The 143,473-nt window shown below is 40.2% G+C and overlaps 6 protein-coding genes across 15 annotated transcripts; 3 read left to right on the forward strand and 3 right to left on the reverse strand.

Moving 5' to 3' along the window:
* The first annotated feature begins 1,452 nt into the window (after positions 1 to 1,452).
* On the forward strand, positions 1,453 to 5,146 carry SLC25A6 (solute carrier family 25 member 6). The gene is made up of 4 exons (XM_065677546.1): positions 1,453 to 1,631; positions 2,741 to 3,227; positions 3,874 to 4,014; positions 4,503 to 5,146. The coding sequence occupies exons 1-4, from the start codon at positions 1,521 to 1,523 to the stop codon at positions 4,658 to 4,660; spliced, it is 897 nt and encodes a 298-aa protein (XP_065533618.1). The 5' UTR covers positions 1,453 to 1,520; the 3' UTR covers positions 4,661 to 5,146.
* Positions 5,147 to 7,083: 1,937 nt separating this feature from the next.
* Positions 7,084 to 40,592, reverse strand: LOC136013540 (granulocyte-macrophage colony-stimulating factor receptor subunit alpha-like). Its single transcript, XM_065677547.1, has 14 exons — positions 40,469 to 40,592; positions 39,904 to 40,000; positions 39,082 to 39,160; positions 19,666 to 19,762; positions 19,369 to 19,513; positions 18,261 to 18,373; positions 16,346 to 16,475; positions 16,078 to 16,253; positions 14,794 to 14,933; positions 13,983 to 14,021; positions 12,937 to 13,066; positions 12,224 to 12,317; positions 10,123 to 10,204; positions 7,084 to 7,830 (listed from the first exon to the last, which is right to left on the reverse strand). Exons 1-14 carry the CDS (start codon positions 40,536 to 40,538, stop codon positions 7,762 to 7,764), a joined length of 1,461 nt encoding a protein of 486 aa, XP_065533619.1. The 5' UTR covers positions 40,539 to 40,592; the 3' UTR covers positions 7,084 to 7,761.
* A 946-nt stretch (positions 40,593 to 41,538) lies between these two features.
* Positions 41,539 to 49,743, reverse strand: LOC136013384 (granulocyte-macrophage colony-stimulating factor receptor subunit alpha-like). Its single transcript, XM_065677142.1, has 6 exons — positions 49,615 to 49,743; positions 48,761 to 48,854; positions 48,130 to 48,259; positions 45,712 to 45,887; positions 44,737 to 44,876; positions 41,539 to 41,616 (listed from the first exon to the last, which is right to left on the reverse strand). Exons 2-6 carry the CDS (start codon positions 48,843 to 48,845, stop codon positions 41,539 to 41,541), a joined length of 609 nt encoding a protein of 202 aa, XP_065533214.1. The 5' UTR covers positions 48,846 to 48,854; positions 49,615 to 49,743.
* A 2,432-nt stretch (positions 49,744 to 52,175) lies between these two features.
* LOC136013541 (granulocyte-macrophage colony-stimulating factor receptor subunit alpha-like) lies at positions 52,176 to 63,395 on the reverse strand. Of its 5 annotated transcripts, none has more exons than XM_065677549.1 (10): positions 62,124 to 62,240; positions 61,253 to 61,305; positions 60,197 to 60,326; positions 59,930 to 60,105; positions 59,056 to 59,195; positions 58,776 to 58,814; positions 57,701 to 57,839; positions 57,061 to 57,148; positions 56,461 to 56,542; positions 52,176 to 55,494 (listed from the first exon to the last, which is right to left on the reverse strand). In XM_065677549.1, exons 3-10 carry the CDS (start codon positions 60,322 to 60,324, stop codon positions 55,426 to 55,428), a joined length of 861 nt encoding a protein of 286 aa, XP_065533621.1. In that variant the 5' UTR covers positions 60,325 to 60,326; positions 61,253 to 61,305; positions 62,124 to 62,240; the 3' UTR covers positions 52,176 to 55,425. The 5 variants fall into 5 exon arrangements, with proteins under 5 accessions (XP_065533621.1, XP_065533623.1, XP_065533620.1 ...); XM_065677551.1 differs by lacking the exon at positions 62,124 to 62,240 and adding an exon at positions 62,019 to 62,036; XM_065677548.1 differs by lacking the exons at positions 61,253 to 61,305; positions 62,124 to 62,240 and adding an exon at positions 63,172 to 63,395.
* A 15,518-nt stretch (positions 63,396 to 78,913) lies between these two features.
* On the forward strand, positions 78,914 to 103,291 carry LOC136013543 (interleukin-5 receptor subunit alpha-like). Of its 6 annotated transcripts, none has more exons than XR_010612277.1 (13): positions 78,914 to 78,997; positions 79,469 to 79,511; positions 82,386 to 82,586; positions 82,938 to 83,092; positions 83,227 to 83,374; positions 83,920 to 84,028; positions 84,114 to 84,298; positions 85,884 to 86,020; positions 89,648 to 89,792; positions 92,859 to 92,946; positions 94,481 to 94,567; positions 95,080 to 96,662; positions 101,439 to 103,291. XR_010612277.1 is itself a non-coding variant. In XM_065677557.1 (13 exons), the coding sequence occupies exons 3-12, from the start codon at positions 82,484 to 82,486 to the stop codon at positions 95,174 to 95,176; spliced, it is 1,254 nt and encodes a 417-aa protein (XP_065533629.1). In that variant the 5' UTR covers positions 78,914 to 78,997; positions 79,469 to 79,511; positions 82,386 to 82,483; the 3' UTR covers positions 95,177 to 95,198; positions 95,783 to 99,270. The 6 variants fall into 6 exon arrangements, 4 of the variants coding, with proteins under 4 accessions (XP_065533629.1, XP_065533625.1, XP_065533628.1 ...); XR_010612278.1 differs by having other exon boundaries at positions 95,080 to 95,811; XM_065677557.1 differs by lacking the exon at positions 101,439 to 103,291 and having other exon boundaries at positions 95,080 to 95,198; positions 95,783 to 99,270.
* Positions 103,292 to 124,093: 20,802 nt separating this feature from the next.
* CRLF2 (cytokine receptor like factor 2) lies at positions 124,094 to 138,442 on the forward strand. Its single transcript, XM_065675745.1, has 8 exons — positions 124,094 to 124,169; positions 130,742 to 130,853; positions 131,594 to 131,766; positions 133,328 to 133,467; positions 134,170 to 134,332; positions 136,029 to 136,143; positions 137,182 to 137,266; positions 138,149 to 138,442. The coding sequence occupies exons 1-8, from the start codon at positions 124,094 to 124,096 to the stop codon at positions 138,419 to 138,421; spliced, it is 1,137 nt and encodes a 378-aa protein (XP_065531817.1). The 3' UTR covers positions 138,422 to 138,442.
* Positions 138,443 to 143,473: the final 5,031 nt, after the last annotated feature.

Here is a 143,473-nt window from a genome sequence, read left to right on the forward strand (position 1 = left end):
GACTTACTTTCTGAAATAATAGGTATGATTTCAGACAGAAGTTGGGCCATTAGGTGTAAAATTTCACTTTAGGAATACAATAAAATTAGCAGGAATTGGCATACATTATTGATGGAGATTAGGCTTGCTTCAGCAGGGACAGAGGTCCTGCTGTGTGTGCCTCCTTGGACAGCCTGCAGAGGATCTCTTGACAGCATCTAATGTGAGTGATGGAACCAGAAGACAGGACAATGAGCACCTCCCTGAAGAGGATGAGATGGTGGGGTTGTTCAGCCTGTAGAAGAGAAGGCTCCAGGGAGACCTTAGAGCAGCTTCCAGTACCTAAAGGCAGCCTATAAGAAATCTGCAGAGAGACTTTTTACAAGGTGTGTACGGACAGGACAAGGAGGAATGGCTTTAAACTGAAAAAGGGGAGATTCAGATATTAGGAAGAAATTTTTCACTATGAGGCTGGTGAGACACTGGCACAGGGTGCCCAGAGAAGCTGTGGCTGCCCCATCCCTGGCAGTGCTCAAGGCCTGGCTGGATGCGGCTTTGGGCAACCCAGTCTAGTGGAAGCTGTCCCTGCCTGTGGCAGAGGGGTTGGAAATGGATGCTCTTTAACGTCCTTTCCAACCCAAATCGTTCTGTCATTCTATGACCACACTTCCTCATCATCCCTCCTGGGAACTGGAGTTAAGTTTGTTGGCATTTCATTGTCTCAGATCAGCCCAGTGATGGACAGAAAAGCCCATCCATGTGACTCTTGGCACCACCATGTTGAGGAAGAGCAGATGGGAACAGAACCTGGAAACAAGAAGATGCCTCTGAGAATTATCAAGGGTGGTGAGCATGGAGCAAAATGTGCTGGCACCCAGACAATGCCCCAGATTCGCTCTCCTCCACCTAACAGTTAGTGCTGCCACTCAGGGCCCCAGAGAGAAAGCAGGGCTTCCGTCCTACACTGGCTTCCACAGTGACCACTGGACAGGCCTCACAGCTGTTCCGGCTGTTCCGCTCACCGCCTGCTGCCCAGGCTCACCGACCATGCTCCAGATGTGGTGCTCCACCGCCTCGTCCTCTGCCTGAGCGGGATACACCGTTTCTGCGAGATACGGGCTGCGGAACTGCCATCTGCCACGAAGGGCACAAAGCGGGCACAGAAAACGCTTCGGAGAGGCATCCTTATGGGAAAAGATGGTGCGAAAACGGCGATCCTGCCCGTGCGCGGCCGGGCCGGCCGGCGGCGGGTGAACGGCCCCTCGCCCTTCAGAGGCGGCGCCCGAGGGGAGAGCGGCCGGCACCCCCGCTCCGACGCGGCGCTGCGCCACTGGCGCCGCAGGGGCGGGGACCGCCTAGAAGAGACCCAGCCCCTCCCGCCCCGGCGCTGAGTCCCCGCCCCCGGGGCGGTGCGACCAATGGGGGGCCGGGAGGCGGGGCCGACGGGACCCGGCATTTAGCCCATGCGCGGGGGCGGGCCCGCCCTTTCGTCTTGAGCGGCAGCGGTGCCTCACTGCCGGCGGCTGCGGCGCGGCGCGAACATGGCGGACCAGGCCATCTCCTTTCTCAAGGACTTCCTGGCGGGCGGCGTTGCCGCCGCCATCAGCAAGACCGCGGTGGCGCCCATCGAGCGGGTCAAGCTCCTGCTCCAGGTCAGCGCCCGGCGGGGGCGGCAGCCGCGGGCAGCCCTTCGCTTCTCCCTGCAGCCCCCCTCCGAGGGCCCGGCGCGCCGGGCCGCGGCAGAGGGGACGGCGTGGGGCGGGAAAGGCGGGCCGTGCGGAACAAAGGGCTCGCGCGGGGCCGGGGCCCGGTGGCCGGAGGTCACGTGCTGTGCGGTGCCCGCGGCGGCGGCGGCGGGGAAGCCGGTTCCGCTATGCGGCGGGGTGGGGAGGGGACAGGCGGAGGGGGGCGGCTCCCGGTGTCACTTCCGGCCGGGCCGCGCCCGGCGCCAAGGGCGGCAGTGCGACGCCATCTTGGTGACCTTGACGTGACGGCGCGGGCGGCAGCTCATTGGTCTGGCGGCGAGGCGGGGCCTCCCGTGCCCCCTTGGGCGGGGCGCGGCCTAGCGCCCCAAGGTGACTCCCGCGACCTTCGGCGCGGTCGCCGGCAGGAGCGGCCCTGGGGAGGGACGGGGCACGGACACACGGTGTGGCCGCCGGGGCTGCCCGTCCCCTTCCCGTGCCCGCTGGAAGTCATCCCGGCGCCATGCGGGTCGCTGAGGCGTCCCCGCGGCCCAGCCACGGCAGTGAGGGTTGCGAGCTCTAGGTAGTGCCAGCCTTCACCGACCCCCCCTGTGCTTGCGCTTGCTCCTTATGGGCTGTTCTTGGAAAGTTTTAACTTATGGAGAAGCTGGGAAGCAATTTTAAGGCTTTTTCTGTTAGAGTTATGGATCTTCTGTATCCGTGGTTCCTCATGGAACCATGTCTTCATATACGTTTTTTGTGTCACATACGTTTGTGTGTGTGTGTAAGCCTAGGCTTTTAATTCCTGGGAATTAAGCTAACTGCTGAGTTCCTTGCTCCTCACAAAATATCAATAAATGACGGTTCATCTTGGTCTTAAGGTTCGGACTGACCGACAAGCTTTTGCTTGGAGGTTTGCTGTCACAGCTGGTTTACTGTGGATAACAGAGGCTTAATCTGTGCGTAACTGCAGTCAGGCATTCAAGCTTAACATCAGTTCATTTACAGTAGAAGCAGACTTGTAGCTGTAGTGCCTGCCTGTCAGGGCATACAGTCAAAATATCTATTTTCATTTGCAGGTACAACATGCAAGTAAACAGATTGCTGCTGATAAGCAGTACAAGGGTATCATCGATTGTGTAGTGCGTATTCCAAAGGAGCAAGGAGTGCTGTCTTTCTGGCGGGGAAACCTGGCCAATGTCATCAGATACTTCCCAACTCAAGCTCTCAACTTTGCCTTTAAGGATAAGTATAAGCAGGTGTTCTTGGGAGGTGTAGACAAGCACACTCAATTCTGGAGATATTTTGCTGGTAACCTGGCTTCTGGTGGCGCAGCTGGAGCCACTTCCCTCTGCTTTGTCTACCCCTTGGATTTTGCAAGAACCCGTTTGGCTGCTGATGTTGGAAAAGCTGGTGCAGACAGAGAATTCTCTGGTCTAGGGGACTGTCTAGTCAAGATTACCAAGTCTGACGGTCTGCGTGGCTTGTACCAAGGGTTCAATGTGTCTGTCCAAGGCATCATCATCTATAGAGCTGCCTACTTTGGGATCTATGATACAGCAAAAGGTAAAGTTTTGGAAGGGATCAGATAAACCTCTTTTCAGACTTGTAGTGTCTATTTGTGTCTGTTGCTAGATGTTACCTGGTGTCTGTAGTAGCTATGTGGAGGTGGAGGGGGGATATTGGTGCCAACTGCAGTGTTGAAGGCAAAATTTCAGCATGTGTCAATAGCAGCAGCCTACTGAGTTATTTTTTGTTCAGTGCATTATTGTACTCATATTGGACCAGTTCATATATGTTTAGCTGAATGGGTTTGAGAGGTACTTTTACAAAGCATTTGTTCGTTAAGCTTTGACATTGGGGCATAAAGGTCACTGATAGGCTTTTAGTTTAATACAATGCAGAGAGACAGCGACTTAGTGCCATTTCTTTCTAAAAAGAGTAGGGAATAGTTAATTATTTCTCACGTCAGTCTGAAAAGAATTCTGGTGCTGAATTGTTATCTACTTTGATTACTGGGAAGAAAATCCTCTGAATTTTCTTAAATGTGTTTTATATTGCTTCAGTGTGTGTAAAGTTTAGCAAGTGTTTTGTGATGTCAGAGTATGGCTTTATGGTGTTTTATAACAATTTGTGTAGTAGCTGTCATGCAGTGAGTGAACTGGCGGAGAATGTACAAGACAAAAAGTTAATTCCTTGGATTTTATTGCAGGCATGCTCCCAGATCCCAGAAATACACATATTGTTATCAGTTGGATGATTGCCCAGACGGTGACTGCTGTGGCTGGTGTGGTCTCCTATCCTTTCGATACGGTGCGGCGTAGGATGATGATGCAGTCAGGGCGCAAAGGAGGTAGGCTGTTAATTTATGGAGTTCTTTAAACAGCATTGACAAGATGAAGTTCTTTTTTCCTAATAGTCACCCCTCAGCACTTACAGTTCCTTGTTCCATAAACCTGATTTAAGCTATATTACATTTAAATGATCTGAGGAAATGCAGTAGAGCTCAACTTGTGGCACTTGTCAGGAATTAGGCTGAGGACTTTTCATTATAGAAGATGAAATGAGCCATTGTTTGCAATGACAGATTAAATTAAGGCAGTCAGGGCATAGTATAATTGCTGAAAAGAAGGCTTAGAATTTTTGTTTTGTGACTTAGCTTTTAATAACTAGGCAAGCAGATAGGAAGCTTTTCTATTGTCTGAACTAAATATTGTGTTACAGTCTTAAAATGTGCTTTGGGACATAGCAAAGTTGCTAGAGAAGTGAAACAGGGTAGTTGTATCTAATGTGTTTTTAACAATTTTGGGAGTTAAAAATGACTCTGCTCTTTTTCTGCAGCTGATATCATGTACTCTGGAACAATTGACTGCTGGAGGAAGATTGCGAGGGATGAGGGAGGAAAGGCGTTCTTCAAGGGTGCATGGTCCAATGTTCTCAGAGGCATGGGGGGTGCTTTTGTGCTTGTGCTGTATGATGAATTCAAGAAAGTCATTTAAACAGCCTAACTAGAATTGGAAATCAAGTTGAGCAGATAATGTAGAATAACTACCATTATGGACCATTGACCTTCAAGAAATTCCTGTGAGTCTTATTTATCGGAGCCAGATGATATTTGTAGATGGGGCTAGAAACTGACATAGAGGATTGATCCATTTTTCGGTAAGATTCATGAAGACACTGAATCTGTCAATTCAGTGTGGTGATCTTTTTTTTTTTTTCAGGAATGAGTGTTGTTGGTTCTGGGTCCAGTTTAGGCAGAAGAAATTGCCTGTGGACCAGTCCCCAGTTTCAAGTCCCATCTTCTAGGACCATAAAATTGTATTTGAAAGTTCTTGCTAACAAATCTTGTTCTTTTCCACTTGTACTGAAGCACTATGTACCATTTTGCACAGCTGAACATCTAGCAATTTTGTTCTTAAATTGGGGCATTCTGCTGTAAAACAATAAACATACTCTGTCTGTGTTGAAATTACTACATAAAAGCTTTGGGAAAGACTCTTTTCTTTGAAAACTTGTTTCAGATACTGGTTCCTCTGATACACTGCACTCTGTAACAACATTTTAAAAAAATTGAATGTGAGAACTTTGGGGGAGGGGAAGCATGGGTTATACTAACAGAAACCAATCCCATTCTTTGTGCCTGATAGCGTGATGGGCTGCTGCAAGTGGCTTTTTGCATGATTCTTAAAAAATGGATTTGCAACTCTTCATATGATTTAAAATGGGGTTTCCATTGTAGTGCTGGGAGAACCCAAATTCTCAAAGACAGTAAGTAGTACTCTTGCCCTTGGTAAAACAGCTTAAACTGATTTGATTTTTTTTTTTTTTAATCAATATAGAAAGCAGCATGCTATTCATGCAAAAATCCAGGAACCTAGTAAATGCCTTCGACTCCTGAGTAACTTGTGTATTGTATTGTTGCTGCTATTTGGAAATGCTGATTGTGCCATTTCAGATACTGTTTGACCTTATCTGTAGCAGTGGTCAGCACCTCTGTGGAAGGTGAATGTAATCTGAACTGAGGCTCATTCCAAGAGGTGATGGAGTATATGCAGGGGAATAGGTGTGCTTCTGTGTAGCTGTAATAATAGATCAAGGTAGGTCAGCCTTCAGTACTGATTGGTGTCTAATTCTGGAGATTGTCAGAAGACCAGAATTGGACTGAATGGTTATACTCCTATTCGAGAGACTAATACATATGTGCCATTCTTCATACGTATATAATCTTACTTTTGTACTTTGTAATCTGCAAAGACATGGTAGGAGGACAAGTAAAAGAAAACGAGTTAATCTTCCAGTCATATTTTTAAGAACTCCCTATATCTTAAGAAAGAAACTATGTTATTGTATGAGTCATTGAAGGCTGGCTGAGCTGTCTTTGAGTTCTCTGTGTGCCTTCCAAGGTTGCTTTTCAAGATGAATTATTTAAATTAACTACCTGGCTTTGGCTGATTATTACCTTCCTCACAAACATAATTTAGCTTTCTCCTTTCGTTGTTTCACAAGCACTGCTTCAACATCTGTGTATGTAAGCACTTCATACAGCTACATTGTGCACAGGCTAATAGCAAACCTTATGTACCTACTGCAAGTGAATTTATCCTGTTTGGTAATGGTAGTTCCCTTTTTGTGTAGGCAGGTTACTTGATGTTGACCTTGCCAATCAACTTGCTTGGTTCAGTTGTAATTATATTGATGGGGGGGGAGGGGCAGGGGGAGAGTCTTTGTCTCTGTAAACGCATTGCTTAGGTTTATTTTCTAATGGTGGCTTGAAAGGTAGAGATAATGATAGGATACATCACACATCCTCACTTTGAGCACATGGTGGCCCAAGATTTGTGAGGAAGAACCAAACCTGACAATTGCTTGAGCAGCCTCTGAAAGGGGGAGACAATTTTCAGCCTACCTCCTCCTTCCACTCCAGACCTAGTTTTTAAGAAGAAATGGGAAAACAAATCAATGCAAGTAGAGACGGGTGCTTTTTTGAAGCAGAACTGCAATTTACCAATGCTGTGTGTTCAGCATGTAGTACTTGGTGTTCCTTTTTTTCTTTTTTTTTGGGGGGGAGGTTATATGACTTCCATTAGTCATGCAGCAGCAATTTTCAACGTGTGATTATGCAGCGTTGGAATATGAGGCAAACAATAAATGAGACTTCTAAAAAATTGCATTTGTTTTCTGCCTTATTGAAACACTGAAATATATTTATTTTGAATGGTATCTTTAACAGGAAACTATCCAAAAGAAAATAATGGCTTCTAAAGCCTCTTCTTTTGTTTTAAGGTATTGGAAATGGGGCTTACACCCTTTGAAAGGAGTCAAATGCACTGGTGTGAGAAAATCTTTACATTTAAAATAGTTATTAGAACATCACGGATTTTATTCCAGTTCTCACGACTGTTGCACTGGGAATTTTTTTTTTTTTTTTTTTTTTTTGAAGACTTGCATATTGGATTTCAGTCCTTGTTAATACTACAAAGGAAATACTGAGCACATGAAATGGCTGACTGGCAGCCCAATAGGAATAGCTTTGGCAAGTGTAATTTAATTCCTGTTTTTGTTTTGCATAAATCTGATTGCTGTAACAGTTTGATGTTGCTGGTTGGAAGGTTGCAGAACAATTTGAAACACATTTTGCATAGTTCCTGCTTCAGAAAATGCTCTGGGTAAGTAAAAATTACGAGCTGGTAAAAGTAATTACTGAGGCATTCCTAAGTAGTCCTATCATTTTGTAGGGAATTGTTCTCTTCAGAGGAAAGAAGAAACAATGGCAGTGAAGGCAGATACGAGTTTCTTCTGTGTTTTGGACGAGGGGCATTGTCTCACATGGTGAGGACAATCTTGACTAAGTTAAAGCAAGTCTTCACAGTAGGTGTTAGCAGAAAAGCTGCCAGGCATTGTATTTTTGACCAAAGTGAAAATGACAAAGTTAATTGATGTTCTCCAGCTTTTACTCCCATTTTAGGTGGATTTTCATGGGACAGGTGATTATACTCATTTTTAGTCTGGTTTGAAGTCTTTTTGTTAGGAGCATTCATGATTTTCTTGCATGTTGGGGGATCCAGTTGGGGAAACCAGGTGTGTTCTTTTTTGAAAGTTAGGTCATGTCTTCAACCATAGTTACTTCCTCAGTACAACCTTTTTTTGGTAAATTTACATATTCTGTCTGAAAAGGAAGAAAAATCTGTAACATGCAGCAAGCTACAGAGTTGCTTGGCAATTGGGAGAATGCTTCTAATGTTAAATAACACCAGTACCAAAGACACTTTTTCTTGCTGTTGCAAGGCAGGAGAAAGCAGGTTTAAGGACAGACTGAGAGAGCTGTCCTTGTTCAGCCTAGAGAAGGGTCAGGGGAGACCTTATAGCAGCTTTCCAGTACCTAAAGGGGGCTCATAAAACTGGAGAGGGGCTTTTTATAAGGGCATGTAGTGACAGGACAAGGAGAATGGCTTTAAGCTGAAAGAGGGCAGATTTAGATTAGATATTAGGAAGAAGTTCTTCCCTGTGAGGTTGGCGAGGCACTGGAACAGGCTGCCCAGAGAAGCTGTGGCTGCCCCATCCCTGGCAGTGTTCAAGGCCAGGTTGAATGGGGCTTTGAATAACCTGACCTGGTTGAAGGTGTCCCTGCCCATAGTAGGGGGCTTGTAACTGGATGAGCTTTAAGGTCTCTCCAACACTTAACTATTCTATAAGTTTTTTTTGATGTTTAACATGTATGATCAATACTAGCTATATGTCAGTGGAAGGAAGAATAGAAGGTGATTTAAATGGTAGACAGCCTTAACTGGGACAGTAGAGAAAATGGCTGACTAGCTAGTGTTGGCTGGGTTTTCTATACGTAGACACTAGACTTCTAGAAAAAACAGTTTGGTTGCTATCATACAGTTTTACATTGGTCAACCTGGAATTCTAAGAGCAGAAGTTTCTAGACAATATCATACTATTGATACAGTGCTTGGGGCTTAAAATACTGATGGGAGATACAATCAATTGGTAAATAAGTAGGAGGGATAGTACTGGTGGGGGTGGGGAGCAAGCTTGCTATCGTTGTGAGGGTATGTTACAGAACATCAAACCAGGGCACTTTGGTGGGGAATTTTGCCTAGGAAATCTGTGGGATTGGTAAGCACTGCAGGGCTTTGTGGTCGGGGTTTTTTGTGCTACTCTGCCATTCTTTGGGGAAAGAAATGCATGTGCATGGATAGTGTGTATTACAAGTTCTTGGAATGCATTTAATTCCAGAAAACAGGAAAAGTAAGTATTGAAATATAGCTCTGAGTGAGGGTGAGGAAGTAAGAAATCTGAAGAGGCTGCAATTTTTGAAGGGCAGCTTCCTACTTTACTAGCTATTGTTTGTTTATATGATGGACTATGGACTGCTGCCACTCTGTAGCCTTAGCTCTGGTAGCCTGGTATGACATGAGAAATCAGATATTTATGACTTAAGATGTATGAGGAAACTCATCCAAGTTGCATTACTACCTGCCTTCTATTAAAGCCAAAGATGGTAGGAGTAAGCAAATAAGTTAGGACAATGTGCTAGTATATAGGTACCAAAACTAGAGCATTTTAGTAGGAAAGCTTTGAGGATTCTTTGTAAAGGACTGAAGGAAAATTTGTGTTACTTTTGAAAGCCTCATTGAAAAGGGTTGTTTTGCCCACTGAAATGCAATAAACAACTAGCCTTATTTATTGACCTAAAGTGCATCTTTGCTTTAGCCAGCTGATGCAAAGCGTTCCCTCCCTGTGCAAGCGCTATACAAACTGCTGTTCAAATGGGCAAATAGGAAGACAAGCATTAATGGTTTGAAGCTTGGTTGTCATTACGTGAATAAAGACTGGAGGAGTTAGTTGCTGTTGGCACTACCAAGTGTGTAAGATACTGTAAACAGGAAAGTGATAAGGATAAAAAGCAATGGACTTAAAGTGTGGTAAAACAGGTCATTAAAAAAGTTTTTTACTGCACAGGGAGGCTACAGAATATTGGTCAGACATAATTTGCACAAAACATCAGAACTGTCATAGCCAATCCTCTGCTGAAGCAAAAAGGAAAGCTAGTTAAGCTGTTGAGACTGCCAACCTTGTTGATTTTCATGATTCAGTGCCACAGGTTTTTTTACATGGGGATAAGACAAAATACATGTTGACATCGCATTATGATCAGTGATATTTGAAAATGCTACTAGAAAATGCTTCCTCACTTGGGTTATTTTCAGAGCATGAACAGCAACCTAGCAAAACTGCTACACACAGATATTGCTGGTGAAAGTGATAACCCTGGTCTTAAAATATGGCTATCAATACATACAGCACTGGATAGAGCATATTTTGTATGAGAGCAAATTAGTTCTTAATGGACTTTTATTAAATTAAACACTCATCTTTATGTGCCAATTCTTCTAGTCTTTGGCCTATTGTGGTTTATAGTTAACAACTTTGAATTGAAAAGAAAGCATACCTGGATATCTTCATCAGTTGATGCATTAAGTTTGTCTCTTGGTTGTGGTATGGGAGAAAATATGCTCTTGAAATTGCAGTACCTTTGGGTAGAAAATGAGATTGTGGAGAAATTAAAAATACTGGTAATATAACTTACACAAACGCTTTGTGTTGTATCTCAAGGACAGTTTTTACTTTCAAAATAGAAAAGCTTTTTCTCTACAAATCACCAAGTGAGAAATAAAATATTTTGAGTGTATACTGATTGGGTAACTATTACACTAATCACTTGGGTAACTAAAATCTATGTTGCAGCGAGAGTCACAGTAAATACTATTAAACAATGACTTTGAATAAATTATGTGGCGTAACTTTCTTCCACCACTAAGTGGAAGTTTTATCAAAATAATGACACATTCATTTGTCCTGATTCTCCCTTGTCTGGTAATGTATGATGCCAATGGCTTCAAAGTGATGTGGATGTTGAATGCATACAAGTAAGAACAGAAATGTTTTTGCATGATCTGGTGGAATCAATCACTTGCTTTAATATCCTTTCACCCTTTTTCACTCACAATGAATTTGTATGCCAAAGTGCCATTCACAACAGTACTAGTAGTAATACTTCATGAGACTGATAGAAACATAGAATCATAGAACAGTTAAGGTTAGAAAGGACCTTAACAGCATCAAGTTACAACCCCCCTGCCGTGGGCAGAGACACCTCACACTAAACCATGGCACCCAAGGCTCTGTCCAACCTGGCCTTGAACACTGCCAGGGATGGAGTATTCACAACTTCCCTGGACAACCCATTCCAGTGCCTCACCACCCTTACAGTAAAGAACTTCCTCTTTATATCTAACCTAAATCTCCACTGTTTAAGTTTTAACCCATTACCCCTTGTCCTGTCACTACAGTCCCTGATGAAGAGTCCCTCCCTAGCATCCCTATAGCCCCCCTTCAGATACTGGAAGGCTGCTATGAGGTCTCCACGCAGCCTTTTCTTTTCCAGGCTGAACAGCCCAAACTTTCTCAGCCTGTCTTCATACGGGAGGTGCTCCAGCCCCCTGATCATCCTCGTGGCCCTCCTCTGAACTTGTTCCAGCAGTTCCATGTCCTTTTTATGTTGAGGACACCAGAACTGCACACAATACTCCAAGTGAGGTCTCACGAGAGCAGAGTAGAGGGGCAGGATCACCTCCTTCAACCTGCTGGTCACTCTCCTTTTGATGCAGCCCAGGATACGGTTGGCTTTCTGGGGTGCAAGCACACACTGAAGCTGGCTCATATTCAGTTTCTCATCAACCAGCACCCCCAAGTCTTCTGCAGGGCTGCTCTGAATCTCTTCTCTGCCCAACCTGTAGCTGTGCCTAGAATTGTTCAGACCCAGGTGTAGGACCTTGCACTTGTCATGGTTGAACTTCATAAGGTTGGCACCAGCCCACCTCACAGGCGTGTTGAGGTCCCTCTGGATGGCATCCCTTCCCTCCAGCGTATCAACTGAACCACACAGCTTGGTGTCATCAGCAAATTTACTGAAGGTGCACTCAATCCCACTGTCCATGTCAGCGACAAAGATGTTGAACAAGACCAATCCCAACACCCATCCCTAACGGACACCACTCGTTACTGGTCTGCAGCTGGACACTGAACCATTGACCACAACTCTTTGTGTGCGGCCATCCAGCCAGTTCTTTATCCACTGAGTGGTCCACCTCTCAAATTGATGTTTCTCCAATTTCAAGACAAAGATGTCGTGTGGGACAGTGTCAAACGCTTTGCGCAAGTCCAGGTAGATGACGTCAACTGCTCTACCCCCGTCCATGAGTTCTGTAGCCCCATCATAGAAGGCCACCAGATTGGTCAGGCAGGATTTCCCCTTAGTGAAGCCATGCTGGCTGTCACCAAGCACCTTGTTGTTTTTCATGTGCCTTAACATGCCTTCCATGAGAATGTGCTCCAAGAGTTTGGAAGGCACTGAGGTGAGACTGACTGGTCTGTAATTCCCTGGGTCAAATCAGATCATTTAAATTTATAGGTAGGAAGGTAGGAGGTAAAAGGAATGTGTTTCATTAGAACAATACCCTATCAATAGTAAACCAATAAAGTTGATTTACCTTTTGAAAAGACAATATTGGAGCAGTGTCACTGAGAGTGTTCCAAGTGCTATCAGAAATAAAATCATAAAAGGAAAGTGATCTTTCCCTTGACCTGAAACATCCAAGACAGAGAAATATCTTATTATGCTGAAAAGCTACCTTTGTCACTGTCAGTAATGGATGAAAATTTCACCTAATTCTTTTTTTTTAACAACCTGAAGGATTTCAGCTTGACTTCTTACAGGTATGCTTGATGCATTTCAAACCATTTCAAATATTTAAAATGTAGAGGATAAAAAAAACAACAACAGAATGGGAGAAGAAACAGTCACAGAATGAATTACGGAACAAAAGTGGTATAAAAAGACTGTTGAGGAAAGGGTGAAAAGGAAGATGCAGTAGAAAGGGGATGATATTAATGATAAAAACTTAGACCTGAAAGTCAGCCTCAGAACTTTGGACCAAATACAAGACTGAGTCTGTCTCAACCTGTTCCTGTAGCCCTGGCACCTGAGTAACTGCTGCCTTCACAATCCCAGCTAATCAAAGACTGCTATCAGCCTCCCTTGCCATTGTAATGGAGCTTCTCCTACACGTTAATAATTTCCACCCAGTTTCTTCCACATGATTGGGTAAGATTTAAAATTTTATTCATATTTTTAAGCAGGAGAAAAGGAGGTGAACATGGTAATACTGAAAAAAGAAATTAAAATAATATTTCACAGTCTTACCAAACTCAATGGGTTCACTCCATTCCCCCCAGTTTGAGCTTACGAGACAATTTTTTCCACGTGCTCTGATTTTCAGAATGTACTTTTTTTCTTCATTGTAATTTTGGAATTCATATCTGTTGTTCCTTACCTAAAATCAAAACAGTCAGACTGTTCATTTCACCCCGTAAACAAATATTTGTAACATTTGGGTTTAAATTCCTGATGCAGTTTCTACAAAAAAAACCCTGATTTGTATGACTGTAGGTATGTACTAGTTAAACATTCTTCTTCCCAAATGTAAAACTGTGATAAATTAGTTCAACTGCCATCGAATCTTCCTGTTTCTTTGAAGTTTCAAGTTGGATTTTGAAGTTTATTCAGTCTTTATTTTATTATGCTTTAAGGACACCTTTTTTCCCCCTGTTCCTTTTTATGTATCCTAAAAATCCCGTAACAGAAAGTCGAAACTGGAGAAGTACCCTGTAAATATGCCTTGCATCCTTTACAGGGATTAATCATGCAAATATTCCTTGCATGGTGCATGTCTTTGCTAAACAGACTTAATGTTTTTGAGACAATCTACGAGCAGATATGTACCATCTGGCCTCATGATAATTTCTACAAGGTATGGAATCTGCCAAGCTTAAGATGCTTCCGGGCCTGAGAGGACCACTCGTGTTGTGAAAGACTGTGAACATCTCTGTGTTCCCTCTGTCTAGCGGTTTGGAACTCTAGTGGTATTTTTTCACCAACAAAGAAAGAATGCTTCTAGTTTTTGTTAAGCAAAATATCACATCTGTCATAAGCAAAAGCTATTTGTGAGATAAATAAAAAGTACGAAATTTTGTGAAATTCATTGAAAATTCTGCCTGCTGTAAGCTAACCAGTCCAAAAGGGATGTATTAAATTTACACATGAAGATACCACAAGAATATATTTTCCTGGATTCTCATTGCTATATTGATATAAAAACTATAGTTCTAGAATTAAGTATATTTTATATAATGGTATTTAAATGCTTAAGTGGGCAGAAGCACAAATTTGTATATAAAAAGAATACTTACTCTTACAGGAGGATCCTTTTTCTGTTCTTTGGGTTCATCCTGCAAACCAAAGACAAATCTTCATTTTTATTATTTTCTTTTGTTCTCATTTTCTTGCGTATAAAGATAACAAGTAATTTTAAACTGACAAAAAATAATTGGATATTCTGCTCCAGTAATGTTGTAGAATGTTGTACTTTATTACAGAGTTTTGGCTTCCTCCATTCCATTTTAGAATAGGAAGGAAACATGAAGTATTTACTTATATGCCCATGGGCTTATGGGCGTATTAACACTGTGCATTCTCACCCAGCAGAAGTATATCTGATTTACACAAGCAATCAAATCATCCTCCAAATACAGCAGATCCGGAAGCTGTGATTTCACAACAGTTTGATAACATGGTGAAGACAATTGGTGTGAACAATAAATTTACCCTCCTTCCAGTCAAAGTTTCTATTAGACATCTGAGTGATCTATACACGGGGGCTTCCCCTAAAATATTGTGAAAAGCCTCTTGCACATCCCATACAGTCAAAATTTAATTAACAAGAAGCAAGCATTGACCTGTATCAAAGAACCTGAAAATTCTGGGGGAAAAAAAAAAAAAATTCAGAAATGAGTGACGAAAACAGACAATAGCTTTTCTGCTTTGTACCTCTGGTTAGCTTGAAAGGTCATGACTGCTGTGATGTGAAACCAGCAGGGCTGGAGCAGGAGGACACAGCTTATGAGAAAGAAGTTAATAAATAAAGGAAACAGAAGTTTGCACATTATAGATACGCATGCATGTAGGTATGGTCTCAAATACAAACCAATGAATTGTTTTTACCTTATTTTGTATGCTAATTTCATACTGAAAACACTTTATGTTTTCCACATGACTTGTAAGGGGTGCTTGCCATGTAATTATGCAACCTGCTGAATCTCCAGTACAATTGACAGTGACATTTAATGGAGGAGTGAGTATTTCTGGAAAGAAATTAAATTATTAATGTAGACATAGACAGTAATCAGCTACAACTTATCCATTCATAGCAAATTACCTCTGAAGTTGAGGCAACTGATGTACAGCTGTGTGCTACTGATGTTAACAAATGTTATCTAGTAAATGGGAGTAAAATACAATAGCAAAACTTCAGTTGTTGGACACCTGAAGTAATTGATGTTCATGTAAAAAAAAGTACGAAGGATTTTGTGTAACTGAGTAGTAAAATCAGCAGAGTTCCATTTTCTTCTGCATCTGAATTTCACATTAACAGTGCAAGTCTTCATAGGAAAAAAGATAGACGTTTTGGTGCATGTGGTATTTTTCACATTAACAGTGCAAGTCTTCATAGGAAAAAAGATAGAAGTTTTGGTGCATGTGGTATTTTTCACGTAGAAGACCAAGTCATCTGAATTTGAGTACCTACAATACAGGGGAGATCTCACCACTATTGCCTGTGATATCTGCAAAACACCGCAGAGCAGGTCTGCTGGGCTTTACAGCCTGCACCAGCTGCAAGCAGGAGTCAGTCTTGTGCTGTGCACACAGCACACAGGACACCCAGGAGGACCCTGATTTCTTACCACCTCTGGACCACATCTGTAAACCTTGAGAATGCTTCAAGTGTCTGAGAATGTCTCAAATGACACTAAAGACATGTTTTCAGTCAGCTGAATCCTGTTCCAGATCTCCATTAGAGCTTTATCACCTATCTCACACATAGGTACCCACATATTTAACTAATGCAGAATTAATTTGCAAGTCAACCCTCCCCCCAGTCCCGGGTTATAGGAAATGTAGCTCTTGCAGCTCTCAGAGACACATAGAAGTAAGGGATGGAAAAATGAGGCCATCAGACGGGTGGCCTCAAAAGCCTAACCATTGTGTTTCATCACTTGGATTTCATGGAAATGTTCACACCACTTGAGCAGTTATTTCAGGCTGCTTCTGCCTTCTGCTTGTTTGGGATATTTGGAACTATATTCTGTCAGCTATCAGGATGAAGTTTGTCCTGCAGTGCTGGATCCTACGATGACTACAGACTTCGGTTTATTATTTTCTCTTCAGAGAAAAATTTCCCATTTCCTTATTTTATAAAACAGTAATAAAATGAAAATGTTCACTTACCAATTTTATACAGTACGATGTATTCATCATAAAACTGGATCAGGGAGTCTTTGCTAGAGCCGTTCACCAGGAAGTAAGCTTTTTCAGTCTCTATCCTCACATTTTGGAATCTACATCCTGTATTTCTGCCATTTTCATCCTTAATGTAAAGCTCACATTCCATCTCTTCATCATATCTATATACAGCAAGGCATTTTAGATAAACATGGGCAATGTGATGTGTTGAATGAGAATTCAGACTTCCCTAGGCTCAAGCAGACCTACTTACCTTGAATTCTGCCAATAGAGAAAATACTGGGTATCTCCTGGCGCATCCTTTCCTGCCTGCCAAGTGCAGTTCATGAGGGAAATGTGATAAATCACACAGGAGAAGTTTTCAATGGCTGATCCATTCATGCCTGCAGAAACAGGAATATCCATGATGAAGAAAAATCATGTGACTGCTCTAAGCTGGAGCTAAAAAATTGCTGAGCCAGTTGTAGGAAACTTCTTTTCACAGAAAAGGTTGCAAAAATCTGTTCATCCTACAAGGAACAAATTAAGGAATAAAGGATTTCAGTGTTTCTTTTACACCACCACCACCACCCACTCCCCCCCCACCCCGGACATTAAAAGCAGGCAAATCCTTTCCCAAAGCCTAGCATATTATCTTGCAGAATATATCTGCATATGCTGGAGTATGAGCCATCCATGTTCACTGCTGTGACAGAAAAAGCTTGCCCCATTGTTTAGAGGAGGTGCTTGGGTTAAGCATGAAAACAGAGAAAGCTGGACTCTCATGCTATTATAACTGATTCTGAACCCTGCAACCTGTGAGTGAGTAGAGCATTCACACAGGTAAAGGAAGGCGCATTGGTGTTTCACGCCATCCTTGGTGCTACAGAGAAAAGTCTCGTTTTGCAGTTAATGCTCAGGAATCCACTCCTGAAGTGTCTACACACAGCTTTTAAAAAGCTGAGCCTTTAAAGGTAAAGTTGGGCTTTTTTTTTTTTTTTTTTTTTTTTTTTGCTCTGATGTGGGTAATAGTGACTTGTAGCACCTGAAGTGCGTTTCTTTGGAATCTGAGCTTCCTTCTCACTCCTCCTTCAGCCAGTTTTGTGCTGCCTGCCGTAACTTCAGTGAAAAGGTGGAGGCTTCCTCTACTTCTGCCTCTAGCCCCCTCCAGCACCCAGTATTGAGGGCACCCTTGTGGAAGTAGAGGGAAATCGCCTGTGGAATCTGCATGCTTTGAGGCTAGGGCCAGCTGGGGAGGAACAACAGCAAAAGCAAGAGGGTTTAAGAAGCAATGTGTCGTGGCTTGTATTTTGAGGGTCACTGTGAGAGCTTTTCCTGTGTTAAGTACCCAGAAGAGATGAGTAAGGAGTACTTTCCTGCTCAGATATGAGCAAGATGATCTCATCACCCCTGCCAAGTCTGAAATCCCCCAGTTACGCACAGCTGCAGCAGCACTGGTGACTGGACAATTTTACTGGAGAGCTCCGAGTGGAGAAGGAATGGGAAAACAGGCTGTAGAAACTTTATGTTTGAAATCATGAGCCTAGGATCTGCTTAAACCCCACTTAGATTAGCTCCCACATGGGGCAGGCTCAGAATGCCTTTGTGAACAGTTTCCTCAGCTCAGTGGATGCACAGCAGCTGAAGGAACCTGCATGCATGCGTTGTATGTGTGTGTATGTGTGTGAGCATGTGCATATCAGTGCCAGATTAGGAGACTGCTGCATTCAGTTTGCCCCTATTTGCTTATCTCAGGCATTTCTTTTCCTCTCCTACTCCCATTTTACGGGTTATACTGTTCTCCAGACTGTGCCTTTAGCTAGCTTTGCAGTGTAGCTCCTTACAAACTCACCAACAGCCCAGCAGAAAAGCATTTAACGAAGAAAGGAGCGCTAACATCTTAATTTGTAACAGCTAGAATAGCTATTTGAATCCACCCTTAAACCACTGCAATTTAGTGGTATTTTTGAGCCCAAGTATGAAAGAAAAGAATGCAATTATCAAAACATTTGTGGTAGTGCATCTCTTGCAGAATTTTGGAAACATTCATAACAGAGCAAGGAGTTTTAGCAGATCTGCAAAAAATATTTTTTTTTTATAGAAAATCAAGCAGTTACTTACTGTGTAAGGAACTGTTTTCTTTAAAAGATTGCAAATGGAGAAAGCCTTACCCAGACCATAAACATTACCTCCAGGGATAAAGGTGAAGGTTTTTGAGATGTTTGTGTTTGGCACTTCAATAGTAAGGAATACCCCTTTGTGCAGAGGCAGGTATAGTTCCACTGGAAACCTGCATAGAGGACTATCCACCTGAAAAATAACATTTTGATGTTTTATTTCTCTGTTTTTCCTCTGCTGGTGTTAGATGATGTTTGCTCTGGAAGTACAGAAACTCAGTTTGAAGGCCTAGAATCTCATGTATATGTGTGTGTGGTTTAGGCTCAAGAGATAACTCTCCCCTTTGCTACTTGAAGGTGCTGTATAATGGTGCTGAGTGATCAAAAGCACAACTACACAAAACACTTTGCCGCTCAGGAGTTGGATGCTACACTAATGTGTAACTATTAGAGAAGCCTAATAGTACCCCAGTAGTGTAACAGAAGATGGTTAATAAATAGGGGAACCACAATGGAACTTCATCAAAGGATTAAGCAAAATAGAAGTCCTTGTCAACCTCCCCAGGGGTTGGAAAGTTGTCTATAGCATTGTGCTTATAACCTTCAATAAAGTTGTAGTGTGGTTTTGTAATATGTATTTCTAAATAAGGCATGTGCTTTACTATGCTAAATAAGCCATCTCTATTTCTCTTTCTGTCAAGCTTCCTACTTTTCTCATTGGATGATGTGGGATTACAGTACAACAAGTGCTACAGGCATGATCCAATTTACCTGGAAACAAGTCAAGAACTGGAGATAATGAACATCCATGGCAGTATTTGGGCAATTAATTTTTTATTTGAAGGGTCTCTTTCTGTCTCTCTGAGTCTCACTTAGTCTTATAGCCACTTTTTTTCAGCAGCTACCTCCCTATTCATAACGCAATGTAGGTACAGTTCAGGCCATTGCTTCCTTTCTATCTTGTTGACAGAACTTCAGTTCTGTATAATGCACAGGATGTCCTCCTGCAGCAAATGCACCATGGCACAGGTGGCAGCTTTCCACAGCCCCTGACAGATCAAGCTGTGGACTGCAAACAATCACTGATCGGATTTTACCTGCAACCGATCAATTTTTCCAAAGTAAGTGAAATCAATAAAAGGTATAGAAAAAAGTGCAATTATTTATCTCAATGAATAACAAGTTTATCTCTGTCTGTATACTTTTAATGTCCCTGTCCATGATGGTACATTTGTACTTAGAGAAATTTTTGCTGCTATCCCAGGTCAGTTCCATTTTTCTCCAATTCATTTTCACATTTGCAATAGGTGATTCTTGTGTCTCTGCTGAAAGTGTTACAGAATAAGTTCAGTAAGGATAGGCTGTCACTTTTGTTGTATGCAGAGGATAGTATCTATCAGGCTTAAGATGACAATTGCCAGATTAATTGCAAATATCTCTGATAAATGAAGAATTCAACGCCGTTCCTCATACTTACACTCTGCGTACTGGATGTCAGCATGCAAGGGATGAAATAGCATCATATACCACCACATCATGCAAATGAGTCCAGGAATATCAAACATTTTTCTTCTCTGGAAAGGGACAATGAAGCCTTCAGGAAAAACAAAAAACCCAAACCAAAACAAACAAAAAGGAAAGCCATACCAAAACAAAGCAAATAAAAAAACCCAACAAAAATCAGACAAAAACCCCAATCTTTCCCCCCTCCTCCCTCCTCCCAGCCTGGCCCCCCCCCCCCCAAAAGAAAAAATATGCCAAAGTGTACTTTGGTTTCTGCAATGCCTTTTTTTTTTTTTTTTTCATGAGAAGGGTCAAAATACTCTTTAGAAAGGTCAAGCAGAGAGTGCTTCAGGACGTCTGACAGGCACCTCTTCTTTGAAAAAAGTGAATATGCTCACTATTGTCAATTACAACACAGCAGCTTGAGGCAGAGGCCACAGGCTCTCATTGTGATACATACACTCACTGTATTTGGGGAAGAGACCATGATTAGACACATGTGATTGACATGCATGTGAGGTGGGCTGATGCCAACCTTATGAAGTTCAACCATGCCAAGTGCAAGGTCCTACACCTGGGTCGGAGCAATCCCAGGCACAGCTGCAGGTTGGGCAAAGAAGAGATTCAGAGCAGCCCTGCGGAGAAGTACTTGGGGGTGCTGGTGGATGACAAAATGAACATGAGCCCGCAGTGTGCTTGCAGCCTAGAAAGCCAACTGTATCCTGGGCTGCATCAAAAGGAGCATGACCAGCAGGTCGAAGGAGGTGATTCTGCCCCTCTGCTCTCGTGAGACCTCACTTGGAGTATTGTGTACAGTTCTGTATTGTACACAATACTCCAAGTGTTTGTATTGTGGAGTATTGTACAGTTCTGTACAATACTCACTTGGAGTATTGTGTCCAGAGTGTTGTGAACAGTTCAACATAAAAAGGGCATGGAACTGCTAGAATAAGTCCAGAGAAGGGCCACGAGGATGATCAGGGGACTGGAGCACCTCCCGTATGAAGATAGGCTGAGGAAGTTGGGGCTGTGCAGCCTGGAGAAGAGAAGGCTGCATGGAAACCTTATAGCAGCCTTCCAGTATCTGAAGGGGGCTATAAGGATGCTGGGGAGGGACTCTTTGTCAGGGACTGTAGTGATAGGACAAGGGGTAATGGGTTAAAACTTAAACAGGGGAAGTTTAGATTGGATATAAGGAGGAAGTTCTTTACTGTAAGGGTGGTGAGGCACTGGAATGGGTTTCCCAAGGAAGTTGTGAATGCCCCACCCCTGGCAGAGTTCAAGGCCAGGTTGGACGAAGCCTTGGATGACATGGTTTAGTGTGAGGTGTCCCTGCCTATGGCAGGGGTGTTGGAACTTGATGATCTTAAGGTCCTTTCCAACCCTAACTATTCTATGATTCTATAATTCTATGATTCTGTTTAGGATTACTGTTTTCTGACATATATATCCTAACCATACTATCAGAAAGGCAGGTGTTCTTGCTTTCTGACCCTGAGAACATCACTGCAGATTTTCATAGTCAGTGTTCCAGTTTCTGCTCCAAAGTGACCATTTAGAGTGGCTGTCAACCATTTGTTGAAGGCACCTTTTGTGAAGTGGATGGTTTGTCTCTTGCTTGTGTCAGGGTGTGGATGGCTTACTTCTCTGTGAGTAGTCCTTTAAAGCCAGCATCACCATCAGGCATGTTCAGAGCCTGTACCTGCTCCTGCCAGCATCTATTAGGAGTGCATTGAAAACATCCATGAGTTCTGAACTATCTAAGAAAGCAGGAAGAGAAAGGTCTCAATCTTTGCCAGGTTTTGGCAGGACTTAAATGCTCACCTGCTTAGCTTTTTTGAATATGGCCAATCTACAGTCTCAATTCAAAGTCTTTTGAGGCTGATTTCAAGATTTTGTTATAACACCTTAATAACCCTTAAAATAATGTTTATGGCAATGCCCTGAATCACTTTCCCTTTTTTTTCCTTTTTTGCCTGGAGATAAAGATCAAAGCTGACTGTGGACATACTGTTGGTTTTGTTTATGTTATTTATCAATTTCAGCACTATTTTCTATCACCTTTTCTTCTTTTCTTTCCTGACCACAGATCAGCTAAGAACAGCTTTCCATTCAGAAAAGTACCTTAGGAGCTAGAATATTCATCAGCATTTCCAAAGGCCATTTAGCACTGGATAACCCTGGATTCAGCTGCTTTTCCATGTTTCTGAATATCACTAATAGCAGCACTTATCATAGTGAAGGAATTTTTCATTTTTATACGTGATCCCTCACTTTTCACCTCTTTTCATGGAAAACTGAATATACTAAAGAATGTCAATCGTTATGTGTAGTTTACTGTATCTCACTGTCAAATAAAATATCTTTTTTCCACACTTTCTTTGTTATTATTAGTTTTGAGTCCAGAAATTGTTGAGTCTTACAGTGAACATTATTAAACTTGTTGCCCAGGTTCGAATACATCAACTATGGAGACAGCATCTTCCTGGCTTTGAAATTTTGAGGAAAATCTCTCCCCCTCCTCATTCCCATGGATTAGTTAATGGAGATAGTCCCCTCCAGCCCTGGTCAGCAGGAAAGGGAGCCCCAGGTGCATTCCGTATGGCATTTTCTGGTTCTTTGTGTGTGCCCTGTGGGAGGACATGAGGAAGTGGAATGTTGAGCCCACTTTTAAACTGGAAGCCAGTGCGTGTGTACTGAAGGGGAAGGAAGATGCCAAGAAGGGTTCTCCCAAGAAGCCTCCCAACAGCTTAGTTGCTGTTGAGATGGAAGAAGGTGATCAGTGGTCACTCTGATACAGAAGGACTGGAATCACTTCCCCTGATTATGGTGAAAGGACTTCTCATCTGGCACTGCGAGGGTCAGACAGTGAATACTCCAACCAGGAATAGAGGGTTTCTGCCTTTGGCCAGGAGGAGGAAAGGGGTGGCTGGGTTTACTGGGCTGTGTGGGTTTGAAGGCCTCATATATCAGACTATGGAAGTATGAGGCTTTGGTAGAAACCGGAGCACAGTGTACCCTGGTTCTATTGCTTGCCTATCCTTCTATATTAATTTTCATGGTCATTTCAGAGTGTTGATTTCAGACTGACTCCACCTACAGTGAAATTAAAAACCCAGCCAGACCTTCCAAGCAAGCTGGAGTCTTGAATATTTCTAGAAGCCATCTCACATTTCATGGAAATTGGCTTGATGTGACCTGTCTGTCATGGTCTCCAGGAATCAAGCCAAGACAGGACACCACGCTGGGATTGCAACAGACACAGACTCTTCACTGTCACCTTATTCTTATCTGCTTATCTCTTGCAGCATCTATCATCATGCTACTGTAAGGATGTGGCCACAGCTGCTGGGAAGTGATACAGAAGAATCTTAAGTGCAAACAGTATGGAGGACTGGTCATGAAATGCTGTGTGAGATACTGGTCTCAACAGTTATTTCCACTTTCCCATGCTGTCAGTGATCTCCCCACTAATGCACATAATAACCTTAAGACTTGTTATTCTAATCTGCCCCTTTTCATATAAGCATACTTTTCTCCATTTTGTGCCATCTGTTAGTTACTCTTAAACTTTTTGCCTTCGTTTCCTTATCCTATGTTCCTTTTTAGGCAATTGTTTTCCTATTCTCTGGTAACTGTCCACCTTTCCTTTACAGGATTTGCTTCATTTTTCTTGTCATCTCCCTCTGTCTACTCTCCCTGATGACTCCTTTGCTTTCAAAATACACCTCACATTTCCTACACATGACAGGAGCCCCATACTGCAAGCACTCTTTACACTTTCTCATAGAAATGCTTGTTTGGAGCACTGACAAAGGAGTCATCTGCCTGCTTAGAGGAGTATTTGCTGGCACCGTTGCCTCCAGGCTCTGGACATGTCACTGGGCTTGCAGTGGGAATAGAAAGGCCTGCAAGTATTTACTTTCCTCATAAGAAATGATCATGTCTTTTGACCACAGCGCTAGGGCAATTTGCTTCCCACAGGGTTTGTGTTTCACAGTTGACTAACTTTTAAAACAAATTACACAAGAAAGGATCAGTGTTGGGTTGTGCGTATGTTCTCTCCATTACCCCATCTGAATATGCCAACACATAGCCAGGTTCCCTGGTTTTTCTATTTCCTGCAGGCAGGATAAAAGATATAGGAGCTGTGGTGAACCCTAAGCCATTTACCTGACTGATCCACACCTTGTGACCAGTGACCAAACAAACGGCTCCAGCACCACATTGGTAGAAGCTTTTCTTCCTCCACCATCTGCCAAACCGGTCTTTTGTAGACAATTGTGGTATAACTCCCTCTGCTCTGAACAGCCCTCAGTACTGAAAGTTTCAAAAGGAACACATATCTAACTGGTTGGGAGTGTTGTTTGGAAGATCAGACCAGAAGAAACATATATTCTTTGTAAGCAGTATTTCCTTGCATTTTATTAATATAGGAGGTAATACAGAACTTATTAGAATGAAACCCTCTATCCTTAACTCTGCTTGTGTTTGCTTTGCAGACACAAGGAAAGAATTCCTTTTTCTCCCCTGGCCAGCCTCACAAGTGCCTTGACCTCCCCTGCTACACTGGGGACGACCCCAGAGGGGACTCCAGCACCTGGTTTGCACACTCTTTAATTCTTAAGTCGCTCCCTAGTTCTCTCCAAGGCAGGTTTACTATAAACCTGATCTATCCACCTAAGCTGTGTGAACGTGAGCCAGCCAGTGATACCTGGCTTTGGAGCATTCTCTTATTTAGAGGTGTGTGTATCTGCATGGACTGTATGTTTATTTTTTTCACTAGCAAGATCTTACCAAAGAAAACATTGCTAAATTTATTATCTAATGTTACCAGAGGTATGATGTGTCCTACTCAGCAGCAGTGATCATATCAGTCAAAAACTTGATGACAGCAAATATAAGTCTGTCACTGAAATCCAGGAAATAAACTCTCTAACCAGAATGACAGGTTAGAAAGATGATATTACTTTATTATGGTATTGGGTGCACAGGGGATTGCTCCACCTAACACACACACTGAGAAGAGACTGTTTACAGCTTATACATCTTCATTATATACATATTCATTATAATTCTAGAAGAAAGTGCAGCAGGAAGGCCAGGACACCTCCTTGGATGGATAAGGAGCTGCTGAGGAAACTTAGAGGGAAGTAAGAGGCTTATAAAAAGTGGAAGCAAGGACAGGTGGCCTGGGAAAAATACAGAGATGTTGTCCAGGAAGCTAGAGACCAGGTTAGGATAGCCAACCAGCAGTTAGAATTAAACTTGGCTAGGGTTGTCAAAGATAACAGGAAGGGATTCTCTAGGTACCTTGCAAATAAAAGACAGACTAGGGACAACGTGGGCCCTCTCTGGAAGCTATCAGGAGAACTGGCTACCCTGGGATTTGGAGAGGGCTGAGGTTCTTAATGACTTCTTTGCCTCAGTCTTCCCTGGCAAAGGCTCTGACCACATCACCCAAGTCTTGGAAGGCAGACGCAGGGACTGTGAGAATGAAGACCTTAGGACCACTGTAGGAGAGGATGTGGTTGGAGACAATCTTAAGAACCTGAACGTACACACGTCCATTGGACCTGATGAAATCCATCCGCGGGTCCTGAAGGAGCTGGCGAATGAAGTTGCTAAGCCACTGGCCATCATATTTGAAAAATCATGGCAGTCAGGTAAAGTTCATGATGACTGGAAAAAAGGAAATATAACCCCCATTTTCAAGAAGGGGAAAATGGATGACCCAGGGAATTACAGACCAGTCAGTCTCACCTCAGTGCCTGGTAAAATCTTGGGGCAGATTCTCCAGGAAGGCATGCTAAGGCACATGGTGCTTGGTGACAGCCAGCATGGCTTCACTAAGGGGAAATCCTGCCTGTCCAATCTGGTGGCCTTCTATGATGGGGCTACAGAACTGATGGACGGGGGTAGAGCAGTTGACGTCATCTACCTGGACTTGTGCAACGCGTTTGACTCTGTCCCACACAACATCCTTGTCTCTAAATTGGAGAGACATCAATTTGATAGGCGGACCACTCAGTGGATAAAGAACTGGCTGGATGGCCGCACACAAAGAGTTGTGGTCAATGGCTCAATGTCCGCCTGGAGACCAGTAACGAGTGGTGTCCGTTAGGGATGGGTGTTGGGATTGGTCTTGTTCAACATCTTTGTCGCTGACATGGACAGTGGGATTGAGTGCACCTTCAGTAAGTTTGCTGATGACACCAAGCTGTGTGGTTCAGTTGATACGCTGGAGGGAAGAGATGCCATCCAGAGGGACCTCAACACGCCTGTGAGGTGGGCTGGTGCCAACCTTATGAAGTTTAACCATGCCAAGTGCAAGGTCCTACACCTGGGTCGGAGCAATCCCAGGCACAGCTACAGACTGGGCAGAGAAGAGATTCAGAGCAGCCCTGCGGAGAAGGACTTGGGGGTGCTGGTTGATGAGAAACTGAAGATGAGCCAGCTTCAGTATGTGCTCGCAGCCCAGAAAGCCAACTGTGTTGAGAGTGACCAGCAGGTCGAAGCTCTCATGAGACCTCACTTGGAGTGTTGTGTACAATTCTGGTGTCCTCAACATAAAAAGGACATGGAACTGTTGGAACAAGTCCTAGAGGAGGGCCACAAGGATGATCAGGGGACTGGAGCACCTCCTGTGTGAAGATAGGCTGAGAAAATTGGGGTGTTCAGCCTGGAGAAGAGAAGGCTGTGTGGAGACCTCATAGCAGCCTTCCAGTATCTGAAGGGGGCTATAAGGATGCTGGGGAGGGACTCTTCATTAGGGACTGTAGTGACAGAACAAAGGGTAATGGGTTAAAACTTAAACAGGGGAAGCTTAGATTGGATATAAGGAGGAAGTTCTTTATTGTGAGGGTGGTGAGGCACTGGAATGGGTTGCCCAACAAAGTTGCAAATGCTCCGTCCCTGGCGGTGTTCAAGGCCAGGTTGGACAGAGCTTTGGGTGAGATGGTTTAGTGTGAGATGTCGCTGCCCATGACAGGGCGGTTGGAACTTGATGGTCTTAAGGTACTTTCCAACCCTAACTGTTCTATGATTCTAATTTCATTAATAATGCCCACCCAGTTTTCATTGCTCATTCATACGGCAATTTGGGTAGGTAATGTTGTGGCATGTACATTGTAGATTATGAGGCGTGGTCTCTGGGGGTGGTGGTGGTCTTTCTTTTGGGGAGAAATACCCCTACTCATTTTATCCTTTTATGGAAATCTGTTAGTTAGGGACATTGGAATGTGTTTATTCTTTCCAATTAACTACATGTTCTTGTTTAGTCTAATTTATGACCCTGACAGGCTCCTTGAGTTTTTTCTTTTGCAGCCATTTACCTATTTCTCAGGCTTTACCAGCAGGAGGAAGGCCTATATTGGTTTGAGAGAAGACATCTGGTCCTCTTGTTCCATGTTTTCGTTATCTCTATATCTTCTATACACAGTCTCTATCTCTATAGCTTCTATACACAGTAAAATTCTAGTTTCAGAATCCTTTTAGCCCTAAGTCTTTATATTCACTGAAATACTAATTTAATTTGGTATCCAGTCTGTTTGATCTTTTGTAGCAAGACAAGGTCATACTTAAGTTTTCTCTAGAATGATCTCTGTATCAATGTGTCAGAAGAAAAATTTGGTTACATTTAAAAGCTGTGTATGTCTATAGTAGTATTCATAGAAAGCATCCATTAGATACTGACTTAAGCACTTTCAGTTCTTACCCTCTTAGTTTGTACATTCTGTTGTCTTCACTTTTAGGCTGGGAATGGAGTTTGCTACCATAAAATGTCACCTGAGACCAAGGTTCCTTGGTTCTAATTCCCAGCTTTGTCAGTGACTTTACTTTCTTGAAAGGCTCTGGTAAAGTTACTCCTGCCCATGACACACTTCTAGAAATGAAAAATGGAATTTTACTTGTAGGGTAATGTGGGGATAAACTGATGCTTGTACGTTGTGGACATATGGAGAATATCATACAGTTGCTTACTGTACCAGGAGGCATAGAAATAGGAATAGAAACCTTACAGTGTATACCAGGAAATTAAATCCTACTTGTAAATTGCTTCCTAAATAACTTCCCCAGAATTGGTTCAGTCTTTAGATCAGTATTTTGATTTTTGTAGATGATACAGAACTGGGGGAAGTGGTTGATATACCACTGTTCCACTTCAGAAGGACCTGGACTGGCTGCAGGAATGGGCTGACAATAATCTGAAATTCAGCAAAAGGAAATGCCTAATCCTGCATCTGGGGAGGAACTACGCTGGCACCAGCACAGGTTGAGGACAACCTGCTGGAAAGCGGCTTGGCAGAAGTAGCCCTGGGAGTCCTGGTGGACACCAAGCTGACCGTGAGCCACCAATATGCCCTGGAAAAAAAAGGCAGCCAGCGGCATCCTGGGCTGCATTAGGCTGAGCGTTGCCAGCACATCAAGGGAGGTGATCCTAGACTGCTGGGTCCAGTTCTGGGACTCCTAGTACAAGAGAGACACAGAGCTGTGGGAGAGAGTCTAGTGAAGAACCACCAAGATTATTAAGGGATCTGATATGAGAAGAGTCTGAGAAAGCTGCAACTGCAGCCTGGAGAGATGAAAGCTCAGGGACATCTTATTAATGTGTATAAATACCCAGCTGTGGGGAGTAAGGAAGATGGAACCAGACTCTGCTCAGTGGTGCCCAGTGACCAGATAAGAAGCAACAGGCAAAAACCAAAATAGCGGAAATTCAGTGTAAACACAAGAAAACACTTTTTACTGTGGGGGTAGTCAACCACTGGACCAAGTTTCTCAGGGAGGTTGTGGAGCCTCCAGCATTGGAGATAATGACTGGACAAAGCCCTGAGCAACCTACAGTAGCTGACCCTGTACTGAGCAAGGGGTGGAACAGGACAAGGTACCCAAGTGCCTTCCAGTCTCAACCATCCCAAGATTTTGTGATTTACTCTTTTCAAGAAGTGGAAACCCACATTAGTGATATTAACTTACAGATAACGGACAGAAAATAGCATTTCTTTCAGTTATTACAAAATAAATGTCAGATAACAAATGCTAAATAGCACAACAGACATGAGAGACATTTCATAGTCTTCCCTGAATCTTGCAGAAATCTTTAGAAATTTTATATATACACAGATTTACAGTTTTAATCAAATAGGCTAAATATTGCCCAAATTTTGCTTAGGCTTTTTTAAGCAGGAAGCTAATCCATATTTTGTACATGTGCTATTATAACTGCACCTAACTTAATTCTTGTCAAACATTTGTATTCTGCCCAAAATCTTCTGTGGCAAAAGAAAATCAATAGACAACATAGAGAGACATACCTCTTCTTCCTCTGTCTTGTTTGATTTGGGATCACAGCAGCAAGGACAATTGAACTTGTAGTTGTGCTCATGCAAGCATCAGTAAGTGTTTTGCTCTGCCAGTTAACTTTTTTTTGCTGCATGCCAGTGTTAAATAACAAATGCTGCAAGTTAGAAAGTGACTCAGTTTATCATTTCCCTTACTGCTTTTGAACTTCCTTACATTTCCCAATTTGCAGATGTTAGCGATTTCAAGTGAACTGATCATGCAACTATCTCTTCCTTCCTGTTATGTTGGATGAACTGAGCATTAATAGTCACAATATGCAAACCCATTATAAAAAAATACATACTCTGTAGTCATAGTTCATGAATATGCTCATAGGAACACCTCTCCTAAAAATAAACACATTTTCATTAATAATATGTTCTGGAAATAACAGCAGTATTATATGACAAAGCCATGTTTAAATTGCTTACAACATGGCTATTTATTTCTGTCAGAACCCGACTAGCTGTATACATTGTTTATGACTGCTACACCACTCCAGAAGATTCTTCTTTGAGAAAGATCAATCCTTAGCATGTACTTGCAAACAGCTGAGAAAATTATGTCTTGCATATCTATAGGCAAAGAAATGGCAAGGAAAATACCAGATCCAAATTTCTGAACTTTCTCACTGCCTGACTACTGGTTAATTTTGTTTGGTTCATCTTAGGCTACAATATTGTGGGTTAGGTGCAAAAGTGTCCGTATATTCAAATTAAAAGAAAATATCCAAAGCATCTACGGAATTCAGTAATGTCAAGTTCACAAAAAAATTTGAAGTCATAAAAATAGAGAGTACAAGCCTCAATGTTTGCTTTAACTTCCAGCAGCTTTAGATGTGGCTCTGGGCTGTGCTGAGCATTATCCACTCCCCAGATTGTTTCACATGATCCCTGGTGTGCAGATATGTAATCTTCATGTAATAGGTTCTCTTTACTTTTTGCTGTTCTCAAACACTTGTAGCAAGGGTGATTTTAATTGCCACCTATATTTCACTTCCAACATGGGCACAATAACAGGAAGGTGGAGAATTCTCCAGGCTTCCCTTGCTAATTAGTCTGTTAGAGAAAGAACTGTTCTTAACCCTGCTTTCTTTGAACCAAATTTGTTTGTTGGGAATTTTTCTTAGTTTGGTTTGGTGTTTTTTTGTTTGGATGGTTTTGGGGATTTTTTCTGTTTGTTTTGTTTTTGCTATTGCATGTGTCATTTGCTCAATAGCAAATGACATTGCAGACATTTCAAATTTTAAATGTCTTTGCTTTCCAGTTCACATTGCTCAAGGTCTTGCCTACCTTTACCCAGTGGCTCCCACCAGCCACCACATCAGTGACCACAATCTCGTTGCGCAGCTTTTCTATAGAAATATTCTCTTGTGCCATGCTAATTTCTGTCGCAGAATGTATGACTACAAACACCACAAAGTGTGTGTCAGTATGCCTGATTAATAAATCAGCATATTAAATTAAGTAAAAGGATTTGCCCCAAGGCTCTGTCCCACCTGGCTTTGAACACTGCCAGGGATGGAGCATTCACAACTTCCCTGTTCAACCCATTCCAGTGCCTCACCAACCTTACAGTAAAGAACTTCCTCCTTATATCCAATCTAAACTTCCCCTGTTTAAGTTTTAACCCATTACCCCTTGTCCTATCACTACAGTCCCTAATGAAGAGTCCCTCCCCAGCATCCTTATAGCCCCCCTCAGATACTGGAAGGCTGCTATGAGGTCTCCACGCAGCCTTCTCTTCTCCAGGCTGAACACCCCAATTTTCTCAGCCTATCTTCACACAGGAGGTGCTCCAGTCCCCTGATCATCCTCGTGGTCCTCCTCTGGACTTGTTTCAACAGCTCTGTGTCCTCTTCATGTTGAGGACACCAGAACTGTACACAACACTCCAAGTGAGGTCTCACGAGAGCAGAGTAGAGGGGCAGGATCACCTCCTTCAACCTGCTGGTCACTCTCCTTTTGATGCAGCCCAGGATACGGTTGGCTTTCTGGGCTGCGAGCACACACTGAAGCTGGCTCATGTTCATTCTCTCACCCCCAAGTCCTTCTCCGCAGGGCTGCTCTGAATCTCTTCTCTGCCCAACCTGTAGCTCTGTCTGCCTCTTTTTTCCCTCTAAGTTTCCTCAGCAGCTCCTTATCCATCCAAGGAGGTCTCCTGGCCCTCCTGCTGCACTTCCTTCTAGTTGGGATACAACACTCCTGAGCTTGTAGCAGATGATCCTTGAATATCAACCAACAGTCTTGGGCCCCCCTGCCCTCTAGAGCTATTTCTCATGGAACCTTACTAAGCAGGTTCCTGAAGAGGCCAAATTCTGCCCTCTTGAAGTCCAGGGCAGTGACCTTTCTGCACTCTCTTCTTACTCTCCTGAGGATCTCAAACTCGACCATCTCATGATCTCTACAACCAAGGCTTCTCTGGAGTGTCACATTTCCAACCAGCTCTTCCCTGTTAGTGAACACGAGGTCAAGCATGGCACCGCTCCTTGTTGGCTCCTCTGTTACTTGCAGAAGGAAGTTGTCTTCCACACAGTCGAGGAACCTCCTGGATTTCTTGTGAAGGGCCGTACCGTCGCTTCAACAGATATCAGGGTGTTTGAAGTCTCCCATGAGAACAAGGGGCTGCGAGCGTGAGGCTGTTCCTATCTGTCTGTTGAGTGATTCATCCACAGAGTCCTCTTGATCAGGCGGTGTGTAACAGATCTCCACAGTAATGTCTCCCATTGCTGTTCTCCCTTTAACCGTGACTCATAAACTTTCTGTTGACTGCTCACCTGTCCCCAGACAGAGTTCCATACTTTCCAGCCTATCCTTAACATAAATAGCAATTCCTCCTCCCTGCCTGCCGGGACTGTCTTTTCTAAAGAGCCTGTAACCTTCCATTCCAACACTCCAGTCATAGGAGCCATCCCACCATGTTTCTGTGACACCTATTATATCATATCCCCATAGATGTGCACACATCTCTAATTCCTCTTGTTTGTTCCCCATGCTATGGGCATTTGTACAGAGGCATCTGAGCTGAGTTCCAAATGAAGCCGGTTCATTGGCTGGAGCAGCTGGAATATATCTACATTGCTCCAAGCATTTATTATAGGTGCTGGCAACTGACTGGGTGTGTTGGGATGGAATGATGCCCCCCTCCACCAACACATCTAGTTTAAAGCATCCTTGACCAGTCTGGCAAGCCTCCTACCAAAACCGCTCTTCCCCTTGTCAGACCAGCTCCACCAGCCTGCAGCAGACCTGGCCTCCTAAACTGGGTCCTGTGTTCTAGGTACCCAAACCCCTGACTATGGCAGCACCGTTCTAACCATTTATTAACCTGGCCAATACTCCTATCCTTTTTAAGGTCCTCTTCTGTGTCCTGGAGAATTGACAAAAAGACAATCTGAGCTCCAGAGCCCCTAACCACCTTTTCCAGGGCTCTGTAGTCCTTCATGTTCTCTGGCCTACTGCTATCTGTATCACTAGCACCCACATGGATGACTAGAAGTGGGTAATAGTCAGTGGGACTCACTAGAGCAGGCAGCCTCTCTGCAGCATACCTGATCAGAGCCCCTGATAGGCAACACACCTCCCTTGAGACTGGGTCAGGCCGACAGATGGATGCCTCTGTTCCTTTCAAAGTAGAGTCCCCTACCACTACGACCCGCCGCTATTTCCTGGCAGCACCCGTAGTGATCTTCAGCAGTGCATCAGCCGGCTGTTCCTGGTGCGAGTGTGTTTCCTCATGAGCCCCCGGCAAGACAGCAAAGCGGTTCTGGGCGGGGACAACAGATTTAGGAGGAGGAAGCCCCTTGCTTTTAACTGTTCTCTTTCTCCTTTTTTTTGTTGTTGTGTTTTTTTTTTTGTTTGTTTGTTTGGTTGTTTTTTTGTTTGTTTTGTTGTTTTTTTTTTTTTTTTGTCTTTTTTGTCACTTATTCCCAGCTTCCTGGGTTAACAGCCTCCTGCTTTCCTCCATGAGCTACAACGGATGCTTGAGGCCCCTGCACAGTCTGGGCCTGGAGCAAGCATTCCTGCTCCCTCTCAGCTCCCTGACACCTTTCAGCTACAACGTCCCGCAGCTCAGCCCCTGCCGCAGGAGGGCCTCCACCACGGCGCACCGAGCGCAGCCCTGCCCCTTGCGCACCCTCCCCTCACGACCCCAGCGCAGGCACTCTCTGCACCCCGAGCTCCGCGCTGCAGCCTCCCCTCCATCGGCTCTGCCTGGTGCCGCCGCTGCCACAGCCGGGGCAGCCAGAGCAGAGCTCCCAGGCCGGGCTCTGGCCATAAGGCGAGTGCTCGCCATCCCGCCCCCCTGCCCGCGCAAGCCGCCTCAACCGGCCGTTTGCCCTCCCCTGTCGCTCGCGCTCCCTGGGGCAGGTTTTTAACCACTCAGGGCTGGGGCCGCTGCTCCTGGCTCCGCCCCCTGTGAGTCAGCTGCGCGCGTCAGCGGAGCTGCCGGCTCCCCGCACGTCCTGTGGAGGACTTGAGGCTCCCTCGGTAGCTCTGGCCGCTCTGAGTTGAGGCTCCTGGACGCTGATCTCCCCCCGGCTCAGGTGTTGAAGGCGTCCTCTCTCGAGCTGCTCACCTCAGCAATTCAATCTTCCCTCTGTTCGCAGTGTCTGGCTGCCTGTACACCCTCAGTGGGTGGTGTGGATGGGCTCTGCTGCCCCCATGGACAATCCCCGGACTGTGAATCTACTGGGGACCAGCTTCCTTCAATACATATGAAATCTTTTAGCGTGTGCCCTGAGATGGCAGGGAACAGTCATCTCAACAGCCTGTGAACTGTCACAGCCTACAGCTATCTATTACTATCTAGTGTTCATGATAAGCCAGCAGGTTTTATTTTATATATGGTTCTGTGTTTTATTCTAGTACTGGAAATGTGAGCAGCTGAGACTCCCCCTAGAGCAGTCAGGGGTGGACAGAGATGTCTCCAGTTCTTCCAAGAAAGCTCCTTCCAGCACCAGAGGTCTTGGGCCACAAGTGCAGAGTGGTCTGGTTGGTTTAGAATTTGCAGTGTTAGGAGGAGGTCTAAGAAAAACACCAGGCTAACAAAAGCTTCAGAAATGTTATCAACCAAAAAAGCAGTAGATGGAACAATTGTGTCATATCCTTCAAGAAGTTGCCAAATGTTGTATGAAGCTGTTTCATAACAGACTAAGAAGTGCTGCTGTTACGCACAGACTTCTGGGAAATGCACAGCACGATTTTTCAAACACTGTTTTTGAAAAGCCTATTTTTAAATAATGATATATTTTTTACCTTTTCCTTTTCTAGACAATGTAAATTCAAATGAGCACTGGATTATTTCGAGGTTCCTTTTGGGCTATTCCTCCAACCTGTCTGGGTCCCTCTGGATGGGAGTCCTTGTCTTGAGCAAATCAGCTGGCACCCCAGTTTGGTGTCATCTGCAAACATGGTGACAATGCACTCCATCACCTTTTCCCGGTCATTTATGAAGATGTTAAACCAGACAGGTCCCAGGATAGACCCCTGTGGTACCCCACTTTTCACAGGCATTTATCCTTGGTAAAATCATACTGATCATTCCCAGTGACCTTCTTCTCTTTAATATGCCTGGAAATGTATTCCAAGAGGATTTACACTATGAGTTTTCCAGGTTGATAGGCCTATGAGTTCTTTGGGTTGAACTTTTGCTGTTTTTTTAAATATGGGTGTAACGCCTTTCCTGAATAAGTTGGAAGGATGTTAACTTTCTCCAGGATAAAGCAGGAAACTGTTTAGCTTCTGTTTAACAAGACCATAATGCCAGCTTCTGAGTATCTTGATATTTTCTTTGTTATACTTTCCTATTTCTTCCTGACAGAGAGCCACTGAACAGCTCACAACTCATGGCTAGGTTTTGATGGATTAGGGCCAAACTATGCTTCACTGGTAATTTTGCTCATGAGGAACAATATTGTGAAAGGTTGTGTAAACTAGTGTGGTCTAATACAACCCCAATACTCTTTCAGCAAGTGATTGTGAGAATTTAAATTCTGGCCACTGCTGCATACTGAGAGAAACAGAAAGATGGTTTACACGTGTGTCCAGCATGAGCTCAGACTCATTAAGAAATTGTCCTTGTTCTGATCTGCTGTGGAAAGTTTCCCAGGTGATTCTTTGACCAGAAGGCAATCATTAACTTTGCTCAGGCAGTAGTTGTGCCAATAGCTGCTTGCATCCAGCTACAGTAGAAACTGGACAGTTTGGTATGTAGAAACTGGACAGTGAGGTATGGCCTTGGGCTACTCTAGTAACTGAAAGACTCCCCAGCACTGGAACATGTCCGGGAACAACTGTTCCCAGCATTGGTTTGGCCAGGGTTAGCAGGCAATGTCCTGAACATCTCCTGGACATAGTCCAGAAGTTAGCTCAGGTCAGGGCTAATTTCTAAAGGCAGTTTACATGTGCCCATCTTGTTTAAGGGTTTAATAAAATGTATCTGGGCTCTTACATGGCAATTGGCCTCAATGCAAGAAAGTAGTCTTGGGAGTATTTGGTGTAATAATCAAATGTCTAGTATAATTCTAAAATTGGCCAAATAATCAGATAGCTATGTTCAGATGTCTAGTATAGAAATCTGAGCCTTTGAGTCTCAAAGTGAAAAGCAATTCAACAGCAAAGCCTGATGTGTCAGTGATTCCTCACCAAATTATGAAAAACATCATGAAACCCCCAAAATCTGAATCTCGAAGACCAAAAGAAGCAGCAAGATATATGAATTGTCAAAATTAGTGAGGCTACGCAGAAAATAAATTTCTTTTTTTTGTGAATGAAAGTGCTCAAAGGCTAATTCTTTTAAGAGGAGAAACTGCTGAACATTTTCTCTTTAAGTCTTAAGACCACATTAGAAGTCAAGGTGAGCTTTCAGCATTGCATCCTCAGGTAGGACAAGTAGGTGGTTCACTAACTAGCTACCTGAACTGGGGAATCAGGTGATAAGACTCTTTTGGTAAAACTCCAGATCAAGGCTGAGCCTTGTACGGGATTAGACTTTCAACTGAAGATGGAAGTTTTGTCTGTGCTCTGCTATTACCTGCTCAAAGTCTGACTTTCTTGCTGGAATATGCTTCCTTCCCAAAGGAAGGAATCCAGAAATCAAAATATACCAGTAAAATAGTTTATTGCTGTGCTCCTGATCTCTCTGAAGTGTATCAAGAGATACCTCAGGAGGTAAGGGTATTTGCCTCTTGTCTTGTATGCTGCCCTCACAGTCTCTACTGACTACTTAGCTCTTACAAAGACTTATGTTGAAGAAGATGCTTCTGAGTGAAACAGAAGAGGCATGTTTTATGCAGTAGCTCTCTAGGCAACTACCATTACATAGTAAGACTCCAGCTCTCCCAGTTGCCTTAGATGTACAAATAGATACCATTTTTCACAACAGAGACTTAGAAAGACTGACCAGCTTTGACAAGAACCATTTAGAGAAATATTTAAAGAAATACTTAGGTTGGAATGTACCTCTGAAGGTTGTTGAGTTCAATCTCTCACTTAAAGCAGAGCCAGTGTCAGATCCAGTTGCTTGTCCAGTTGCATTTTGAATATATCCAAGGGTGGATCCTTGGATACCCATTACAGAGACCATTCAACCACTTTCACTTGTAAATCACTTTTTCTTCATATCAAATTGGACTTTCTCTTGCTGCAGCTTGTGACTGTTCCTTCTCCTTCTCACACTGTGCAACTCTCAGACAAGTCTGTTCCGTCTTCTCCATATGCAGTGGAAGACTTTAGTAGATCCCCTCAGCTTCTGTTCTCCTGGATGAAAAAATCCAATTCCTTAAGACCCCATAATCGTATTGGTGTCCTGATGCTGAACTTTCCCAGCAGCATTGATGTCTTGCTTGTACTAGGAGGCTCAAATCTGGAACTGCACGTGCAGACTCATGAGTGCTGAATAGATGGAATAATCCTTGACTGCTGCATCTGCTTCTCCCAGTATGTGGACAGTCTTCATTACCATAAGTAAGCACTTCTGATTTGTGTTCAGTTGATTGCCCACCAAAGGCTCGGAGCCTTTTCCGCAGACCTATCACTCACCCATTCTCTAGGATACATGCAGCTGGTTTTTTCCCAGCTATTTGGCTTTGCATTTGCTTAAGAAGTTCCTATCAACCCATTTCTTCAGCCTGTCAAGAACCCTTTGAATGGCAGGCCTGCCCTCCACTATATCAGGCAGTGCTCTCAGTTTGCTGTCATCCAGTCTTGCCAAAGCTGCATTTCTTCCCATTGTCCAAGTAGCTGTTAGTACTAAAAACTGTGAGTCTTAGCACTGATCCTTGAGGAGAATTGCTCATGACCAGTCAGTGCATTCAACAACAGCCTGGGCTGTTTTCCCAATACGTTGTCCTAACTCTATGGCTCTGAAATCTTACTGTTCAGCTCAATAGTAAAGCCCTCTATTTGAACAAAAGAACACAGATTAACTGAGTCATGCATTCAATATTTTACAATACTAAATTAAAGTAGTAAAAAGGCAAGTGAGCAGTAAGAACATAAAGAGCTGAATACCTATAGAAGTAAATTCCTAGCTGACGTCAAGTAAATGGTGGATGATCTCTGTAACACATGCAAGCTCTAGCATCTGTTAGGTTTTTAGACATATTCCTGTCCTTTGAGATTCCTGTTGATTACAGGAATGACTTTCTGTCAGATTACAGGCCAACTTTCTGTCAGCCTGTTTTCACTCCCATTCTCAATTTTCTAGAATCTTTAGTAAGAGATACAAGAAAACTTCAAGTATGAATAGGCCCATTCTTGACAGTAGAACAATGGCATTCAGGCACCAGAAATTAAAAAAAAAAAAAAAAATTATCTCAATAAATTAATTCTTAATCTTTTCAATATAAATCAAACTCATTCAAATTAAAATGTAACTGAAATTTCTTGACTGAAATATTTCAGTAATATTCTCAAAAAGCACAAGTCACCCAAACAGTCAAAGTTAGCTAAAACTAAAAGTAAATACAATAGCATTTTAAAAAATTACACGTGAGGTACCATTCTCTTTTGGCTTCACTACTTGTTTTGCCAAGAAAAGGAAGAAACTGAAGAAAGCCTGTACATTATTCCAGACTTTCCACAGGAATATACAGTTGCCTGAGCTAAGAAATACATTTTCAAATTCCTCAGGGTTTTTTTGTTATTTCAATATGTCAGCAACTAATGTTATCTCTTCCTTATCAGATGTTATTGCCTGAATTTTGCTCTCCGTCAGCTGAAAGAAAAATAAGAACTTCCATTAGTTTTATATACAAGGTGTCTTGTTTTCAGCTGGGATAGAGCTGCTTGTCAGCATGCTGGTCAAATGCCATGTGTGACCGCTGCAGTCTGTCCTGTTACCTTACAAAATCCTACTTTGAACTGTTTTCTGTGTCACCTTGCTTTCTATCTTGTGTGTGTAACTGCAAACAACAAAATTCATGGAAGCTGGAACTAGTGGGTGGGTAGGAGAGAGCTGCAGGGACCAAAGGTGAGATGTGGTGACCTGATAGGGTGACCCAGGATCCGGATACAGAGATCACATGTGAGGAACTTGCAAATTTATGGTTGTTGTACCTGAAGAGAGTGAGGGTTTATGCACTTCTCACTGGCAAACTTCAGTCCTGCTCAGCTGGAGAGGAACAGGAGGACCGGGATGTCTGTGACCCTGTTTATGTGACTGCTGGTGGTGTTGACATGCTGCTGGTAAAGGCCCTTGTGCTGGTCTTTGTGGCTGCCTGCATTAGTGTCCTCTATGTGTGTGTCATTGTACATATGTGTGCCTCATGCTGGGAAAACACACAGCCCTTGATGCTGCCTGGACCTACCAGTGGGAGCATCAGCCCCAGCACATATAGGACTACAACAGGAGAAACTTTCTGGTTCTGCAAGAGCATTGTATTTGACTTAACATATTTGCCTGCTGATTTCCTCTTGTAATTCCTCAAAAATACGGAAAAGGAAGGGTTATTCTCTGTATTAAGATCCTTATAATTGTAAAAATACCTGCAGTAGAGTCTTGTACATACTTTACACATTTAATATTAAATAGAAAGAGAACATACCTCTGTATTATCAGGCAGTCCACAGAATGCATTTTTTGGCTCTGGGACTTGTGGAAATGCTGCTTTCCAGCAGCCAGTCCTGAATATCAAAAGCGATGGAATAGAAAGTAAAAAATAAGTAACGGTTGTGCCAAAAGCATTGTACCCTTGAACCAGCTCTTATCTTTCTTTTCCAGCACAGAAGAGAAATAAAAAACCCCACATTATCTCAGCACAGAATGAACACGTATCAGGAAAACACTAATAATTTGAGTAGTAATAGTTTCATTTGTGGTTAAAGATTCACTATAGTTATTTTCTTTGAAAGGAAATGAATTTGTCCTGCTTTTTAAGTCACTACAACCGGTGAAAGTGGCTGCTAAAATTTTGACAAGTTGGAAGAACAGTATCTTCTCTGAATTATTATGTATTTCTATACAAAGTGTGTGACGCAGAAAAATATCCTTTTTTTTTTCTGTTCCGCTTGGTCTATTTTAAGAAACAAGCTGCTTAGCTTGTGTGCTTTCAGATACATTCAGTTTGCTAGGACAATGCTAGTGAACGTTTCAAAATCTTTACTGGTAACCAAACATATAATTGCATATAATTGGTCTCCTTGCCATGTTGATACAAGAGGTCGAGGAAAAACTTGTATGGATCAGACAGGGAGGGACTTTGGGCATCACTGTTATCATACCTGTCTTAGAATCACTCATTTGGATTGATTTCTAGTAGTGTGAGTGAAAATGTTTTATCTATAGTACCGAGACACCTCTACCTTATTTGTTTAAGAACTGCAGGTGTTTCACACACCAACACAAAATAAATGCATAAATTATTTACCTTTTGCAGAATAAAAATGTGACAATTGCCACTAAAAGTGTCCCAACTGCTACCACAAGTAAGATCCATACTGAAGAAGAAATAATTTCTTCATTTCCTGAAAGACAAATAGTCATAAAGTATTATCATTGGTAAAGAGAAGTAGATGCACAGCTGTGCCAAACATCTACTCTGATGACTGACGGGTAAATGTTGATATGAAGATCAAGTCTTTAATTTAGCACCTTTGCAGTAACGACTGCTGGGAAGGATTAACGTTGAGCCTGTTTGTCCATCCCATCAATTAGCAGGTCTGGGCAGCAGCAAGAGCTGCATGGTATTTGGTAGTGGTACCTAAACCATGACAGCACTTCAGCTGCAAATATGTAACTTTCTATATTTATTTCCAATGTTAGAGTGCCAAGAGATTTATTAAGTCTCTTCCTCCTCTTCTCTGCAGTGTGGAGTGAAACAAAATGTGTGTTAATCCTTTATAGATCTGTGTGTCTGTAGATGCGCAACAGTGTGTGAGGCAGACAAGACATCACTGAGGGATGAGTAGCCCAAGGCATGGATTTGTTCTTACCAAACTCTACAGGTGTGCTCCACTCCCCCCAGGCTGGGCTCACAAAGCAGACACTGCCAGCTGCCCTCATTTGCAAGAGACACTTCTTTCTTGTGTTGTATCTTTGAAACGTGTGATTATTTCCCCCTTCCTAAAAACAAAGCAAAGCTGTGTTTTATTTTGTTGCATGTCTAGGTGTTGATAAGTGCCATTTACCCATGAAACTTCCATGAAGCTGTGAGGGCATTGCTTTGTAAAGTAGACTGCTACTCCTGAGCAAAAAATTACACATGTTAATATTTGTTATGTACATAATAAGTACACATCTGTGTATCCTAAAAATAACCTGTCACTCAGAAAAAATTTCAAGTTTAGAAGCTTTTTGTATTTTACACTATGTCTTGTAATTTCTAATGATACATATGACATACTGGTGATTCCCCTCAGCACATTGACAGAGGCAGAAAAATATGTTGAACTGGCTCATTTCAACACTGTTAGAATTGAGGAGACAGAATTGAGGAATAAACTGTCCATGTGCACCTCACCTTCCTCACTCTTTGCACTATGACTTTTCAGGAAAAGCATAACTTTCCAGCCAAACCTGTAAAATAAGTACAAGGCTGCAACAGTTGGTGTTACTAGAATTTACTGAAACACACCTGCTACTGAAGACTTTCAGGATAGAAGTGGGATATCAGTTGCACTTATTGGAAGGAGGTGCAGTGTACCTGGAGGGCGGCCTCCATCCCAAAGGGCTTTTGTGGTCTATGTTTCTTTTTTATAAACAAAATTAAATTAAATGAAAATTCACTGTGTATCTTTTCTCTGCTGTCACTGATGTGTAATTTCAAATTCTGTTCCAAATATTTGGGGCGGAGAGTGGCCAATGTAATGTGAAATGGAAAGTTTTTCAAAGCACTTGCAGAATAGTAATAAAGTTCTGCCCTTGAGTATATAATAAATGACATATATCATGATGATGTAAAGTTTGACACATTCATGAAATCTGTAAAGATCCCATAAAGCACAGTACATTGAACACATGATTTAAAGGCATTTGAGTGCCATTTATTTTTTGCACTATGAAGTTAACGCATATTGCTGATTAATAGAACAAGCAAACCTACTTGTATGGAAGTATAGATGGTTTTTCCCACAGGATTATCCTGTAAATTGAGAAAAAAGATTAGTTTTGTGTTTAGATAATGAGTCATCTTTATCTACAGTCCCCTTTTTTCTGCATTACTCTTTCTCATCTAGTTGACAGGTTGTTAGTAGGAACTAGTAAGTTATCTAACATTTGTTATCTAATTTATAATTTGCCTGCAAATCCAAGTTTATATTGTAACAAATTATTCTGTGAGAAAGTATTAGTATTTGTTTTCTTGACCACTAGAGGTGAGAAATAAATTTTATTTCAGATTGGTGAGTAAACTGAAACACCAAGCAAACCAGATCTGAATGAAACTCTATTCTTGAAAAGAAAAAGGTAGAAATCTGTAAATAAACTTTTTAGTTTATATCTAATGTTTATATTTTAAAACAAATGTCACTATATTTAGTTGCAAATGCTAGGTAAAATTACTTTCCCTCAGATGAAAATACTCAGGGCTGACATGGATTTAGGGATATTTTAGGCTGCCTTCCAATTACATTTTTGATAGAATAAAAATTCACTCATCCCTTCTGAATAGCCATAATGACTACTACAAAATGTGGTGACTACACAAAACTAATAGCTGTAGACTATATCATCACATTAGTCTGCTAGAGCTACATATTTTATTTAATATTTTGCATTTTGTATTACTCCATTTTAAACCAAAATGAAATTAATCTAAACTCTTTTATCAAATAATTGCATGCATACTTATGTGGCACCTGAACATTTTTTGCAAGGTATGCTGCTGTACAGGACAGCTTCCAGAATCTGTAAAAAAACCTAGCTTAAGCACAGGGATCGATCTAGGGGAAAGTGCAACGCTATGGTCTCCCTTTTCTTGTGTTTATAGTAAAATAATCTATGAGAAATGAAAACAGTGAGGTCATGGAAGGCTTCAGAAGTGCAACTTCAGAAAGACAGCTGTTTCTTGGAGAATTTTGGAAGAAGAGATGTATTAAAGGGTACTGCATTTTAGAAAATGAAGGAGAAAATATGTATGATAGGTGAAAGAGACTCCTTCCTGCAGGGGGTGATGGCACCAACTTCCTGACCTGATGAAGGCCTGTTGCTTGTTGGGTGCCAGGATCCTGGATGATGCAGAAGGACTTCCCAACTTGTCTGGCAATTAAACTATTGCCCCTTCCTGCTTTTCTGTGTGGGCATCAGTGATGTGGCCAGGGGTAACCACTGGAGGGGATGATGAAGAGCAGGAAGCCCAGATGGTGTCTCCTCAGTCCCCCCCATGAGAGGAAAAGGCTTGAGGAGAATTGCAATCATTCAACAGTTCAACACCTGTCTGAGTGCCTGGTGTCACAGGCAGGGCTTTGGCTTCTGAAATCTTGGGACCCTTTTTGAGAAACGGGCTGCTCAGCATGTGTGGGATGCATCCTACTGAGTGGGATGTGAGTATCTTTGCAAACAGCCTTGCTAACCTGGTTCTTATGCTTCGTGTAAAGGAGTTCCTTTAATATGCAGGGTTCTGTCTTGAGACATATGATGAACCAGGAAGACAGCTTATGACCAGGTGTCAAAGGGCAGACAAGAACAGATGCGTTGTTTGTTCCAGATCTCCCAATCAAGAAAAAGAACAGATGAAACCCTCTTTAGGCAGCCTGGGAAAGCCTCCCAGCCGCAGGTTTTCCTATAATCAAGGGAACTGCCCTGGCCTCGAGTGCAAAGTTACTGGTTGATCTACAAGGACAGCCTCCCCAGAGCACAAAAGCAGGCCATTCCAGTGTGCAGAAAATGGAGCAGGAGTGCCAGGTGAGCATGGCAGGGCATGAAGCTTGAGTCTGAGCTCAGAGACAGAAAGGAAATATGCAGAAGGTAGAAGGGATTTGGGAGGAACACAAAGACATCATCTGCACATGCAGGAATGGAATTGGGTAAACCAAATCTCAGCTGGAGTTGAGACTAGTGAGGGAAGTGAACCTGAGAAAGGTTTTTATGAGTGCACTGGAAGCATAAGGAAGGTTAAGGGGAATACAGCTCACTGAGTTGGGGGAACCTAATGACAAGGGAGGTGGAGAAGACTGAGGTGTTTGATGCCTTTTTAATTCCATTTTCACTGGAAAGGTTAGCCTTCAGGTTTCCCAGATATCCTGATCTATAAAGCCTTAACTTAAAACATGGCTGAAGAAGAAACCAAGAGTCTCAGCAAATTCAGTTTATCAGTGTCACACATGTAAAATGTGATTGAATTTCTGTTATTCATGGTGTTATGTATATTGCTATGAAATAGCAAGCCCGATCCAGACTAAATTCCCAATAGCAGAAATCTAGGGAATGCCTTCATCCAGACGCTAAGTGGCCAAACCTGGTTATAGTACAGACAGGTTTTCCTTTGTAGTCACCGTCTGCCACCCTGTGGTCATTTGCCGCAATTCTGCCACAGTTGCGGTAGTTCAGGTTTACTGCTTTTGCAGCGCTGCACAGCACTCCTTCCCTGTCTCTGTGAAAAGACCTGGAAAGCCAAGGTCTGAAATTGACTTTCAGTAGCTTAAATCACTCCCTCAGTAACCTATGTTTATTCGCACCACCTTTCTGCTTTCTCTCACATTTATTTTCCTTTTGATTAACATTATACAGCTTCAGCTTTTGGACCAAAGGGTGTGTTGCTTACACATGATATCTGGATAAGCTATTTACATTTCATATATAGAAAAGATTCATTCACCTCCATCAAATTCTACTTGTTAAGTGGATGCACATTCCTCTGTGCAGTAATTTCATCCCAGCTCTACCTTTTCACAGAGATACAGTCACCACCGAAAGGCCTCCAAGACACCTACAGCAGGTCTTGGTGAAATAAATGCATTTTCTGAGTTTTGAAAGAGCCAAAGCCATGGTATGTTTAAGTCTTGATTAACCATGCTTCTATTCTTAGTCCCACACAGTCACAGTCATCCAGTGTATCTCCAGCAATACCTTACTCAGGGGAGCAGGGATACAAAACTGGGGTGGTACAGCATAAAAAGGTGCCTGAAAGGTACAACCTCAAAGGAATGTGGTGCTACATATCAGGAAGGCTACACTGCACAAGAGAGACTGATTTTCTTTTCACCTATGTGCATTGGTAAATGTATGGATTAATGTTAAATGTAGGTGAAGAAATTTCTCTTACCTTATACTTTATGTCAATTTCATATTTAAAACACTTGTCTTTGTTAGAATGACTTATTTGGGGTCGTTGCCATTGAATAATGCAATTATTTTTAAGTTCATCACAGTTGACAGTGATATTTGCTGGAGGCATGAGCTTTTCTGAAATCATATAACCAGGAATTCAAATAATTAAAATAACTTGTTCTCTTTTTGCTTTGATAAAGGAGAATGCAATTGCAAGTAACACCTATATTAAGATATTGATTTGTATCCTTTTTTTTTTTTTTTTTAGGAAATCTCTTAGAAATAACTGCAAAACCATAGATCTTCAAATCCTGTCCTCAGCATCAGTAGAAATGGGGACTAAGCCAGGGAACATAACTCAGGAGCTTACAAAGACATAACTCAATTGCTTCTCCTTATAGAATGTAGCCTTGTTTGCCCTTTTTTTTTGAGAAAATACCAAAAACAATGTGACTTTGCTGGAAAGGATTTGCCACAGTAAAAATAATTACACAGGATGCTTCCAAGTAGATCACTACATGTGAAAGAGCATATGAAAATCTGGGATATTTTGTACACATATTAATTTCTTTAACTGGGGGTATGGTGCTGGTGCGCGCCATCCCCGCTGGCAATGAGAAAGAGAAATCACTGTTCAGATAAACTTCTCTTGACCAGTCTGCTCTGTTGGAAGGTTTTTGGCCATCATTGAAAGTACGGCAGGGGAAGTACAATCTCTTAAGTCCTGTGGACCTTGCTAAAACTAAAACCAGTAAGAGCTGATAGCTAAAGAATCTGAGGCAGGCTGCAGCTGTAGAGCTTTCTTGCTTATTTCCCTCATTGTTCTGTTGATTGGGGAATAGGTTTTCTTGAAGAGGCCACAATCTCTCACTTTCAGGTCTGGGTGAGACAGGGTACCTGTTTTTTTCTCAGGGAAAAATGCACTACCATCCTCATGCACTAATAAAGCATAAATAAACTATTTACTTACCTATTTTATACAGTTGAATGTACACATCATAGAACTGGATCAGAGAGTCTTTGCTAGAGCCATTCACCAGGAAATAAGCTTTTTCAGTCTCTATCCTCACATTTTGGAATCTGCATCCTGTATTTCTGCCATTTTCATCCTTAATGTAAAGCTCACATTCCATCGCATCGTCATATCTGTATACAGCAAGGCATTTTAGATAAACACAGAATCACAGAATCACAGAATCCCAAGGGTTGGAAGGGACCTAAAAAGATCATCTAGTCCAACCCCCCTGCAAGAGCAGGGTAACCTACAGTACATCACACAGGAACTTGTCCAGGCGGGCCTTGAATATCTCCAGTGTAGGAGACTCCACAACCCCCCTGGGCAACCTGTTCCAGTGCTCTGTCACTCTTACAGTAAAGAAGTTCTTCCTGATGTTAACGTGGAACTTCCTATGTTCCAGTTTACACCCATTGCCCCTTGTCCTATCACTGGATATCACTGAAAAAAGCCTAGCTCCATCATCCTGACACCTACCCTTCACATATTTGTAAACATTGATGAGGTCACCCCTCAGTCTCCTCTTTTGCAAGCTAAAGAGACCCAGCTCCCTCAGCCTCTCCTCATAAGGGAGATGTTCCACTCCCTTAATCATCTTTGTGGCTCTGCGCTGGACTCCTTCAAGCAATTCCCTGTCCTTCTTGAACAGAGGGGCCCAGAACTGGACGCAATATTCCAGATGCGGCCTCACCAAGGCTGAGTAGAGGGGGAGGAGAACCTCTCTTGACCTACTAACCACTCCCTTTCTAATGCACCCTAAGATGCCATTTGCCTTCTTGGCCACAAGAGCACATTGCTGGCTCATGGTCATCCTCCTATCCACCAGGACCCCCAGGTCCCTTTCCCCTTCGCTACTTTCCAGCAGGTCAACCCCCAACCTGTACTGGTACATGGGGTTGTTCTTCCCCAGATGCAAGACTCTACACTTGCCCTTGTTAAATTTCATCCAGTTTCTCCCCGCCCAACTCTCCAGCCTGTCCAGGTCTCGCTGAATGGCAGCACAGTCCTCTGGTGTGTCAGCCACTCCTCCCAGTTTTGTGTCATCAGCAAACTTGCTGAGGGTGCACTCAGTTCCCTCATCCAGGTCATTGATGAAAATATTAAACAGCACCGGTCCCAGCACCGACCCCTGAGGAACTCCACTAGTCACAGACCTCCAGCTAGATTCTGCGCCATTGACCACAACTCTCTGCCTTCTTCCTTTCAACCAGTTCTCGATCCACCTCACTACTTGATCGTCAAGCCCACACTTCCTTAGCTTATCTATGAGGATGCTGTGGGAGACAGTATCAAATGCCTTACTGAAATCAAGAAAAACTACATCTACCGCTCTACCATCATCCCTCCACCTAGTCACTTCCTCATAGAAGGCTATAAGGTTGGTCATACATGACTTCCCCCTCATAAAACCATGTTGGCTGTTCTTAATGACCCCCTCATCCTTGATATGCCTAGTGATGGAGTCAAGAATAAGTTGTTCCATCATCTTTCCAGGGATGGAGGTAAGGCTGACCGGTCTATAATTACCCGGGTCCTCCTTCTTGCCCTTCTTATAGATTGGTGTGACCTTTGCCATCCGCCAATCCTCAGGCACCTCGCCCGTTTCCCACGACTTACCAAAGATGATGGAAAGTGGCCTAGCAATGACCTCCGCCAGCTCCCTCAGCACCCGTGGGTGCATTCCATCCGGACCCATCGATTTACAGATGTCCAGTTTGCATAGCTGATCCCTAACCCAATCCTCATCTACCAAAGCAAACTCCTTCTTTGTCCTGACTCCTTCTGGGGCTATAGAAATCCGGGGCCCTCGGGGAGAGTCTGCAGGAGTAAAGACAGAGGCAAAGAAGGCATTCAGCACCTCTGCCTTCTTTATATCCTCTGTCTCCAGGGTACCCACTTCGTTCAGCAGTGGGCCTATATTGCCTCTTGTTTTAGTTTTATTTGCTATGTATTTGAAGAAGCCCTTTCTATTGTCTTTAACCCGACTAGCAAGATTGAGTTCCAAGGAGGCCTTAGCTGTCCTAATTGCCTCCCTACATCCTCTAACAACTGTCCTATATTCCTCCCAAGCGGCCAGCCCCTCCTTCCATAATCCATAGATTCTCCTTTTCCACTTGAGTTTGCCCAGCAGCTCCTTGTTTAACCACGCCGGTCTCCTAGATCCCTTACTTGACTTCCTACTCATTGGGACGCTCCGATCCTGAGCTTGGAAGAAGCAGTCCTTGAATGCTAACCAACTATCTTGAGCCCCTTTACCGCCTAGTACACTTTCCCATGAGACTTCCCTTAGCAGTTGACTGAAGAGGCCAAACGGGCAATGTGATGTGTTGAATGAGAATTTGGACTTCCCTAGGCTCAAGCAGACCTACTTACCTTGAATTCTGCCAATAGAGAAAATACTGGGTATCTCCTGGTGCATCTTTGCCTGCCTGCCAAGTGCAGTTCATGAGGGAAATGTTATAAATCACACAGGAGAAGTTTTCAATTGCTGATCTATTCATGCCTGCAGAAACAGGAATATCCATTATGAAGAAAAATCGTGTGACTGCTCTAAGCTGGAGGATCTTGGCACACCTGCAGCTCCAACTGGTTTCTGGTTGGGTCAGGAATGACTTGCTTCATTTTAAGGGAGTGACATAGAAGTTATTTAAACTAACAGATTCAGTGAAGAATTTGTCATAATTGCATCTGATAAAATAAGTCTCAGGGAAGCCAACACTACCACAGGCTGACACGTAAAGTGGCTACCCCTGTGCTTTGAATTGTTCCTATTCAAAAAGAGACACAAAAAGATTCAGCATCAAATTTATAATAGGTGAGTCTGGCATCTCTGCTGCAAGTATCACATAGTAGGACCAGTAAGGTGCAAATTCACTGATTTTTGGGTGTAGAGGTTACTACCTACCACATGTAAGACAGAAGGCAATTTAAGCACAACTACTCATAATAAGAAGCACATTACACTCCCCCTCAGTGGGTTGCCCCATGAAAGTGTTCTACTCACAGTCTGTGCAGTGCCAGCCAACACACAACTGGGTGATCAGCAACATCCACTGAGTCATGAAGATGAGTGCAAGAGGAGCAACCATATCTTCCTCCTTGGAGACAGAAAACAGTGAAATGCGATGAAGGTGAAAGATGTGGATGTGAACCACTCTCCTAAATTCATGTAGTCTGGCCTGCTCATATGCTTGCTTCTACACTGTCTGACCATCTCTCAGTTCTGGTGGGAGGAAAAATTCAATAGACTTCTCAAACAGTCAGAGAAATGTTCAAATAAGTAACAACAAAGTTAAAGAAGTTGTACTTTTCTGTAACAAAACATTTTGTCTAATGATTTACGAAGCTGGTGATCTGGGGACCACTGCATAAATGTTACATACCTACACCTGGTGACTGCTCTCTTAAGGTCTAATTTATCTATCTGCCATATACAAAAGTTAGGAAGAACAGACATCAAGCAGAGGGGTAAAGAGCTGCAAACAGAAAATACCAAAATGGATCACAACAATATCAATCAGTTCAAGTTACCCAATGGTGAATATGCTAAGTTTGATGAAAGTTCATGTACTGTCAAGGATTTTTTTGCATATATGCATTAAAGTGGATCTAGGATTAATATCTAATTCCTACAAATTCAGTATCAATCACAGTAAGCAAATGAATATTGTGGCTAGGACATTTCTTAGCAGGCAGTACTTTCTTTGCAAAAAAACCTTCATTCAACTTAGCTCCATGTATTCCTCTGACAACTTTTGAGATTTTGCCTGGGACATCACTCCTCCAGCCCTGGACTTCTTAGAGTCTCATTGAATACCTCAGCAAACAAAATAGATGGAAAGATGAAGATGGACCTACCTTCTATTTCAAAACATCTTTATCTTGTTTATCTTTGTATCATAGTCTTCCAGATCAGAGAAGATAAAAAGACTGGTATTTTAAATTATTGCATGGCTATAAATAGGGCTGTCTCCCTTACTGCTTGTGTTTTGGGGAACTGTTGTACTGTCGGAAGTGTTGCAAGATATGACATTCATCACTTCCCTCCTGATCCTTACCAAATTCCTGTAATTGCACAACTCATGATTTCGTATAATGTGAACAAGCAATTAGCTGGTTAAATTTTCCTTTCTGTTGTACAGAGCCCCCTTGTTCTTAGGAATTCAATGAGTAGAAAGAATCTTTTTCTTTTACAGGTATTTCTCTCTAGCTCTAAATAATACTGAGTAGTACAGAGCATCTCTCAGTACAAACCGTCTCTGGGGCCTGGAAACAGTGGGAGCTCCCTGCAGTGGGTGAGAGCTGGTAGCCAGGGTCTGTCCCGTCTCCCCAGCCAGCATCAGGGCTGCCGGGAACACTGGGAAATGTCACAGAGAATCAAACTGGGTTCTGGAAAACAAAGGAAACAGAGTTTAAGTGCATCAGTCTTTTTCTGTCCTTTCTCCCAGCCTTTCACCTCTCTGGGTCTCTGTCCTCCAATAGGTCAGTTCCCAGAGTGTTAAACAGTTTCCCACCTACTCCATCCATGACACATCCAAACAGGGAGCTCTGCTCACTTACACTGCAGGAGCAGAGAGGGGAGTTGAGGTGAGCCATGCAGACCCAGACATTGTGCTGGGAAGAAGGAAGGCTAGGGAACAATCACACTGAAGTTGTATTTACTGATCCTGAACCACTTTAAGAATGGTTTTAAGGGCAGTTGTTTCTGTGAGAGAGCTGTAACTCTACGCTTCTATGGAGATTTCTTGGAAGAAGCAGTTGGCCCACAGCTGGCTGATGACTGTAGCTGGATTGCTTGGCAGTGTCTGTATCTTGGACACCCATCCATCACACCATTTAGCAGGGATGCAGTGGGATGTTGCCTGCCCAGGGCAACAGTATGTTTTTTCTGTGCCTAAATCTGGTCCTGGGAAGTGCTATCAACTTCCAGCATACGAGTCTTCCAAATTATACATCTTGCAATGGGTGGACAGTAACAAACACATCTGTCCAATGCTGGGTTCTCTTTCTCCAGCTGATACCTCAACTGCGTAGCAACTTGTGCACTCAAGGCAAAGCCTCATGTTCCTACTCCGAAGATCTCCTGAGCCTGTAGATCAGGCAGCAGAGGAGCATCTCTCAATCTAGTGCTCTCACAGATATGCACCTTAGTAGCACAATAAGGAAGTCTGGGTTTTGGGGTTTTAGGGTTTGGGTACTTTTTGTTTTTAAACTGAAATATACTGCAACAGAACAATCCAAACAGCCCACAAAGACAGTGGTGTTACCACACAGACAAGGGAACTGTCCTACACAGGGGATTTTTTTTGTTGAGGCTTTCAAAAAAATAGAAACAAATTAAAAAAAAATAAAATCCTGAAGAAAGGCTGGTGTTATTAATGGTGCTACCAAAGTCTGTTACCAGCCTTTCCCATATAGTGTTATATTGGGTCTTTGCCCTCAGATAGGAAAGGGATACCTTAATCCCTTAATCACCTCCCAGGATGTGATTGGTGACAGCCAAATGGCTTCACTAAGGGCAAATCATGACTGACAAATTTGCTGGCCTTCTATGACAGGGTTATAGCACTGGTGGAAAAGGGAAGAACAATTGACGTCATCTAGCTGGAGTTGTGCAAGGCATTTAACACCGTTCCACATGTCATCCATGCCTCTGTACTGGAGAGACATGGATTTGATGAGTGGACCACTTGGTGGATAAGGAATTAGCTGGATGTTCCCACTCAAAATGTTGTGGTAATGCTGCTGGAGCACCTCTTCTGTGAAGACAAGCTGGGAGAGTTGGGCTTGTTCAGCCTGCAGAAGTTTCAGGGGAGACCTTATAAAAGTCTTCGAATACTTAAAGGGGGCTTACAAGAAATCTGGATAGGGACTTTTTTACAAGAGCATGTAGTGACAGGACAAGGGGGAATGGCTTTAAACTAAGAGAAGGGAGATTTAGATTTGATATTAGGAAGAAATTTTTTACTGTGAGGATGGTAAGGCACTGGCAGAGGTTGCTCAGAGAAGCTGTGGCTGCCCCATCCCTGGCAGTGTTCAAGGCCAGGTTGGATGGGGCTTTGGGCAACCTGGTCTAGTGGAAGGTGTCCTTGCCTATGGCATAGGGTTGGAACTAGATGATCTTTAAGGTCTCTTCAAACCCAAACCATTCTATGATTCTATGATCATTTTCTCATACAAGTATTGTTCAGAAGACAAGTGTTCAGGAGACAATTTTCTCATAAGTCTATTTGTTGCCTTCAGATTATGTTGCTACATCCTTCAGCACAGTATGCTCTAAATGTTGCTCACAGCCATTTACAAAACCAAAAATTTCCTCCCGCTTTTCATCACTTCATATCTGTGGTAGATGAAAAAAATAGCTTAAAATATGATTGCTGACAGGTATCAGATAACTGAAAGAATGTAAACAGCATGGGTTGAGATAAAAACAGTTTAATAACTAAAGTACAATATATTACTACTACTACTATTACTAATAATAAGAATGATAAGGGAAATAACAAGAGGAGAGTATATAAAACTCAGAGGGGAAAGGAAAAAAAATACCAGAAAATACAAGCGGCGCACAATGAAATTGCTCACCACCTGCCGACCAATACCCAGTCGGGCAGTGATCTGCCCTTCTGGGTGACTACCCCCAGTTTATATACTGGGCATGACATGCTGTGGTATGGAATATCCCTTTGGCTAGTTTGGGTCAGGTGTCCTGTTTCTGCTCCATCCTGGCTTCTTGTGCCCCTCATTTTTTGGCAGAGCATGAGAGACTGAAAAGTCCTTGATCAGGGTAAGCATCACTTAGCAACAACTGAAACATTGGTGTATTGTCATCATTGTTGTCAGACTAAAGCCAAAACACAGCACTGCAACAGCTACTAGGGAGAAAATTAACTATACCAATGAAACCAGGACACTATCCATACTTTACTCCATAGCATTCATGTCATGCACAGGTATCACACTTCCCACCATCACTTTTCCTGTCTTTTGATAGATGTAAATATATATACACACAGATATCATTCCCCTAGTCTACGGACCATCTCTACAAATGTTTGTTGAGTTCATTCAGTCCATAACTTGGGGCTCCATTTTTGTAATAGTCCCTCTGGACAGAAGAGATGGATGGTGTGTAGTGTTGCATTGTTGCATGATGAAGCTCATTCCCATTCTATTACAGCCGCACTTCCCCAGTTTTGTCGAAATTCATTCTCTGTTAATGTGGTGATCAAAAGGGTGACAGGTTTGGATCTTCAAATCTAGAGTGATGGAGATGGGTGCCACGTGGTGCCCAGCGCAGTGAAGAGTGTATAATGGCCATAGAAGTGATAATATCAAATGTTATACATCACCATACAGTTCAATTCACTGACCTTTTTCACCCAAAATCAAATCTCCTTGAGATACAAACTGGACTTTCCCACATCCTCCCTCCAGGTGAACCCAGGTCCCTGAGCAAAAGCAATCCTGTGGGTGATTTTGTTGTTGCTGAAGCAGGAATCACCCAGAGTGTTTTCCCCAGCAAATTCTTTATGTGCACCACAGGAACTTTATCTCCCTCTACAGTATGTAAAAGTCATGATTGGCTGGGCCAGCCCTGTTGGCAGATCCTCTGGTGTTGACCAACCAGGTGGCCTTTGGTAAATGTGTATCCCAGTGTTTAAAAGTCACACCACCCATTGCTCTCAGTGTGGTTTTTATCAGCCCATTGTACCGCTCGCTTTTCCCAGAGGCTGGTGCATGGTAAGGGATGTGATATACCCACTCAATGCCATGCTCTTTGGCCCAAGTGTCTATAAGGTTATTCCGGAAATGAGTCCCATTGTCTGACTCAGTTCTCTCTGTGGCGCCATGTCGCCACAAAATCTGTTTCTCAAGGCCCAGGATAGTGTTCCGGGCAGTGGCGTGGGGCACGGCGTATGTTTCCAGCCATCTCGTGGTTGCTTCCACCATGGTAAGCACATGGCGCTTGCCTTGGCGGGTTGGTGGGAGTGTGATATAATCAGTCTGCCAGGCCTCCCCATATTTGTACTTCAGCCATTGTCCTCCATACCAAAGAGGCTTTAACTGTTTGACTTGCTTAATTGCAGCACATTTCACACTTGTGAATAACCTGGGCAATAGTGTCCATTGTTAAGTCCACCCCTCGATCATGAGCCCGTCTGTATGTTGCACTTCTGCCCTGACGGCCTGAGGTGTCATGGGGCCACCCGGCCAAAAATAATTCACCTTTATGTTGCCAATCTAAGTTCATCTGAGCCACTTCAATCTTAGCAGCTTGATTCACCTATTGGTTGTTCTCATGTTCCTTAGTGGCCCAACTCTTGGGTACATGAACATCTATGTGGTGTTTCAATGGTATCCACAAGATATTAAAAAGCTTTAAAATTTTCAAATGCTACTGTAAAAAGTCTGGTGGCAAAGGGGAAGATGTGGGAGGATGTTTCCTCCACATGTTGGCCCTCTGAGGAGAAAAGGCAAAAAGTATAATTTTTAATAGTTTCAATTAGATGGCTCCAAAAATAAAGAGGTGGTGGCAATGCTGAATACATATACCAGATTAGTTTCACAACCAGCAATTCTATCATATCACAAGCCATTACTATAAAGCACACCAAAGCGAGAGCCGTAGTCCAGGTCCCACGGATAAGTATCACTGCAGGGAATGCATATGGCAAGTAAGGTATTAGATAATGCAAATCTGAGACCAAGCTTGACCAGTTCTGAGAGCAAATAAAAGATCTGTTTTTATCTCAACCCTTCCAGCTCCATGTTGGGTGCCAAAAAATGCTATCATGGTTTAAACCCAGTCAGTAACTAAATATCATGCAGCTGCTCAGTCACCCCCCCCCCCCCCTTTTCCCTCTCTAAAGGAGAATTGAAATAATGTAAACCCCATGGGTTGAGATAAGAACAGTTTAATCACCAAAGTACAATGTACTACTAACAGTAGTAATAATGATAAGGGAAATAACAAGGGGAGAGGATATAAAACTAAAAGTGGAAAGGAAAAAAGCCCAATAAACACAAGTGATGCACAATACAATTGCTCACCACTTGCCGACTAATACCCAGCCCAACCTGAGCAGCGATTTGGGCCTTCTGGGTGGCTCCCCCCAGTTTCTATACTGGGCATGACATGCTGTGGTATGGAATATCCGTTTGGCTAGCTTGGGTCAGGTGTCCTGTTTCTGCTTCCTCCTGGCTTCTTGTGCCCCTTCTCACTAGCAGAGCATGAGAGACTGAAAAGTCCTTGATCAGGGTAAGTGCTACTGATCAACAACTAAAACATCAGTGTGTTATCAGCATTGTTGTCAGACTAAAGCCGAAACACAGCACTGCACCAGCTACTAGGGAGAAAATTAACTCTACCCCATCAGAAACCTGGACATAAGAAAAAAACAAAAATAGTCCAAACAAACAAAATTATTCATGGAAAATGCAATCAAATAGAGAGAGGCTTTTAAAGATAGATTCTTGGGGAATTGCCTTTACAAGAAACATTATTTTCTCTCTTTGCAAGAGGGAAAAAATATAAAAACCTGTAAATTGCTGCTGTCCTTGTTGCAGCTGGGGTAATTTACTTCAAGTAGCTGGTTCAGTGCTGTTTTATCAAGCAAGTACACATGTTTGAAAAAATTCAGGTTGCTTCTTTCTCTTGCATAGCCATTATGTCACTTCAGTAATTGCTATCGTTTCTTCAGTTTCATGCATTATTGATTGATTCTTATATTCTATCTATTAAAAGAATAAAAAATGTTGTTAGTGTTTCATGCATGAGATTAGCCATGAGATTACAATTTCTAAATTTCCTGTCATTCAGGGATTCATAATTTGTTATATAAAAGCTACAGTGGGACTCTGTCAATGGGAGGAAGTAGACATGTCTAGGTCTTCCTTCCAAGATGAGCTCCCTAGAGTGGAACAAAGACTTTCAACTCAAAAGCCAGAAACCTCATATTTTTAAACACAGAAATGTTAACATGACGAAGGAACAAAAAATAAAAAGATGCATATAGGCCCACCAGTGACCCAGTGCATCCTTGCAGATATGTTCTTGCTTCCAGACCTGGCTGTAGCCAAATAAAAGACTGCACATTGCAAATAGGATGAAACTGCAACATGCTCTCTGGATGGGCAGTTCCATATCTAGATGGGTGGTTCTTTCTATGTCTGTCAGTTGCTGCTTCTTACAAGTCTCTCCAGCTCTTTGCATAAGCTAGAACCTCTCAGCTCTCTGTTATACTTTATTGCTTACCATACCCTAAAAACCTTTCCTCCTTTAGTATCATTGCCAAATACCAACATGGCTGTCAATATCTGCTACGGCACAACTGTTTTTGTCCAGCAGTAGATTTCTTTGTCCCTTTTCTCCTCACAGCTGGCCAACAGTCTGTATTATTAATGTGCTGAGAAGATGATGCTCAGCGCTGTTCTAATGATAACATGTGGCTTACAGGGAGAGCAGGGTGAAAATGTAATTTCTCCAATGCTTCAGGTAGATGAATGACCACAGTTTCAGAATGGAAAAGGAAGAATAGAAGAATCATTTGCATATTGACCTTCTCTTTCAATATCTCAAGAACAAAAAAAAGAAAATTTATCCTTACTTCTGTGCACCTTTCTGGCACTTATGTCATACCTTTGAGACTGCAGTGGATCCTTAATTACAACAAATTTCAGGCAAATGGAAAGAAGACATACCTTGAAATCCATTGGACAGAGCTCATGGAATGGGTCTCTTGGCCGTGGTATTGTAGCAGATGCTTTTTTCAAATAAGTTCTTCTACAGTGACAAAAAGGGTTGATGAAGAAAAAAGTTAGTGTAACTATATAATAATGTTCCTGAGGTATTATTTTACCCCTGGAGGACAAAAGTAGTGAAAAAGTAACTACAAAATTACTTAGGCTGAATACAATGGTGCAATTTCATTGTTCAGAATTTGAAATATAGTAATTTATTTTATTACTTACTAGAGAATGATTGGAAATTGCTTTTTAAAGTATCTGAATGTGAAATATCCTCAAAGCAAAAAATATTACAGGGTCTGATGGCAGGAACGCAGCAATGACATAAGCCCTTGTCCCAATATTGGGAAGTTTTGTGTTATACTGATCAAGTGGATAAGAAGGTTAGAAACCAGAAATACAGAACCAATTTGAGGGTCAAGATTCCTGCTATAGTTCCATGTTGATTTTTCCCCTTCCTCCTCTCGTTTAAAAAGAGGCCAGAAAATTTCTTTTGGGGAAAGTGGTGTTATTTCAGCTATGGAATAAAATCTTTGGACAAGAAATAAAGCTTACACTGTGCAGAGCAAAAGTACAAGGCCTGCTGCCAGCACTGATATCAGAGATAACATATATGGTGAAGTAGATGTAAGCTGGCTTGTTCCTGAAAGACAAGAAGTCACCAAAGTGTTCATTAGTATCACAGAAGAGGAATGATTGCACATCTATGTGCAGTCTGCTTTGCACTATGTCAAGAACCAGTATGAAGTCAGTTCTTTAGCTTCGCACCTCCTTGCCCCGTAACATGTGAAGGAATGGGGCATCTGACAGTATGTGGACTGTCTGTGGTGATTTGAGATGTTACCAAGCATTTTGTGAGGAACTGAGACCTACAGAGTACTTAAAAATCCAAGATGGCAGATCATTAACAGGGGAAAACAGAAGTTTATAAAGCCAGAGGTATAAATGGTAGAAAGAAAAGAGCTGACAAGAGATCTGAAAGAGTTCTGCTTCAATCGCTATCTCCTTGCAAGAAGCACTCCAGAATGCTTGGAGAACTCATTCATATTGAGATAGAGAAATTCTTAACTTTTTATTGTAGTATATTAATGTGCAAATATCAATGTGCTTTCATCTCCAAGTATGAAGTAATAAATGAAGCAGACAAATAATAACTGAGGGAAAACTAAGGCAGGGTAGTGATTTTCATTCTTACCAAACTCTACAGGTGTACTCCACTCTCCCCAGCTGGTGCTCACTAAACAACCATTGTCAGTTGCTCTGATTTTGACACTGTACCTTTTTTCTGTGCTGAAGCTCCCAAATATGTAGGAGTTTCCTGTGATGCTGCTTTCCTAAATGTAAAACAACTAGACTGAGAACTTTTTATTAACTAGACGTACAGATTTTAACAATATGTCAGGTTCATTCAATGATGCAAAAAATTACAAAGGAAAATTTTACATATATTCCTGTGAGCAGACTAGAGTGAAATAACAAAAACCAAACACTTAGTAAATTAGCTTGCTTCATCCTAATTCCTTTTGTTGGAACATTTTTGTTGGTGGTGATATGAAGATGAAATATGAAGTATGCTTCTCTGACTCCTTAGCCTTCGCTAAACAAAAGGGATTTGGGGAAAAAAAAAACCCAAAACAATAGTGTGTTTTCAGTCAGTAATGGGCTTATTTTACTATAAGGTAGCTCTTTAAAGATCTAGCATTCCCTTACTGTGGATGTTTTCAAAACTGAAGTAGAGTTTGACGGCCAGATTATACAGAAGTGAAAATTGCTACATATGTTGAAATCCTTCTCAGAAGAATATTGAGACTTCTTAAAAACTTGATTATGTATTTTTTGTCTTTTTTCTTTACACTGGCTTAATCTTTCAGGTGGTATTTTCTTGGCTCCTCTATCTCAACCCCTTCCAGACATTATTAATAAAGAAAAAAGTTCTCCACATTTTGCGTGTCTTGAGTGTAATATGGAATTATGGACCGTATTTCTGCATATACATAATTGAGTAGGAATTAGAAAAGATTATAAAATGGAAGATTTTGTGACTTGCATAGAAGTAGCATGAAGTTCCACATGTGCAGGTGTTTTTTGTACTATGCTGTAGAAAAACACGTTTTAAAACTTTGAATTTAGGAAACTCATCAAAAACCAGCACACAGAGTACACTGAAACTGGCAGTGAGAAACCAAAACAATTTGGTTGGAGGATGCTCTGATATAGATAAAATTTCAACCCAGCATAAACAATAGATTTATACCGTAATAAAGACTTACTGTTCTAGATGTGTTTCTGATGTTTTTCTCAGGATCAGCCTAGTAACAAGAGAAAAATTTATTTATTTTTAACCAGCTGTGCAGTGGATTGAAAGCATTCCCTTAATTTGCTGCTCCTGTCTGTGAGGGGCAGCAATCCTCAGCTCATGCAAGAAGGGCACTACACATCAAAAAAGAAAGGTTAGTCAAATAGGGAAAGAGAACTGGGTATTGGTTGTATGGTGGTATATATGGAAATAAAAGCATACAAAATACTATTAGGAATAATTATTATTCTTACCTTATTTTCTATGACAATTTCATATTTGAAACAAGCACGTCTTTTCACATGACTTGTGCGAGGTGGTTGCCACTGAATTTCACAACCATGAGAAGCTTCTTCACAGTTCACAGTGACATTTAATGGAGGGGTGAGTTTTTCTACAATAATAGAATCAGAAATACTAATGATTAATAATCATCTGTCTTCACTCTGCCTTTTAAAAATATAGCTAGATGTTCAAACAACTGGTTTAAAAAGTTTTACTGCAGCTTTACCAGAATTTTTATATTCACCCCATATTCTGAAACAGGACTCCCTGATTTAACACTCTAGATGAGGAACCCATTGTATCAGCAACAACAGTAGATAAAATTAGAAAATACAAGCAATTGCTTAGATTTTACTGAATTCAACATATAATCTGTGCAGGTTTTTTAATAGACGGTGTTCATATTAAACGGAGGTATGTGGTTTTTTTTTTCTTATTAACAAAATTCTTCCATTTAAAAAATGAAAGTTTTTGCTCACAATATTAAGGTAATTGGTTCTTTTGTATTTTGTGGATGAACAGAACTACGAGATCTAGATCCACTCAGGCATCCTTAGCTAGTTATTCTGCAAAATGACACCTTTCTGTCAGAGAATAAATATTTGACTGAAATGTCCACAATTTCCATACTTATGATTTCAGATTGTCTCTGCATTCATTTATTTGTGTTCATTCTTACACTTATGACTTTTCAGCTATCAAGGCTGAAGAAGAGAAAAAAATCCCTAACCCATGTTCTGAAAAGCAGTATTTAAAACATTTATGCTTTTTTTCCCAGGGATTAATTCTTCATTCCTTTAGCATAAAAATGGAAATAAAATAATGAATATAAAAAGTCCTTACCAATTTTGTACAGGATAATCATCTTCTTATATGACTGAATGTTTTGTCCATTTCTAGAACCATTTACCAGGAAATAAGCTCTCTTATTTTCTATTGTCACATTTTGGAATCTACATCCTGTGTGCCTTCCATAATCATCTTTGATGTAATTCTGGCATCCTGTGAAGTCTTCTTTCCTTTACATGACATATTGCATCAGTTAAATATTGACAATGTCACTTGTCAGAGAGAAACCAAAATTCCCTAGATTCAAGCAGACCTACTTACTTTGAGGTCTTCCAGTACAGGAAATATTGGGTATCTCCTGAAACATTCCTTCCCACATGCCAAGTGCAATTCATGAAGGAAACATTAAAAATGACACAGACAAAATTTTCGATTGCTGTCCCATTCATGCCTGTGAACACAGAATATCCCATGTTCACTCTGCAGAAAGACTGTATAAATGCACAGAACATGCAGATATCTGCAAACTCATTTAGTAGTTTTTAGCTATCTATCTGATTAGTAAATCCAACCGCATATTGTCTGGGTCTTGCAGTTGCGTGCTTACTTTAAGACAGCAGCGATTTTATTTGTGTTGAACCATGAGGATTATCTGCCATTGTTAGAGATGCTGAAGATGTGACTACAATTTAATCAACTCTAATCAAATGAGGCACCATGATGTAGTGAAAGCTAATAACAAAGTCAGTCACTGTTGTATCCTTTGTTTATCTAAGGTCTTTCAACGAGATGCTGACATTTTTCTCTTTCTAGTTTATACTTGAGGACTGGCTGAATTGTTCTTGTGGCTTCTTGCTTAACCGCTCCTCTTTTAATAACTCCGTATTTGTCACTTTATCATTATTTACTTAAAAAAGAGGTAAGGCCATACTCTCATGATCCTTTTCTGTAAGTAGTGATGCAAACAGTTTAGTTTCTCTGTAGTGTACTCTTCCTCCTGAACTGTCTCTTATATTGTTTGATAATGATAATAAAATGCATGGTGCAAGCATTTCAGTATCCTCACAAGCATCCTTTTTTTCGTACATGAATAACTTATTTTCCACTATTTTGGTATCTTTAGCTATGTCTGAATCTTTCTTGACATTCTTTACATTTTCTCATGAAAGAGATAAATTACTTAACAGAGTGAGACAGATGTGATGATTGTGATAGCACCCAACTACATAACAACCCACTGTTTTAAGCACACACACTGCCTTCTTTTATTTAGTTAGTTACTATTTTTGAGTCAGTTTAGATTGCCCATCTTTTGGGCAGATGTTGGAGACTGTAGTAGTATCTTCAGAAAAATGCCAGAGTAAAGAAAATTTTCACCTGCGATCTTTTGTGGTAATCAAGATTATTAACAAGGCAGGACAGGATCTCACCTGTGGGCATTGAACACAAAATTATTTTTACTTTAATTCAGTACTTCTTGAACAGAAAATGTATAAACCGCTGTTGACCCTTCAGCACAATGGATTAGGTAAATTGTAAAGGATTGTAGCTAACATACTTGCTATTGGAAATTAAGAAAAGGAAATTAAATTGCTTTAACCTGATTCTGAAACTGCTGTCTATTGTGGGATGGTGTTTGTCTTACCTAAGTTTACCCAAGTGCTGTGTAAGTATGCCAACAGGGCATTCTGTGCTGCCTTAAGAGTGCCTGGAAAAACACAGTTTATTCAGCCTAGTCTAGAGGAAGATGAATGGAGACTTTGATATGTTTATTTCTTGCAAGTCACTGAACAGATAGTCCAGGGTGACCAGTCCCGAAGGATCCCTCTCAGACTAACCTATCCACCTTGGTCAGGTGAATCCAGAAAGATTCATTCCTTTCTCTTCTTACATCATCTGGAATCCATAGATAACTACTAAACAGAAATGCTGCCACTGATCTTTTCCCACTGAAAACTGCAAAATTATTTTTGAAAATGCCTTTTACTCCTCTTTCTTATAACTGTGATAGCATTGTATGCTTCCCTTTAGAAAAACAATTGCAGTAGAATAGTATTATTTTCCACAGAGATTGTTCAAATTTCCTTTTACGTTTCAAATAATTCCTGTGCAGATTATTGGTCAAAATCTTAAGAAAACTTACGTATTTCTGTGTGAAGTTGTTTTCTTTCTGCACTGTGGTTTTTAAACTCTCTATGAAAATTAGCTTCTGCTAGATGCTGTGCAACAGCACAGGCCACTCAGTTACCTCTTAGAGAATTCTGAATCCTGACACACGTCCACAGGAGATTGTCATGCTAGGAGTTTGGAAATAGCAGTGAGGTCGAAATCCTGTTGCAGTGGTTATTCTTATCCAGGTTGATTAGAAAGCTCATTAGGTGATAATAAAAACTGTCCAGTAACCTGCTGATTATAAGTAACATATAACCATGTAGCTTACTATGTCTCAGTACTGCTATGATTTTTATAATCAATGAAAAGGAAGGTATATAATTGAAAAAATCCCAAAACCTTACACTTTGTTTTTATATCACATTTTTTTGCTAAGGTAAATATCTGTGTTGGGTATAGTGCTTAATACTAAACCTCTGAGGTTTATTTCCCAGTTTGGGCTCTGAAACACTTTGGAAGTTATTTTTGCAAGGGGGAATGTATGCAAAGGAATTACTGCTTACATGGAGGATGTGCTGTTAGGGTAAAATTATGACTACATTCCTGCAGCATTTTCAGAGAACTGTGAATATGTGAAATTTTCTACTTCAGTATTAAAATTGTAATAAGAGAAAGGACACTGACACACTTCTAGTCTACTGGTGTCTAAATGCAGTACAGAAGAGATTCACTCTGCATAGTGATTTTGCTTTATGGATGCAGATAGCTAAAATTTGAACATTTCCAGTCTGACTGGGTTTTCAAGAGAAAGTGACATAGGCACTCTTCAGTGTTGTAATGCAGGTCTTAACAAGCAAAATACTGCTATGTGGATGAGGCCAGTAATACTTGAAACTTTTAATTTTAGAATATTTTTTTATAATTATTTTCAGACCATACGAAGAACATATCATAAAAATTTTGGCCAAGACATTCATCAGACAAAACTTGTATTTGCAGATAGTATCTATCTACCCCTCACATTTATTTTACAGCATTAAAACTAGCAGGAATAACAAAATACAGTGTTCATTTGCCTAGCTTCTTTGGAGTAAAATAAAAATAAAAAATAACAAATAAAAGCCAAACAAAACTCAGAAAAGAAAATAGAAAAGAAAACCAGACAAAGACAAAAGCAAACTTACCTCCTCCTTGAAAACCCGTTTCCTTCTGACTGTTACAGTAATGGTGAACAAAAAGGATGGAAGATGTGAATTTGGCTTGGTGGTGTATTTTCGTGCACTTTGGCAATGTGATTTCATTAAGTTCTTCTGAACTGCTCATGTAATAGGGTGTAAAAACCCGCCTACATCTTCCTCATTTCCCTTACCCTGTACTTCTGTAATGTGACTGGGAAAAGCGTAGTAACAGCCATTGTTTTTCACCATGGAGACAAATAGGTAAGAAAAGGACACTCTCATTGTCACTTCATTTACGTATTTTCCACTCATTTCTGTCACTTATTTTTCATATAAGAGTTTGTACCAGGCAGAATCTCAAATGAAGGTGAATATGTGCATCTACCTTGCAGTTCAGGTATAGATCAGGTATCAATATTTCAAGCCACAACACTGTTTTCTGCTTACTGCTTAGGGTCACAGGTAGTGACAGGAGAATAAGCTTAGTGCTCTGGATTTCCCAACAGCTGTTCCCAGCTTTGCACTTGCCAGCCTCATTTCCTGTAGATGCGTTACAGGGCAATATCACCAGACTCCACAACTTTTTCACTTGACATGTGTAATCATTTCTCTGGGCTGGGTGAATTCAGTGCAGAGAGCAGGACAAGTTCCAATACATATGCAAATGCCCTGAGTGTAGCAAATCAACACTATGTCACTTGTCTGTGCTGGTGCCCTGGTCCCAGGAAGGTTGCAATGCCTCTTATCCTCTGTCTGCAGAGTCTGAATGTCCACTTTCCAACTGCATTCGACAATGTGAGTACACACAGTGTGGTGCTAACATAGTCAGTTTTGGACTGCCCGGTCACAGATACCCACAACTGCCCTTCTTAACAGGCTCTGAAATGAGTAAGCCCAAGGCTTTTTTGGTATTTTGACTGCTCTTGACACTGAAGAGCGTGCCTGTGTCCTGAAAGGTGTTTGTCCATCAAACCAGCTCTTTGCGAACTGAGAAACGTAGCAACTGCCTTTTAGTAATTTGAACAGGCAAATGAACTTATTAAAGAAGACAACAGCATTTAAATCTGATTACTTACAATGTTCACTGAGTATACTAGTTTTACTATACATATCTGTCATATCTCACTGAAAGAGGAGTGTTAAATATGATCGAATCTGTCCTGCTTCTGTCTGTATCTTGTACAGCTTCATTCCCACCAGCAAAGCTCTTGTTGCTGTTCTAGGCAAAGGAGGGATTGGGGGTGTTTTTGAGATGTTTCCTCTTCTTCAGATCTCAATTCCTCAATTTTATTTATATGGTAACAACAGGACACTAGCATGTTCCCTGCTAAGACACTTAATTTCAGGACCTACAGAAATAAGGCTTTTTGTTCTCTTTCTCACTTTCTGTTGTAGACATATCTACAAAATTGGAGTGAATTGTGTTTTTGGATAGATTTGTACCAGCGATCCTGAAACCTCATTTTCTATAAGGTATGTACTCCCTGCTCATCTAGATGACAACAATATTGTGTAGGTTCAAAGCTAAACAACTGATTCTTGTAAGTGTCTGTAAGTTGCACAGAATGAAACAGGTCTTCTGAAGAAAAGATGTAAGTATGTAATCACACTGATGTCAAAGCTTTTCAGTATGGCAGGAAATAATAGTTGTGTAATGGACACAGTCTGTAACCTTGCTACTATTATGTTCTAGTTTAATAAATGAAAATTTCTCAGAACACTTAACACTGTTAGACAGATGAATTATCCAGGAAAACAACTGTAATAGTTCAGTGATTTCTTGTATTTTTGGGGTTATGTTCTCTAGTTCATCAGCAGGATTGCTGTTTTCCAACATGTCAGTTAATTCTACATCTTGTCCTTGAGTCTGTTAAGGGCAAATTGCCTAGGAAAAACAAAAACAAAAACAAAAACAAAAAAAAAAGAAGCTAAAGAAATTGAAGGATTTAGAAAAGCCAGAGCAGAAAAGAGTTTGAATCCCATCAGTGGTACATACAAACTCCTAGATGATTAGACACTTGATATACACACTCTACATTCCAACAAGGAGGTAAAATATTGGACCTGATCTAGAACAGTAGGTATCACTAGGTCATTTATCATTATATGAACACATGAGCCTTCAGGTTAAGCCACTCATTACACCGCTGAGTGGGTCCATGCAGTATAAAATTAGGGATGTTTTCTTTGTCATCAATGACAGAGGAGTAACTTGTCCTTCTATTTGATTCAGGCCATATTATTTAATTTAGCTCCAAGATGTGGTACCTGGTGAACTTACCCAGGAACAGGCTGCCCAGGGGAGTTGTAGAGTCTGCCTGTCTGGAGACATTCAAAACCTGCCTGGACATGCTCTTGTGTAACCTGCTGTAGGTGGCCCTGCCTTGGCAGTGTAATTGGACCAGATGATCTCTAGAGATCATCAATGCTAACGATTCTGTAATTATGTGAAGTTGCACTCACTACATCTTCTCTGAAACAGTATATGAATTGTTTGCAACCAAAACCCCAAAATCATGACCCAACCTTAGGAAACAAGTGAAATTGCCAAAATGAAAGAAAATGTCTTTCCTGATGAGAGTTCTGTGTAAGGTACAAATTGGCACATCTTTCAGACCAACTGCCAGGTTTTATGGAAAACAAGGTTTTCAGCTCTGTTTCTCTGTCACCACTCTATAATGTACAGAAAGATACTCATCATGTTGTGAAGCATGCTTTTATGTTACTGTGTTGAGTTGGAACAAAAGCTAATTGATGATCTTATGACTAGTGTGAATTCTCCATTTGGCTTCAAGGAAATCTTATTACTTATGACATCTTGACTAGAGAAAAATCAGTCAACCCTGAGACAAGGGGGACACAGAATCACAAAATGGAATATATAAACCTTTAGAATCAGTTTTAAGTAATGTTAAGTTTGATGGCTTTGTAACAGTAGCAATGGCAAATTACTAAAGTGCATGATACATAGAAAAAACCCAGAATGCAACTAGAGAACACACTGAGCATTCTTGTACAAGATAAATTGTTATAGTTGACACAGTTTTAAGAAAAACAGTCTAGAAGAACAGGACACAGGGATAAGGAGTATCTGGGAATGGCAGGTGTCCAGGATGGGCTACAGTTAAACTAACTGATAAGTAGGAGGATAGGAGGATTATTATGTCTCTGGTGCTAACGAACCAATTAAACTGGTATGAGCATCTACTGCGCGTGCTCCAAAGGCTGCCAGAAGTGATGAAGATTGTTGGAAGAAGTAAACGACCCTCAGAGACCACCACCACAATTCTGTACACATGCGCAGAACTTTCTGGAAGATGACGTAATGTATGTATGCCCAGGGACTACGTAAGGACAGCTTGTGTAGCAACGGGGAGACACATGTTAGGAGGAGCTATTCCCCGTGTCTCCCGGAGCCACAATAAAGAATACCTGCTTGTCAGCTTGAAAACTTTGTTGGCAAGTTTGTTCCTGGAGTTTTCTCTGAATCAACCCAACTCTGCCTCTTTAGCACTTGTGGCAAGACTCTAAGTTGCCACCAGATAAGCTGTAACACTTTGTAAGACAAGTGCGCTCATGACAAACCAGCATGCACATTGCTCATGCTCTGCTTATTGATGAGATAAATTAAAAAACCCAAGCATCAAGTGGTAGTCTACCGATGCAAGGCAGAGCAACAATTTTATTACCTTTCTCTTTTGTATCAGCATTTCTACATCCTAAGCATTTGTGTGGAAAGGACATGCTTTTGCAAGTAAATACCTGGAATAGCTTCCATGAAAACCTCTGCAAGGGTCCACAAACTAATGGTCTTTCTCAGTAGATGCCATTACTACAAGTATGTTTCATGTTACTAGTGTTTCTCCCCCAAGCTGAGGAATGGCTTAAGACAAACTCACCTGTGATTTTCACCTTGAGTTCAGCATGTAGAATTGGTTATGCCTGTCTGTCTTTCAGAGAACTTCTGTGAATGCTGGGCTATTTGCTTACTTCAGGGAAGAACTAGTTTTCAAGCTCTATTTAGGCTTGCAATTAATTTCCAAATGAAATGCTAGAAATCCCTCTTTGGAAAGCTCTCAAGGAGAGAAAACATTTTAAAATGTATTCATCCACCATCCACTGTTTGTAAGCTGCCTTGGTTGGGATACTTTCCCTGCAATAATGAATGGAAAAAAAGTGAAAGTTCACTATAAAGCTCCACTTTAAAAGAACAGGTTGGTTGGCAAAACAGATCATAAGGTTTAGATAGGTGGATGATGTTTATGGTTAACAGCAGGTGAAGCAATGCAGTATGAGTACGGGCAGTCAGCAGTTTCTTCTTAGTTAAGAGGTATTGCACTTTCTTTATTCCATTCCTTCTAAAAAGAACCAGTTTGGATAAAAGACTCTGCAGAGAACTTTTCATTAAAGGCTTGTGGGAACAGATGAAAAAAGATATGCAGAATTCCTGTGAAAACATAGCAATAGAAAAAAATCAAAACCAAAAGAAAACAAGTGCTCTGTTTCACTTTCAAAGGTGTGAAGAATCAAACAATCAGCAAACTGATTTCTGTGAGACTTAAAGTAACCCCTCCCCAAAAAAATCTCCAAGCATGTGTTTGTCTTCCAGTCAAAGGTTTCACCAAAAAAATATTTGCAGTGTTGCTAGTGGTGAAGTTGATACTAGGAGGATTTTATGGTTTAGCTGTTGTTTCTCCTCTGTGACATCTTCATGTTAGAGCAGAAGGTGATTGCATGAAAAAATCCACGGGATAAACATACCAAGAAAAGTTAATGTTGTAACTTCAAATAGAAATCAAGAGATTCTCTTTGAACCTCATAGAATGAAACTGCTGAGAAAGCCAAGGGGTATCAGTAAAAAGATGTAGAATTCACTTAGTCTTTCAAAGCTGATGCTGCTTTTTGTCCCTTCAGCAAGAAAAACACCTTCCTGAAGAAAGTGAGGGGTGAAGTACACACGCTCCAGAGCATGGAGTGGCACTGATCTGAGAAAAGCTATGTTGTATGTTTATGTATAGTTCTTAAAAGAACACTTGCATCAGGCATGCCCATAAGCAGCCTAAGTAGGAGAAATCCACAATTACACCGAAAGTTCATTTTGACAAATTGCATTATGGCAATGTCTGGAAGGCTGAGAGACCTTGTGAATTACAGGCCATTGCATTTATCCAGTACAGTTACTGTCTTCATAAAACAGGAAATGGGAGAGAAGAAAAACTTAGTTGTTCTGATTGCAGCTCTGTAGAGGAATTGAAAGAGTCCTGCTAGAGGATAAAGATAGTGCTGAGATGTCTGTGTCTACTTAACTTCTGTAATTCTTGAAACTGGACCCTGCAGATTCTCAGAACAGAATTATTCTTGGAACCCTGAGTTCAGCACTGGAGAAACTGGGTCATAATGTAACTGTTATAATGAACTGTGATACAAAAAAATGGGCTGGTATAAAAAACTTAGTTTCTTGTCAAGTGAATATCCTTTATTGTGAAATGGATTGTATAAATATTGAAGGCTCTAACTTTTTCAGTCAACAATAAATGTGCAATCAATTTCAGTATAGGCAATCTAACAAACTATATGGAATGTATGGATTCATGAAAATTCACCCTGTCTTGTCAATAAGAGTCTCAAAATCAGTGTTTGACCTAGACATGGATGTTTTCACCAAACCATCTGTCTTGGGTTCAGCAGTAGCAGTCATTTTTCTCCTTAGTAGCTGGTGCAGTGCTGTGGTTTTGACTTTCAGCATGGGAACAACGCTGATAACAACGATGGTTTTAGGTACTGCTCAGTAATGTTTACTCTGACCAAGGACTTTCTGAGACTCATGCACTGTCAGGAAGCAGGGGAAGCCAGGAGGAAGCAGAGACAGGACACTTGACCCAAACTAGCCAAAGAAGTATTCCATACCACAGCACATCATGCCCACTATATAAACTGGGGGCAGTTATCCAGAAGGGCTAGATCACTGCTTGGGGCGGGCTGGGTATTGGTCGACAGGTGGTGAGCAGTTGTATTGTCTTCCCTTGTTATTTCCCTTATCATTATTATTATTGGTGGTAGCAGCAGTGGTTTGTGTCATACCTTAGTTATTGGGCTGTTCTTATTGCAACCCGTGGGAGTTATATTCTTTCGATTCTCCCCCCCATCCCTCCAGAACCTGGGGGAGGAATGGGGGAATGAATGAGTGACTGTGTGGTTCTGGGTTGCCGGCTGGGCTTAAACCACAACACCATTCAACTTGATGATGGAGTTCACCTTAGCTGCTATGTAGTCTGAAGGACAATTTGGTGCACGACCAAAGTATGCTTCAAATCTGACAAGCAGAGTTTATACCCCTCCAAGAAACAGGGCTAAGAATATGTTGGCTGATTTTTTTTTCAGATCTGCAAATACCAGTAGATCTCCCCAAACTACAGTCTGTTGATTTGGTCCAAACCCCTCCTTTTCCTTTATTTGTGACATACAGAAAAAGCCACTTGTTTTTCTAATGAAAACACTCTGATATGTAGCAAGGAGATTTGTTTAAACCTTTTACTCCTTCTGTTTTGCAGTTTAAAATGAAAGGGGAAATTGCAAGCAACTGCAGCTAATGGTAGGCTGACCTCACATGGTAAGGAAAGTTTAAGCAGAAATTTACTAAGTATCAATTTATCTGTAACAATGCAGAGCTGCAGGCCCAGCATATCTCAGTATAGGGTTATCCAGTAGGTACACTAGATAGCCCTATCATGGGTATTACAGTACCTGGAAACTGAGAAGCTCAGCTTCTCAGTGTGGTGGTGACTAGTCCCTACATTTTCAGTTTACAAGAAGTATTTTTTCACTCTATTTGCTTTTTTTTTTTTTTTTTTTTTTTTTTTATCTGCTTGTCTCTGATCCTAGGCTACCACCATGTGGCCAAAATGAGAATCTTCTCAGGTAACAGAAACAAAGACTGATGATTACTCAGCCTGGAAATCAGCAAGGTACTGCCTGTGTACAAGAAGAAGGCGATGTGTAGTCTTCAGAGGGTTTAAATTTGCTTCTCGACTGCACTCAGTCATGCCTTACATAGAAACTCTGCCCTTTGGTTTGTGTCTGTTTTGTTCTGGTTTAATCCTTCCCCGCCCACTTACTGACAAAGCATACGCTAATTTCTGAAAAAAAAAAAAAAAAAAAAAAAAAAGTGCAAATTTTTTTTGTAAGTAGCAGCACTGGCCTACTCCATGCATAAAATTCATGGGCATTTAGAATCATAGAATAAATAGAATAGTTAGGGTTGGAAAGGAGCTCAAGATCATCTATTTCCAAGCCCCCTGCCATGGGCAGGGACACCTCACACTAAACCATCCCACACAAGGCTTCATCCAACCTGGCCTTGAACACTGCCAGGGATGGAGCACTCACAACCTCCCTGGGCAACCCATTCCAGTGTCTCACCACCCTAACAGGAAAGAATTTCCTCCTTATATCCAATCTAAACTTCCCCTGTTTAAGTTTTAACCCGTTACCCCTTGTCCTGTCACTACAGTCCCTGACGAAGAGTCCCTCCCCAGCATCGCTATAGGCTCCCTTCAGGTACTGGAAGGCTGCTATTCAGTCCCCACGCAGCCTTCTCTTCTCCAGGCTGAACAGCCCCAACTTCCTCAGCCTATCTTCATACGGGAGGTGCTGCAGTCCCCTGATCATCCTCGTGGCCCATCAATTCTGTAGCCCCATCATAGAAGGCCACCAAATTGGTCAGGCAGGATTTCCCCTTAGTGAAGCCATGCTGGCTGTCACCAAGCACCTTGTTTTTTTCATGCGCCTTAGCGTGCTGTCCAGGAGAATGTGCTCCAAGATTTTACCAGGCACAGAGGTGAGACTGACTGGTCTGTAATTCCCCGAGTCTTCCATTTTCCCCTTCTTGAAAATGGGGGTTATATTTCCCTTTTTCCAGTCGTTGGGAACTTCACCTGACTGCCATGATTTTTCAAATACGATGGCCAGTGGCTTAGCAACTTCATTCGCCAGCTCCTTCAGGACCCGCAGATGGATTCCATCAGGTCCCATGGACTTGTGCAAATTCAGATTTTTAAGATGGTCTCGAACCAGATCCTCTCCTACAGTGGGCCCAAGGTCTTCATTCTCACAGTCCCTGCGTCTACCTTCTAAGAACTGGGTGGTGCAGTCAGAGCCTTTGCCAGTGAAGACTGAGGCAAAGAAGTCATTCAGAACCTCAGCCTTCTCCAAATCCTGTGTAGCCAGTTCTCCCGAAAGCTTCCTCAGGGGGCCTATTTTGTCCCTAGTCTGTTTTTTGTTTGCTACGTACCTGTAGAATCCCTTCCTGTTATCCTTAACATCCCTGGCTAGGTTTAATTCTAACTGGGCCTTAGCCTTCCTAACCTGGTCCCTAGCTTCCCGGACAACATCCCTGTACTCTACCCAGGCCGCCTGTCCTTGCTTCCACTTTTTATAAGCCTCTTTTTTCCTTTGAATTTTCCTCAGCAGCTCCTTATCCATCCAAGGAGGTCTCCTGGCCCTCCTGCCGCACTCCCTTCTAGTTGGGATGCAGCACTCCTGAGCTTGTAGCAGGTGATCCTTGAATATCAACCAACAGTCTTGGGCCCTGCTGCCCTCCAGGGCTATATCCCATGGAACCTTACTAAGCAGGCTCCTGAAGAGGCCAAAGTCTGCTCTTTTGAAGTCCAGGGCAGTGAGCTTGCTGCACGCTCTTCTCACTGTCTCAAATTTGACCATCTCGTGATCGCTGCATCCAAGGCTGCCCTGGAGTACCACATTCTCAACAAGCCCTTCCCTGTTGGTGAGCACAAGGTCAAGCATGGCACCACTCCTTGTCGGCTCCTCTATTACTTGCAGAAGGAAGTTGCCTTCCACACAATCAAGGAACCTCCTGGATTGCTTGTGCCGTGCAGTGCCATCATTCCAACAGATGTTCAGACTTCAGCTGACACATTCTAAGCTTACAGTTTTAAGTCATTCTGATGTGAATCCTTTGATATAGCCCCCCATGACATTCTTGCCTCTAGACTGGGGAGCTATCAGTTTGAGAGATGGACTGTTAGATGGCTATGGAACTGGCTGGGTGGGTGTACCCAAACAATTACAGTAGTCAATGGCTTAATGTCCAAGTGAAAACCAGTAATGAATGGTGTCTTTAAAGGGTCTGTACTGGGACCAGTGCTGTTTGACATCTTCATCAATGGCATAGATAGTGGGCTTGAGTGTGCACTCACCAAGTTGTTAGATGACACCAAGCTGAGCGGTGCAGTTGGTTGGCTAGAGGAAAAGGATGTCATCCAGAGCTTGACAGGTTTGAAGAGCTATTCCTTGCAAACCTCTTGATGCTCAGCAAGGCCAAGTGCAAGGTCCTGGGTTCAGTTAATCCCAAGTATAAATACAGGCTGGGACTGAGAAGCAGCCCTTCAGTGAAGGACTTGAGGATATTGGTGGACGTGACCCGGCAATGTGTACTTGTGACGCAGAAAGCCAGCCATATCTTGGCATGCATCAAAAGGAGTATGTTCTCCACTGAAAAGACATTTTTTCATGTCAGAATTCCTCTGCCTTTTAAAATGCAATGACAATAATCTGATTATTACTAAGAAGATAATATTCATCAGTCTGAAATTATGGCTATGCAGCCTTTGCGTAAATACTTTCATTTCTTTTCCATGCACTCACTATTTGACTCACAGAGAACTGTACTCAGGTTCTTCAGACTTTTCCAGGCCAGAAAAATTATGTGAGAAATCTATATTGTGTAGGCTATGTATTGTGTAAGAAAATAATAAGGAAGTAAATAAATAATGTTCTTCCTCTGCATTTCTGCATTTCTTAGTAACCATGGACTTACCATGTTGTAGTCTTTACTTTCTAGTCAAGTTTTGCATTAAGGCAATTTTCTTCTAAGAAGTACCTCATTCATGAGCTGTTGTTCAAGCTTGAGAGATACGCTATCTGAGCTAGTTCAGCTGTGTTCTGTTGTAGATTTACTGGAGCTGGTTGGAATAGCATACAGGAAAGCCCTTGGTCTCCTCTCACAGAGGCCACCCCTGCAGTCCTGGCAACACCTATCACCACATCTAGCCACATACACCTAATTAAGTTAAAGTAAGTTTTTAGTGCTTTGCTTTGTCTTCTTATAATAAACAGACTAGTGAATTGAAACTGAGCTAGATCTCAACAGCACTTTTTCTGAGACATCACCTGTGTGCAGTCATTGCACCAGCAAAATGCAGGTTAGACTTTGCAGGCATGTTTCTTGCTTCTTCACTAAAATACTATGTTTGTCAGAAATAATGATCCAGCCAAGACTGGTACTAGCAATTTTAGGAGAAGATAAAGTGTTGAACAGTCTTCATGTAATGTACTCAAAAGAGGCTTTGGTTTAAGTATGAGGCTATTGTCCCAAATCTGAGATCCTAATAGATATCTACTGATCAGTTGTTACTAGAAAAGTCATTCCAAACCCACAGTGTAGAAGTCATCTCTAATGTTAACAATGTAAAAATTATACCCAAGTCTGATCCAGAGTCTCAGCCAAGAGAGCAAGACTCTGAATTATCCAGGGGATAATTCATTTGCTCTGCCTTATGGGATGAGATTACACCTGTAATAGGCACCTAGGTCATAACAAGTTCACTAATCCTTATTCTTTTTGAACAGAACTCAAGATTACGAGCCCAAACTTAAGGATCTTTGACAGATACCTAAGTAATCACAGTTGAATCTTAACCTCCTGATGTAGAGATAGATTTTTGCACAGTGCCACAAATGGCTTTTCTGCTAATACATGTTCTGGTAGTTTCAGTGGTGAGATTACCTACTACAAACTAGCCAGCTCTAAAACGTTTGTATAGCGTATCTTCCCCTTATGTTTTTCCAGCTATTGGAACACTTATGGCTATTCTTCAGAAATAAATTTTGTTAAATGAAGGAACAACTCCTTGAAAGGAGAAAAATATTTAGGCACATATATTTGTCAGAAAAAATGAGATGAAAGTGGCTAAATTAATATAACTCAGCCTAATGTGGGGTGCAGTTTAACAGAGTGATGAGAAGCTGGACTCAGCCAGGCACCTTTGAATCCTCTTGCCTCAACAGAACTGCTACTCCTTGCATGATCAAATGCAATACTAACGGTTGGAAAGGGAAGTAGCAGTGGGGACTGATCAGGGATCTGACTAATTTACTAGTTAGCTGATCTGGTGGCGTATGAGGAGTTGAGTAAGCTGATCCGTGGGAAAAGTGCAAGTGACATTGGACTGAGTGCAGGAGAGGATATGAAAAAGTTAGGCAAGCTACAGCTTTAAGAAATCACCTCAGAATGAGAAGCATATCTCACTGGGCCTCTCCAACATGTTAGATGGGGAATTACCTAAGCTTCCCAGTTGAAACGTCACTGTAGAAGGTTGTATCCTCTCATTTCCATCAGAAAAGTGCATGTCTTTCTTGTGGGACTGAAGGAGTGAATCATGGAGGGACCGCAACATCTGTGAAACTATGCCAAAGGTAGGTCCTAACAGCGTTCTTCTTTTAAAGTTCAGGCAAGCTAATTCACTTCTCTCAAATTCTTCCCAGACACAGAAAACCTCACCTTCCTCTTCTGTCAAAGAAGTCAGGGCTACAGCAGCCCCACTCTGGCTGACAGATTTTAACCCAACTTCTTCCTCCATGTCCACAAGTTTGTAGCTGATAAAGTATATATATAAAGTATTCTGTTGCCAGTGCTTGACTATCTGATCAGGAATATTAGCATAAATTAGCAATCAGATTCCAATATATATGCTCGTAAGTGTGTATAAATTTTCTCTGGTTTAGGCTATGTTTCATGAGTTCCATTGAAAGAAGGATCATAGTTATGAAATATATTTTATTTTTTAAAATACAGCAGGGTCCCTTTCTAGAAATAATGATGCATATCTATTGTTTTCAAGCTAAAAGACATTTATTCAAGCTTTATTCTTTAAGTCTGCTTGCCATCACAGTTATTGTGATTCATCACTGATCTGACCTTCACCACAGAGGGAATTTGTGTGCATGATGAAACTTCAGTTACATATCAGTGTTCTGAATTTTTCTATGTAGTTCACAAAGTGTGAAATACGAATTTCAGAATAGTAACAATTGCCAGCTATTTCAGTTATTTCTGGTGTAATCTGGAAAGCTTGTATAATCTTTCCGTGCCTCAGTTCCTCATTCAGAAAAGATTAGAGATCTGATCTTTCTCAACTTTCCCTCCCCCTTCTCTCACTCATAAAAAGTAGTGCATATCCTAAGTTAGGTGTTACATGTGTCTTATTTAGCCTAATGGATTCATAATCACAATGCTACCAGCACTACCTTTATAATTCAAACTTTTCACTGATTCCTCCTGATTAGCTGAGAAGAAGCATGCTTACATTAGTATTGCACTCCTTTGTAGGGCTCATTCCCACTCTGATGCAAACTCAGCATACCTTACAGCGTACTCCAAACCTGCACATTGCTGTCTCATAAATCTCTGCACGTAGGAATTGACTGTAGTTTATATTAACATTTACAGATGCATTAAAACAGATAAACTAGAAAGAAGGCATAGTATCTGAAGTTTACTTTCATCATTGACAAATGGCTATTTGCTGTAGCTGATAATTTTTGGAAAACAGAGAGACATCTTCTCCAAGAAATTACATTCTTTGGCAAGCCTTGTACTGATATATGTACACATGCATCTACCTAGTTTGAAAAGTGTTATGAAAGTAATATACAACAAAAGAAACATTACATTTTGAGGCCGCATCTGCAGAGTAGGAGGCCACATGGACAATTGCCATCACTATTATGTGAAACAGAAGCATGAAATCAACTTCAAAACAGGACTAAGAAATCCAAATGGCGCTAATTTAGTCACTGCAGGAGAAAAGTGTGATGTCAAAATTCCCTTCTGTTCAGCAGCACATATCACTTTCAGGACATTACCTTACTGACATTCTTCAAGCCTGCCTCACTACTCCTTCGCACTGAAAGATTTTCATTTTCACATCAGTGCAAAGCAAAAGATGAGATTTTCTGTAAACAGAGGTGGAACAAAAGAGCACCCCAAATATCCCCAGCACATGATTGCAAACATGAGTTGTACTAATGCAACAAACTAGATTTCAAGGGAATGTGAGAAGGGAAAAACACGCCCTTTAGTCGCATGCATGGGACTTCACTGGAAGTAGCTCAGCACAGGGTTCAGATGACTACAAAAGAAAGGGCTGCTACATACTAAGCATTGCTTAGAGCGCTGGCTTTGTGGATTGTTTGCAGCAATTTCTTTTTACAGGCAGCTAAACCCTGGGTGAAGTACTGCACAATGCACCGGCTTTTTGGATATTTTTAATTATATGACATGCAATTTTGATCAGCCCACATCCATACGTAGTTCCAATACAGCACTTTGATGAACCAGAATGATGGTTCAGTTCAAGATTCTACTAAGGATGGAAAGAAGTGTCAAATTCCTCCCATTCTTGCATTTCTGAATAAATTAACCTGTGGGGAAAAAAAAAAAAAAGTGTTAAAAGATAAAAACAAAACAAACAAAACCCCCACAAACAAACAAACAAGCCCCCAAAACCCCCTTCCTGAGGTGTAGTTTTCTTCCTTCTTTAATTATTTTAAATTATAAGAAAATTCCAGAAAACACACCACCAAAATGAACGGCTTTTCTCTGAAGTCAGCAATGATAGTATATTATTGGTGTAAGAAAATGGGGAGAAACAGGCTGCAATTACTAATGTCCTACCACCAATTCAATGTACAAACCACACTTAAAACAAGTAGAATGCACGTTTTGCTAATAAGCAGAAGACAAAATGGGAAAATATGTTTTCTACATTTTAAAAATTAAGTCCTCGGCTTTTGCCGAGGTTTTGCTGCTTATTACCATTGGATTTGAGATTCTAAGTCCCAGTCTTAAATACAACATGCCTCTAAATATAGTCAAGGTTCTCAAGAAGCATTTACCTCCATTTATGTGGGCTGTTGCTAGAAAAGCATGGGTTTTGTACACTGCCAGTGTAAACTCATGTCTGATATACTCCAGAACAAGGGATAGGTTGGATTCAAGATATTAGAGCTAAAGGCTGTTGGTTTGGCCTTACATTGTAGAATTGCATTATCTAGTGTTAACAGTAAAAAAACACATGGACCTTAATACATTCTTTTCTATTCCAAAGCCAAAACGAATTTATTGAATCTGTGCATAAGGGAATATGTCTAATCCAGTCACATTAACCACAGAAAAAAATGTTATTAAAAAAATAGAGGCATATGTTGTAAAACCAAGATGCAAAGCAGCAGTTTTTAAGGCTTTAATGAGTAAGAAGTTGAAACATTCCACCGGGCTTTTGTATGATGTGATTCTGGCTGTGGGGTTTTTTTTTTTGTTGCTTGTTTTTTTGTCAGGGCTTTTTGAAACATGTGCTTTTAACACACATACTGAAAGAGCAAAAATATATCCATACTTAAATGTAACAACCTCTGCTTGGGATGAGGGTGAAGACCTATAGGCCTCTACCACTTTACCTAGCAAGCCATTAGAGTAAGGGGGATGCATGGGATACTTCCTTTGTCAGCATTTCTCTGCTATGGGCCCAGTAGCTAAAGATGGGGAAAAGCAAAGCAGAAGAGCCAGCTCCTATGCTTTGGAGGTGATTGCACCAGTTAGCAAATGAAAGAAAATATATTCCTTGATCTCTTCAGCGCTTTATGTAGCGGTGTTTGTTAAAATTAGATGTTTAAGAGGATAATAGCCTGCTCAGATTTGGCAATTTTTTTTTTTTTTTTTTAAGGCAGTAAATAATGCATTCTTGACACCTTAGGTTCATTTTTTGCACCAAAATCTGATTCTCAGTGAAAAACTGTTTTAATGTGAACAAAGAGGCATAACTTTCCAAACCACATTCCCATAAAAAAAAAACAACCCAAAAAACAACCAGCAAACAACAGTGTTATTCATTGTTCCCCTTTGAATTCAACTTTTGGTAGAAAGCTGGAATGCAAAATACCAGCTTCATGAATAAAGTGGTAAATTAATTTCAAACCCACTTATTATTAAGGCAGCCAAACTCTCAGAATGCCACTTGAAACATGCCAGCGTGGCATGCAATTGCATATGTGATAACTGCAAACTAACTTCATTGTCAAAATAAACCATGTAAAAGTAGGACAACTTCAAAGGCTAGGTTAGACAAAGCTTCAGATGTGAAGAGTAAACCAGACAGTAATAGCTATTGAAAATGTAAAATTTATTTGTTCTTTTTCCTCCATTAGTTCTGTAACTTTTGGTTATCTCTCTAGTTTGTGTCTTCTCGGGTTTGTTTGTTTGGTTTTTAAATTTGGTGCAGTGAAAAATGCTTATTAGCCCCTGAAAAAGCAGGAGAACAATGGCAAGTAGGGTATGATCTTTCTGGGATTTCAGCTTCATGGACACCATTTTCAATATTATTTCTTTTATATTCTGAGTTTTTCTTAGAAGATAAAAGCTCATTACAATATGCAAAAAAATTAAAAATCTTTTTCATATGCAAAGAGAAAAAACAGTAAGAGCTCTGAGCACTGAATTAGTCATCCAGAGGTGTGCCTCCTTCAAGGTATTTTGAAGAACAGCATAGTGTTTGTGTATGCAAAAGTGTGCTTCAGTCCCACAGCAGGAAGTGGCACTGGAAACTGGCCACTGAGGGGTATCTATCTTGCAAAAAAAGGAAGTCTCTTGAATCAATTTCTCATTATAGTCCAAAGACATTTTCCAGTGGTGATCTCTCCTGCCTCACAACCCAAACAATGCTTAGGTATCCAGGATTTCACAGGCATTAAGATGAAGGTATGTTTCGAAAAAAGAAAATAAATAGTGCTGCTGTTTTGACTCTTCAGGTATGCAGACCTTTAAAAATGTTTGACCTGTGTTGTTTATTTCATAATTCCTTAAGCAATTTCTACATTGTCTACTATGAAATATGGGGGCTTTGAAATATATGAATCGACAGCCTTTAATGAAGTATAAGTTTCAGGTAATCTTAATCAGACAATCAGTCCTAGTGATTCCCCTTAGCTAAGACTGTGCATTAGAGCCATGAATAAAAGATTTTATTGCTTGGTTATTGAATTTACCCTCTAAATCAGGCACAATATATTTTTAAAGAGTACCGATTTATTTTTTTTTTTTTGGTCAATTTTACTCTTTTTTTCCTTCCAAAGAAAATATTAAATATTGCTGTTTCTTAAAAGGTTAACTTTTGTATTTAGGAAGATAAAATTCTTAGTTTCACAAACTTTTCAAAATTACTTTGTTCAGACACAAGGACCATGAACAGATCTACGCTTCAGGAAACGCTCAGGTATCCTGAATTTTTTAAAACTAAATGGTTCATTTTCCTCATACTCTAAGTAGTAGCTCTTAAGTTTTGTGAAGATTGGTTCATGTACTTTCATTTTTCTTGCCCTGACTGTCTACTTCCCAGATTCAACCCAGATGGTGGGTTTTGTGCAAACCCTTATAATCTCTGCAGCTGCAGTGGCAGATGGGCTGGCAGCTCCCCCTGTGTTACCTCTCTTACTCCAGCAACCACTATGGTAAACCAGAGGCAATGCAGCAGCCAAAAGGTACTGGCTATATTTGAAGCTCAGTGATGAAAGCAATTGGACAAGCAAAAGACAACAACAACAAAGTAAAATATAACTGTAGTACTGGTTTTAAATATTAAGAATACTTCCTTTAAAAAAAAAATGTATTTTTTGACTGTGCATTTTTTTTCTTTATGGTTATTTTTTACATTCTTTTGACTATGGACATAATTTCTATCCCATTAGTTTAACTCGACTGCCTATATTTGGCTAATGTGCATTTCTCCAGAGACAAAAGGAAGAGAGAGACTTTAATAAAAAAAAAATACTGTCAGGCAATGAATTTTATCTCACACCTCATAGACTGAACATCAGCACCATATGCTAACATAAAGTTCTTCATGGCACAGGATTAGAAACACACAGTCATCTGTGTACATCTAAGAAGAAATGTTATTTCTGCTCATCTGTGCTGGCATAAATGGAAATACGCGTTCTTTGACAAGTTGTGAATTGAAAACCTTTTATGTATAGATGGCTTTTCATTCCCTCCTAGTTGCCTTGGGTGTCCTTATGCTGCAGTGCTTTTCTGTGGACCAGTTCATTGAAGACAAACATAAGGAATAATCCATGGAGTCTGCCCAGCAGTCCATCTGCTGTACTGCCTACAGCAGTGCCAACAAGAGGTGCTGTGCAGATGCTATCCACAAATCTGGCCATCTTTTGTAACCCATTTTCCATGTATTCCAGCATCTACAGTTGCTTAATTAGGGATGTTAGAGGGTATACCCATCTCTATACCTTTTAGTATCTTTTCATGTACCTGTTTTCTACAAATTTGCTAAGTCTTATTCACAGCCTGCTGACACTACTGCCTGTGCAAGGTGCAGGAGTTTATTGCATACTGAGAAGTGCCTCTCAATGCTGTATGAAAGATACTCCTAGGAACATGTAAAGTCCAGGAAACAGCAGAGATCTCTTCTGAAATGTCTTACTTGGACTCAATTTTGGCTTTTTTTCCTAAATTTATCCAGACTTCAAAAATCTTCGTTCTCTGCCTTTGTGTTTCCTCTCTCCAACTGAATTTACTTATATTACCTCACAGCTTATTTAAATTCTTGTTTCTAACACCAGAAGTTGTTGCTACTTTAAGATTCATTTTGTTTCTTTTCCTGTATCAGTTCCCCTTTTGACTTGAGTTTTCCACAAAATTTATGTTAATCTTAGGCACAAATATTTTAACTTACTTAGTGTTTTCCATCCTCATTTCTCCCTTTCTCCTAATTTAAATAAAAGACATGTTTCTAGAACTACTTTTGATTGCTCCATCTCATAGGAATGGATGAGCCCTTTACAGCCACGACATGTTGAATTATAAACCCTTGAAAACGATTTGTTTCAATTTGCTTTTTCCTTGACTTTTTCTCTTGCCACAGACAGCACCATTAATGGCAGAGTCCACCCCTTCCCTTTCCAGACAACTAGAATTGGCTTATTTCACAGGCACACCGTGCCTGTGAAAAAATTCACTTTTTTGATTTCCTGTGTGCATGGTGTAGCGCACATACTACAGCTGCTGCTGCTGCTACAGCTGAGATCACTACAGAATGAACCAGCTGGGGGAATCTCTGTCTTAAACCATTTTGTTATGATTTTTCATAGCACTTCATAAGCAACGACAGCATTCATTAAAAGACCTTTTGTTCACTGCATTGTGCCAAAATAACACTATAAATTAATCTGTATTTGTATCTGTGTACATGTATGTGTATATTTTTTTTCCAGGCAACTTCATTGCAGATTCTTTGGATGTGCTGAACATTCACACATTTTCCTCTACATGACCAGTGCCACTTGTTAATCAATGTATTTTGAGCATTTTGGTATGGCACCAGGTGTCCTTTTGCTGATCCTTGGATAACATACATAGAGTGCGTCTGAGGACTTAGTACTGAAAACAATCAGAGCCAAGATAAATTAGTTGTGAGTGAAAGATTCCAAACACAGAGGCATATTTATTCTGCAAAGAACTCAGAAGTCTCAGAAGTTGTTTATGGTGAAGCAACCTTTGGAGAAATATTCAGCCATCAGAGATACAGCAATTATGTCTTTCTAAAACCAACTTTGATCAGAGTGGAATATGTTTGTTCACTGTATCCCAAACTTAGCAAACACCTGATATACTCTTGCTGATATTTGCTTTTGCAAATTACAGGATTCATTTCAGGCAGTTTTGGTTCATATCTTTCTAAAGCAGATGCCTAAACCAGGTAACATGATTTACAACCTGGAACTGACAGTCGTTCTACTGGCACTAGGGGCTGGATATATGAATGCAGCTGCTGGGTTTGTATCTAGCCACAGTTATATTAAGTAGCTGCTACCCAAACTGCCTGCTTTCAGTATCAGCTGTGTCATTTCTGTGGTCTTGATTTGCAGTCTAAGCAGTACTTTCAAAACTAGCTTGGTATGGCACACGTCCTCTTTTTGCCATGACACCCAATTAAAGAGTGGGTTTAAATACAAATATCTCAGGTATAAAAGGCACCAAACAACAAGAACTGTTAAATATATGTAATTTTATATTTATTTCTTATATTTTGGACATCACTTAAGTGGTTAAGTGACTGTTTCATATTATTTCACAGGTGCAAAATGAAAACATCATGTTCTAACTGCTTTTCCAACCAAACTTGGAAGTATAGAGTCTCAGTTTCTGCAGACCCTGTAGCACGAAGTGTTTGCTATGGCATATGTTACAGTCATTCCCATCATGCTGATAATAATCTTTTTCCGGTGTAAGACACTGTTTTCCACTAGCCTGGCAAGTGAACAACAAGATATAGGAGGTAAGTAAAATATCAAATAACAGTTTACCCTACACTAGCCATCCCAGGTATCTGAACTTGTTATCAAAGCACTTTCTATAGCCCATAAAGACAAATGGAGACTTCTGTTAGGAGAGGTGTCCAAGACAGGTAAAAGTGAATAACCTAACATTTTGAAAGCTGCAAATAGATAAACATTAATCTCACTGCTGAAGTAAGTCATATTCAACTGAGCTGAAAAAACACCTGCTCATTGTAAGAACAGAACTCCTGGGAGAGCCACTGAGTGTGCAAGCCTTACTGAGAGCCAAATCCTTTGCGTACACAGTGGTGGGCCCTTTCTTCTTCTATGCAATATCATTGTAATTGCAGATGCACCTGAGCTACATAACACTGTGTGGATTTCCAAGCATGAGCCTGGAGTCATTCTATCCTGGAACAATAACCTGACAAAAGAAGAAACTGAGAAGTATACTGTGAAATATATTTTGAGTTACAAATTCTTCAATACCACTCACGAGAATGAAGTAAGTTGTTCAATGGTTACACATAGTTTGAAGTGAAATCATGTATTACTTCATTCAGTAGACAAATTTGCATAATTTCCCTTTCAATACTTAGTACTGTCCACTTTCATGCAATTCCTTCTTCCTTCCCTTAGGAAAGACTACAAAAGAAGAAAAAGAGAATAAATCTTAATTTGCACTCTGGTTTTAATGCTAAAGTCAAAACACAACTTTTTGCAAAAGAAACAGATGATGTAATTAAGGAGAGTGGCTGGACAGAATTTACTTACAAGGCACCTCCAGGTCAGCCATTTTCTCCATGTTGTTAAGACATCACGATAGTGTCCTCTGTTACTTCGAGACCTATAATTTCTGAAAGCTTATTATTCTACTTTTATTTTTTGGTATGGATTTGTTAAGAATATAATACATAATTTCTTAAAATATTGCAGAATTATTTCCTTTATTAGACAAGTTCAGATTCACAAAACTCCAGCTCTGTTGAGCAAGCTGTTAAAAAGACCCAACCATTCTTTCCATTTCCCCTAGCAATTCATGTCTTGAAGACTGCCTTCCATATCACCCAGTTTCAGGAAATCTTGAAAGAGCAGATCTTTTAATCTACTTCATTAGGCTAATTTTTCACTAAGTGGGTTAGTAAGGCATTTGTTATTAGTAGCAGGGGTACTGCCATTGTCCAAAAAGCAGAAAGACCTATTCATTCTCACCTTCCACTTATTCACACTTCTAAAAATACTGCTATATAATGGGTTTGTAAGGGCATCCATCATGGTATTATGTAAAATAAACCTCACTCTTTTTACTCTTTTTTTTTTTTTTTGTTGCAGTGTATATTCAGAATTTTTCATGCATCATATATAACATTTCTTTTTTCAACTGCACCTGGTATATTAAAGCAGAAGCTCCTGAAGATATGCAGATCTTTTTTTCATACAGGTAAGGGTTTTGTGCAAAATAAGTATGAAATCATGGTTTTGTAGCTAAGTCCTTGATTTACAAGACTTATATTTCCTTCTCACAGACACATAGGAAAAGATTTTGATTGCCAGCAATATATAAAAAATGCAAGGAAGAAAAATATTGGCTGCCATATGAAAGAAATATATTTCCAGCCATCAAGAAAAATCAATTTAAACATAACTGTAAGAGATATGAAGAATAATTCAAGACTGTCATATTATAAAATGTTTACACCTCAGACAATAGGTAAGTATTGCCTATTATTTCCTATTATGAAAAGTTAATTCATTGGTTATTTCATTGGTCTGAAAAGGAAAGAAATCCCCTCCCTCTCTCCCCAGCCTGCCTTTCCTGAAAAGTCTGTATCTTTCCATTCCAACACTCCAGTTATAGGAGGCTTCCCACCAAGCCTCTATGATGGCAATGTCATCATAGTCCTTCAGGTCTGAACACACCGCTACCTCCTCTTGATTGTTTCGCATGCGCCATGCATTGGCATAAAGACAAAGATCATTGCTCAAAGAGACAAGGGAAGAGGGGGAAGGGAAAACAAACTCTAAAACGGAAACCCCAGTGTGGCATACACCACCTGTGGAATGACACAGCTTTATGCAGCTGCAGCCACTGGAGCAAGCGCAATGGCTTCATGGACCAGCAGTGCTGCCACTCACCCTCCCTGTTTCTCTGTCTTTCCCCTCTGGCATCACATGGCAAAAATGTCAGCCCCAGACCTCACTGACCCTGTCTACAGAGACTTGCTGTGCACTTCCGCCTCTGCTGGGAGGGCTTTTTCAGAAAACTCCAACTGTGGTTCCTCCCTGTAATGCAGTGGAAGCCAGAGAGGGCTCAGGCTGCTTGAGTACTCCAGCACACACCTGTGATCACTGCCCTAACAATCACCATGCTAGAAAGCAACTGTAGTCTTGCTTATCTAAACCAGAAACTAAAATACTGGGAACCCAAATGTCCTTTGCTTCCAACCCTATACCTTGTCCCTCAAAAAAAAACCATTGCCATCACACTCCTTGCATTTTTATGGTCATGATGAACATAGTGACAGGAGGGGGATTTTTTGCTTACTTGTTTACATGTCCTAAACGCATCCTTCTTCCTCTGTAGCAAGTACTTGCGTGCTCATTTACAAGAGAGAAAATTTTCTTAAGCATCTGTCATATATCAAACATATATATTGCCAGGAACTTGTATCCCTTCAGTAACCCCCCAGTGAAAGATGAAATTAATCTTCTTTCAAAGTTATACTATCAGGCTTATGGGCAGACTTGGAGTACCTGACAAGAAACATGTATCCTACATGGCAGGGAGCCTGTAGCAGCTCAGAGGACTCTTTGCTACCTACACAGACTCTGAAGGGTGAACTCAAAGGGCTTGCTTTTCCTGTCCACCCCTACTACCTTCCCTAGAAAGATACATACAATCATAGAATCACAGAATAAATTAGGTTGGAAAAGGCCTTTAAGATCATCAAGTCCAGCCTTTACCCCAGCACTGCCAAGTCCACCAGTAAACCATGTCACTAAGGGTCTCATCTACATGTTTTTAGAACACTTCCAGGGATTGTGATTCCACCTCTTCTCGGGCATGAAACAAACCCCTGTAATTTTCTTTGTTTTGGCTCAGAAATGGATGCTACTTAGTGAACAGCACTTTTAAAGAAAATGAGCCACTGAATGCCTCCTTTGGGTGTGAAAAACTCCAAAATAGTCAGCTGACTGTTTTAAGGACTAACGCACTGTGTTTGTTTTGCATAAGCATTAATATGAGAAAGGGCATGAGTTACAGAAGGTCTCTCTGTGCTTTTTTTTTTTTTCAGAGAAACTGAACCCGCCTATCAACATCTCAGTTTCCCTTGAAAACAGAAGTATTCACATTCACTGGAAACCCCCGCCTACGATTGGTTCTGCAAGTAGCAAGTGTTTTTTGTATGAAGTGAAAATAACAGATCGTAAGGTAATAATTTTTTTTAACTAAAGTAATGCACTCAAACTGCATAACTGCCATAAACATTGGGCATCATTTGAATTTAATGGAGTTAAAAGTCAAAGAAACTTAAAAGAAATCCCAAGGTCTTTCATGAATAATCCAACTTTTCTTATTTTTCTGGTCAAAAATGGAAAATCAACACGCTTTCTGAAATTGTATCATGCTTGCATTGAAGTGGATCGGTTGGTTTTTTCCTTTTCATCTATAATTTGAATCCTACATTAGTATTGCATAGATTATTGACTTTTCTGTTATAGAAAATAGAGTATTGATGAAAAGTTTAGCAGCTAGTTTGATAGTATTTTTTAAGGGGAAAAAAAACATGTTATTGTAATTATTTCTACATGCATCACTAAAAGAATCACACTTGCTTTTTGCACACATTATATGTATTTAAAAATCTTTATGGTGTATCAGCATCTTCTCTTAGATTTACCAGTAAGACATAGAACTGTGTTATAGTTTGGGTTATGCCATATGGTGACTAAATCACACCTGGCATTACTTAGTGGCAGTTTTAAACTACCTGCAAATAAGAACTGAAGTTTTCATGCAGATTCTTATTTGAACCACAAAAGTACAAATCTAAGCACTTAATTCAGAATATGGTAAGTATGAAATTCAGATGTGCATTGGAATGTGAATTTTCTAAATATTCAGGAGCCTAATTACTCAGGCTTATATGGCAGTTTTCATTCAAGCTGTCTTTGAAACTCTGTGTTTGATTAAGAGCCTGAATCTCTGCTAACACACAGTCTGCTAGCTGCAGTCAGTGCATAGTACTCTAATAATAAAATGCTTATCTAAACTGGCTACAAACATTTAAAAGACAATTAAATTCTGAAAGAGCATATAAATAAATTGATATGTATCCACCCTTTGTTAGACATGGTAGAAAGGAGAAGTGCAATGAGAAAGACACAATATTGATCACATAAAGTCATCTGTCTTTATAAATTACAGCAGTGTTTATTAATTCAGATGCAGTGCTAACAGTGCTAGGCAGCTTCCAGAACAGAGCTGCCTTTTCTTGTGTTCCGTCATTGCAACACACAGAAAAGGAGCTCAAGGTCTGTACGCAGACATGTCAAAGCTTCCCAGTCCTTTTTGGGATTTTCCAGCAGACAGACAGGCAGCTGCCTTCTAGGTCATTTCTGCAGCTTATTATCATTCCCTAAACCTTTCCTAACTCTAGTACTTAAAAACCCATGCCAGACCCCATGCCCATGACATCCCAAGCCTTGTCCTTTTCTATTCACAAAGCTCCTAAGTGCTAAAGGCAGTGAGCAGAGGGATCAAGGGAGGCTCATGCTGGATCTTTCGTATCCTGTTCATATAAGGGTGTCTGCTAAGTGAAGGGGTTTTAAGGTAGACTTGAGGAGAATCAGTATCAAAGCTGACAATGATTAAAATGGTAATTACCTACCCCAGAAGAAGAAAAGGGAGGGGGCAATGTTAAGGAAGAAAACTGCAGCAGTATTACAGAGCAATATTATAGGAGACACAGGAGGGAGAAGCATGAAGCAAGCTTGAGATTCTGTTTCCTGATCAAAACAAGGTCTTAATATCTGTCACAGAGACTTAATGAGTTGAGCTATTAGGGAATCCATAAGAAGGTTTAATGGCATTTGTTGCAGAACAAGTAAGAGTATAATGATTAAGGTTGATTATTTATTTATCTATTTATTTATTTATTTATTCTGAATACCCAAAGAGATGACTTGCTGAATACTTATCAGCACAAATAATAATACTGCGATACAGACTGATAAATCTTAAAAGTAGGGAGTTAAATCTGCTGGTGACTGGAACTAGGAAATTTGAAATATTGAGTAAGTCTGAAATCAACAAGCCAAAATTCAGTAATAAGAAAAATCCTATGAGTAGGAAGTAGAGGTCAGATATGTCGAAGCAAAATATAGAATTAACGTATAGGCAGCAATAGAGAAGAAAAAATGTGGATTACACTGAACCACCGAGTCAATCATTCCATGTGTTATTACACAAAGGTCAAATTACTCAGATTTATATGACAGATATGTCACATGTAAGATGTAGGTTGTGACTAATTTAACCTCCTAGCTACTGAGTTTCATCTGAAGTTTCTAACTGGGCTTTGGGCATCACCACAACATATACATATGCTGGGAAAAAGTTTCAGAGAACATCAGTGAGAGTTCTAGGAATGGAAGACTGAGGGACGCGCTCTAGTGTAAAAGAGTGTAACCTGTTTTAACAGTGTCCTGGTAAATAAAAGAGTATAGGGATCAGACTTACCCATGCACAAAATGACTGACTAAATTCAAAGCAAGGAAAATGTAGGCTAAAAGTCAGGAAAAGTGTCCTAATAACAAAGAATGCCTACCACAGAAACTGGTTCTGAGGCTGCTTGGGGATGGCTGTCTGTAGAGTTACGGACAATAGATTAGACATCCTCCACAAATGCTCTAGACAGATGTGACTGAAAGTTGCTGCACAAGAAGGTGGTCTACATAATTTCATAAGAAGTCTTCGAGTCTTGCATTTTGGAAATTTCTTATGATGACATAAGCTTATTACCAGCTCTTTAGGAAGAGATTTTCAGACACAGCACTTGCTTAGCACTCAACCGTTGTAGTAATTTCCAGTTTTCTCTTGAAATCCCAAGGATTTTCCTCCATTTTTACTTACTTTTGAAAAACTTAGCATGTGAACTTTTGGCCCTATATTTGGCACCAGCTCTGGAAAGGCCTTAAAGAGCATGAAGGAAGATAAACAAATGGCATAATACACAGGATCAAATCAACACTACACTGGTCAGTATGAGAAAAGCAGAACATCCCTTTTTGTTAAAGTTGGACTTATGGTACTGCCTCACCATGCTTTCTTAACACCTAAGATGCAAAGATTCTGGGCTCTTCTGTGTCTGAGATGCATACTTTCTAATTCTCTGCAACTCCCTAACATTGCTTTTAATTTTTATGAGCAGGAGTTTTCTACTTCCTTATTTGTTCCTTCTTAAATTCTTAGCATTGCTTATTTATAGAAGTTGGCTTCAGTTTTCAAAAGTGATGAAAGATTCAGAGATCCCTCTGTTTTAATCTCTGACACTTCTATTGTGGACTTGATCTTTTGAAGTGGCATGCTTTCTTTTGTAGGCACAATTAAAGATGTTTGAAGGTAGTCACGAAATTAGTGGATATTCCTCAGCAACAGTAGCTGAAAAATGCAAGATTTTATTCTGTCGGACAAGCAGGTATAGCAAACTACCCACACCAAACCTTGAAACTTGCAATTTCATAGTGACTGTATTTGTCCGACATTTGGTGTAGTAAAAAATGAAAGGGGAATGAGTGTTTTCAAATTCTTACTGTCCTACTACAGCTGATACCTCCTTCCATCTCATCAGTTCCAGGCTTTCCTCCATTTTCAGTCCTGAGTTTTAACACATGACAGGTAAGAGACAGATTGTGTCTGGAAGTGAACACCTGTTCTGAAAATCTCTTCCTACTAGATTAGAGATGTAAATAATAGTATTTGACATCCCTAGATTTATATCTGTCTGATTCACAATGAAAAATCACCTAAAATAATCCCCTAAACCTATCTTGAAAGATCGTAAATGTCACTGGAGAGAAATACGAGTATCCGTTTCATAAACCAGCAAGAAAATGTGCAGCACAAGTAAGGGTAAAGAAAGAGAAATGCATAAGAAACAAGATTTGGAGTGAATGGAGTGAACCAGTGTTTATTGACCATGGTAAGTTATCATGTATTTATTGTTCATAAGCCTTATCATTAGATATGTTATGATCCATATCATTCAACATATTTACTTTATTATTGCACCTGTTCTTCTCCTTGCTGTACTATCGTATCATAGCAGTACCTAGAGGTCCATGTTATGCACCAGGCTCACACAGCTCTAGGTGCTTTAGGGAAAGGCAGTCGTTTGTCGAATGACTTGTACTTCCTTGATCTTAAGGCATTCTTGCACATGGCTTTTCTCCTGAAGTAAATTGCATCTAACTCTTGACAACCTTTAGAAAACAATAATGGTCAGCTGATGAAAAGCTCAGAACACCGCCCTGACTGCCCTGCTAGGGACAGCCCAAGCATCCCTACAGATACTTTCACCTGGATTTAGTAAGGCAAGAAATTCACAAAAGTCATGCTATTCACCAGATCATATAGTCCTTGAGGACTAAATCTAACATTTCTTTTAGTACATCAGGGGAGTAGTTTCTTATCTGAAGAGGTAGGAAATGGTTTAGTTCCCATTTAAATAAATGTATATGCGCTGGCACCTACAGCTCACTCCAGCACAAACAAAACAAGAGCCTTGCAATACTTTCTCTTCACCTCTTGTGACTAGATTTCAACATTCATGTACTAACAAGGGAAACTTGTGCTTTTTGTGATGACAAAAATGCCTCCAAATGCAACAGCTTCCTGATGTCAGGTGATGTCAGGCTAGGTAAAGGGGAGGTGGTATAATCCAGTGGTGCTATATTTGTGGAGAGAAACTAATGCACAGATTTGCCTATGCAGGTTGACATGCAAAAGTAATAATAATAATAAAAAAGTGCAATACTATTGGTAGTGAAACAGAACAAGACAAATATATTTACTTAATGTAATAGACTGTGTTTTGAAATATGTCTTTTTGATTTATTGAGCTTCAAGTACATATTTATCTGAAGACACATAAAATACAAGTCCAGACATTACTGTTTTTGCGATGGATTGAAAGTAAATTCAGTTATTAGGTTTATATATTGGCTGCCTACTTTACCAGATGCCTTACTGCATCCCAATGGTCTGCTGAACTGCCGCCTATGTTGGCCCAGATTCATTCATCTAATATCAAAAACATTTCATTTGTGAAGTGCTTGGAGAGAGAAACCTAGCTGTTTCACACGTCCTTCACATGTGTCAATTCTTCTGCTGAAAGTCTTGAAAGAGTGTGCAATGACCTGCTTTTTTTTTGCTTCTACATGACATTCCAGTGTTTCATCTAGGATATGTGCTATATTTCTTTAAGAATGGATTTTGAAGAGGCATTTCAGCCTCCAATTAAACAAGCTGAAACATCAAAATGAAATAACATAATTCAAAACATAACTAAAATATTTGTTCTGAAATGTTCCTTTGACATGAAAAGAATTTGTTAATTTTCTCATGGGAAACACATTAATTTTCCGTTGGAATTAGCATATGTCCTTGAAAAAAAACCCATAATTTAAACTGAACTTATCTCTTCAGTATAGAAACTTTCTGCTAAAAAAGAAATGTTTAATCAGCTTTATTCATTTATAGAAACTTGAAATAATTGGTCTAATTTTTAGAGCTGCTGATCATTCATAGATCTCTTTGAAGTTAATAGTAGTTCAGAGGTGTTCTGCATTTTTGCAAACCAAGCCACTTGTTTTGATTTCAAAGTACTGTTATCTGTGATGGAGTTTAACAATTTACATCTGAAAAGAAGCTCCCCCCTCCCCCGCAATTGGTCTACCTGAAAGAATTTTCATGCTGCTGTTTCTTCCTTCCTTTCCAAAATGCATAAAGTAAGAAAGCAAGAAAAACAAACCTCTTTGTGGTTCAGTTGATGCAAAGACCACTGCTTCCTCTTTTGGGTGTGTACGTGACATGGGGTTAGCAGAATGATGCAGAACAAAAGGTTTTCTACTACACAGTCCAAAGATAGTTCAGAATATGTTTTCTGAGCCTTAATCTCAAAAGACAAGAAGGGGAAAACTCCCTTTTGATCTTAAAGTGAATAAAGCATAGTTTCGTATTTTAGCAGAATGTACAGGCTATTATACTCAATATTGTCTAGAAGTTTGTGATTTTTTTCTTGGTTTCATATGAAATTTGTGGAAATTTGTAATATCCTTTGTTTAAACTACAGATGAGTTCAAAGTAAGAACTTTTTTTAAATTATTTTGTTCTTTGAATTTTATCTAGACTAATCCTAAAACCATTGTTTAACTGTCCTTAGACTATTAACATCTTAAGAGCTGTTCCCGCCTGTTTTTCTTCAAAGTACTCAGTTCAAAATAATCCAAGCTCACTGTAGTTCTAAAGCCAGGTACTAAACAAGCAAACAAAATTGCCAAAAATATCTGTTTGAGTCAGCTGAAGACACTGATATTTTGGTATTTCGAGAATTTTTGGAGGAAGGAACACAAGGTACAGAGCAGTAGTATTTGCTGAACAATATAAAGATGTATTGTTAGATTTTCTTAAGGACGATGCCTAGAAACATTAAAAAAGGTAAATATAATGAAAACCAAATGTTGCTTTTTGGGTCAAAGAGAATATTTTTTTTTTTTTTTACAAAAAGCTTTTATTTTCATTTTGTCTTAAACCAGTTACAGCTGTGAAGGGGTGTTCACGGAGCCTCATGATGCATGGAGCTGGGAGGTGGCAACAGCAAGAATCCAGAAGCAGCTGGGGCAGCAGCGAGAGTGTCTATAGCATATACAGAGAGGAATCAGGGCTGGATGGAAGTATCCAGTGGTAGGACAGGCCATGGCCAGCATATGAGAACAGAAATCCAGGGAAAGGAAGGGATGGAGTCTCCTGGAGCACAGGAAGCAAGGGAAAATGCTGGATGAAAACAGCAGTAAGACTGAGGGCTACAAGGAAGAAGGAACAGTGCTGAAGCCAGAAGCCTCTCTTTCCCCTAAAAAAGATCCAGGAAATGTTTCTTTAAATCAGTGGCAGTTCAGGAACAGCACAATAGTTATCAGTCAATATATAATTAATCCATTTATGAACTACACTTCTCCACATTATTAACATTACCTTCCCTCTTTTCAAGAAAAGACAGTGGACACCATGCTGCTGAGCCTCACATTGTTTTGTCTCCTGATTTTCCTTGGAGGTTTGCTGATATGCGCATGTAGAAGGTAGTGTATGTTTCTGGAAGGTACTATAAATTTCTGGTGAAAGGGAGGTCATGGTGAGGGTAAACAAACTATAAAATGGATTATAGTCAACCACAGACCTTCTCAGATAAATTATGTTTACAAGAAGCACTTAATTGTGCATTTCCAACCAATGTTCTGACAAAAGAGTTCTAGGTGTTAAGACATAGTGTAAGATACTGAACCCCATTGCTGTCATCTCGCAGCTCCCATCACAGTCCTTGGGGCTCCAGTCTCACACCCTACTCTCAGATGCCTTTCTGTGCATTTCTATAAGTGATATTCTTTCATCCTACTTTACTGCTGCCTATCTACCCTCCAGGTGACTTTACACCATGTTTTTCCACGTCCTGCCTTCAGGGCCACCAACACTAATCATGCCAAAGATGAACTGCATTTGCCTTGTTGGCCAATTTTTTTACATAATCCATGGGAATTACCTACAGGAGTCTTTTACTGTAAGCTGGACAGTTTACAAGAAAGAAAAAAGGGAAGTCATGCTAGTGGAGGGAATTTGCTTTGCTGTACTATTAGTACAGCAAAGTAATAGTAATGGTCCTACACCCACCAACAGTTAATGCAATCTACTTCCTCCATGCCACTAAAGCTTTCCTATTGATATGGCAGAGAAGGCTTTCTTGAACTGAAAATTAAACTTGTTCAGGATAGGATGATAAATTAAGATGCCTTAATATTTGAAAAGTGCAGTATCGCATGGCCTCTGTTAAAAGTAAATTAATTATTTAATTAATGACTCAATATTATTTCTGATTAAGATAAAAGAAGTTATCATGTGCTCTATCTTTCAGTAAACAAAGACTCAAGGAACTATAGATCTAAAAGACTATTATTAGAATACAGAATAAAATGTTACCCACATGGCAAACAAAATATCATTAAAAGTCATCTGCATCTAAACATAAACCAATATTCTGGCCAAATAATGAGGAGTGACTCTGACCTCCAGAGAGCAATTCAGCTGATAGATATTTTTGGTGTAAAATTTATGTAGTACTCAAACCAAACAGATAATCCTTTGTGTTGAAACAAAAAGTGTTCATGGTTCTGTGCAAACACCGTTCACTCTTAAACCTTAACCCTGTTAGACTTTAGCAAATGAGTTAAAAGACGTTTCTGATCCTATGCCTGATCCTTGTCGTCCGATATTTTTTTCTTTATCACACTTTATAGGTAATGTTTTTAACAATGAAAAGCACATATAGGAGTGATTTTTACCTGTAGAAATAGTAGTAGCATGCAACAAGCTCTCACTTTGCTTGGAAAACATATGCCTGTTCATATCCATACTGTTCTTTTAAATCTCTAGCAGGCTAAAAAACAAGCTGAAGAAGACTGGGAAAAATGTTGAGCAAAATGCCTGCAGTGAAACAAAATAGGGCAGAATGGCTTTAGAAATGGCAGATACCTGTTTATTGGTTTATCTATTACAAAGCAATATTGGCTGAGCTGTTCTTCAGACAATTAATAGTCTCGTGTCTGTATCACTCTCTTGTAGGTATCAATGCCTGGAAGTTATAACCATGCCTGTTCCTCATCCTTCAGAGAATATCAAAACTTGGTTAGCTGCAGATGACACCACCAGGTACTGGGTAACACATATGGTATTATTTGTGATTGGAATGGTGCAACATTATGTTTGGAGCAGCAGGCTATTTCCAAGAAACACTGGGGAAATGGCATGCACAACATTTGCAGTAAAATCAGAACAGAACAGAACAGAAAGCTTGCAGAGGTTACAGGACAATGAGAGAGGGTGGAGAAAATCTTCGGGGGAGTGTAATCTGTAGCGTGCCTTAAAGTGCCTGTAAAAGTTAGACTGTGACTTTGACATAAAACTTAGATACAAAGTCATATCATCCTGGAGGGTGACAAGGAAGAAAATTAGTCCTCAAAACAGCTAGGCAAATTTGCCTATGAGCAACTTTTAGTTTGAGACAGTAACCCATATGATCTCTGTGTTCTAGTTACATGACAGAATAAGTAATCTGTACTACTCCCTGATACACCAAATAAGGAGCATGCTTGTAGCAATATTCAGAATTTGTAATACAATTGAATACAGATGTTGTGCATAATGCAATTTTTATCCAACAGAATCAAATGTCAATGCAAAGGGAGATGTATTCAGATGCTACTATGGGAACACCAGAACAGAACAGAGATGAGAACATTCAACAACAGAAATGTTTGAAGGAATCTGGATTAGAAGATCTGTAGGGACAATAGACTTTTTTTATCTGCATGCAAGAGTTACCTTTCTACGAGGTGGAGAATATTCTGTCAGACCTAAGAATATTGGAGTTTGAGCCTAGTAATTTTAAGCATTTTGAGCTCTGATGCTATGCAACTCAAAATGGGTTTTGGATCACAAAGGCAAAGCACTATCTTGCAGTTTGTCTCTAACTACTTACTACTGATGTTCAGCCCTGTAAAATTACAACACCTCATACAATATGATCTAATATCAAGGTCCACTTGGGTTAAAATGGAATTAGAGTTAGTGTTTCATAATGCTGCAATAACTTCCAAATATTGTCTGATAGATCAATGCCTTTGAAGACTGGCTGTTCAAACAGATTTCATACTAGCTATTCAACATCTGGTGGAAGTGATTTTAAGAGATGATGGAAGCAATGAATGTTTCTGGAAACAGCAGGAGAAGCTCACAAATGTTCTTTAAAGCTCTAAACACAATCTGCTTTCTAAGGCACTGCTTTGTGTAAGCAGATATCAACCAGAAAGAAGAGTCATGTGAAGACACAAGGTCTTTTAATGTGATGGAATTACTTTTTTGCAGCTAGCAAAAGGAAGAAACCCAAACACAAGGTAAAGAAAACAGTTTTTGGCTGTATTTTGATTGTTTAAGTAAGCATAACTCAGAGGAGTTAAAAGTTGAGAACTTACCAAAATTTACTATTTATTTTTCCTTGTCTTTCCCTTGCCATTCCCATGAGGTGGTGAGCCATGTCAGTTCATTTTGAGGTACACAACCAGGACAGACTATTTTAACTTTTAGTTGAGCCAGTATTTATTTTGCATAAAATAAGGAATATAGGGCCTTAAATTTGCAGGGTATATGTTTCTGTAGACTTTTTTTATAGGTAAGAGGTACAAGTAAATGATGACCTAATGGTCTGGACAGTTTGGAAACTACCTAAAAAATTCTTGCTTTCATTAATGGTAAAATATCTCAATTTTAAAGGTAATATTGGTTAAAGTATTTGATTACACTTGAAATAACATCTTTAGTATTATTGCAAAGGACAATATAAAACTTTTGTTTGTGCTTCTGAAACATTCTGTTTACACTTCTGTGCAGAGTTTTAATTTACCTGAATATGGGTTTTTTTTGGTATAATGTCTCCTTCACCTCAGTGAAGAAGACTGCACTCTTTCTCCTTTAACATTAGGAATGGTTGGTAACATCTCAAGAACCGAGGCTGGAAATGCCTGATCAACAAAAGGATTGTAATTGAATTTGTTTGCCATAAGATCAAGTTCATGACCTCAGGAAAAAACAATCAACTTTTCTAGGTAGTGTTAACTTTACCGTTGCACTGTATTTTTTAAGGAAGGTTAAGGTGGCCTTACCTTTGAACACTGGTGCTCTTCTCTCCATACCTGTTAGCCTGATGCCTATGCAAATCACCAGGGAGAAAGTGAATGGTAGATAACAGGTACTGAATCATGCTTCAGTAATAACAACTCCTGTAATGCCTCCTTCTCTGTCTTGAGTGCAGATGGGAAAACCCACAATCAACTCATTTTTCTCTTGGATGGTCAGACGCTATCTCTGTGGGTAGACAAGGCAGTTTTCCCATCAGCCATAATTCAAATCTGTTTTCTCGAGAAGGTGGGGAAGAATTAGTAGTTCAGTTGAAAGTCATTACAAGAGGCATATAGAAAACAAGTGTCACGAACGTACAGATTCCTTTCTTTGTGAGGGTATAAAAGTGATATAATGAAACAATCAGAACATGTGTGAGCTAAGTGGGGTAGAGAAGTACTACACATTGGCCAAATACATCTGGAATCCAGACTTCACTGAAATCGGTGAATATTGTATTGTTCCTTAAAATATATTTTATATACATATAATTTATATAGCTTTGGCTTGCAATGATTGAAGCCCAAAAGCAGTGCCAGGATTTAAAATAAATCAGAACCTATAGATTAAAGTAATTTTATTATTTTACCTGAAAATAGAATAACTCTTTTAGATTAAAATTGCTTTGCTTAGCAGAAGCCTCAGTTTCAGTCAATGCACATAGTTTGCTCACATGCATATGGCAACCAACAGAGACACACATCATAAAAAGAAATATAAGATCAGTTGTCTGGAAAATTAATCCTAAAGTGCAAATTTGATAATGAAAAGATCAGTATCTGAACCAGTCTGAGAAACACTTGGTTGATTTGGTTATTAAATGCTGTAATTTTTCCTTAAAATAAGAATATTATTATAAACCTATCTTAGATCTGTTCTCCAATAGTGGATTTATGTGCAATACATATATAAAGAAATATAATTATCCAAAAGCAATATTGTGCCATCTTCAGTGTAGCAACAAACATTTAAGCATATATATAATACTGCACCTGGGTCAAGGCAATCGCCAGTATCAATACAGGCTAGAGGATGAATGGCCTGAGAGCAGCTCTAAGGAGAAAGACATGGGAGTACTAATGGATGAAAAGCTGGATATGGGCTGGCATTGTCCATTTATGGTCTGGAAAGATGATTGTATCCTGGGCTGCATCACAAGAAGCACGACCAGTAGATTGAAGGAGGTGATTCTCCCCCTCTACTCCATTCTCATCAGACCCCACCTGGAGTACTGTGTTTATCTCTGGTGTCTTCAGCATGGGAAAGATGAAACTGTTGAGTGAGTCCAGAGGAGGCCATAAACATGATCGGGGGCTGGAGCACCATTCTGATGAAGAAAGGTTGAGAGAACTGGGTTTGTTCAGCCTGAAGAAGGCTCTGGAAAGACCTTCTAGCAGTCTCCTAGTACCTAAAGGGGGTTTATTAGAAAGATAGAGGGAGGCTTTTTAACAGGGCCTATAGTAATAGTACAAGGAGTGGTGGTCTTGAGCTAAGAGAAGGTAGATTTAGACTAGATATAAGGAAGACATTTTTTATGATCGGGGTGGTGAAACACTGGAACAGTTTTCCTAGAGATGTGGTAGATTCTCCATCCCTAGGAACATTCAAGGTCAGGCTGGAAGGGGCTCTGAACAACTTGATCTAGTTTGAGATGATGTCCCTGCTCTTTGCAGGGGAGTTTGGACTAGATGACCTTTAAAGGTCACTTCCAACACAAACTATTCTATGATTCTATAAAAATCTTAAACAGGTCATCTGGCTTGCTCCTGTGAATTAAGCAGTTGCTTTCATCGTACCTGTGAATGGAGCTCCTGTGTATAAGATTTCACATTCTGGCATCAAAGTGACACAACCTGATGAAACACTGGGCAGTGCATCACACATAGATTGCTCTTCTTCTCCACTTATGCATGTACTCTGGAATCAAAAGACCTTGTGATAAGTCATGGCTGGGTATATTTATACTTTCACCTCCAAGTCCCCACTTCTGCCAAGTACATATAGCATATGAGGACTTACAGCTGGGAGTATTATTAAATGCTTATGTTTATCCCTGAACATCGTTGACTATGTAAATATCAGACATACCTTACTGTAGCTTCTGAAGCCCCTACTTTTTCTTTGAAAGGAGAATAATTGGAAGAGGACAAAGGGAATTAGCAAAGCAACTCTCAGATTTGGGATTCTGCACTAAGACTTGTCAGGTTGCCCATTACTGCCACCTACCGTACAACCTACCTACTTTTAAAGAGAAATGCTCCTTTTCAAAATGCTTTAACTGCATTGATAACTCTAAAGAGCTCGCCCTCCTCTCCTTCTTGAAGACCTGGCCTTTATTAGGAACAAGATCCATCTTCCCTAATTTTAGCTTCCTCAAGGTTGGGTGTCTAATTCAACAGAACTGGCCAGGGCCTTGAGATAACGCAAGAAGACTGTCAGCAAATACATCATTCATAGAATCATAGAACAGTTAGGGTTGGAAAGGACCTCAAGATCATCTAGTTCCAACCCCCTGTCATGGACAGGGACACCTCACACTAAACCATGTCACCCAAGGCTTCGTCCAACCTGGCCTTGAACACTGCCAGGGATGGAGCACTCACAACCTCCCTGGGCAACCCATTCCAGTGCCTCACCACCCTAACAGGAAAGAATTTCCTCCTTATATCCAATCTAAACTTCCCCTGTTTAAGTTTTAACCCATTACCCCTTGTCCTGTCACTACAGTCCCTGACAAAGAGTCCCTCCCCAGCATCCCTATAGGCCCCCTTCAGGTACTGGAAGGCTGCTATGAGGTCTCCACGCAGCCTTCTCTTCTCCAGGCTGAACAGCCCCAACTTCCTCAGCCCGTCTTCATACGGGAGGTGCTCCAGTCCCCTGATCATCCTCGTGGCCCTCCTCTGGACTTGTTCCAACAGTTCCATGTCCTTTTTATGTTGAGGACACCAGAACTGCACACAATACTCCAGGTGAGGTCTCACAAGAGCAGAGTAGAGGGGCAGGATCACCTCCTTTGACCTGCTGGTCACACTCCTTTTGATGCAGCCCAGGATACGGTTGGCTTTCTGGGCTGCGAGCGCACACTGCCGGCTCATGTTCATTTTGTCATCGACCAGCACCCCCAAGTCCTTCTCTGCAAGGCTGCTCTGAATCTCTTCTTTGCCCAGTCTGTAGCTGTGCCTGGGATTGCTCCGACCCAGGTGTAGGACCTTGCACTTGTCGTGGTCGAACTTCATAAGGTTGGCATCAGCCCACCTCACAAGCGTGTCGAGGTCCCTCTGGATGGCATCCCTTCCCTCCAGCATATCAACCGGACCACCCAGGTGTCAAGAAATAATGACTCTCTTCTTTGTGGATGCCTGTCTCTTCCTTGTTAAACCCTAGCTGATCAGACTCAGATTAGATGCCCACATTAGCAAAACGTGCTTTTCATGACCTAGTTAGTCTGCCCTCCTTACCCAGGTGAAAGGAGATACTTTTAGCTAAAGAACAGCTTGGCAGGTGTAGCCTTTGTGTTTGGGAGATTTTCCAGCGCAGTTAAAGAAGTCACAGTTCATATCTAGTCATGTTTCGGACCAACATTATTAAGCCAGAAACCTCAGTTTTGACTAGAAATATCCTTGACCAAGAGCAAGGGCAGAGAATCCTGGGCCTCATATTTAGGCTGAAGTCTGAGGTTACAATATTCTTCTTCTCACTGTCAAGTAGAAAGGCTGGTGGTTGCGCCCATTTACCTTATGCATAACTGTATAACATTGTGAGTTTCACCACAGTGAAATGTATCAAACAAATAAAAAAAAAAAATCATGTGAGTGTGTGTGTATGTATGTGGAAGGAGTATAGTCAAGGAAATGATGTCTGTATGGAAAAAGTTACCAATATTCCCCAGGGCCAAGTGTTCAGTGCATGTTGTACTGTCAGTATATTGCCTATATTACTCTACTACATGCTTTCTGCTGGTATTTGTATAGACAGTGCTGGCTGACTGGTACAACTTGATTCACTTATATCTAAAGAAACAAGAGGGCTCCTACAAAGTAACTCCATATCATCCTGGAGGTGTAATTGAGAAGCTAAAAATACTTTGGTGGCTGGTGCATCACCGGGTTGCACTGAGAGCTGTATTACTACATCTCATCAGAATACACACATCAGCATGTTTTCACTAGTTTCAGGCAAAATCTGGACCACAGCTTTCAGTGCTATTTGCATATAAAGCCCATCACCATGCTTCTGATTGTCCTGAAACCTGCCCAGTGATTAAACCCCTAACTATTGCACAAATAATTAGAAAATATTATTTTGGGATTTAGTTCAGAAAAACATTTTGAGTGACATAGACCAATGAAGTGCCAACACCATTGAGTCAAAACTACTATAGCTTTACTCAGCTTTCTTATTATAATCCTCTAATTTTGTAAAATATTCTAAAGAATACAGTCATACTTATTTATCTGCAGTAAATCCAAAACATGTAAACATAAAAAATACAGGTATAATGCATAGGCAAAGCAAGACATTAATAAAGAAGGAAAGAAGAGATGGAAGTGAAGGGAAAGAATGAAAAGAATTAATATTCAAGACCATAAAGCAATACCATTTTGTTTTATTACCTTAAAATATTAGTTTGCTACTTCGCATTCATATAAATGAAAAATAATTGTATTTTAAGGCTTGTTTGGGCTTCTGGCTGTCATTTTGTTTTTTTGACCAACAGAGAAAATGAGAAATGTGGTGATTATGTAAATATTGTAGACCACAATAGTTAATCAATATTCATTTCATACTTGATTTTGTGCAAAAAGCTACTATGTGAGGAATCATTTTCACAATTTTTAAATTATAGAGCTGCTTGCCACAGGATGTTGAAGATGTTCAAAACAAAACTGGATAAACAAGCATGAAAAAATATCTAGCAAAGACTTGCTAAATAAAAAGTCAACTTTTCTGACTCATGTGGTCTTCCACTTATAAATTACAAGACATGGGGAGAATGTATCTGCCTGTTCCTATTTTCTCGCATGGCACCTGCTACTGCTGCTATCAGAGAGAAAGGACCACTGATCTAGGTCATTTTGACTGATCAACTGCATCTGTATTTTAAAGCAATTGGAGGAGCCACTGGGGTATCATATTTGTTTCTCATTTGAGGGATTAATGAGTTCACTGCTGATGTTGAAACCAAGTACATGACCTCTGTCTTCAGGAGAACAGCAAGGCATGCTGCTCAGCTAACACCTAAATCTAGAAAACCTCAGAACTGGGTGGCCTCATAATGTCAGCCAGTCCATCTTCATTGTGTTATTGTGGGAAAAGTAGTTGCCTGGACTTCCAACGAGAGTATGGCGAGAGGCTTTATCCACTTACATAGTTCCAGTAACATCTTGAATCAAAGGTGTTTTTTGTAGAACAAAATGATTAAAAAAATAAAAGAAACAAACCAAAGCACACAGGATGGGAAAGCTTTATCCCTGCTCCTTTTTGGACATTTAATAAAAAGAAACAGTGTTGCATTGTTCTGTTCCATTGTTCATTGACTGTTCCAGCATCCGGCAATGATAGGAAGAGATAGACATAAACAAAATTGACCCACATTTAGCGATCTGATGAGAATTCATGGTAACATATATTCATAATATTGTGGATGTAGTCAGCTTCATTGTATTGTAAATCTGCCCTACTTCACTGATGAGCCTGTGAAGTATGAGGTATTTAGGATTATGTAAAAAATGTAAATTATTTGCATCCTTACCTCTCTCGGTTTATTTCTTCATGAAAACCAATAAAGAATAAAATAACAGAATACCTGTCCCATATGTAGCCTATACTCTGGATTCTTTTAGATTGAAGACTGTGTGTCTTAAACAGAAAGGCTGTGGCTGGTAGGACGTTAGACCTGGTAATTAAGAGGCTTTAAGGTAACCTGTTTGGGGAACTTGTAGAGCACAGAGGTGCCAGGACCACTCCACCCATGAGTGACAGGTCACTTCCCTCCCAGCATTACAGCTATGGGTTAGCTGTACCAGCATAAGAAGGTTTAGGGTAGAGGCAGCACACTTAAGACCATTAACTTACTGAAAACATGGTGATTATCAGGCCATGGTGATTATTGATTTAGTAATTCAGTATATCCTGTGATCTTTTTAAATGCTAATTTCTAGGTCACCTCAGCCCTGGAACTGCATCGTTGCTGATGGGGTGGTACTTTGAAACAACTAGGAGCTCTTATTACTAAAAATAACCCCTTTGGGTTGTTTTTATGTACATTTTTTTCCATGTGATTAAGTTTTAAACACTAGGTGTCAGTCCGTCACCTCACAAAAGCAAACTCTCAAACCAAGCACATTTGTCTTTGGCAGCAAAAACTTTTAAAGAGAGCATGTGCAACACTTTACACATTAAATAAGCAATGCAAAATCCAGGTGAGGCAATTATTCCACAGGACTGTTTAGCAGCCACAGAAATCCCAGAGCCAGGGAAAGTCAAGAAAACCTTTTTGTGGAAAGACCCATACACACTCTGTGGTGAGTATTCATACTGTCTCTGTCAATTCCTTGTTAATCTGTTGTATATGCTACAGGTAACTGACAAATTCCTCTGGCAAACCACTGATGCTACTCTGCTGCTCTAGCTTCTGGAGCATTTGTAAAAAAATTATGTTTCAAATAAAAAGACACCCATCAGCTGTGTTGAAAATCAGGTGTTAAAGTAACACTTCTGCATTTCTTCCTGGCTAAGTTAGGACCTCTGGCAGCGCGTCGTGCTACTGCATTTCAAGAAGTTATGGACACCATTTGTTTTTCTGACCTTTGCAGATTGCTCCCCACAGAGCATCAATGGCATACAGAAACTTCTGCCAGCAGCCAAGCTGCCAAGCTGTTGTGACCACAACCGCAATGCTTGCACTCATGTTAAAGTTCACAATGCTCCTTTAGCCAGTTCTTCAGCAGAGGACAGTCGCTTGGTGGTGTACTGCAGCAAAAGTCTTCGTAAGTCAGGCCCCTCAGGCAGCTCTGCACTGAGGATCTTTATTTTTGTGCATCTGGCTTTTAGTGACCTGGTACTGTAAGACATGCAGATACCCAAGCTGTATCCATTGAACAGTGATATACAGGAGGAACTGTTTGCTTGTGCACTGCTGCGTGACTACAGCCATGCTGCCTCAGGACCCAAACTCACATATCCTCAGTGAGCTCCCAGCATGGATATGTAGGGTGGCATCCTGCTGCTTCTCTGCTGGGTGACATGGGCATGCAGATATCCCTTTGGACTCCATCATGGACATGTCTCAAACATCCACAGCTCCACTAGATATCAGGGCACATACATCCTCTAGGTCATCTAACTAGTGTCTGATATTTAGCTTTGTAGTTACAGAGTTTTCAAGTATTTTTTTCAGCTACATTTTGGTTCAGAAATGTCAATAATCCTCAAAAAATCTGTTACGTGTTCTTGAAACATGCTCAGACTGTCTTTCTTTCCTGGAACCATGTATGTGTATCATTTCAAAGAGTCAGCTACTTTTTAGACAATGCCTCTGTGTAGCTCAAATGGAAACTTCCTCTGGAGTGTATGAAGAAATGTATTTTGCAATTCCAATCTCTACTCTTTCACACATACATTTAAAATTACTGCACCTCTGCTGTGAGACTCTGAGGAGAAATGTCTTTTATGACATCCTGACCCCACAATATACAATTTTTTGTCATCCTGCCTGTGAGATCCCAGGATGACAGACTTATTCTACTCTCAACTATCTGATCCTGGGGTACTAAAGGTTTGGTTAGTGCACCTCTGTCCATGTGTCAGTCCACAGCATGAAGGACCACTGAGTATGTGGCATCAGAGGAGGCAGCTTTCAGGCTGAAAGAAGAGAGTTGGATTTTTCACAGCTCTGTACTTTGTGAGGCAGAATACAGCCATGTGCAGGGCTACCCTCTGAGAGCAGTTGAATTTCCACCCACTCTTCACTCATCCTGCCTGAGCATAGGTCACTGCAGAAGGCGTGGGGACTGGAGAACCAGTCTCTTTGATGTCTAGACAAACACTACATTTGGGTCTTTTTTATATTATTTAGTTTGTTTGATCTCACTTCAGGGCTTTAGTACTTTTTTTTTCCCCAATGATGGTAAGAAACAGCAATGAATTAGTTCCTCACCTATGTACCTGCATTCCCTCTGTGATCTCTTGTCCGTACTTTCTTGTTCCCTTTCCTTCAGGGTGGTTTTGTACCTGCACATCATCATGATGACCATGACGACCTCTCAAATCAATAAAAACTGGACATACTTGTATGGCAAGCCTTCTACCAAGACAAAGGCTGCCTTGTGTGGAGCAATATGCAAATACCTATACCCGGATTCATCCCACCTAAGTGAGGTGCCTGTGTTTAAAAAACAGAACCCCTCTGTATCTCATGGAGAAAGACAGACACCTCCAAAGGATGGTTCTTTCTACCTGTGGCTGTCTGTTTCCTTCTACTTTTCTCCCTGGAGCTCCCTCTTACTATCCCTTTTACTGCAGGGACTCTATTTCCGGGCATAAAGTTAGTTAAAAAGAAATATGGGGGAAACAAATAGCTATATCAAAGATGTAACAGCATGTGTCCTCAGACCTGTCATTATAAGAGGCCTTGTGCTGACCATATACATACCTGATAATTTGAAAGTCCTGCAATTTTCATAATTCTTCTTTTGAGCAGATGCAAGACTCATAACCGTCATTGAAAGTGTCCTCCTGATTGCTTGAAATAGCCATCTATGACAGTTTAAAGTCAGTTCATAACTGGAGCTCAGAACTTGAAGCATGTGATACTAAGCTGATTTGATCTGTGAGACACAGCCATAAGCAAAAAATCATATCCTTCCAAATTACCATGTGGGTCTTTTGTTCCAAACTGGCTGTATAAAGCTGAATTTGGTGTTTTAATGCCAAAGTAAAACAAATGAACACTGTAACAGAAGTACTCTACATCCTTTGCCTATTGGAATCCTTTCATTGCTATGAAGGTTGAATGAGTTGTCCTGACACAGACTATGCCCTCTCCCTTGATGACTACTTCTTTAAAGTTTGTGAACACTGAATATTTATTGATCTTTTACCTTCGGTTGAACTCTCGCTGAATATGGCTAGCAGAATTAAGAGGAAAAAACCAAGAGTTGACAGAGACACAAGTCCATATACACACACATCATGATCAGTCCAACCTCATTCACCTAATAAGTCAAGCTCAAAGTTCTTGAAGACACACTACAACTCAGAGAAGTGAAATTATCAAAATAAATTGTAATATAGCATGCATAAGATCTGACCTTTAATAAGATTAGATAAAATTTTTGAATTCGATTAAATTAGTCTCACACATACATAGAAACTTTCAGCTAATGAGCTGATTGGTAAGGTTCACACTTAACAATAACTTTGAAAATTAAATTCTGATTTTGTAGTCAATAAAAGAATTTACAGGCTTAAAACGCTGGGGGTTTTGCGTCTATAAAAGAAGTTCTTAATTGAAGCTGAGTGAAACAGCTCTCTGAAAAAAACGTAGTTGTTTTACAATGCACGTAGAAGAATGACATTATTTGTCAAAGAACCCAAGTTAGATAAGCACTGAGTTGTTTGGAAATAATATGGGTATATTAAGATCTGATTTTAAAAGCATACAACTCATTATTGTGATTGCACACATCCTAAAGGTGTGTTCAGCTTGCTCTGCTATTAAAACGCAATGTTTGCACTTGTGGTGAATGCAAATCAAACTATCACGTAAACTTTATAAGGGCACACCAATCTCACTCCCAAATAAATTAACAGCGAAATTCTCACTGAGTATATGGCATTTCTTTATTCTACTGAAGCACTGAGAAGTGCATGCAAGTTTTGCACAAACTCTGCCTGTTCAGCACAGCAGAGGGTGATTTCAGAGCCCAGTGTCATCCATAGAAGAAAGGAGAAGCCAATGCCACCTGTGTCTCATGTCAGAATGAAGATATATTTTCCTTGGTGTAAATAGGAAGTATAATTGTGCAAACAGGAAATATTTCATGAAGCTCCTGAAGAAAATGTTGTTTCAATATTACAAAAGTCACATAAGCAACAAAGATTAATATATATTAGTTTTGGTTGACTGGCTGGGCTTGATTGTCTGGGGGTTTGTTTTGTTTCTGTTTTGTTTCTTTTTCCTTTGCCAAAGCCAGATGATACTTGATATAAAGCAGCAATTTGATCTCTTGGATCATAACACAAACATCCTGTCAAGACAAACTGATAGTCTACCTGTTTTTTTTTTTCCTTTGTAGTGTGTGGGTGTGCTTTTTATCTATTTATTTATTGGTTTCAAGAATATTCAGAATTAATAAGAAGGTAAGAAAAAACAAGCCAATAAATATTATAATGACATTGTAAATATTCAGGCTGTATCAGAGGCTCAAAAACTGCATGCAGGTCTGGTTGTCCAATTTTAACAGAATACAATAAATCTGGAAAGCAAAAGATGATGGGGTGAAAAGTGTGAAATAGTGCATGAAATAATATACATTGTTAAGATATGAAAATCTTTGCCAAGGAGTGCTGTGGATGCTGATGGTCATCATGGGTTCACAGGATGATTAAAAAAATCTAATACAGTAACCCCTGATTCATCAAGAACTATCAAGCATACTTGATAGGAAGACCCTGAGCTGAAGACAACCATACATGGGGAGGCTGCATGCTACACTTGACCCCTTCTTACATACTTTGCTTGCAGTATGCCAGCTGGAGGAGTACTTGGGTTGGCAGTGCCAGCTTCCTTCCTCACCTGCTCTGGGACTTCTTCCTTCTTCTAGACTGGACATGAAAGGGCTAAGGGGCTGCCCTGTGTGCCTGGGGAGGAGTGGACTTTTGGAAGACCAAGCTGTGGTCTCCGTGGGATAGAACATAGAAGAGATTTAAAGCTGAGCTCCTACAAGGGGAAGAAAAAATATATAGGTTTTGAATTGTAGATAATCTCACCACTTTTGGTAAGGGTATGAGCAGGTGTGGCCTATATCTTCTTCCTGGAATTTGTTCCCTAAAACACTACAGAAAGTTGGTGAAGAAGGTTAAAATATAATCTGGCTCAGTAACAGTGTTCTTCCGAACAGCCACCCATGATTTTGAGCAGAGGCACATGACCTTCTGTGGGCTCTTTTTAATGGCCATATTGGCAGGGTTATTACCACTGTGTTGTGGATACAGACATAGCACTGGCTGTGGCAGCTCCTATCTCTGTACGAGGGCACGTGACATGCAGAAGTGTATCACCTACAACTTGTGTGCTTGTTTTGATTCCCTCCTCTATCTTTTTCACACCCTTCCTAGATAAACGCTTGTCCAAAAATGTTGCCTGAGCATGGATGTGGAGCAGAAAGAATCCATTTTGTTCAAACCAAAACTTTAAACTTGCTTAGTGTGTTCTGCTGTCTGCTTTGTTGTTTGATAAAGGAGATAATGAAACTGGAGATCAGAGAAAAAAGAAAAAAAACCTATCTTGATCTGTTTGTTTTTTCCCTGTATGTACTGTGTATCAGGTGTCACTAAATCTTGCTTAATGTGACATGACTTCAGCAGAAATTATTAGTTGCTTTTGTTATTATCCCTAGTAATCTAAATTTCTTCATCCTTAACTGAAGTTAGCATTTCAACACAGAACTTGGACAGAGTGTGAGCCTGACTAACATTTAATTTGCTTCTCACGGTGAGAGGGATGGCAGTGACAGGCTGCAGCCTGGGCTGGCTCTGCGGGGGCAGCTGCCAGCCTACACACAGTCCTTACAGCTTCGTGAGCTTCGTGCTTCATTGAAAGAGTGAAGAAAATCTTGTCTTTTCTTTCATGATTGATAAATGATAGATGTGGAATGAAAACTTCCATTACTTAGGCTTTCACTGAAGACAGCAATTTACACCAGTGGAAAGAAAGATAAAACCAACTCATTCTGTAACAGCATTGTTTTCCACTCATGCAGAAGAGTGGTGAATCAATGCTGGCATTACAAAGCACTGAAAATGCAGGCTGACCCTTCTTTAGCTGTGAGTGAAGTCATGCCAGTTTGGTCCTCTTGTCACATAAGTGAACCAAGAAAGCTTCTACTGTGAAACTCAGTTAAAACAACATAAATGGGTTTATACGGGAGAGGGGCAGTGCAAAGGAGAGTGAAGGTAGGAAGTTTCCATTTATTCCTTCTAAATCACTTAAAGATAGAATTTATTCCTATTAGAAGTGCTTTTCATCAGCAATGAGATTGATAGAGATGTGACATACCAACTTCTTGTGAGTGTGTGATCCCAGGAAGCCTTTTTTACCTAGACTCTCCAAGACTTGCTTTTATGACTCCTCCATATCACTGAAGCACCTTCTATTGTAAACATGTAACTGAGACTGGTCAAAGGGTTGGCTCAAGCATTATTTAACTGCAGTGATCCACGAATTGCTGAAATTCTCTGTAGCTGCATGGATTTCAGAAAAGAAAAGCATGGAATATAACTGTCTAGCTGTGAAATGTCATTGTAGCATAAAACCAACTTTGCTTGCATTCATATGCACAGGGGCTTTATCATGCCCAAACACCAAATCAAAGGCGAAAATTTTTAGGGAAAACAGATACAACTTTTCAGCATGATTTTCCATAGCAATACCACATTTTAAACTGAAATAAAGATAAAAGGTCATCTTGAAAAGACGTTCTTTAACAAAAGCAGAATCTTCTTTTCCAGCCCCAAAACAATATGATGTTTGCATAAACTCTCCCAGCCTCTACTTGCCTTTTTTAGATTGCCTTCTAAAAATACTAAGGAAAAAAAAGGACCCTAAATATGTGTTCTTCCCCTTTACATCTAATTTGATAAACACTGCCACCCTCCATGCCCTATATGCCTGCTGGTCATGGCCATCACAAAGTTAATAGTGTTTCAAGAAATGAGCTCAATTTAACTCAAAACATGTGTTTGCCTGTACAACAACATTTTAGAAAACTTTGCTTATATTTCCCCATCCTCAACTTTTCTATGGTTTTCTTGTTTGAAAACATTTGAAATTCAATTACATTTACTGCAATTCTAAGAAGGGCCCCTGCTTCCTGTTTAAAACAACTCACAGAGAAAACAAAATGGGGGCTGTCAAGAAAAAAAACAAGCTGCTGGTAGTGCAAGAGGCTGTCTGTAGAGGCTGGCTTTCACCTTCTTCCTTTAAGCAGATTTACCTACTTAAGAATATTACCTTGTTCATACCTCACTTCCAGTTAGTCTTATACAAAAGGGCCCTCTCAGCAATCAATATTAACTGCAGCTGGATCATACAGTAAGAAAGCAAGAAGACATCCTGGCTGAAAAGTCCCTGTGCAGCCCCAAAATAGCTGATATTTGTAAAAAAAAAAAAAAAAATAAAAAAAAAAAAAAAGAAAGTAAAAGATTCAAACTCTACCTAGAGACAGTTACTTAAGATATCACCCTGTTTTGAGTATTTTTGTACAATGAAAGAATTAAGAACCACCCACTGTAGGACAAGAACTGAAAGGTGGACCATTTTATGGATAAAGAATTGGCTGAATAGTCACAATTAGAGTGGGAATATTCAGGGTGATTAGTCATTGATAGGGACAAGAATATTATGTTGTTATTAGTTCACATAGCAAAAGATGAACAACAGGAACCACCTTCCCTGATGCAAAATCCCCTTCCCTGATGGCAGAGAATTACCAGATCTCAAAATCCTAGAAGAGCATCTCCATTCTTTTTATCGTAGGATCATCTACAGAGTATATAATTTAGTGTCTTAACTCTCACCTTCACACCTGAGCATCATTCTCCTTGAGACCGGCTCTAAAGCTTAAGTACGACAAGCTTTTGCTTTTCAAATTTCCAGAAATACAGGTAAACTGGGGCCTGAGAGGACTGAATCATCTTTAGCTTGTTGTATGATAGGCAGCCATTTGGTCAAGGCAAAGGAGCATTACTAAATGTTCATTTATCTGCCTGCTTTCTTTACAACTGCAAAGTTTTCTACAGTTGCAAAAAGCCCAACTTGTCCACAAGCCATTGTGTCCCGTTCAGGTGTACTGGACTAAACTATGGCAGGCAGGACAGAAAGCTCTCATGAAGTATCCAGCATTGTCTGTTTCTGTTGAGGATTGAGACAGCATCATTTTTAGGGAGACCCTAAAATTTCAGATGGATGAACATGACATGGGAATCCTTATTAAGGCATCTGGTAGTTTCCTCCGTACCAGAAATTTATCTCTAATCAAGATGGGAAAGAAAACAAAGAAGTGAAACCTTTTTAAATAAAATATGTGAAAAAAGGAAGAAATAATTAAAACAGCAGGCATAAAATACAAATATTGAATTCCATTGTAAACTTAAAAAAAAAACACATGTAGGATTACTATCATTTTTTATGGCAATGGAAAGAAAAAATATGTGTAAGAAAAAATCTGGTGTTCAATTTTCATCACATTTTTCATCTTATGAAGAAGATAAATTTTGCTATTATGGGCTGAAACAAACAGGCAAATAGTTCAGGTTACAGTTGGTTGGTTCGTTTTTGTTCAAAACTCAAACCAGAAGAATGAATGAGTGAAGTTAACTTCCTTTGCAATTTTATGTTCACAAACTTTTACATATATGGGTTCACTTGAGAACAGATGAAAGAAGCTGTATAACACCAGGAGACTGACATGAATCAACATAATTCCTCATTAACTGGTAGAATGTAAAAGAGAAATCTGGGGTTTGTGAAACCTCAAGACACTGAAAAATGTAAGTTTCACTAAGTAACAATTTTGCAACTTTATTTTTTTAAATAGTAATTTTTAACTATTTTGAACTAGTTAAAATATATAACTATAAATAAATACATAGCACTAACCAGAGCTCTTCATCAAGAAAGATACACACGTTTACATGTAATCCTTGCATTTTTTCAATGAAGGCAACACCGCTGGTTAAATATAGATGCCTAAACCTTCTCCAACCAAAATCCAGTCTGGAAAAGTTGCCAAATGACAAAACAAATAACAGTATACTGTTTTTATGCACTTATCAGAATGGCAAGTTGCAAGCATTCAGAATATTTACCTGAAATCAAATCCTTCACATTTAAAACAATTCTGTCTTTGAGAAAAACCTATCAGTATAAAATGTTGTCAAAAAGACAAAAACATTTTTAGGTTTCATTTGCAATTTTTCTAAAAGAGAAATAAGAAAAATGGCAATTAAACACAGAAAAAAATTCCTTTCATACTCTCATGTTTTGCAAGAATATTTTGATATTAACAAAGCTTTGTTAGGTCTATGCAGGAATATGCAGTGACACAAGATTTGTCAGGAAAGACATTGTCTTTTACGAGACTAACTCAAAACCTGGGGAAAATGCAGAGAATCTGCACACAAACCTTTTACAAATTTGAAGTGGATGCTGCAATCCTAAGGCTGCACAAAGGCTGGAAACAATTGCTATGGGTTTAACATAAATACATTCATCAGAAAATTGTGGTGGAGATCTACCAGAGATGGAGGTGATAAGGTCTTAAATATTGTCATAAAGACAGGGAATCAATGTCAAATATGCACTTAAATGAAGAAACCAAATTGACCACTGAAGAAATTCAGAATGGATAACTACTCTTTTCTGAAATGATGGTAAGTCAGAGTGACTTCTTTTTTCCTTTAATTTGCATACAGATGAAATTAGGTTTTTAATTAATCAGACCCAGTGTGTTTTCCTTGGGGTATAGGGGAGGGGAGAGGAGGGGAAAGTGGCTTAGGGGAGTTGTTTTGTTTTACTTCGTGTTCTTTTGTTTTGTTTTTAAAGAGAAAAATAGATTGTTTCTACAACTTTGGGAGCACACCAGAGTTCCAAATATAACTATGCAACATTAATCTCAGGTGGTGAAAAATGGTGTATACACTGTTAACACCAGGGGCAGAAAGGAGGACAGCTTAGATGATATATTTCAGAAATCCTCTGCTGAGATTTCCATGGAGGTTAAAGGATTGATCCCAAATCCTTCCACCTTGTTAGATATATCAGCAGCCTGGTCCAGCAGAAGGTGTCCCTGCTCATGGCAGTGGAATTGGAACTAGATGATCTTTAAGGTCACTTCCAACCCAAACCATTCTAGGATTCTACGATTCTATATTCCAGGGAGTAAGTTTTTGCCAACATATCCTCTTGGTTTTAGAAATAAGAAAAACATAAACTTCAAATAGCCCAAATAATTCAGCTCTAATAAGGACCTGCAGGAAACTTCCGAAATACATGACTTATCCTCCTCTCTTGCACACATTGCCTTACAAACGCAAGCAGTTCAATTAAAAGGAATGACACATTCTCAGTGGGAAAAACCAAAATTTGTGAGATTGGGTCTGGAAGAATCCTGCCAGTTCTGTGGCTTTCATTTGTGAGTTCTTTAAAGAGCACTAAATTACTGATTTTATCATAGTTATAAATATTTATAAAATATCTAGTTTATAATTTGAAAAAATATAACTATTTTATAAAATATGAAATATACATAGGTTATAAAGTTATAAAATAAGTTGTTCTGGATCTTCTTTCTGTACTGACATATATGTTTAAGATTTGTCAATGCCTGATTAGCACTGGGACTACACACAGAGCCAGAACCGGGAATAATTAAATACAAGCTTTTGCTTTTCAAATTGACAAATGCATGTTCCGACTTCATTTGCAGCAGATCTTACAACAGAATTGAGCTTTTACATATTTATGCCATTTTGAGAATTATAAATATAACTGATGAATCCATGCAATCCAGCCAGTGGTCAAGATACTGGCTGATCCAGGATTTATCATAACTGTGGGTGATGTTGTGGAACTGGCTGGCAGTACTTCTCAGATCAGACACAAAAGCGCAACCTGGCAATACAAGGCTGCCAAGCATTCAAGGGCAGAAAATACCAGGCATCGCTCTGGCTAAAATTTAGGTTTCAGTGTGTTGGCTGTCCTCTCCCTCCTTTGCCCTACAGCATGTGAGATTGCTTAATGTGCCAGTAGGTAACTGAAGTTCAGTAGAAAATTCAGAGCTCTTGGCAGATAACGCTGTGTCCTCAAATTTGCAAGCAAAACTTGGGTGCCAAAATAATCAAAATGACCATTCCTACGCTTATTTAAGCATGTGTCTGATTTCACTGAGCTTATTTAATTTTCTAAATCACTTTGGGGCATAAGCTGGTATAAATGCAAGAAATTCATATAATGAAACTAGAATTTTATGCCTAGGAAAAATGCCAAGATTCATAACTGTTCCCCCAGCTAAATTCCACTTTGCCTGATTTTCTGAATTAAGTGGTGGTAATTATGTGCCTAATATGCATTCCTAGTTAACATGCTTGTCTCTATAAATTCAGTAATTGCTTATTCAAACAGGGCAACAGGCATGTAACACATAATTGGCATGCACAATTACTTCATTTGCATCAGCAGTCACTGTAATTTCATGTCACACTGATTATGCATGGAATCATGAGTGCAGATTGGAAGACATTTGAAACCCAAATCCAAAACAGAGACATAAAAGAAGTTTCTAAACCAATAATCTTTTCCTCTCACCTATAAAAATATTCTGCTTCCACGGTCCTAGTCTTCATTTTTGGGCATTTATTTGTGTTTTTACTTATATTTATTTTCCTTAGCTCACTGTGCTGTGATCAGCTATGTAGAAGGTTGTGAACAAGTATCCCATGAGTGGGATAGAGCTCCTGTGTCCACCTGTGTCAGCTAAATGGTGCTTACATACTTCCGTGTATGTTCAAAGAGGCCTAACATTTTCAATAAGCAAAGGCTGAAGCATTTTCTCATTTATCAAAACCCCTTTGATACCTATCAGAGTCCAAACCTGCTTCCATTTAACTTGCCAAATGCTGGAGGCTGTTGCTCATGATTGAAGACATGGTTTCGCTTGATCCTTGCAATGACAGCTCTCACACCAGCCTGTTCTACAGAAAAGCCTCTGCTCCTCCTTGGACAGCCTCAAACAATGCTTCAGAGAGGTGGGCACTTGCTATGTTGCCTTGTTTGCTCATTTTAAGAATCACAGCAAACTTGCATGAGAAGTGCTTGCTGTTAGTCAGATTGAAATCACCCTTCATTAAATGCAGGTTAAGTTAAAGCAGAAATATGGCTGTTCTGGAGAGTACATTCAAAATAGCTGATACTTACTAAAGAACAGCGAGAAGTAAAGAAACTAAACAATATAATCCTCCTAGAGCAAGCACAAATCTTAAAGGCCTTGTTTTTCTCTCTTTTCAGATGAGAGGCTGTAGGTGTCATCTTGACCTGCAAGATCTCTGCTCCCTGCTTGCTGCTTATTGCAGATAACAATCTTAGAAGCAAACTCTTGCTGTTAAAAATCATAAACTTTTACAGCTAATCTATAGCTCTTTTCAGGGTCCTCCAAAGTTTCCGTATGATTCCCTTCCCAAAGTTGTACTGAAAAACTCACCAGTGTTTCAAGCCATGGAAAATTAAGGACTATTGTTATCTGTAGCAAATGCTACTTGTGCAGTGCAGGTGTCATTTGTATGAAAGGATCTGTTTATATTTCCTTGACTCAATGAGGGGTACAAATCCACCCCTATGACAACTAAGGTGTATTTTTCTCCTGGTAGCAACATTAGCATAAGGAGATTCTTTTCCCTGCATGTTTCCCATTCATGATCCCCTGCTCCAGTATTCTGATTCTTGTACTGCCCTGTAGCTGACCTAAATTCTATGTTGATTTTAATCTTAGTTTAAATTAACTCAATATCTGACTTCAAGGTCAAGGGAAGACTGTTCAAAATACCATTGATGTTATCAGACTTTGTGCAAGATTTAAAATCAAGAGCATTAAAATATATTCAAAGAATGACTGTAGCCTGTAATATTTTTAGGACAGGGTCAACAACAATGGTGGAACATGGGAGTTTTCAGGAGCAGCAAATTCAGTTGGTTCATGAGAGATTTAATCTGTTATGAAAATGAGAATGAACTGTTCAGTGCATCACAAGTCCACAAGGCTCACTTCCAAGCACCAGCTTTGCAGATCTTCCTGTGATTTAATTTAGGCATGTTAGAAGTGAAAAAATGCTGGTTCTTAGTCAAATTCTATGTGTAAGAAGAAATGTAGTGATTTGAGAAATTAAATAAAAATTCTGAAAAAGAAAGTGCGAGCAGAGATCAGTTCCACTTCTGAAAATAAAGTCTCTTTCTGAAAGTCCTTGCTCAGTAGTTTTAGAAGAATGAAATTGTTAGCATGTTGTAATTTTTAGACAGGATGTTTTTGTGAAGAAAAACCTACAAAAGCCAATGCAAGAAACTGCCTGATGAATGAAATGAGTGTGGTACCTGCATCTTTCAAAACAAATACCTGAGGCAAGGATTAAAATGCTTTCCAAAGATAAGAATCTGCAGTCATCTTGGTGAGATTACTGACTACTCAGTCTAGCATTATTTTGCACAGCTTGGTTGATTTTTTTTTTTTAATATGCTTGGTTCCAGATATCACAGAAGTTTGCTATTAACAGTTGAGCACAGACAGTAACTGTGGAAAGCATTTAGCCTGTTTCGACACACCCTCCACTGGCAAGCTGCTGAAACACCAACAGAATGTAATATCAGCAGTAGGTAAAACCTGGTGGGGTTTGATTTTCTAAGTCAATGCATGTTGTAACTGGAACCCAACTTCTTGAAATGAACTGCTAGATGGAAGGTTATAGGCACTGGTTTTGCTTATGCTGTAGCTCACACCATTGGCACCACAGAAGATACAGAAGGAATAAAAAAACCCAAATGACTGTAAGCAAGAAAATAACTATTTCATTAATCTAACTTGACTTAGAATGTCAAATTTGTCATTCAGCAGCAGAAAAATCCAACGACTGCATTTTGTCATTAAGCATGAAAGCAACTACATTTGTAAGAAGTTAAAAGTAGTATGGAAAGAAATCATCCTTGAAGTTATCTTAGTTTTTGTATCTTCTATACATTTGCATGTGCAGATGCTTCTCCGGAAGAGCTCTTAAACTAAATCCTTATCTCCCCTTGATCAATGTCTGCAGCAGTGGAGGGAGGAGGGGGAGGGAAACCATCTGGAAATTCCAGGGTGCATTTCATGGTGTTTCCTGGCCGTTTGGGACTCACCAGGAGCACAGGAGCCTGCAACACCTAGTGAGAACATCAGCATGAAATCAGTACCTGCCCAATGCTCATCTCATGCCCTTCTTGTTTGTGCCCTAGGGTTGATGTGCATATCACAGGCAAAACCTTCTTGGCTTTCAACATGCTTTCCTAGGAGGCTCATCCTCCACATCGCACTCTTGGGATGAGTATCCTCTACAAACACAAAAGCAAAACAAGACCAAATCTTACTCTTTGACTCTCTTCCCCTTTCCAAAACCTTAACTTCAATTGAAGTTACATTATGCATGAGCTCACTAAATGAGAACTGAACGTTCTTACGTGCTCCAGAAGATGAAACGGTGGCAATGATAATTATGAATCTCTGCAATAAATAGGTCATTGCACAGTTTCCTTATGCATTGGATATAAAAGTTTATTTTCAGAAACAATATTATTTCTCTCATTACTTGGAAAGCAGACTAGGATTTCAGTAGTGCAGCCCAAGCTGGAGAGTAACTTATGGAAGAGGCTATGATCCAGTCTCAAGATGGTTATTGAACTAAAGACCTTCATTCTTAGAAATCTTGTGATTTCTAGGAGGTGTTTCACTATTTTGCCTTGAGTGTGTTTTTGGTTGCATTCCAAATTAGTTTGAACTCTGAAAGTTGAAGTAATGCCCTGACATATTGCTGGTGTGGTCTTCTGCTTGCTGCAAACAGCAGGTAAGGACTTGGAGAGAAATGAGATACAGAGGATAAAATAGCTTTTTTGGTGGGAGAAGGAAAGATTATTGGTTTTGTATTGGCTCCATTACTTGTTCTTCTTTTGAGCAGTAGAAATACCAGTGACTAGTTTGAGGATGCTCATTTTCTCCTTTTTTTTCTTGTTGGGTATTTTTGTTTGATTGTTTTTTTGTTGTTTTTTTGTTTGTTTTGTTTTTTTTACTCACTTTAGTAAAACGTGTTTTCTTCCAGGTTGAAAATGAATATGTAGGTTTCCTCTTCTCCCTTGTAATCTGCCATAATTTCCTACCTATTACTGCTGATATATTCTTTAATAAGTCAGACCTTTGTCCTGTATAGAATCATGGAATGGATTGGGTTGGAAGGGACCTTAAACATCCCCTAGTTCTGTCTATGTGTTCAGGTATATCATTTTAGGAAATGGAAATAAAGCCACTTGCCTGCAATGCAAGGTTTTTCCAGGATGACAGGAGCTCTTCCTTTTACCAAGAAAGAGCAAGAGAAGCTGTGTTGGATATTTTGCAAAGGAATGCGCCAGAGGATTAGAAATTTAAAGAATAGGTCAAAAAATTCAATGGTGGAGGATGAAAGAAGCAGACTTTTTCAAAGAGGAGCAACTGAAAGTAATGGAATTGATTTTTCATATCATTACTGGACTGTAATTCTGTAATTACATAAGTACACAGTCTTAACTATTATTATTAATGTATATTATTAGAATCTTAAGGATTTAATCTTACAGAATCTGAAGGATTATATAATCAAAAGATCATTACAAATGCACTTGTATATAAGTACTCTTCCACCTTCTATAGATTGTTTAGAGCACATGATAAAATTTGCTTTACCATATTTTCAGTTTAGATGTGGGAATAGGGCAATACTTTGACTTTCAGTTGAAGGGCTCCACAAGTAATGTTAACATAAGTACATGGGAAAAGAGAAAGAGAATAGAAGTCTAGGTGACTGTCAGGTTTTCATTTGATACAAAACACACAAAAAATGGAGGATGTCCCCAAAAGAGAAATGGGTTCAGTTGCATCTATAAATTTATAATTCTTATATCCTTTGCCCCAGAAAATGAAAGCATAATACTAAGAACAAAAACGTAATATGTATTACAAGTGGTTTTAAGGATACATATGGCAAGGATGAAATTTAACCAAGTGATATGGTAAAAAATTAAACATGCACTATTGAATGAAATAATGAAAAGACATTCTACAAGAAACAAGTAAACCCTTCTTTATTGTATGGATTGTATATTATTGTATACTACCCATTGAAAGTGTTTTGTTTATAATGTTTCACTGCTTTATACCTTGTTCATTCTTAATTTTATGTTATGTTGAGTGCTTGCTTGTGTCTGATGTTTTCAAACAGTGCTTAACTTTAACCAAAATATTACTTTTGACATTGTCAAACATTTATTTACAGAGACATTGGTCAAATACTGGAACAGACTTCCTACAGAAGTGGTTGATACACAAACCTACCAGCATTTAAGAGGCATTTGGACAATGACCTTAATAATATGTTTCAACTTGTGGTCAGCCCTGAACTGGTCAGGCTGTTGGACTAGATGATGCTTGTAGGTCCCTTCCAACTGAAATATTATATTTCTATTCCTATTCTATTTCTGTTCTGTTCTGTTTTTTTTTAATGACTAATGCTTTTACTGGCATTGAAATATTTCTGGTCAGCCTCACCTAAATCCCTGGGAAGGTGATGGAGCAACCAAACCTGGAAACTATTTCCAAATACTATGAAATCATGCTCAGCCAGCCTGTGGGGCTGTTTGTGGAGTCTGTTACCACGTCTGTGAGTAAATAACATTAAATGCAAGTTACTCAAGTTGACTGTTTAGGTTTTAAGCAAAGGAAAAAATAAACTGAGACAATTTACTTTGCTAAACTATCTTGTAATCAAAGACCTATTTTACAGCACTGATGAAATAATAGGAAGGGGAATAAAAAGAGAGGAAGGAAGATAAGCCAGTAAGGGTGCAAGGGTTTGCAGCTGGCATGTGAAGCCACCTCTGAGAGCTGCTGTCATGGGTGGAGGAGTTGGCAGAGGACCAAGGGTTGTTTGTGTGGTTTGATCCAAAGTGCAATAGAAATCAAAAGGGCTTCTTTAGATTTACATGCCTTACTTGCATTGTCTTCAACCTCTGGGTATCACATTAAGAGAATTCTCTACTGGCAGTCAAAACCGCAAGCCTTGGCTGCTAATTTTTGTAGAATCACAGAATGGTTTGGGGTGAAAGAGACCTTAAAGCTCATCCAGTTCCAACCCCCTGCCATGGGCAGGGACACCTTCCACTAGGCCAGGTTGCTCAAAGCCCCACCCAACCTGGCCTTGAACACTGCCAGGGATGGGGCAGCCACAGCTTCCCTGGGCAACCTATGCAGTTTCTCACCACCCTCACAATGCAGAACTTCTTCCTAATAGCTGATCTAAATCTACTCTTCACTTTAAAGCCATTCCCCCTTGTTCTATGACTATGTGTACTTGTAAGAAGTCCCTCTATAGGTTTCTTGTAGGCCCCCTTTATTTAGGTACCGAAAGGCTGCTATAAGGTCTCCCTGGAGCCTTCTTTTCTCCAGGCTGAACAGCACCAACTCTCTCAACCTGTCTTCACTGGAAAGGTGCTCCAGCCCCCTGATAATCTTCATGGCCTCCTCTGGACTCACTCGAGTAAGTCCACATCACTCTTGTGTTGCGGGCCCCAGAGCTGAACGCAGTGCTCCAGGTATTCAACTCACCTTCATGCTTTGCATTCCCTGTTCCTGCGCAAAATTGCTATATTAAAATGGATCTTATTTTCTCAGGCCAAACATGCCACGTGTGAGCCCTGAAGAGAGGGCACGCTGTGACAATGCTCTGCCCTTTTCCTCATGGAAGCAATGACCCAGAGGTTGTGGGTGAATTAATCATTTACATTCCTGTAGGAAGGCAGGCAGAAAAAGACCTCAAATGAAAAAAATATCTCAATAGCGCATCAGCTTTATGCAAGCAGTTTGTTTTACCCAGTTGTTTTTGATTCCCCAGGACCTCAGCCCTAGGTTTTGTTTCAAAAGTAGTAAAAAGGGTAATTCTTTTTTTACTTTAAGAGGTATCTTAAAATGAAGTAAAGATTGGTGGGAGGGACAATTACTTAAGGTACCAAAATGTGGTAGGGAGAAATGGTCAGTAAAAATGCACTTTTGTCACTTGATAATTAGGCCTTGTTTTATGTGCATTGTCTCAAAATATGAACAATTATAAACCAGAAGGTATTTTAGATATCTTTACTTTGCCTGTTTTCTCCCCACACCCTTTTTCCCCAAAGAATGAACTGTCTGAAGAGGTCTGCAGTCCAGGATGTTTTACCTGTAAAAAAAAGCAGACTAGGACAAATTTAGTTCCACCACACTCAAGATACAGGTTCTGGAAGGAAAGGCAAGATGCATGTTCTGTATTTTTAACTCAAATGGGGACATGTGGGAGTTAGTATGTCCGGGGGAACCAGAATACTTTGGAGGTCTGTCTACATTTATCTCACTGTCTTCTGCAATACTGACTATGGAAACAATGAGCGATTTCAGCTTTTCATTAGCTATCACCTACAACCTAGTTTAGTATTTCAGTTCTGTGGTGTTTGTTATTTTAGTTCCAGGAATTTATGCCCCCCCCCCCCCCCCCCCCCCCCGCAGAGGAACTCGACTGGGGCAGGGGCTTGACAGCTACTGTATGTGTGTCAGATAGTTATGCTGGGGTTTCCAAGAGTCACTGAGATTTGAATACAAGGTCTTCCTGGGACATGCAATGGATAAACAATGAAAGCAGCCAGCCCAAGAAAAGTGAACAGCCAGATCAAAACTGGTATCACAACACCTGGTTGGAGACTTTGACGATGTGACAAAGCTGATACCGGTCTCATCTGGCAAACAGTACTGTTGGGTTAAAAAGGCCAGTGAACATGTTAGGGAATGCTCTGAGAGGAATGAAAATAAGACTAAACAGAAATCATGGCAGCACATCTGGGTGTATTTCCAGCTTCCTACCTAGTACCATATGTGGCAGACAAACTTCCACTCTCCCCATCTGAGAAACTGGAGGCAAAAAGTAGCGCAGGAGATGAGGTCTCCAGAAGGCAGGATTGTGTGTGTACCTTTGCACACAAAGGCCACTTTACATGCAGCATGACTGAGTCATTCATCTGCCCAAGCATGTCTCTGCATAAGAAGGTTCCTGTATTTTTTCTGATGTAAGCACAGAAAAACCTTAAGGCCACCTAGGAAACAGAGATAGCAATTGAGGTCTACAATTTATATTTTTGCCTCTTGATTTCAAGGAGCAGCTTATTTTGTGTGATGCATAATGAAGGGGAAATTGAATTGAAGGGAGGTGGTGCTCTTGCCTGTTTCATGTATCCATAGAAAACTGAACACCTTTACCAGGATGTGAAGGAAGAAGCTATTAAGCCCAGAGAAGAGAGAGCTTTGTCACTCAGGACTATCTTCCTGAACTCCTACTGGGTAAGAACAGTAGGCTAGGGCCACGCTGACTTAGTTCAGATTAGACCATCCTTGTGAAGTGAATCTCCAAATCATCCCCATCCTTCTGCTCACACATTGGAGCCATGGATTCCTGTTGGGTGAGCCTAGACTAGAAGATGTGATCCTGGAGGGCATCATCTAGCAGACTCTGACTGCTAACAGGCATTCAGCTCATGGGGCTGGACTGGTGCTAGTCTAGGGAAGACTCCCCACTGTCCCCATGTGCACTGTGTGTCTCTTGAGTCCGCTGCGCCAACTGCTTCGCCTCACTGTTCTACTGCTCCTGCTTGCTGTACTACTAGCATAACCTAGTTTGCTGCAGATCTGCAGATTCTAGGTCTCTTTAGACATGATAACTTTGATTATTACAAGATTTTAAGTTCTGCTGGTTCTGAAATAGGTTTCATCTCAGGCAAAACATTGTTCTATTTCCCACTTCCTATGCATAATTTTAGGTATATGTACGTATAAGGTATAGGTATAGTGTGTGTATATATGTATATTGCCCCAGGAGATGACAGTCCTAGTCGGGCACTTCCTGATTGCCTAAGCAGCTTTTTTCCAACCAGATTTGCCTATCCCACATGACCTTGGTCATCGTGCTTGTAGTAAGCATCGGTAAAGCCCTTCTCAAATCTTTGCTCGTGAAGCCAAGCCAAGCCATATATATGTACTTTTATATATATATAATATTATGCATATGGATATATTTAGAAGCTACATCAACATATATGTGTCCAGATAACATAAGAGTAAATTCATCCTAGTGCTTCCTCTTATGTAAGAGCCTGCCAGTACAGGTTGGGGGTTGACCTGCTGGAAAGTAGCGAAGGGGAAAGGGACCTGGGGGTCCTAGTGGATAGGAGGATGACCATGAGCCAGCAATGTGCTCTTGTGGCCAAGAAGGCAAATGGCATCTTAGGGTGCATTAGAAAGGGAGTGGTTAGTAGGTCAAGAGAGGTTCTCCTCCCCCTCTACTCAGCCTTGGTGAGGCCACATCTGGAATATTGCGTCCAGTTCTGGGCCCCTCTGTTCAAGAAGGACAGGGAATTGCTTGAAGGAGTCCAGCGCAGAGCCACAAAGATGATTAAGGGAGTGGAACATCTCCCTTATGAGGAGAGGCTGAGGGAGCTGGGTCTCTTTAGCTTGGAGAAGAGGAGACTGAGGGGTGACCTCATCAATGTTTACAAATCTGTAAAGAGTAGGTGTCAGGATGATGGAGCTAGGCTTTTTTCAGTGATATCCAGTGATAGGACAAGGGGCAATGGGTGTAAACTGGAGCATAGGAAGTTCCACGTTAACATCAGGAAGAACTTCTTTACTGTAAGAGTGACAGAGCTCTGGAACAGGTTGCCCAGGGGGGTTGTGGAGTCTCCTACACTGGAGATATTCAAGGCCCGCCTGGACAAGTTCCTGTGTGATGTACTGTAGGTTACCCTGCTCTTGCAGGGGGGTTGGACTAGATGATCTTTTGAGGTCCCTTCCAACCCTTGGGATTCTGTGATTCTGTGATACCCCTAGCAGCTCATCTCTCTCTGTCAGAAAAAGACCTTCAACTTCTGCCTCTGATTTAGGGAAAGAAGTTGCTCAAGCCAGCTGAAGTGCACTAAGCATGTGGAGTGGCAGCATAAACACCTGCTAGCAGGAACAACTCCTGATCTGTAAGTGGGGACACAGGCTGTTTGTACCTCTCCTACCCTTCCTTAGTCTCTGGGCACTTTGAGGTCAGTGCTTCATCCATGAAATGGTGTGATCACAGCTATGTACAGCTACCTGGTCCTCAATTGGATCAGGGCTCCTGCCACCACTGACTGACACAGCTGTGAAAAGATAAAGCAAGGTGCTGACAAGAGAGATACTCATATTCTGAGAAATTGTTTTTTTTTAACATAGTATGTAAAAGGTGTGCATTCCAAAGTCCTGCCCTTCTGATTTGTTTATAGCTAGAGATATGTCATTGTTTTATTTCCTGCAGTCATTTCCTCTAGTTCCCTTCAGCCTCTGGTATAAAGTAATCAAATAGTAAAATCCAGAGATTACAATTACTCATCTCTTCACCATCTGTTGTGTAATTCCAACCATGAGACTCATCTTTCAAGCATGTTCAATGCTCTTCACACTGAGCAACCTGGTGGCTACTCAGTCACAATCTCCTGGTAAGTTTAAATCCCTAGATATTTATTTAAGAAATTGATATATTATTTAGCAATATTTCTGTGCATACTTTACCTCATGTGTTACAATATTAAGTAATTCATTTGGTGAAAAGTATCCACCAAACAGAAATTGATATCCAGCAGAGATAGATGAAAGTAGATTCTTAAAAAATCCCAATAACAATGATGATAATGACAGATTTCTCTGAAGTTTCTAATTAAAAATTAAGGCTAAACTTGTGTCTGACCTTTAAGTAAGACTGCTTACTGTAGAAGGCACAGGTTATAACAAAATAGACTATCAAAAAAAGACTAGCCTTCACACTGAACAAAGATGAGTAAAACAGATTACAGGTAAGACTTTAGTGCTTAGTATTCTGGAAGAATTAACACACTGGGAAAATATCCAGCAATATATTGCACTTGAGAAAGTATCAAAACAAAAAAATAATTAAACACTAAATTAATAAAAACATTAAACCCCCAAATATTTCATATGCTTGTCTGCAATGACATTATTTACGGTTTGCCAAAGATAAATAGATTATTACAGAAATCATAAAGCCCAACACATAGACTGGTAATCCAGTATTCACTCATGTTAATTTTTCACAAGTTCCCTGTCATTCATTTTATGAAAAGAATGAAGTACTTTAAAGTTAAGCTCTCATCTTATCAACCCATAATCAGCTCTCTGTTCTGCTCTACATACAGTAAGTACCATTTTTGGCAATGCAACACTGCCTGATTCTCCAGTGTTAATTGCTCTGGTGAGTCACTGGCTTTCCTGTGAGCAGACATGACTCTTCGCTGTCCTGAGATGGCAACCACCCATAGCCATGTTGTACTGGTGGCATGACTTTGTGGAATAAAAGTTGAAAATTACAGTTTTGATGCTTGTTAGATATAAAGTGTTGTCATACCTAGCAATGGTCAGCTATCTTCTGAAAAAAACCCCACTCATTTTGGTGAGTTGTAAGGATCCAAGGTTGTACTCTATAAGGATTATGCCTGGTCTCAGAATGTGTATAAAAAACTCTCTTGCTGTCTTGTTCTTTTTCTTGAAAAGATGTTTTCTATTCAGTCTGTCCTGTGCATTTAAGTCAACAGTCTTGTATGCAAAAAATTGTTATTTGACTTACATGTATTCCTATTAATAAAATGAATCTGTTCTGATAGACCAGTAATATTAAGGGTAACCAAAGACTGTAGGCTCAGATCTAGGTCTTGCTCTCCAGTAGTTTCTATACAGTGTGCGTCGATATGTGGAAGTTCAACATGTGGTTACTTATCAAGTTTCATCAGTGTTAGGAAATCAAAAGTGGTTTTTCTTCTTTGTTGTGCTTCAATGAGGTTGCAACTGTTCCAGTACATGCATGTTCCATTCTGTTATCTTTGCAGATTAACATTCTGCCCCTCTTTTTTCTCTTTTTTGTTCTGTTCCATGACATTCGACCTTTTTACTATGCTCCCCTTCAATAGTATATTTTCTCAGTAATAAACTGTGAAAAGTGGCTTGGAGGTGGAATGTACTGGCTCATATTCTTGCTCATGCTTGTGTTTGCATAATTTTTTGCTCAATGAAATTTCTTCTTTTCCCCCTGTAAAAGTACTTTCTCCACACACCATAGTGGTATTTTCCACACCTCTCTGTCTGGAGAAGAGCCAAGCAGTGCTTGTGAGGTTAAAATCTTTTGTGGAGCCCTACAAGTCCCTGTCTGGTTTTACCAAAGACATGGACTTGGATAATTCTTCCCGAAGCTCATGCTCCAGAGCACTGGTATGTGTGCTACACCACTGCAGCATACTGCACACCTAACCATACTCACAGACTTGCAGACACAAAGTTGCTGCCGCACCTCATTAGCCCAGGGACTGCCTATTCATAATATTTTTGACCTTTCCATCTACCCATTATCATAATGCAATGCATAATGATTAATGTGTTAGTTTGGTCTATTGTGTACCTATAGGATCATGAATAGAATAATGTTTTAAATAATTACAATTACTAAGGAGCTGCTGGCACATTAACTGGGAACCACCTATGGTGTTAAAGGTGGATTAATAAAAATTTATATTTCTCTTTGTCTCCTTCCATTAAGCAAATATATGAATGATTCTGACTCCAGAAGTATAGATGTATAGATGCTTCAAAAAATAAGAAAAAAAGAAAAGGAAAGAAAACTAACCACCTTTCAGTTAAAGGCAGAAGAAAGATCATCAGTAAAAAAATACCCTATTTCAGATAACCTGTACATATCCTCAGAGGACTTGATGCCAACTGAATCCAGACTTTTAAAATCTCACTTGGGCTATGCACCTTTCCATGTAAAAATGTGAATTGTGCAGCACATACATGCTATAAATTGAAAAGACACATGCAAATGTTTACTGAAAAATGTATACAAAACACAACTCATACTACATTCAAAAAGGCTACAAAGCACATGAAATTAGAAAGCACAGTAGCAAACTGCTCTGACTAGAGCTCTAGAAACACAGTCTTTAATAATAAAAGATTGGTAAAGCCTTTTCTGTCCTACATAGTTAATTATGTTAAAAACCGATTTCATAAGAAGTTCTTAAAAACTAGAGCACAGAAGAGAATATGTATTTAGATTATTACAATTTCTGTTTTATTTCTATTAAGTGGTTCTATTTATTATTAAAGTGTTAGCTTCCGTTTCAGTACATAAATAACTGCAGTTGCTGGATCTTATATTTAAATGCTAAAATCACAGAGTTTCAATTCATAATATGCAAGGTTCTTACATATTATGTAATCCTAGATCCTAGAAAGATTTATATGTGTTGTTAAGCTGAGTGTGCTCTGAGTAATCCTGCTCAAGTCAAGTGAACTGCTCATAGTGTGCAAAGTTAAGTCCATCAGTATATCACTGCAGGACTGGAGCCAAACTGATATTCTTCCCTGTTATCCAAAAAATATACATTGCCAAACCCAGCATTTACTGTGCATCTCTGAACTGCAGCCTCTAAGAAGTAGTACAAAGCCATCATACTATGACTGAAAAAAGAATAATGAGTGTTGTCCAAGGTTCAGAATGCAGTTGTGACTTTTGCTTCCTTCCAACAGACCAGTCAGATCAGACCCTCAGGTTTTATGGAATGTCTGCTCCTTAGAGTATGGAAATTCTGTGTGGTCCCTCTGGATTCTGTATTATTCATCTTTAGAGCCAAACACTCATTTCAAGTTTGAAGAGATCGAACGCCCCATTAAAGGAATTTTGTGGGATTCTGGGTTTTGATGCTTGTGGGTTTTTTGCACTAGAGTTGAGGATAAAGGTGGCACCCCGAAAAAGGACTTCGAGGTTTGGCCTATACAGAGAGGGAAGAGAGGATTACAACTTTACCAAAATCTTTACTTTCTCTGCTGCCAGTGTCAGAGCTGTGGGATACATAGTCACAGTTTCAAGGAGCTTCCCAAGCGCACAGCACCTATCTGAAAGGCAAACTCAGTGTAAATATTGGCACCATTGTTTTTCTTAGGTGTATTAAGAAAATAAATAAAATCATGAGCAAATTCTATGTGCTCTCTCTCACAGTTAATGAACCGGTGCTGTCTGTGTTAATTCCACCACTTTATCTGTAAACACAATTTACCAAAAAAAAAGTTATTTATAATGCCCAGTAAGAGAAAGTTCATGCAGAAGGGCTAAGCAGTACAATATTATTTTACCACGTTGAAGCTGGAGTAATGAAACATAAACCACGTATCATTGCAGTATTTCACTCCTGGAGGTATTCAAAATACACTTTTCCTCTCCTTTCTTCTCTTTAGTGGTGTTGCCTACCTAGGTTATAAATGTGCTTTTTCCTTTTCCTTCTTTTTTTCTGTACCTGTACAGCCCTCATGACCAAATTGACCGAACACCTTAGAGCAATTAAGGCACTTTTTCATGGTGAATTCTGCAAGATCTTCCCAAACATTTATTAAACATTTGACATCTGCAAGCACCTACTCTTCACCAATAAAGTTACCTGTTTTCTTTGCAATTCCCTTCAGACTTCAGGTACTAGCAGCCCTACAGTACTGAGCAACCTGAGACCAGTCTTGTAATTTAAACCCAACCCACACCACTTGCTTAACGCTAGAAATTGGTGCAAGTGGATCTTTCACATCCTGGGCCAACTGCTGCAACCTCACAGATGGAGAACAATGGGTAAACACTGCACGGGGAGCCCACCCTCCAAAAAACAGAAAATTCACTGTTGTGTTTTTCAGTGGGGCTGCCCAGGTGTCCAAGTCAAAGAAAGAGTTTTGAGTTGTCACCCTTCACCTGGTAAGGGTTCTGGATTAGACAGATTAGCCCGGATTAGTTGGCTACGGCTAAAATAGGACCCTCAAATACCCACTCTTTGTTTTGTCCTACTGGCACACAGCATGCCTCTCTGGCACATAAGCCATTTGAAATCTTTTTGTCAAGCTCAGGAAGACACGCACATAGCTCTATGGAGAGGTGTTAAGCCACCTTCTGAGATTAAACTGGAGAAATTTGTTTGTGTTTGATTTAAGAATTGATTCAAAACCATGCCCATTTTAGTGGTAGACATTTAACGTCTGCAGACAACAGTCTGCAGATTTTACCTTCAAGTGTTTTTTTCCTGATATTCAAGATACATTTTCTTCATCTTTGTTCATTCAAGTACATATCATTTCACATTTTATAGACTGCAAAATAAATAATTTGTCCTTCTTCTTAATATAGAATGGGATTTTAATCCGACTTCTTATTTTCTCCATTTTTCAATGTCAGATTTATCTTCCATGTCTGATTGTGGAATCCTGATTGACACAGAGTTAAAATACCTGTTTCTCTATCAAGAGTTACAACAAGGAGATAGTCAGTAGAGGAAATAATACCTGTATGCATTCGGAGGACATTAGATGATCCTGCTTGCCTGTAAGGTGGAATTGGCCAGAATCAGATAGGTCAACTATGCAGTACAACTACTTGTGCTGATCTGCTCTGGGTTCCTATGGGTCTTGAACTGTTGTATTAGTCCCTGCTTTCTTACATTAAACATTTGACGATTTACATAGAGGCTCCCAGTGGCATTAGTTCCCAGTTTTCCTTAGTAGGAAAAGCTTAGCAGTTATTATGGGTTAAAGTTGCCTTCAAGGTATAATCTCTAGGCATACCTTTTATACAGGTAGCTAGCCTATACCTTTTGGTTCAGGGACCGACCACAGGGTGCTCTCTGGTGTTGCTGTGTGTGGTGGGTTGACCCTGGTTGAATGCCAAGTGCCCACCAAAGCCACTCTATCTCTCCCTTCCTCAGCTGGACAGAGGGTGGAAAACATCACTAAAAGCTTGTGGGTTGAGGTAAGGAGAGGGAGGCATCACTCAGTTACTGCCATGGGCACAACGGACCTGACGTAGGGAAATTAGTTTAATTTATTGCCAATCAATTCAGAGTAGGGTAATGAGAAATAAACCTTAAAACACCTTCCCCCACTCCTCCTTTCTTCCTGGGTTTTATTATTCCAAATTCCCTCCCTCCTTCCCACAAGCAGCACAGCAGGATGTGGAATTGGGGTTGTGGTCAGTTCATCACACATCATCTCTGCTGCACCTTCCTCCATAGCGAAGGACTCCTCACACTCTTGCCGTGCTCCATCGTGCAGCTCCTCCTATGGGAGACAGTCCTCCATCAACTTCTCTAACACGAGTCTTCACGAACTGCTCCAGTGTGGGTCCCTTCCAGGAGTGCAGTCCCTCAGGAACAGACTGCTCCAACATGGGTCCCCCAAGGGGTCACAAGTCCTGCCAGGAGCCTGCTACAATGTGGGCTCCTCTCTCCATGGGGCCACAGTTCCTGGAAGGAGCCTGATAAAACACGGGCTTCCCATCAGGTCACAGCTTCTTTTGGGCATCCACCTGCTGTGGCACGGGGCTCTTCACAGGCTGCAAGTGAAATCTGCTCCACCATGGACCCCCATGGCTGCAGGGCACAGTTGGCCTTGCCATAGTCTGCACCATGGTCTGCGTCATGGTCTGCAGCAGGATCTCTGTTCCGGCACCTGGAGCACCTCCTCCCCTCCTTCTACACTGATCTGGGTGTCTGCAGGGCTGTTTCACTCATTCTAACTCCTCTCTGGGTACAGCTGCTCCTGTGCAGTAACTCTTTTCCCCCTTCTGAAATACGTTATCCCAGAGGCGCTACCACCATCACCGATGGGCTCAGACTTGGCCAGAGACAGGCTCATCTTGAAGCCTGCTGCTGTTGGCTCTACTGGACACAGGGGAAGCTTCTGGCAGCTTCTCACAGAAACTACCCTAGTAGACTCCCTGCTACTAAAACTTGACCATGCAAACACAGTAGACTGTGTGTGCTTTCATTTTGTTATTTTGAGATTCTAATTTCAATGTCTCTAGGTTATTTTATTTTCTTTCCTTGCATTTTACATATTCTTATGTCTTCTTATTTTATGATCATCTGAGTCTGTTGCTACATATCTTTGAAATACTGATTTCCTACCAATGTCAAGGGATGCTTCTCATACAAACAGCATCTGAAATAATATTCTCTGTTAATGTCATGGCTAGGTTGGAAAAGTGCCATCAGCACCACAATAATCAACTTCAATAATGAGAAGATGCAGATCACATGGGCAGCAAGAGAACTATTTCCTGGAGAGAATGTGTCATTTTCTTATACGTGAGTATTTATAATACCTGCTCTTCTCTTCTTAAAGTATTTACTTTGGTAGGCTGAAATATTTAAGTCCATTTGAGTCTACTGCGAACTATACCTGAAGATGTTTTTAACATTTGTTAATCATCCAGCATAAAACTTGTTCATCTTTGCAACCTGCTACAGAAGTGCACAAGTCAATAAGCCTGCTGAATAGCCAGTCACAGAAGACATGATATGAAAGATTTGACCCTCTTCTGTCAGTATGTTAAATGCTTATGCTAATTACACTATTGAAAGTGTTTTTTTCACATACATGCATATTTTTCTTATTAACTGACTACATCAACAACTAATAGAAATGTAGTGGTTTTGTTTAAGACAGTCACAGGGCGTGATCTTCCCTTTTTGCTCTGGGTACTATATGTGAAAGGACTTTTAACAGTACAAACTTAGAAACAGATTCATGAAAGCATCTGTTTGAGCAAGTCATTCTCTTTTTTAGAAAATGAAGGAAACTTGATTATTTTAAACTTCATAGAAACCCAGGGCTGGAAAGTCAATGAGGTTTCGCTAGTGGATTCCCTCACACCAATATGAAATTTGCTAATTCAAGAAACTCCATGTGCAGACTTCCCTTGATAGCAACATTTGAAAAAGAAAGAAAGAAAAGAAAAAAAAAAAACCAGAAAGAATAGCAAAAATGAATTAACTTGTGTTAACTGGTAAGAGTGTTCTATTCACCAATATTATTTCATTCATAGATTTGATGAAAGCAAGTACAAAGTTTGGAAGCCATGTCCCACATATTTGTTGGATCAAGATTATAATTCTGGATGTCTTTTTAAGACAGAAGGACCCACCCTTGCCATCTCTATCAGGAATAACAATGGAAGTGAAGAGCTTTTTTCTAAAAGACTAAAATCTGATTTTTATAGTAAGTGTATAAATCACACCTACTTTTGTAATCCTAGTGTCTTCACTGATTCTCTAGTTGTCCTTAGTTTGAGAGGAAATCAGTTATACTAGTGTACAAAATATTCTTAGTGTGTGTGGCAAAATAAACTATAGCTATTTCATACTGATTTTCATTCCTTGGGGTCACTAGTAGTTATTCAGACCTGTGTGCAGCTGCAGCTAAATGAGATGATACAGTCAGATTTGTCCCAAAGCACAGTTTAAAAATCAGACTGAAAATACTAAAATATATGGGTGTGACAAGTCTATTCCAGGCCTGTTCAGTATTCACATCAGGAAAATGAGTAAAATTAGGTAGTTTCTTGTCTTAGCTCTGTCTGTGTGATCTCATATTTTCAACTTTCCATTCTTTTTTCATCTTCTATGTGATGCAAGGCAGCAAACTACTTATTATTGTAGAGGCTGTCATAAAACCACCACCAGATGTCAACAAAATTAATTGAGTCACTGTGGTAGAGTCTGACAGAATAAGAGACGTCCTTCTACTATTAGAGAGAAGATGTTCCTGTTTTTCCTGCCCCCAAATACATATTTTACATCTAGTGTGAGCTTAGTTTGTCAAAATCTTGTGGAATTTCACATAGTTACAGCATTTAAAGTGGAAAAACTTTTTTCGGATAAAAAAAATACAGAAAATGTACAATGCAGAATTATTTGGAAAAAATCCAAATGCATTGTTAGAATTTATTAATAATGTTTTAGCAAAAGGGATGAACAAAAACCTGTCATGGTATCTAATTTTGAGAATGTTTTTGGGTCTCATAATTTTACCAATATCTGCCAAATTATGGAAAGCTGCATCCTGATCCTCAAATTTTGTCTATTAAATATGCATTGATAGGAAAATGAATTTCAGAAGGGCTAGGTAACAAACCACAAATATCAAGGATAAGACTTCAGTCTTTAAATTAAGAGGGCAGAATTTTTATAATACAAAAAAGCAACTAGAAGGATTGAGAGCGCAGATAACATTCTTTTCACCTTCTTATTTTCTGCTACTGAAGATTACCAGCTTCAGAGATCAAACCATCGCATGCATTTTGGCTCATCCAAAATAGTGAGGGGCATATTCAGTTGTGCACAGACAGGCACCCATTGCTTTTTGCAGATGCCATACTGTATCCCACATATCCTCCAGCATCTGCACAAGTATGTCTTGTAGATTTTATGGTACTGAATTTGTCAGTCCTTTTCCAGTGAGGAAGTCTTTTTCTTCCTCTTGATTGCAGGGTGTATGAGGAGATTATAGCTCTTCCTTAAGTACATGCAGTAGATTCCTGACATGACATAGTGTCTACCTTTGAATGTGCCACCTTGAACTGTGAGCTGTGTCACCATGTCAAACTTCATTTTGATATTTAATAAGCAGGTGAGCTACAAAAATGTGTCCTCCAAGAAGAAAGACCGCATTGTTCACTAAGTACTTAGAAACATCAAGACAAGGAAAGAGTAACAATAATTTTAACTGCAAAATACTTCTTTTTAAGAGACTATAGCAAAATTTGTTTCTCTCTTCTTAGTAAAGCCCAATCGACCAGAAAATGTGACCTTCTTCTGGAATGAGGATGCTGTTACTGTAAGCTGTAATAAACCAGAAAGAGCTGTGAAGTGCTTGAGACTTGAGCTTCAATACAAAAGCAAGTTCGACAAACAGTGGCAAGTGAGTTGGATATGACATTTTTAATTAACATTGGAAGGGAAGTAGCATCTCCAGAGAATGTAAAATAGAGTTGTTTTCAAATTGTTCTCCCATCTTATACTTTGAAATATTACTGGTAGTAGAAAACAGTTGGATTTTTAAGAACCTGGATAGCTGTCATGCCAGAAATAATTTATTTTTTGAGTTCTATCTTGTTAATCAAAGAGATGAGGACAATCTAAGGAAAGGTCATATATTCAGAATAGAAGAGCTTTTGGAAGAAAAACAGAATGCAGAGTAGAGAAAAGAAAAGAGAAAATAACAAATAGAATGAAAGAAAAGAGGTGACATGGAATTTTTATTTATTCAGAAGTTAGCTGTTAAGTATTTCAAATATTATTTAACTGACTTAGGCTTTCCATTCTTAAATATAACTTGTAAATATTTTGTGAAGTGTCTTTGCATATTGTAAATATGCAACTATACCAGTGCACTAAGTAATGATTGTTGACCTACATCTCAATATCAGACCATAAGGAATGGATACGAATAGTAAAAAGTCAGTCAAGGAACAGAATTTCTCAAAACTCTGAGTAGTTAAAATTCAGTTGTGAGGTTTTGGGTTGGCCTATCTTTTATCCTTGTCGTGACCATGACTGGGTATAGTATTCTGAAGCACCATCTTGAAAACCAGAATTAACAATGATACACCTTCCTTCTCAGTCCAGAACTTCTAAGTGTTGCAGTGTTGGAGAGCAAGGCTTTGATTCAAGAAAATGCTATTCTTTCCGGGTCAGACTGAAGAGGCTAGTACCCTACTGCAACGTAGTTAATTACAGCAGTGACTGGGAAGCAGAAACATTTTGGATAAATGGCACCTTGTTAGGTAACAGCTGTGCTACGTTCATATATTGTCTAAGTACAAATGGGGAAAGGGTGACTGCAGGCTGGGATGCTGGGAACATGCTTCAAATTAGTGTTGCACCTCTGTGCTCCATCTTTTGTTATCGAAGAAAGTTCATGTGAATGTCTAATTGCCCATGTTTAAGTCATGTCCATTTTGATCCTGATGGCCTATAACACTCTCAACATATGCCATAATCAGCAAAGTTGAGTATCAATGCTTGTGTTACAATAGTGTCTAGGGCTCACAAATGACATAGATGTGATGCATGGTGTGTGTGTGGGATGTCCACACAAGATATGTAAACATCAAACCTGAACCCTAAGAAAGCCCTTGAAGCCCCAGTTTAAAGTCAGTTTGTTTTGAAAATACATCCAGTTGAACTACATGACCAGAGGTCATGGCAGTCTGATGCACATAGATGCATTCCAGCACATTCATGTCATATCAGCTAGAACAAAATGCCACCCACTAGGCTTTATCAAAATTACCAGGTGTTCAGTGTACCCAGATCTGAGTTCACGAACATGCAGTGGGCTATTACTCAGCTGAAGGAAATCTGTATGCACAAGCTTGGATGAAATCTTAAATACATGTATCCTGTGCACTAGTAGTAGGCACAGTGCTGACCCCCAGAGAAACATCCTTCATCATACAAACGGTGAACCTGCAAACATGTTCTCCGGTGTGGTGGCAAATGCAAGCTAGAAATCAGAATACAATATCTCCCTGTGCACCTTCTGAGAGGTGCACACATAAAAGCCCCTAGCAGACTAATTGTTTAGTCATTCTGGGCACCCCTGGATCTGAAGTGGCATTGGCACAACCCCTTCACTGGGGAAAGCACTTCAGGACTTTGATGAATCAGTATTCACCCCAGTCTAGCATCAGAGGAAGCTCTGAACAAAGCTGGATGCAAGAAATTTCACAGATTCTGAAGACCTTACTTTCTTCGTGGCTCTCTGGCAAGCTGACCAAAGCAGGCAGGCAGAACAGGCTGGACAGCTGCTTCTGCATGAATAATCATTTCGTTTTTATAGCATTTACGTGGAAAGCAGATCAGTAGTAGCAGGTAGAGTTTTGAGGTGGCATTACAAAAGCTGCAGGATAAACAATGAGAATGCTGAAAAGTGTAAAAAATGCGTTAATTTTATATACCTGTGTGTTAGATGATATCCTGCCATCAGTTACTTTCTGGGCATTGCCACTTGTGGTTTTCTGGCTTTTTGTTTGCTGAGATAGATAGGGGAGATGTTGTTTGTTTGTTTGTTTTATCTTGGGAAATAAGACATTCAGGCTACATGCAAAATCTCACAACATTGGTGATTGTGAGTAGGTGTATGTAATATAGATATTAGCAAAAAGCTGCTGTCAATGAATGTGATGAAGATGTGAGAAATATTCAATCCATTCATAATGCACCTACTTTTTTCCTGTAAACCCACTCCTTTGTCCAGAACCAGGTCAATTTAGATAAATAAAAACATAATTTTCTTCTTTTGGAAGATCTGGGGAAGGATGGCTTTTCAGTTTCAATTGAACAATTCAACTTGTTTTATTTGTTCTTAAAACCTTTTATTTCTGTTTTGGTTTAAGAACAGTCAATGTTGTATCATGTTTAGAAATACTGTTAAAGAAAAAATAACTTTTTCACGTACATTTTTGTGATTATTCTTAGATTCATGTAATGATGATATAAAACCTCAGTCAAACAGAGTAATTGTATTAAGTTGCTTGCTGGCAGTACTTCTAATGATGGTTATCCTCTTGATTCTTCTGTGTAAATGGCAGAGGTAAATATAATTTTATTGGTTACTAATAAATGGCCATGTCATAAAAACAGAGTTATGATTCAGGATCAAGTCTCTTAGCACCGAAATTCTTATCTGATAGATAAAGTCATCACGAAGATGTAGAAGTCAGTAGGTTTATTACTCTTTGAGGGATAACGTATACTGGCCTTCAAAAAACCAAGCCCTTTAATTTTCAAAAACTGAATGACCCTGTTAAAAGACGTTTTGCGATAAAATTCTGTCTCTTCCATTTAATTTCTTCTCTTTTTCAATAATCTTGTTAAATCCCGAGCCAATTAATTTAGTTATTTCTTATGAACTGACATTCTTTTGTACAACTTTCATGAGACTCAGTGTCTGTTTGCTGTAGGTTGAAGTAAGCTTCAATGCATTCGACTTTAATAAGACTGCATCAATATCTGGATTTGCAGTTGAATGACTGTGTTAAAGTTTAGAATCTACACTTAAAAAAAAAAAAAAACAAACCAAAACAACAACCCACCAAATAACAAAGAACCCTGCAAGGGCCCCAGCTTTGGCCTTTTTGAGAAAGAAAAAAAAAAAAAGCCAAAAATTCACTTTCTTCAGAGTTGAAAGCATGTTGCACTCTGGTAAACTCTTCAGATCATAAATTGAGCTTTTTTCTCCTATAATTCTATGTTTCATATTTGTGTTTGTGTTCACTAAGTCAACCAATACAGCTGGCTTCTGCACCAGGTTCATGTCTATGGGAATGCGCCCAGGGAATGTAAAGCTCTGACATGGAGCAGAATGGCTAGCTAGAAGTTTGTATAAAGATCAGATTTTACTAGGATGGGGTTGGGTGGAAATCTAGCAGAACAGTCACTCTTAGCCTCATGGCTTTATCACTCTGTTATAATTGCTTTTTGACTTTAAAACACATAGAAAAAAAGCCAAGCTTAGAGTACTGTCATATAAAATATATTTGTGGCTACAGAAATGTTCTGAATTAGATTTTTGTATGAATGATCACACTACAACAAAAAGTCAATTTGTATTTTACTTTCCTCTTTGCAGGTTTCAGAAGTCAGTCATGCCTTCTATACCAGATCCAAAACACATATTTGATGATCTCTTAAGTGACCATAATGGAAACTTCCAGGTAAACATTGCCATCCTAGCAAGCCTGTAATCTCTGCAGTGTTGAGAATAATTTAAAAGTAGCTACTGATACTTGCTCTGCAAAGAGAACCCACAGCCTCTGACCGAAGAGAAAAGCCCTTCCCCTAATGTGACACCACCAAGAGGATCCACAGAACAAATACCAGAGCTCATACAATCAGTGTAGTGCTACTTTATGTTTGTGACTTTCACTTTCTTACTGTTCTTGAGTTCATTACATAGCATATGTGATACATTTTTCTATATTAAATTGGGCTGCCTTTATCTTAATTACTATTAAGTTTCCTCTAAGTGGAGACAGGTCAAATATTTACATTTTTAAAGCCAATGACAATGTCAGAGAGTAGTAATAATGTTTCAGTGCAAACTGAAACTTTCTATATGTAAGATAGCTTTAAACTGAAACCGAAGAAGAAAGAATGAAATGCAAATTAATACTGAAGCTTTAATACAGAAATGCTATGTTGCCTAAATCTCTATGTAAACTCAGTCTTAATTTGGATTAAGCCAGGACATGGGTCAAAGAATGCATGAGTCCATCAAGGAGGGAATGCTAGGTGTTGAACACATTCAAGGTTTCTTGAAGGCCCTGATTAAATATGAAGTTATATTTAACATGGTTTCAATAACAAGTAAGAATTTGTATGCATTTGTGGAATCCTGTCTGCTTTCCTGCTAGTCTGCTTTTCTTGCATCCTGCTATATTATATCCTGCTTGTCTATATTGCTTCCTTTTAATCTTCTTCATTATGGCTTATCCTGTAAAGGTGCCATAACTAAAGGAAAATCGGTGTCTGTACAACCAGGTCTCTTTTGATTGATATCTCAGTCCCTGCCAACATCAACATTTTCATTTTCCTAGGAATGGATAGACAAAACTGATCATGCAGTGGTGCAAGCCAAGCTAGAATATGAAGAGCCAGAGTGCATCACTGAGGCAGAAAGCCCTCAAGAAGATGAGAAGAAGAGTAACAAACACGGGCCTCAAGAAAAAATCTTCACTTTTTCAGGAGCAGCTGAAAATAATGACCCCAAAGAAGCTCAGATTGCCTGTCTGATGCCAATGTCTAACACTGTAGCTTCTTTTGCTGGCTTCCAAATTTTAATGAATGATGACATGTATGTGACGTTATAAAATCCACATAATACAGAAATTATTAGGAAATTACATGAAAGATCCTGATGAGCTCAGGGGTATGGCCAAATACAAAAGGTTGTCATGAGTAAATTTGCATCAAGAAAGTCTGTGTTATATGGTTTCAGATCTGCAATTTCCCAGCACTTAAGATCATTTGGGTAGGCTCAGTCTTTGAAAGCTCCTAATAATTTACAGAGTTAAGATTTATAGTTCTAATTGGGGTTTCTTAGACTAAACAGAGACACATTTTCGTGCGATGGACAGAAGAGAACAAGAGCTCCTCTGTAATATGGTCCACAGAGCCAAGACTTAGTCCTTGTGTTTATGAAGTATGTAGAGCAATGCAAACTATTATTCTTTCCCAATGAAAGAGAAATAAAGGGATTTTTCTGCTAATGGTCTTTGTTTCATGAAGACCGGACCATAATCTGCTCATTTGCACAGTGATAGGATACAGTGGTAGGGTTGCAATGATAGGATTCTCCTTAGACTAGAAGTGCTTGCTTTTGTAAGCTGGTTGTTCCACTGTGACCTCTGTGCTGCACTGCAGGCATCAGAGGTTTTATAAAGAAAAAAATAAGCCCCATGTCTAAGAACAGAAGGGTGAGGACGTACAGTACTGAATCATATTTTATCCTGCAAGTAGGCAGCTTCTTCCACAACAGCAGGGCTCAATAGGCCTCCTCTGAGGTCAGAACCTCAGCATCTTACAGTCTTTGTATGGCTAAGCAACTTCTTCTAGAAAGCTACAGGTAATTTTGATCCATATTTATGTTTAACGGAGTTGCATTTATTCAAAATTGGGTTTTAGTGCAATCAGCAGCTGTAGACCCAAATTAGCACGTCTCATTTGTATTCCACATACTGGCCTTTTGTTCTCAAAATATGTTTTTAAGTTTTCTAAAAATACTAGATTCAAAATATGCTTAATTTTAAATTTAAAATGAAATATACTAATCAATTACATTTTAGAAAAAAATCTTGAATAGTCTGAGTTTCCCTCTATCATTTGGGTTACATGATAGTTGAACACAAAATTTTGTAAAAAAGTTTAAGTGCTAAAAACATCTATGATATGGGTAAGGTCTTGTGGATATGTTGAGATTATATGTTAAATTAGCTCCAATTAGTTGCCTGTCATTTACCTATTTTTTAGTCATTAAATTACTTTATCAGTTGACTAAGCTTTTCCAATTGCAGACTTTCATAGACTAATGTACAGTGTACCTTGGAAATTGCGCGTTATCAGAAAATTATAATGATGAGTATATTTTTAATTCAGTGCTTAAAACACTTTAACTCCAGAACTCTTCGAGAACAGTAAAGAGTAACATGGATCATTAGGTCTCAAAATATGTTTCTAGGTGACTCAGCTTTTAAAATCCAGAAATTTTCTGGCCAATACCTGTGAAACTTAGCTGGAAGGATAGTTCAAGCAAATTCCCTAAGCTTCTCTAGACATTCACCCAGATTTGATCGTTCACTAACAAGATTAACAGGCTGACAAAGGATTTCCAAAAATCCTGAAAATGTCTCTGCCTTTTCCTACCTAGAACAGATGTGTTCAAATTTTTTGGGGGCCTTTCTTACACCTCACATGTCTGGAAATACTTTATAAAGATAACCAGAAAAAGTTTCAACAACATTGTAAGAATGCAATGGATTTTGAACCAATTCGAGCTGCATATAATTTGATGAGCAGAAGTTAGCTCAGCTCTTCTCATCTGGTATAAATTTGCATTATTATGTAAGAACCAAGTAAGTTACAGGGATTTACAACAGGCAAGAACCTGTTCCAGTAATGGTTCAAACAACAGTGGGAAGTAAAGCCGAGAATGCATTGCTTAGTTACCTCATGTTTGTTGTCTACAGAGCTAGCTAGATACCTTAATTAAACCACTTTCTGTTGAGCACATACTCTTCTCTCTGAACTCAAAGTGTTTTAGTATATTTTCCCAAAATTTTACTGTGAAAATAAAAAAATTAAAAAAGAAGAAAGTCATGTTGAAGTGTGCTCTTTAAGCAATGTTCTTGAACTGAAATGTCATGGTCATTAAAGTTTTTACTACAAAATATTATATCTTGTATTATACTTTAAAAAGACTCTTTTCATGTATGTGTACAACCATATTCACATTTTATATATCAGACTAGAAATAAAACAAATACAGACCTCACATAACTCAAATATTTATTTTAAAAACATCCCTTTATGAAGAAAATAAAACACTGGGAATTGTTAAAATGCAAATCAAAACATTTTTTCCCCAGAAACTTCCATTCTTGTCACATTCTAAAAAAATGTCTACAGAAGGATGAAGAGAACAATTTAAGCAGCAAGAAGTGTCCTCTCCCAAATTCTGATGATGATTTTGTCAAACATTGTACAAGAAGACACGTATCAAAGTAGCAAAACTCGTTGCTTGTGGGTTTTGGGGAAGCTGGGGGAACCCAAACATGTCACTGGTCTCTGCTCTCCTGGCAATGCTGTGGCTCATCTCTGATGAGATGCAGAGCCCACTGGCCCTCAGCCACACCAGGCAGGCAATGCTTCCTCAGAAAGGATGCTTGGTGCCTATGGCATCCTCTGCCCCAACTCTTGGCATGAACAGCTGGGAGGCAGCACCCCTGGGCACACTGTGGCTTTGGGCTAAACCACTGCTCAGTGGAAGATCGGTGAAAAGATCAGAGTAAGAAAATGAACTCACATAAAATGTGTCTGAAGGGTGGAACAAAATGTCATGATGAAAATACAATTGTATGCTTTCTACACGAAATCTAAGGGGGTTTAGGTGCATCTGACACTTCATAGAGGAATACTAGCAAGCCAGATAAGTTTGAGACCACAGTTTTCTTTCAGTTATGTTGCAAAACCAACCACCCCAACCTCATATCAGGTTTCTCCTTTAGGACATATTCACCCAAATATTGACTGTATCTTACACAGGCTATAGACTTGCAAGGGTATCATCTTGGACCCAAGCCATTCAGGAGAGACAGCTGCTTCCAACAAAACTCTTAATCTTCTAAGACTGTGACAAAATGATGCATACTACCTTCCTGTTCAAATAAAAGGCACTTTCTTTATATTATAAAATGAATCTTTCTCATGTATCTTTGCCTGTTGCCTTAATGCTCATTTGACAAGAGAGTGATGGGCAGCTTTGCAGCAAAACTCAAGAGCCTTTGCTCCATGTGGTTTACTGAACAGAATAGCAGACTGGTTTTCTGCTTTCAGCTACTACCACAAATAGTGACAAGTCAGAAACAGAGCAACCCGAGTCTTTCCTATTCACCTATCTGCTATTTTTCATCATTGCATCATCATTTTCTGTTCTGTCCACTCTCCCCTCCCCTCCCCTCTCCTCTGCCTCTCCTCCCCTCCCCTCTCCTCCTCAGAGCAGGTTTCTACAAATGAGCAAATTAAACAGCCAGACAGGAAAGGGCCTGTTCAACTCCCCACAGTGAGAAGGGTACACAGCAAATTTCACATCTTCCTTCTTATTTATTCCAAAGTTGTCATGTTTTCCAAAGGCATGAGTTCCTCAGATGATACAGCTTGTTCCTGATTATATCCTACAGAAAGGGAAATATTGTAGGTCTATTACATGGTAGTTCAGACCAATAGAACTGTATTTTCTCAATAGCACAACAAACAGACTGTATTTATCCCTCATGTGCTAACTGTACCAGCACTGAGCCTATTTACCTTGCTAGATGGAACTTCTATACTGTTTGCTTTGCTTTTGATGTCTGAGTTTCAGTGAGAGGAAGAATAGGAGGATATCACGTGTGGTTTTTTAAACAAGTAACAGGATGTATTGAAGCCGGTCTAGCAACTTCTGCTTTCCCTCTTTTTTCTTTTTTTTTTTTCATTGTTTCTGATTTTTCTTTCTTTCTTTTTTTTTTTTTTTTTTTAAATTGCATTTGTGTTTTTCAATTTATTTGGAAATAATGTTTTGCATAATTGTCAGATGCTTAATTTTGAGCAGAAAATGGTTGCTTCTTTTGAAATGAGCCTAGAAATTTCTTACAGTGTACTCAAAAAAGATTTCAGAACTATCACTGCTTTTTGTTCTTGGTGGCTTACATTTTTAGTCACTAAACTCATCCATGCAAAATGCAGTCTATTTTGCTTTTCCCTTTTTCCAAAAATTACATGACCTGCAAAGATGACGATGGAGGGTCACAGATCCTGAAAGTTTGGAACACTGAACTAGATACAATCATACTTTTGGGAAAAGCCATACAGGTCTAAGCTTGCCAAAATAAGAAGGGCAAACAGCATTTTCTACAGGAAAAGCAAACATGACCCTAATTGACCTTTTGTCACTGAGGATCTAAGTAGACATCTATCACTGACTAATCTAGTTGCTGAAAACCCAGTATTATGCAATAGGAGAAGAAATGTAATAATAACTCGTCCTCTCCTGGAGATTTCTTGTAACCCTTACAATTTATGAGATGGATTAGTGTCACCTGCAGGACCTGCTCCAGATCACTTTCTTTTAGCCAGCTGCTGGCGCAAGGTTTTGTGGATTGGAAATAACAGGTGTAGACTCACCCTGAGCAATAACTGGTCCCAGTGTGCATCCATGCTTGCCATGTGGCAAGCTTGGAGAGGAGCCCCAGACTTGCAACACAAGAAGCAGCAGCTGTTTGAGGTTTCTCTCTACTCCTCACCTGAGTGAAGCAAGGCCTACAGAACAGGTGGAGGCAGAGCCTGGCTCCTCTCCATGCGCCGCATCCCTGAAGGGGATGCTCCATCATGGGCTGCAGAGGGACATGCCTGTGTCTCTTTCTCAGTGAAATACCACCGTTTCTCTCTCAAATCAAAACCCCTGAGATTAGTGATTGGATTCATGCCCACTTGCTCCATAGCTGGAGTTTCTGGTTTCCTAAACATGAAGGATAAGTGTGATAAAGGAACAATATACACCATATTAAAAAAAATCTCATGGTATATATCTACTCAGGTTAATAATTTTAGCAGAAGAGGGACCAGAGGAATATCCTTTTTTTCTGAATAATATTACGTTTATACAGAAT

This window comes from Lathamus discolor, chromosome 4 (assembly GCF_037157495.1).
Source record: "Lathamus discolor isolate bLatDis1 chromosome 4, bLatDis1.hap1, whole genome shotgun sequence".
NCBI classification, from domain to species: Eukaryota; Metazoa; Chordata; class Aves; order Psittaciformes; family Psittacidae; genus Lathamus; species Lathamus discolor.

Coding starts and splice junctions, on each gene's coding strand:
- LOC136013543 (XM_065677553.1), top strand. CDS start 82,484: ATGGCATATGTTACAGTCATTCCCATCATGCTGATAATAATCTTTTTC. Junction 83,375..83,919: donor TACTTACAAGGCACCTCCAG/GTCAGCCATTTT, acceptor TTTTTGTTGCAG/TGTATATTCAGAATTTTTCA. Junction 92,947..94,480: donor CTGATATGCGCATGTAGAAG/GTAGTGTATGTT, acceptor ACTCTCTTGTAG/GTATCAATGCCTGGAAGTTA.
- LOC136013541 (XM_065677548.1), bottom strand. CDS start 63,310: ATGAGCAGTTCAGAAGAACTTAATGAAATCACATTGCCAAAGTGCACG. Junction 57,149..57,700: donor GAGTACACCTGTAGAGTTTG/GTAAGAATGAAA, acceptor CTTGTCTTTCAG/GAACAAGCCAGCTTACATCT. Junction 55,495..56,460: donor TCTGTCCAATGGATTTCAAG/GTATGTCTTCTT, acceptor TTCTTTTAATAG/ATAGAATATAAGAATCAATC.
- SLC25A6 (XM_065677546.1), top strand. CDS start 1,521: ATGGCGGACCAGGCCATCTCCTTTCTCAAGGACTTCCTGGCGGGCGGC. Junction 1,632..2,740: donor GGGTCAAGCTCCTGCTCCAG/GTCAGCGCCCGG, acceptor TTTCATTTGCAG/GTACAACATGCAAGTAAACA. Junction 4,015..4,502: donor GCAGTCAGGGCGCAAAGGAG/GTAGGCTGTTAA, acceptor CTTTTTCTGCAG/CTGATATCATGTACTCTGGA.
- LOC136013384 (XM_065677142.1), bottom strand. CDS start 48,845: ATGGTTGCTCCTCTTGCACTCATCTTCATGACTCAGTGGATGTTGCTG. Junction 45,888..48,129: donor CTCTATTGGCAGAATTCAAG/GTAAGTAGGTCT, acceptor TGCTGTATACAG/ATATGACGATGCGATGGAAT. Junction 44,877..45,711: donor CATTCAACTGTATAAAATAG/GTAAGTAAATAG, acceptor ATATGATTTCAG/AAAAGCTCATGCCTCCAGCA.
- LOC136013540 (XM_065677547.1), bottom strand. CDS start 40,538: ATGAGGGCAGCTGGCAGTGTCTGCTTTGTGAGCCCAGCCTGGGGGGAG. Junction 16,476..18,260: donor CTTCACCTTTATCCCTGGAG/GTAATGTTTATG, acceptor CTGTTTCTGCAG/GCATGAATGGATCAGCCATT. Junction 13,067..13,982: donor AAAAGGATCCTCCTGTAAGA/GTAAGTATTCTT, acceptor TTTTGATTTTAG/GTAAGGAACAACAGATATGA.
- CRLF2 (XM_065675745.1), top strand. CDS start 124,094: ATGAGACTCATCTTTCAAGCATGTTCAATGCTCTTCACACTGAGCAAC. Junction 130,854..131,593: donor AATGTGTCATTTTCTTATAC/GTGAGTATTTAT, acceptor TTTCATTCATAG/ATTTGATGAAAGCAAGTACA. Junction 136,144..137,181: donor CTTCTGTGTAAATGGCAGAG/GTAAATATAATT, acceptor TCCTCTTTGCAG/GTTTCAGAAGTCAGTCATGC.